This window comes from Artibeus jamaicensis, unplaced genomic scaffold (assembly GCF_021234435.1).
Source record: "Artibeus jamaicensis isolate MK-2021 breed Jamaican fruit bat unplaced genomic scaffold, CSHL_Jam_final contig_452, whole genome shotgun sequence".
NCBI classification, from domain to species: Eukaryota; Metazoa; Chordata; class Mammalia; order Chiroptera; family Phyllostomidae; genus Artibeus; species Artibeus jamaicensis.
The window spans coordinates 6,912,718-7,056,896 of NW_026521837.1; the positions used below are offsets into that span (position 1 = coordinate 6,912,718).

Genomic DNA, 144,179 nt, shown 5'->3' on the forward strand with positions numbered 1-144,179 from the left:
TAAATTGAAGTCAGGTTCAAGGAGGCAAAAAGAAATCCAATTTATGGCATTAATTTTACTAATGGTTAAGCTATATTGGAAGACAAGGTGGGGCTTTCTATCTCCTGGAATCTTGACTGTAGGATCCTGACTTTACCCAGGAGTAGGCAGAGAAGCTGGATCTCCACAGCACACACCTGAATGTTCCTGGAAAAGAGACAGCTAAGCCCAGACATGAGGCAATGTAAGCCTAAATGTAGGTGGTTCATGCCTCCACAGGAGTTGATGGCTGCATCCCCTCACCCCTTCCTGTATTTTCATGCAGGCCAAGCTCTCATCATTCTCGCCAAGCAAGAGCAGAAGTATGTACACACACACACACACACACACACACACACACACACTCTGCTCTGCCATCAAGAGCAGGAAAAACCATTGTTTTTGATGACCTACAGGTATTGTTACTTCTTTGGAAGTTCTACTTTCATTGTAAAATACTTTCAGCTCCACTGCAGATTCCTAAGCAGAAGTGTGCCACCCTGAAAATCAATTGATTCTAAACATCTAGAGCTAAGAGAACGATTATGATGGCAATGGCAAAAGCAATAACAATAACAACAAAAAACAAAGACAGAAAAATTTAATCTATATTACATTTATTATGAAAATGAGATGCAAAAATCATATTTAAAAAATTTTCAAGGGTAAAGCATAATTGAATTTTGTTCATTCATCCATATAATTCCAAAGTCTTCATCTATCCTTATATAAGTCATAACATTTTATGTACTTTCTAGGAAATAGAATTTAATGGTAGGTCAATTTCTGAAAGATTGGGGACTTTCTTGAATAAACCATTTTATGACCTTTATATGTAGACATTGTGAGGACATAATTTTAGATTCTAATATTGATATATTCACAAATGGAACTTCAATGTGGTATTACTGTTTCTTCAGTAATTTAACTTCCACTACTTTTTGTCTTTCTCTGCTGAGTATTTACAAACATAAGTGACTCTCACATGGACAGCTATAACTTTTTTGGGAGGAGACTTAAGTTAATACATATTGTCCAAAATAATTGTATATATTTATCTTGTAAGCAACAGTAAATATTGACAAACATCAAGATTTCAGATATGCTGCTTTATAAACAAGTATGTGTTTAGTACTTAAAAAACACAGTGAGCTATGATTAACTGTAGTGCTCTTATGGTTGGCTAACCTTTCATTTTTATCTAAGACATACAGATGGCACATTCATTCTCTAAACATGAATATATATTAAATACTATCATTAACTTTCTACTGAGAAGTGGTTATATTTGCACTTTGCCATACAGAATTCCCTATTAATGGGGAATTCTGGTATTTCCATTCCTATTTTCAACTTAATAACCAGCCAACATATGTTTGTGTCAAGGAATTGGGGTCAAATCATATTAGGTTAGGAACCAGATCATACTTGATTCTAATAGTGTATTTCCTTTCAGAAGAAATGAGAGAACCTCAAACAACATCAGTTCTCAGGTTGAAATCATGGTAAGTTGAAAAATGTTGTCCAGTGTCGAACCTTTGCTGGCTAATGACTCTGATCTTGTTACTGAGTCCACACAGAATCACTTGTTGTCAATGACAGGAGTTTATGTGAGTCCACCTTAAGGTATTCATATCTGCTTATATTCCACTCTCTTACTAACATCATCTGTAATTAAAGCAAGTTTTTCACTCTAGACTTCTCTTTGGTATGGCTAAACACTGTTTTGCTGATCTCAAGAGAAAAATGTCTACAATCATTTTTCATTCCATGTGATTAAATGCTCTTGAAATCTAGGGATATACCTCTAAAATATATAGGGCTTTTATCAGCCTGTGCAAATAAACACACTAATAAATGTACAAATAGGATCTACAAAACATAATTGGTTTCCCCAGTGTTTGTAACTTTGACATATAAAATTAGGTCCTTAAAGAAACATGAACCCTTCGGGTACAGCATGTGCTCCAGTAAGATGCTAACTATGATCTTTGTGGACCAGCTGAGACTTCCTAATTTTCCAAATCTGCTACCAGGAAATAACACCATTTAATGGAAAGCCTCTGACCCAATACTAATATGTGTGAAGCAGAACAGTCATAGAAAAATGCAGTTTTTGATTAGTTGTTTTGTGATTTACTTAAATATACTGGTATGAATAAAATGCATTTGTGTGCATGTATATGTGGATAAACTATTTACAGTATGTTATGTATACATTTTTATGTGTAGAAAATTAAAATACACATTGATTAGCCCTTTTGAGGCTTTTAAATAACTGTTTCTTCTTTCCACTTTCCTATAGCTGCTTTGAGGATTGAGAAAATTCATACGAGGTATGTACACAATCACACCCATAGTATGTACATCCTAGTCACACACTTAACACAGAGAAGATGTGTGAGGAATGTAAATCGTCCCAGTGGTCAAAGAACTGACCTTACCTGTGACTAATGGTATGGTTAATTAGCCCTGGCATATTTAGTAACATGCCAATGTACTGATTACTATATTCAACCTTTGTGATAATTAAGTTATCTACTCTTGAAGAGGATTAAAAAAAAACCAACAGCCCTTTCTGACCTTCAAAATGAAAAGGACTGTTACTGAATACACACGCACATTTTTCTGGCTTTATTCACTTTTGCAAATGTGCCTACCTTGTGACAGAACTTGGCCTTATAACGGAATACAGCATGTTATTTTTTTCTACACATAAAAACAGAAAACCAACCACTCACAGACTGTACACACTTACAAAATATATTGACATACCACAGCCAGCTACAGTATTATGTACAACATGTTCACAACATATTACTACAGCAGAGATAAATACATTTAGAAATTTAGTAATTGTTAGTATATTTCTTTCTGGAGTTTTCAGGCCCCATTGACCTTTCTTAACCTCAGTAAAGATATTTCACGATGCCCTTAAAACAAGAATTAGTCTCCCCTCTCCTGCAGGGATTCAGAAGCATGACTACAATACTGCAATCTCCTGATTTACCAACATCATTTTAAGATATGATGAAAAACATCATATAAAAAATAATGTCCTCAAAGATGCAGTTAAAATAACTGTTCGGGAATCTAATCTAAAGTCATTAAAAGATACCGATAAACCTGGGCAAGCTCTTTCTATGCATTCAATATAGTTTGCTCTGTACATAGCATTTATATAATATTAAAAGCAATAATATGAATCAGAGAAAAATTGTGCAATTGCTTAAAAGTTTTTCTAAAGAAGAGACAATTTAATGTTTAAAGTAACAAATAGTAATGCTGACAGCAACATCAAAAAGCAAGCTATAATTTTCACCCCAGAAAAAAGTGGATGACATTCCCACATCTTAAGAAATCAAAAAAGAAGTTGGCATATGTCTCCCATTTAATTCTCTTCAACACACTTACATTTCTGGGTTATCTAGCATCATAATAATTAGCATGTTGGATGATCATCAGTACCTTTTTCTGCAGTGCAGATTATGTGACTTTGATTTCTACTGTTTTGCAGCCAGTAGACTTTGAGCTTGAACCCCAGAAGATACTCGATGAAGAATTAGTATTTAGAAATGCTCATCTAGAACATCATTTTCTTTCTGTAAGGCATTATATGAGGCCCCTTTTGATACGAGTACTCGTGTTTTAATCATTTTACATTTGGGAACCCATTTTTTCATAGCTGAGGCTGGTAATCCTTCAGGCAGATTTCACTGCTTTTCTACATGCAAGCATCCAGGAAGAGTAACTGCCATATGTTTAAGTTCTCCAGTTCAACAAAGTTTCTGGTTGAAGCTGTCTTGAGTGTTAAGCTAGCGTGACTTTGGACTCCTTTTCTGTCTTGCTGTTAGCCACATCCCTAATAATGCTCACTAGTGTGGAGCGTCTTTATGAAGCTTGTAAACCAGCTTTTCCAGCAAGAAAGGAGAAATGATACCTTTACTTATTTTAACCTGTGGGTTCCAGTCAGTGTTCATGGAGCAGACTACAATTATGCAATGGCGTGCCCACAGTAGGTGCACTTGCTGGTATAACTGCCTCTTTTGGCACATTATTGCTTGGCTTTGATTTCATTTTCAACAGTCTTTATTCTGATGATTACTATCTGAGATAGCTGGAGCTTAAACAAAACAAAACAAAAAACCCCCCAAACAACGTGTAAATAACATCTCGTTGCACCATTCTGGCCTCCACAGTCATTTCACAAAGGCCCATGGTTATTTAAATGTCCTTTAAAATGATCATCACCTTGATTACCTAAGATCCAACAGTAATTTTTTGGGATAGTTTGTTATTTTTTATTGACATACATACACAGATGTATTGGATTTACTCAGAGAGGTTATCTGGTTGTGGCAAGTGAGTAGGTTAGCTGGTGAATGTTCACAGTTAAAAGTAGTTGTAATGACTCTGGCAGATGTCACTGATTACTTGTGAGACAGAATTTTTCCACCTTCATCCATTTCATTTATGTATTGGTCACTGCAAATCAAATTTATTTAATTTCTGTAGCCAAGGAGAATTTTTTTCTGGGACTGGGATAAAGTTCATGGAAATCAGTTTCAATATTTACAAGACTATTTTTTACCCTTTTGCAAAAATGTCTACAATTTTGTAGACATTAAGCCATGTGTCCGCACAGATGACATTTATAATCACTAGGCCAGTTTGAGAAGGATGGACAGGAGATTCAGCATGTCACTTGTTACATGCCAAGTGGCAGCAGCTGACCGACAGTTGGAGAGATTCAACCAAAAGGGCCCCACACAAGGAACATTGCTAACAGGAAACAAATGCTCAGAAATGACTATAACATAGTACACATGGAAATGTGTACTTCTAATTTACTATATAGACAAAACAAGGGTGGGGCCGAGATGGTCAACTCATTTATCTAGTATGTTGCTGAGTTCACCGTATTTTTATCACAAAGGGAAGTTCACAGGCCTCATCTCTCAAATACCATTCAGGACAAAGCAGGAGAGAGTAGGCAGCGCCTCCTCCAGGGCGGCATTGTAGACGATTAGCAAATCAGACCGGTAGAGGCCCACAGAAGACTGCAAGTGCCCAATTTTCGGTAAAAACACATTTACATATATGCAAACCTCATTCTAATGCATTGTTTTTCTTTATACTGATTCTTAAAAAGTAGACAAGGGGTATGGTGAATTATATGGTACTAGAAATGGACAAATTTTTTAATACTTGCACAATATGTTGGAGGAAGTGAAGACAATTTGTCACATTTAGGCAGTAAAACAGTAACAGCAGATACAGCAAAGGCCCCAAAATTTACATTAATAGCATACGCATATATATCCTCTGATAAACAAAGGTTATAGTCACATCATAGTATATTCTTCACGTGGTATGTACAAGTATCCCCAGAATGACAGGACCTCCTCTTCAGCTTTCTATTTTAAGACGTCAAGCTTAATCCTATGAAGGATTTGGTTTTAAAATTCAAACTCTCGGGTATATGTTACAACATGCATATTCAGTCCAATTTATTTAAATTTTGATATTCAACCTATAGTGTGAAGAACACTGGTATCTGAAATAATGAGTATTAGATAATCCTAAAGATTAAACACTGTAAAAAGCAAATAATATTCAACATGGCTGAACTTGTCAAGGTAGAAAATCATACTCATATATTTTATAACTATTTCATTTTTGATGCAAACAAAAAGGTTGCTGGTTAACTTTGACCTAACACAATGTTCAGCTTATGCCACTGGCCCAAAACACACAGAGGTTCATTAGGATCTTACTATATGTAAAGTAGCTGGTGTTTGCATTGAGACCCAATAATCCAGAAAGACATAATTAGAAAAGCACTGAAAATAAACATATGACAGCTGAAGGGATGACATTTTCTTGTCATCATAAAAATAGAAAAATCAATATTTGAATAAAAAATTCTAGGATTCACTGGGTAAGCTGGACAGCATCTTAACATTTTGAATGTTTCATTATCTTCCAGACACTATGTTCTAACCCATCTCCATTTTATAGTTAATATTTAATATTTATGTAATTAATGAAACATTTCCTTCATTTATTTCAACAACTAAAATGCATTAAAAAGAACTAAAACATACCCAGAACAATTTAAGGGAAAAAAACCCAGACAACTTTCAACCCCATGTGTGCCATGCAGGTAAGGAAGAGCCAAACAAATCCAAAGTCCATCACTGGCACTGTTTTGCAGCCCCACCTGAGAGAGCCTAAGGTGTCATGCGTCATGTCCTGAATGTCTGTGCTGTCACGGAGCAAAGTGGAAGCAGATTTCCAAATCCAGATGTTTTATGAGAGTACTTAGGGAAGCATGATATAAAACCATGGTTGTCTTGAACAGGCTCCTATCTTATTTATCCGTTTGAGAATTTATTTCTGTTACTGTTTTTAAAAGCCTTCCCTCTATAAGATCCAATAAGAAATAAAACGAGAAAGCTTTTGTAATATTTTGTGACAATCTCTACAGCATGGCAGAAGTAAAAATTTTAAAATTAAAAAATAAAAATTAAGAAGTAAAGGTTAGTTCCAGCACCACCCCCCCAAAAAAAACCCCAAACAAACCCCATTTAAAGTTACCACCTCAAACATTAAATTTTACTATGAGAGGCAAAGCTAAAACATGAAATTTAGTTTTAATTAATTTAATTTTAAATTTATTTTGGTGTGCAACAAATGCCTATGACTCTTTTAGGCCTTTGCCTCATTTAACTATTTATAAATCATGTGGTTACTACAAGTAACTCATGAAAATGAATATTATTACCAGATGCTAAATTCTTCCTTTTCTCTTATTTTAATGCAGGAACAGCCTGTTCTGGCTACTTCGCAGCAGAGGATGACCTGGGGCCCACCTGGCTGCAGTGGGCACTGTTGACAGCTGACACTGTGTACACAGGGTGTTCTCTGTGTGCACATGGTACGTATGCCAGTGTGTGAGGGAGCACAGCCAGCAAGTGAGATTACATCCTGGAAAAGGCATTTCCAAAGGAAGTGAAATGAACATTACTATAAATGGATATTTAAGACTGAAAGAGAGGTTTAGACCAAATCTCTAATCATTAATAGTAATTTGATTTCTAATTTGATGGTAATTTCTACTTTAGAGAGCATTCTTAACAGAGGCCAATTGGTGAGAAACTGAAAAATGTATCCCTGGAAAGTTCATTATGAGCTCCAAATACAACCACTGCTGAGCACGCTTCCTAGGCTCTGAGAATGCTGTGACCATGGCCGACTCAGGCAGCTCTCGTATACGGGCCAGTCGTTTTGAAGGAAATCAATGGCTATTACTAATTTATTTAGGTTTGCCCTGTGTAGTTTGTGATGTTAAAGTTCAGGTATGATTCCCCCCATATGTTCAGCATCTGTCTGCAAAAGAGAATTAGAATGAAAAAAAAAAAAGCCAGAACAGAGATTTTCCATTTTCATGTAAAAATGGCATTTATGAGTCTTCAGAGAGAGGCTACATGGCCATCTGTCTCATGTAGGGGAATGAGTTTAGAGAAGGCAATCTGATTTTTCTGAATGCACGGTGGTCAGCAGTGTTGTCCCCACAACAAATCTAGCAGGGGAAGGCTTTCCCAGGCTCTAGCTCATTCCCCTCTCCCACACTACCCCAATTCTCAGGCCACTGCTGATCATCCTTACCCCAGTGCCCCTGCGGAACACCAGTGGGTCCTATAGACAGGGTGGGTTTCTGCAGACGTGTGAGAGCTGAGCTCAGACAGGTGCCTGTATTCTCAAGGACCAAAGCTCAATCTGTGTTTTGGGAAAGGCCTTTCTTTTATTGGGTTTGAAGGATGAGATATGGTAGTATTTCTCTTAAAATCAATAAGTTTGCAGAGGTTACCTTTTTGCTAAAGGTTAAAAATCTAAACACTTACATGGTATTAATCTAACTTACAAAAATTGTAGGGAAACTTGTGTTCTATTTGCTGTTGACTACATTTTCTATTAGAAGCCACTGAACCAAATCAAAAGAAAAACACAAACTGCATCCTGTTTACAGGAGTCTAGATTGAACATACTATTTCGGTTACTCGGGAAGCTTCCTTTTCTTTAACACGGAAGGAAGAGCATTTGTCAGGTAATATTGCCAGTAGAATGTTTTGGAGAACACCTGTACAACATAAAACTTAGTATTATCAATAACTTGATGACTCTTTTCAAGAACTCAGTGACAGGTACTTCCTCTAGGGAAGGGAACTATGAATTTAATCTAGTCAGAATCACAGAGATGCCCGGTGCCTTCAGTGCTACACAATCTCTCTCTATAAACTCACGTTTTACGTGGGCAGTGTTAATATTCAATAGCATAGCTAATTTCCCTAATATAACTTTCTTAAATTTATTTAGAGGAATAACAAGGTTTATAAAAATGATTATCTGTAGATGCTTATAAATATAAATTCATATTTGGCATTTTATGAATTGAAATGCTTTTACTTAATGTTATTTGGCCTAGGAATGAGTCAAATTTGGTTCCATTTTTTACATCATAGTTCTTATCAGCTACTCAAATTTTGTGTGGTAATAGCATTCTTATTGCAATAGGACTAGAAAGTATAGCCAGCAGTCTTGCTAATAGTGTTTTTGGTATTTTTAACACAAAGCAAGGATTGTAATGGAAATACCATAGTGTGATAAATTGAGCCAGTAATGCAAAGTGACACATGTATAATGATACTGCTGATTTTATAAGCAACAGCATATTAAAAAAATCCAGTGAATCTATTTCCTCTTAGTTAAGATCATAAAATTTCAGCGAAGCTTGCTTTTCTTTTTCTTTCTGTCACGTCAAAATGACATTTTAGTTTATGAATCTCTAATCAAAGGGCCCAACAATTCTTAATAGTAATTTCCTATAGTTAATATTCGCTTTCTCTTCTGGGTCTCTCAGGAACAAGCTAAGTAAGCCTTGACATAGACGGACACTTACGACGCCCCTAAGCGCGCTCGCTGGAGGGTCCCCACACTGGTTCCCTTTCAGTCTAACACCGCGGAAGGGGCAGGACGCACGCAGCAGTTGGGGCGTCGGAAGTTCTGCAGCATGGACTGCAGAACGCTGTGCTGCCTGCCTTTGAGCTTTTTATTTGAAGAAGTATCTGAGGAAATGGATCTCCGGGTCTGGCTGCTCTGCGCTTTGGCTGATTTCTCGTGTTCGCGGATTTGTCTCTGTAAATGGTTCTGGATGGCGACGCCCAGGGACTCCGGGTCCAGGGAAGCGCCGTACACCTCCCAGGTCATGCCCTGCTCGTCCCACACCACGTCCCTGACGCGCTTGGACTGTTTCAACTGCAGCTTGGAGTCAGCGCTAAGCTGCTTCTTCTTTTCTCCTGGAGTGAGGCCCACCTGCGCGGCAGCTGCTGTCACGTTTAACTTTTGCTCCTTGAGAAACTCGCTGACTCGGCTGCCCCGGCGTGGGCTGGCTTTGACCGAGCGAGAAGGGGTCCTCTTGCCCGAACTCGGACTGGAGTCACCCATGGAATCAGAAGGCAGGCTCAGGCTGGTGGCTGTCTTGGTCTGTCTGTTTTCTTCTAGGGCGCCCTCCTGGTTATTTCTAATTGGGGAGGGCGTGGGATGCCCAGCTGACTCTGTGCCTCCACTTTCTTGAGATTTAGGATTGTGCAGTAGGGTTTTGTCCTCTGCCTCTGCCCTCCCATCTAAAATACCCTTGCCCCTAGATTCTGGTTCCTTTGCTATCTGAAGAGACGCGGGCTTCTTCTCTCTTGCATCTCCTTTATTAGTGGGATCCGAGCTCCCTAACTGCTCAGTTTTGATGGCAGGGCCGCAAGAGTCAGAGAGTTTGCAGTCTGGGGCTGTTTTGTGGTCATTTGTGGTTTTCCCGGCAAGCTCAGATGGCTTAGTTTCAAATTTCCCAAATCCGTGACTGGTTTCATCTTGATTTCCTGCACAGATGGAAATCTGGTCAATGAGGCTAACTTTCAGGGAGCTAGAATTAGTACCTGAAAGCTGTTTAGAGGTGGGCTCTGCCCTCACAGGGGCCATTCCTGCTGACCTCCCATCTTCTATGCAGGTATACTGAGCGTTACTGGATGCCACATTGCTTGCTGAGGTATTGAGGACCTCACCTGGTAGGCTCACCAATTTACTATCCTTTTGGAAAGCTGCGGAAACAGCTGTGGCTGTTTGGATGTGCACCTCTGGCATGATGCCAAGGTGCTGCCCTGACTCCTGGGGGCCTAGGGTGTTGACTGACAGCTCCAATGTGCTGCTCCCGCTGCTGTGGCAAATGACCTGCAGCTGCTCTTGTTCTAAACACTCAGGAGCAGGTGTTTCCTTTAAGAATGCAGGGAGGATGCTGGGGCTGGTGGAGACAGATCTGCTCTCCACACTCACCACTGCCTGCACCTCAGCATCTTGCTGAGCCCTTTTGGGAACTTCCTTGACTTCCTTGATTTCATCTTCAGCTTGGTTGGTCATCGTACTCGCTTCCTTGAACCTTGACACCTGATGCTGTGCTGGTGGAGGCATCTTCTCTGAATCTGGAGGAAACGTCGAATCTTTGCTAGTGAGGTGAGATGGTTGAAGTGTCACAGAAGTCAAGGCCTGGGTGTCTGAGGTGGTAGCAGAGGGTTGTTTGTTCCATGAACATCCATCTCCTTTTGCTGGAGATTCACAGGACCTTGTCTTGGAGTCATAAATGTCTCCCTGACTTTCCTCATTAGGCTCACCTATAGGAGAGGAGGCATGACTGAACACCCTGGCTGCTGGATTTGCAGTTTGTACCATTCTCTGGATTGATTCTTGAGAGGGAAAATCACAGGGCACTTGATCTTTGCTGCTGCTACAAGTGTGTCCCGCAGGACAGCTTGACTTCTCAGGTTGCTCCCCATCCGAGGTTCTCTGTACTTTCCCCAATGTATCTGCAGATCCTGACAGGGTGCTGGCATTGGGCCAGTCACCTGGGATGACCTGATGGGTGTGCTGACTGGCTGGCATTGTAAATGCTGCATGTACAAGATCCTTAACTTCTGTAGAACACGGGGCTGGTGCTGTGGGCTTGCTGTTTCCTGGCAGCTGGGTATTGCCAGGGGAGTTGAGTGTGGGAGATGCTTTCTCTACCTCATTGAAGATGCCAGGAGAAGACATGTCTGGCTGGGTGGTCTCATGCTTGCGGGCCTGCATCAGGGCCCCAGAAGCTGCTCTGGGACTGAGGTCTGGTTCTGTAGGCTTGCTGGGAAGGCCATTGGTGTTCTTACACAGGAGGGCTGGTTGCAGCTGAGGTGAGGCAGCCTGTACCTCTCCTGGACCCTCTTCTTTTCCAGAAGCTGTGATCAGGGAAGTTCTAGCTGATCTGAGAGGGTCAGGTACAGTCCCCATGGAATTTCTCTTCAGGACACCTCAGAGCACTCGCCTGAGCAGTGCTCCCACTGGGAAGCTGTCGTAGCTCAGAGCAAAGACACAGTCAGGGATGGACGATTCCTCCAAAGGACCGATCTGCGAGTCAGGGAAACAGCAGCATTAATATGGTACAGCATTTAACAATTGAAAACACACCTGTCATTTGTAGAGCTCAAAAACTCATTAAATCTTTTCTCCCCAAATTTGTTCATTTAAAAATATATAGATCTTAGAAAGTAAAGTTTTAGAAAAGTATTTTTAGTATACAGGCATTATTTTGATATATCAGCTTCTTTTTGCATCTCACTGCTCTCTAGCAAATAGGTTTTTAATTGTTCATGTAAGCATTTATAACTACCTTATAACTCACTTGTGTAATCTGATTAACCAGATTCAGAAAATCCTGTAAAGATACTGTGATCAAATCAATAAGCACTCAAATAGGCCTAAATAGACATGTGAAATAGAATATCAAAAAATATATCCACATATAAATGAGTATTTGGTGTATAACAAGAGAGGCATTTCAATTTAGTGGCCAAAGGATGGGTTACTTAATGTAAAGGACTGGCTGTTTATTCATCTGGGAGAAAATGAAGTCTTTATCTTATACTAAATCCAAATATAAACCCTAGATGGATTTAGATGGATTAAAGGTTAAAATCTAAATAAATAGAAAACAAAAAGATAAATAAATAATAAATAAATACATAAATAAATAAATAAACTAATTAATATTCTGTAAGTGAACCTAGGAACTATAACTATAATCTAGGGGCAGGGAGGGTAAGCTTCCTTTGGAAAGGCAAAAAACAGAGAAACTGCAAGAAAAACCTAACCATGTGTGCCTAAATAAAACTCAAAATTTTACATGGCAAAAGATACTATACACAAAAACAATAGGTTTGGGGAAAAAGTTTGAAACTTTAGAAGACAAGCAAAAATATCTATAACACAGCAGAAGCTCTTAAAAATGTACAAGGAGACAAAATGTCTCATTGCAAAAACAGATAAAGGATATGAAAATGCAATCAGCAAGATATGAATGCAACACACTCTATAAGCTTACAAAAGATGGTCAAATTCATTTGTAGTCAAAGAAATGCAAACATGTAACAATTAGATTATACTTTACAATGATTGCACTTGGAAAAACTTTTTAAAGTCATAACACTATAGTCTGGGGAGACCTAGCTAAAGAAAGCATTTTTAAAATTGTAGGTATAAATATGTGTTGTTACAGCTTTCTTAGTGAAGCAGTTCAATTTTTAAAACTAAAAATACACATATTCTTGACCCAGTGATCCCAAATAGAAAAAAACCATACTAGCAAATATATATACACACGCACACCCTCATATATTACACATATGATATGTAAATATATATGTATATATCTATGTTTATTGAGATACTATTTGTAGAGGCACAAACTGAAAACAAACTGATCTCCATGAATAGGGAAATGGTAGAAAAAATCAGGGCATATGTCTACTGTAGAGCATTACACAACCATTAAAGGAACCCATTCATTAGGGTGTAACTTTTCACAGGAGAGAGATTTCCCCAAGGAGTGGTTAAATGAGAAAAGCACAGTACAGAAAAGAGTATATATGTTTTCATTTTTGTAAAGCAATGACTTAAAGTGTACATATGTATAAGTTGTGTGTGTGTACAGACACGTTTGTATATGATTATATAAATTCTAAAAATATTTGGAAGAAGACGTATTAGGCATTGAATGGAGGGAGTGTGGTGAGTTGGAGACAGGGAAAGAGGGACTGAGGGACCCAAAGATGGGAAAATACTGAGTTTAAAAAAGCGTATCTAAACATGTGTTTCTGTGCCTTTATGCATAAACATTTTTAAGAGAAAAAAAATCAGTGAATGACTGTGTTTTGGTATTGCCTCTATTTCTCATAGACACTGTGACCTCATGCTAATAACTTAATCTTTCTGGGCCCTTAATTAACTTATTGGCAAAATGAAATATATAATTTCAAAGGACGCTTCTTGTTCCAAAAATGTAAGGATCTTATGTATTTGCATGTGATGGATAAGAAATCAAATGGCACAGTCTTAACTCAGGCAATAAAGGGTCAAAACAAGGCAAAGGTAAATTCGGTTGGGCCCAGATTTTGAAAATACATAGTTTTATCTTTTGGTTCCATGTTTGGCTGACCTACCATCACATGAAATATCACAATGAATCCAACTTATTTTCTCCCCCCAGGTCAGCTTTTCCCTCTAATTTTATTATTAATGATAATTGGCTCAAATAGTTTCCCATCTTTGGTTTTGACTACTTTCTGCTCATGCAGACCACTTCCCCAGGTTTGCATTTCTTTCCTTCCTTACTGAAATTCTCTGTTGTATTCCCTTGCTGAGCCCTAGCCCATCTTTCCCTCTCTTTCTTTCACATCTGTCTTTATAATACCTTTCCTGTCACTCTCTGCCCTTCTCATCTGGAAGTTTATTCATTCTTCATGGTCCTGCTTAAACTCCATTTACTTTCTGAAGGCCTCTGAACACTTCATGTCATGAAGTCTCTCTCTCTTAAAAATCCTGCTACTATGGCCATCTATGTCCTCTGTATTATACTTTTTATGCAGTTTTTGTATTGTTGTTACTTGTATAAATGGCTCATTTATCCAAAACTACTTCAAGCCCTCGGTGGGAATGGGGCAAACATTTGATTCTTTTCTGTTTACAGGACATAGTGAAGGATCTTGTGCATGAAAAGGTATTAATTGATCCCTTTTCCCTCCAAAATGGCCACTATTCATACCCTATCAAACTTCAAAATAATAGGAAATTTAAACCTATGGCATGAATTATAAGTAAAAACACAATAAAAAAGAGGGCTATATTTGGAAATAAAAAAGCGTTGTATCTTACTTATTAAACTTTCTGTATCTGTAATTTGGCTTTAGACCAGGGGTGTCAGACTCATTTTCACCAGGGGCCACATCAGCCTCAAGTCTGCCTTCAAAGGGCCAATGTGATTTTAGAGCTGTAGCTACTCCTTAACTAGGGGCCAGGAGCTCAGCCCTGCCACAGGGTAGAAACAAGGTGCTGGGCCAGATAAAACAAGGTAGAGGGCCTTGTGTTTGCCACCTGTGGTTTAGACAATTGAAAATAAGTATACTGGACACCTGCTACCAAAAGCTGGAAGGTCTCCTAAAGCCAGGAATACAGAAGGCCTTCTATGTCATATGCCTGGAGCCAAGAAACCTGGTTTGCTAAGAGGGGTATAAATTTTGAATAGCTCCAAGTTCAGCAACTGGAAGTTGAAAGACTTAGAAGGAGATGAGGGGTTCTCAGTCCCTGAGTACACTTCCCTTTCCCACAGAGAGTTAATTGTACTATTTAATTTTGAAATGGCATCTTCCTTTGTTTGCCTTGTTAATTGAGGTTACATTATCCACCAACTGAAGAATCAAAAAGAAAAGCCCAGATTGCTTGGCTAACACCTGTAATTAAAAATCTCTTGACTTATAAATAGATAAGAAGTTCACACCACTGGATAACATACTCGCTATGTAATTGTCACAGCACCTCCATGCACTCAGGAGAGACTGCCTCGCCCTGAGACAGTTGTCCCTCCAAAGCTTCCACTTTCTGGCCCCACCCTGAGACTTTCCCCCTCCCCTCACCAACTGAATAACAGAAATCTTTAGCCTCCAATAGGTTAGACACATCAAATGTTTAAAAAGTAAAATTATTTGGTGGTTTAGAGTGAGAATATGTCTTTAAAGTCAACCAGAGTAAAAAAAATGTCAACCAGAGGCCATTAATCAGATTCAACCTCTAAGTTTTTAGAGGCTGCAAACAGGTGGTCCACATCCAGACTGACTCCCTCCTCCAGGTCGGGGGTGTGTGTATGAATGCGTCCTGCATGGTTTCCCTTCCCTCTCCTCTCTTTCCCTGTCTTTCCTTTCTTTGCCTTTTTGAATAGAAGGGAACTTTCATAAAAATCCAGATTTCTCTCGTTTCTCTTTAAAAACTTGGAAGGTATGCATTTCCAGGAAGCAACACTAGATGACACAGACAAGGGCTGTTTCCCGTGATGGAACGGACCCTCCACGTGGCCCAAACCCCACCTGCTCTGTTTCACTTCTTCACATGACTTATCTGGCTTCCCGTGGGCAGCCGAGTTTGAGAACTTTAGTTTAAAAACACTGACAGAGTAGAATTTCCAACCTAATTTTTGGTCCTCTGAAGGCAATTTGGCATTCTGTTTAAGTACATGGAAGCAGGGGCCAGAATCCTGGATTAGAGTATCCTTGCTCTATGTACTTGGGCAGATAACCTCTCAGAGACCCCCAGCTGAATCTATAAATTGAGGATGATAGTAACAGGTCCACCTCACTAGGACGCTGTAAGGAACAGATTGAGCATTTAGAACGAACAGCATCTTAGCATATTTTAAGCACCTTGTGTTAGCTTCTTTAAAAACTTCAGTATTTAAGCATTGATCTTTGTCAAAGAAAATATTATTCTGACATTAGTTAAAATGGTAAGGAAGACTTATGTCAGGTATCAAGATGACCTCAGGAGGTGAAAATGTTTAGTATTTTATTTTATGGTAGACTATATTCTTTAACGAATCCTCCATTTGGGCATTTAGATTATTGTTAGATTTTCATGACTTTATATTCTCATAATAAACAGTTGTACTAAGGCATATTTATTTTTTATGAGAAATTTATCAGACGTTTAAACCATTTTGAATAGTATGTCAAAGAGGTCTGTAAACCCCTATGTTCAGTGCAGCACTATTCACAGTTGCCATTATATAGTGCCAATGTAAGTGCCCATCAGCAGATGAATGGATAAGAAATGTTATGAATACACGCAATAGAATATTATTCAGCTATGGGAAGGAAGGAAATACTGCCATTTGTGACAGCTTTGTGGACACTGAGGACATTATACTAAGTGAAATATGTCAAACAAATACTAATACTGAGTAATATCGCTAATATTTAGAATCTAAAAAAGCCAAACTCATAAAAACAGCAAAATAGTAGCCACAAGGGAATGGGCGAATGGGGAGATAGAACAGATGATGTTTACTTGCAACAAGAAGTCCTGGATATCTATGCATTATAGCAAAATTAGACAACAATATTTATTATAATCACCAAACTCTCTAAGAGACTAGAATGTAATTATTCCAACCACTAAAAAGAAATGATAATTATGTAGTGTTATATAGGTGCTAATTATAGCTATAATGGGAGTTATAGTATATCAAATTAATATGCTTTATACCTTAAATTTATACAATGTCATATGTCAAGTATATTTCAATAAAAAATGGAAAAAATAGACTCTCACAAAAAGGGACAAAGATCAGCCTTAGCTCCAAACACAAGAAAAGCCAGTGGGGGTTTACAACCAAGGAGCAGGTTTGGGGTGGGGGTCAATGGATGGAAAACCACTAAGAGGAGACACTGAGGGTAGAGAATTCTTGCTGAACCACTTAACGGGTGTCTTCCTGAAGGCTGTCCAGGTGACAACTGTCACCTGGGGTTTGGTGGGGGAATTTAATTGCCTATTGAAAATGATCAGGTATTAAGGGTGGGAGGATTCTCTCTCACTGGCTAGGCAGGATTTGGGCCAAAACTGGATGCTACAAGGACAGACATGGCAGATGACAGCTCAGAGGAGCCCGACTAAATTTTTATCGAATGGGAGTCTGTCATCTGCACTCGTGAACACAGATTTCCTTATAAGACTGGCTATAGCATTATGAATTCTTCCTGAATTGGTCACAGAGTGAGTTTGTCCTTAAGTCTGGTGGCCACTGGACTATGGATAGCAGGTCCCTTTGGTGCCTCTGCCCTTAAAATCATGAACAAAGATCTAAAGCCTTGTTCTGGCAATGCAGCAACCTTCGAGGTAAATCACACACCCCTTTTACAGGGAAAGAAACTGAAGCCCAGATGTCAACTAACCTACTCAAGGTTGGATACCTGTAATTCTCATGGAACTGAATTCTAATGACTGCTAATGCCTGGCTCTCTCTGTGATTATTTCTTTTTATCCGGAAAGAAAATGGAAAGGAATAAAAAATTTAAAAATACAGGTGTTGACAAAGTAGGTTTACATCTGTGAGTATGCAAATGATTTATTAATTATTGTGTTATTTTCCATAAGAACAACTGTAAACCTACTTTTGCCCACCCTGGAAATGTGCATGTCACCAGAGGAGAGGGAGCCTTCTTTTGGCAAGGGCTTGAAACTTGGGGGCAGCCTGGAAGGCATTAACACTCACTGTGATAACATTCACAACTGGCCACTGTATGAAGCGGCCTGGCTTGCTAAGGCCAACACCACCATGGCTCCTTCTGACAACAGTGCGTTCTAGTACTCTGCCACGCTGCTTACTTTCATAATAGACACCCACACTTAATAAGAAAGGCAGCAGGGAATCTCATTCCTTTGTGACTTGTACCAAAGCTTCTCTGGTAGGAAGAGCATTATACAGAAGGACCGGAGAGACTTGGCAGTCCTGGGCACAAGGGGGCCTAAATCCTGCTGGTCATGGTGCTAATCCTCCAGGCAGAAATTACCTTTGCCCGCTTCCGAACTGTGCCTTGCTAGAACAAGGGCGGCAGGGTGTCACTGCACCTCTTCAGTGACATTGCACCAGTGTTACAGGGACCTAGGTGAGTAGCCCTGTCTCCAACCATCTGGCAGCAGCTTTTAGCCCTCAGATGGATGGTGCAAAGACACTTAGAGAACAGCGAAGCAAGGGGTAACAGACTATGGAAAATTGTTGTCTGTTGCTCTGGCCGGTGTGGCTCAGTGGTTGGGCATCGTCAGCAAATTGAAAGGTCACTGGTTTGATTCCCGATCAGGGTGCATGCCTGGTTGAAGGTTTGGCCTGGATGGGGTGCATAATATAGGCAACTGATTGATGTTTCTCTCTTACATTGATACTTCTGTCCCTCCCCTTCTCCCTCCCTTCCCCTCCCTCTAAAAATAGATTAAATGTTTTTAAAGATGTCATCTTCTCTCCCATGCTATTGTATTTGATTTGCTCCCTTTAACTGGGAACCTTTTTCTAGATCGCTTGCATTCTGAGCCCAGCAGGCCCTGCCAGCGCACAGTTTTAAGGAGAGGTGATTCAATCCCAGGAAACACCCATAGGCTACAAAAAGCAGTTCCATCTTTCCTTGAAAAAGTAACATCCTCTCAGTAATAGCTGCCTCAAATGCACTCTTCAAAGATATTAGCAGAAAAGTTGGTTCTTCCCTTCCAACTGTGTCTAAAGCAAATCAGACTGGCTGAAGAGAAAAGAAGCCTGCTTTGCTTAATGCCACTAACAGCGTCTTGTGGACTTTCATTTATAATGGCTACTTTAATAAAGGCTCATGAGAAATGAGAGGCATCCCTTCTTCCTATCCAGTTCTTCTTTGGTTCCACACTTCTAGAAAAATGAATGCATGGCTTGTTATCTTGCTGAATTCCATTGTAAGCAGGATTGGAAAAAAAACAAAGAAGTAAAAAGGGGCTTTAACAAGCATGAAGACTCCAAATATATCCTCCCTCTTTTATCTAATGCAATTTGAAAACATGGCTTCTAAATTTACAACAGATTGGCATCAAGTGGTACAGTAAGCACCTAGTTATTGCTTCCTCTATTCCAGACACCGTTCACTATGTGAACGTATTTGGTCCTCAGGTTAACTCTATGAGGATATACCTAATCTGAGTTCCACTTTGCAGATCTGGAAACCAAGGAAAGGTCACACAGCAGTAAGTGGTAGAGACCAGATTTAAATCTAGGTACTCTGGCTCCAGAGTCCACGCAGTGAACCCACTTTACACAAGGAAGAGATGAGGACATTTGGGGGCGAGGCAAACTCAATGCCCTGGGCAGCAAGTCTAGTCAGAAAATAGGAAAACAATAGAAAACTCAAAAGACATAGCCTTGCCTTTACTAATTCAAACTAATACAGGTAATCTAGGTAGACTTAAATGTACCTGCCTTAAAATGTTATAAAGCTTCAATGAAATAAGTTCAATTGTTAGCATGGTTTTGGGAAGATAACAAATACACAATCATGAATTATTATTATTTTGACATCGCTACCAAAGAAGGCAGGACCTATGCATATGTTTTATAGACAGTTCACTTTAAATGGCCCGACACTTAAATAAGTTTGTGTTCTCTCACACCCACCTGAAGACTGTCATTTAGACACAGGGGTGTCCAACCTGTGCCTGTGGGCTGCATGCGTCCCAGGACAGCTGTGAATGCGGCCCAACACAAAATCGTAAATTTACTTAAAACATGATGAGATTTTTTTGTGATTACCTGTTATAGTGTATTTAATGTGTGGCCCAAGACAAGCTCTTCTTCTTCCAGTGTGGCCCAGAGACACCAGAATTTGGACACCCCTGGTAGAAGGAGAATCTTGTAGCTAACTTGAAGATTAACGCAATAGTGAGCTCTATGTATCTTAGATCATATGGGAGACTTTTTTCTCAGCAAAATCAGGACACATGTTTTAATAATCATAAAAGTTAACCCCTCAGTAGCTCCACTTGCCTGTCTGTGGAGATAATTCATAGCTAAATATCAAAGTTGCTCTTTAAAAGTGCCTAAATAAGTTATTTTTTTAAATTGAACTCTTCTAAAAAAGAGGTGATTAAAACACATAGTTGTTTTGTTATTTTCAACCTTCTCTAATCAAGCTGGCTCTTATAATTCACTTGGTTTGCCTGACAGATATGACAATGTTTTCCTTCTTTTGCAACTCAGTTTTGAAGGACTTCAACTGCAAGCTTATTCTAATTGCAAAGAAATGCACAAGGGCCACAGGGCTAACTTGTGGTTTAATAAGCCATTAGAAATAAAACAAGCAGTTCTGCATTTGCATATTTTTTGCATTTGCATTTTAAAATACTATGTTAACTATAATGAAAGCTGCCCTGTATCCCAATTTTCTGCAGGATATATTTAGCACCATTCAGCCTTACAAAAAGTATTCTGGACTTTGCTTCATTCCTCCCTGACCTTGCTGACCTGCTGCCCTTTTCCCTGGCTGCCCCATTTGCCTCCACACCATGGGGTCTTCATTAAACCTGGGCCTCCACTCCGCTTGCCTTCTTTCTGTTGAGGAGGTGGTTTCAGGATGATTTAAAGTGCAGAGGTTGGCACCTAAGCAGAAACCCTGCTACCTGGCCTCAGGCTGAAAGCTTGTTAGTGATTTCTGCATTTAGCTTGGGTCAGACACCGGCGAGAGTCTCTTCTGTTCCCACACTTGGGTCCTTAATCATGCTGAATGATGGGAAAGTGTCTGGTGGCAGCACTCGCAGTGATGGATATGGCTGTGAACAGGGAGCTGTGCGCGGAGCTGGTCAGTTGTGGCTTTTCTACTCTGAGGGCACCCGGGGAAACAGAGAGAAGGCGACCTCTGCAAGGCTGACCTATTGCTCTTTGTAAGAAGGACCAAAGCATCTGAGAAAAACAGTGGGGGCAGGGTACCCGGCTCTTGAGAAGGAATTGTTTCCATGCTGAAGCCCAGATCTTTGTGTTTGGTCTCTGACTTGTAATTTAAGTTAAAAAAAAAAGAAGAAGAAAGAGAACCAAACAACCTGTAGTCTGTGAATCATTAACTTAGGCATCAGAAAGTACTTCAAAGTTTTAATTTTTGCCCTTAAGGAGATTTTAATCTATTTGAGGAAACTAGACACATTCAATCAAAAGTGATACATGGGCAATATAGTATATAATTAAGTGACTGATGCCGTGTAATAAACTACATTTTATTAAAGTTCAAAACCTTTTATTCAATTGGAATTTCCTGGTACAATTCTTTTTCTGGCAAGAAAAATTTCCTGTGTAAGTCTAAATAAAACGGGCATTTTAAATTAAGAGAAAAGGAATGCGAGAAGAATAAAAAGAATGGTCTTTGATTTAAGAAAATCCGTTAAGTCACACCAAGACAATTAGGAAGGGCTGTTAACACCCATGCATTCATTTAATGACTGAGTGGCTTCTTTGTGCCAGACATGCAGGATGCAAATATAAATAAGATACATTCATGTTTTTGAGGAGCTCACAGCTCCTGCAAAACACGAATTCTAATACAATATAAGTGTTGTAAAGGAAACAAAACACAAAGGTCCTACGGAAACACCAAGATAGGACATGTTATTTTACTCGGCATAGACTTTAGGTTAGTGAGGGTGGAGAATCTTAAGTTTTGTAATATGTTACTTAATGTAATGAGAAGAGGCAGATGTTTATCTAGAACAGATTTTCTCACCTCCACACTACTGACATTTTGGACCAGATAATTCTTTTGGGGAGAGAAAAGCAGGGTGCACTGTCCTGTGTGTTGTGGGATGTTTCACAGCATTCATGGCTCCTTCCCACTAAGTCTTTATCACCTCCGCAACCCGGCTCTGACAATGAAAAATGTCTGCAGACATTGCCAAGTGTCTTCCAGGAGACAAAACCACCCCCAGTTGAGGACCACTGAACTAGGAGATGAGTATATTCACCTCTGATAGAAGGAAAAGCCCTGATAATGACAACCTGTGAGTTGTTGTAAGAGAGTTTGAACTCACTCCACCTACATAGGAATTAAGGATACAGTTTTCTCCTTTCAAGGCAAAGATGGTGCTCTGCCCACTCCCCATGTGAGGATGCAGATTAGTATAGCTTCTAGCAGCTGTCTCCAACCTTTTTGGCACCAGGGACTGGTTTTGTGGAAGACTATTTTTCTGTGGGCAGGGGTGGAGGGGATGGTTTCAGGATGATTTAAGCACATTACACTTAAGCTCACCGCCTGTCATGGGGTCTGGTTCCTAATAGGCCCAGAGAGGCACCAGTTCGCAGCCCGGAGGATGGGGACCCCTGCACAGAGAACAATTTGGCAACATCTGTCAAAGATGCAGTCACATACACTTTGACTCAGCAATTCTACTTTGGGCACAAAACTTATAGGTAAAATAAATGTGCTAATTGATATATGTACAAGGTATATATTGCATAAAATAACAAAGGTTAAAAGCAACCTAAATGTCTATTAATAGGTATAGGGAAGGGGTTAGTTACAAAAATTATGGTATTACTTGCATACCATAGTATACTAAGCAACCATATTTAATAATGGGGCAACTCTTGATGTATTGATATGGAATAGTCTCCAAAATATATTAAGGAAAATAACTAATACAAAACAAAAATCCAATGATAATAGTAGAAAACCTGAAGATACAAATTAGTATATTTAATATACTGCCATTTGTATTATAAAAGGAAAAATGAATATCTTTTTCTTGTGTATACATAAACTACCTCTGGGAGGGTCACTACGAAATTGCTACCCGAGGAGGGGAGGTGGGTGTGTGGAGGATAGGCTACATGGAAGTCTTTTCTCTTTACATCTTTCAGTACTTTTTGAATTTTAAACAATACAAATCTATCACCTACACAAAATTATAAAACAATTTAAAACTGGTGATTGTCACTTAGGCAAAACCAAACAAGCATTCACCCTGAAACTTTTTTGTCAGCGATGATGGATTTCATACTGGTCTCTTCTTCCACACTCTTTCCATCTGCTCTTTGCTCTGCAAGGTGGCTAGCTTGGCCATTCAACTAGTAAAAGGAAACCATAATTTCCTTATCCGTCGAGGTTATCTACAAGCTAAAAGCTAGGCAATGCAATTATTTTTCAAAGTCAACAGCTGAGAAATTCTTTTTAAAGTGATGTTTGTTGGGCTGCAGAATAAAGTTTACTTAAGTTTCTTTTCCCAGACTCTCTGACTCCTATTTATCAGTCAGTCTCTTCCCCCACCGCCTTTTCTATTCTTGGTAGCTCTAGCAAGCAGTTGTTCCTCAAATCATACATCCCTTAAGCAGTAAATCTAAGGAAAAGCCAAACTCTATGAAATTGGGTCAAAACATCAATAAAAGTGATTAAGAGTAACTGATTTATTTTTGTTTATGTTTTCAGAATTGACTAAATATCTAGATATAAAGTTTAGAAAACACTTTAAGTGCCAGTTATCAAATCCACGGTTTCTGTCCATATCAGGCTTAACTGAATGGCTTGTCTCTCCCAACACTGCAACATCATGCCTCGTGGTCTCGCACTGCCAATTCTGAAGACTTGCTGCTAATGTTACTTTTCTAAACCATACAATTATGTCCCTTCTCCAAGCAAAATCATTCTAATAGTTCTCCATTACCTGCAAAATAAGGTGCATTCTCCTTAGCATGATCTAAACAAGGTCCTTCACGGTACCTGATCCATTTTTCTTTGAAGACTGATATCCTCCCTCATTATCATTTGCCAACCCTTGTATGTTACTTATTTTTCTTACAACAAGCTTCAAAGATGAATCGCTATCTTGTTTTACAGATGAGAAGTCTGTCTCAAAGAAATCCAGCTTGCCAAAAGGTGCGCATTTAGTGAGTGGCAGAGTTGAAATTCAAAACCAGGTGGGTCTGATGACCAAACTCAACTGTCTCCAAGAGGATAAAATGGGAAGTAGAAATAAGCTGATGGTATGCACAGATAGAAGAAAACAACAGTAAGTGGGGTAAACTTGAAAAGTACTTTTGAAAGATAATTTCTCCCTAGGCCTTTTCTGATTACATCAACCAAACATAATTGTCTCATCTCTTATCTCCTGTAGCAGTTTGTTTGTTGTTTTACCAACCTCAGGATACTTCTCACATTTTGCCTTATCCTTTATCCTCCAGGCAGAGGGCACAGCTAGAGCAAAGGCAGGAACATGCTGTCAGGAGCACAGAGTTTAGGGGGAACTTCCGCCAAGATGGAGGCGTAGGTGGAAGCACTGCGCCTTCTCACACAACTAAGTTTTAAAAGAACAATGTTTTAGCAACAAAAACACAGCCAAACCACAGAAAATTGAACTACATGGAAGTCTGACAACAATGAACCCTTCAGCCAAACCGGTAAGAGGGGCAGAGCCAGCAGCAGAGCGGGTTGGGCAGGAAAGATCCACCAGAACGACCTGGGCACACCAGCAGCCGTGGGAGGATCCCAGGTGTGGAGAAGCAGGTAGACTCACTGAGGGCTGATTGAGGTCACACATTCGCATGCAGATAAACCGGTAAAGGAGCTAGCAGTGAGACTGACTGCGCAGACCCCAGTGGTGGAAAGCGGTGGAGGGAACCGCCACTGCCCCTCTCTGACCCCGCCCCCACATACAGCGTCACAAACCAGTGACCTGGGTGGCCCCGCCCTGGTGAACAACTAAGGCTCTTCTCCTCATACATAACAGGCACAAACAGATCAAAACGTGGCTAAAAAACAACTCAGAGCCCCAGAGCTGAGAAATCTAAGCAATGAAGAAATAGCTAAACTTTCAGATGCACAGTTCAAAACACTGGTGATCAGGATGCTCACAGAACTGGTTCATTTTAGTCACAAATTAGAGGAACATATGGAAGCTAACCTCATTGAAATGAAGGGAAATACACAGGGAACCAATAGTAATGGAAAGGAAACTGGGACTCAAATCAAAGGAGTGAACCAGAAGGAAGGAAAAAATGACCAAACAAAAAAGAATGAAGAAACAAGAATTCAAAAAAATGAGGAGAGAGTTAGGAACCTTCAGGACATCTTTAAACGTTCCAACATCTGAATTATAGGGGTACCAGAAGGGGAAGAGGAACAGCCACAAGTGGAAGACTTATTTGAACAAATAATAAAGGAGAACTTCCCCAATCTGGCAAAGGAAATAGACTTCTAGGAAATCCAGGAAGCTCAGAGTCCCAAAGAAGTTGGACCCAAGAAGGAACACACCAAGGCACATCATAATTACATTAGCCAAAATTAAAATGAAGGAGAGAATCCTAGAAGCAGCAAGAGATAAGGGGACAGTCAGCTACAAAGGAGTTCCCATCCGACTGTCAGCTGATTTCTCAAAAGAGACCTTACAGGCAAGGAGGGGCTGGAAAGAAGTATTCCAAGTCATGAAATCCAAAGACCTACATCCAAGATTAATCTATCCAGCAAAGCTTTCATTTAGAATGGAAGGGCAGATAAAGTGCTTCTCAGATAAGATCAAATTCAAGAAGTTCATCATCACCAAGCCCTTATTATATGAAATGTTAAAGGGACTTACCTAAGAAAAAGAAGATAAAAAATACGAACAGTGAAAGGACAGCAAACTCACAGTTATTAAGAACCACACCTAAAACAAAAGCAAACTAAGAGGACAGCTAGATCAGTAGTGAATCATAGAAATGAAGATCACATGGAGGGTTAGCAACAGGGGAGTGGGAGGAGGAGAAGGGGGGTGAAGGTACAGAAAATAAGTAGCATAGATGGTAGGTAGAAAATAGATAGGGGGAGGGCAAGAATAGTAGGGGAAATATAGAATCTAAAGAACTTGAGACACGTGATCATGAACTAAAGGGGGGATGGTGAGGGAGGGGTGTGTAGGGTGGAGGGGAATGGAGGGGGGGAAATAGAACTGTAATGGCATAATCAATAAAATATATTTTTTAAAAAACACAGAGTTTAGTCCTGAGTGGTGTGTCTCCAATGGTTGGGCATCATCCCACAAAACAAAATATTGTGTGTTCAATACCAGGTCAGAGTCTGTGCCTGAGTTGCATGGGTGGTCCCCAGTTGGGGTACCTGTAGGAGGTAGTCTGTTGATGTTTCTCTCTCACATTAATGTTTCTTTTCTACCTTCTTCCCTCCCTCCTGTGCCCTCTCTCTGGAATCAATAAAAAAGAGAAACTTTTGAAAAAGAGAATTGTTCAACATGGCAGCAGGAGCTGAACAACAGGGGAGGAAGGAGAAATAATGCAGAGGGCTCACACAAGGCTTCTTTAGATCTTTGCTACTGTTACTCTCTTCCAGTGAGATCCCTCCAGCTCAGGCTGGTATTAAGTTGCAAGTCCTCTGACTTCACTCTCTATCGCTCCTGAAGCCTTACTGTGCTCACTTACTATATATTTTTCCTATACCATGAATGACCTTCTAAAATACAAAAACCATTTACCCACTTACTGTGACTACTGCATACTGACGGTCATCCCCTGCTGGAATGCAGGCTCCAAGAGGCAACATTTGTCTACTTTTGCTCATGGATGTACCCAAAGGGCCTAGATCAGTGAATGGCTCACAGTGAGCTCTCAGCTGGCATGTGCTGAATACTGCCTTCATAGTATGCCATGGTTTCTAGAATTTTATTTAGGTTTCACTGATTGCATTTAGGGACAAGTTTTTGACTTGAGGACATATCTAGAATAGGTAACCCTGTGGATATTTTGAGGATAATTATAGTTCAAAATACTAAGTTATATTGCCACTAAGAATACTATAAGTATTTTTATATTTTCTTCAGTTTAAGATATGGTCTTAAGAATACATATCTATATGTGTGTATGATATATATATATATATATATATATATATATACCCACACACACATATATATTTTTCAGTATTCTCTTTTCACTGGGTTAATTTAAAAAATAAATTCTATTCCTCTAAAGGCACCTGCTGTGCATAGCGATGGACCACTTCTAACCCATCCTTAGATGGGGCACGTCTCATCTGGAGGCTTGTAAGTAACTGATTATAATGCCTTTTTTTTATTTGATTAAAATACTTAGGCACAATTTAATTATCTAAATAATTTTATAGAAAAAGACCAAAAATTAAACAATATCCTTCCAGATTTGTCTTTCTAACCTAGGGAACACTTATATCTATATTTGATCCTTATACCTTTTTTGCAACATTTAAAAGTTTATGATGAATTACCAAAGGTAATATGGGCTAGGAACTTGTACTGACACTTAATTCCAGCATACTGTGATTTCGTATGAGGCAAAGCATTAAAATGTTTGACTTCCAATAACCTTTGTGATAATGCTTATTTTCTATACTATTGTTGGATGTAGTTTGTTTCCTTCCTTTCCTCTTTTCCTTCTCCTCTCTCCCCTCTCTCTTATTTTTGTTCCTATAGTCCTAATCGAAATTATTTACTAATATTTTATAATAGGTTATAAAGCAAGACTATAAATCAATGCTATTTTTATTACTTATATTGTAGTAATGCAATGTACTTTGTAGCTAAAATTATAAGATGCAAAAATTTTTAAGAATCTTCCAAGGTGAAGCTGATAAGCTTGCAGACTTGAGAACCACTATATGATATAATACCACATTCAGCTAAGTTAACACAAACCATCATATTTTGCTTATTTAATTGGAAAAAATTAAAAATAATGTTTAATGGTTGCATGGGTGGGTGAATATAGCATTCTCAGTCTTGCTTATGAGAGCACAAATTGATAAACTGTTCCAGAACATTACAAACATCTATAGTCTTTGAACCAATAATTCTATTTCTGGGAATTGAGCCTAAGGAAGTAAGCAAATAACTGGTAGGTTTATGAACAATGAAGTTCATTGTAGGGTTATATAGTAGAAGCTCTCTAAACAGCCCAGCTGATGAGCTTTCCATTCCAGAGAAAAGACTTACTGATGGAGCCCCGGACTTGGCAGCCCAGGCGGCCTGCCCGGGTCTGCCCCACCCACACTTGTGGTGTGGAGACCACGAGTCACTGGCTCCTCCTGGACTCATCCATGGTAGTTGTCCTTATTCTTGTTACCGTATAATATGACCGTATTACACAAAAAGGGTGAAACAAGGGAGAAGTGATTTTGTTTCGTAAAACTAAGTTGAATGTGTCAGTCAGACTTGACCAAGATGGGTTACTAAAAAATGTAGCTATTGAATTAGGAGTGAAAAAGTGGTAGATGAGGAACATAGTTATAAACAACTGACAGTTTAATTCTTAATTAGGAATGCTTTGTTTCGCTGGAATAAAATAAGTAGAAAAGTATTGAGAGTCCATTACAAGTTTATGAAAGAAAGAGGATGTAAAACTTCAACAAGTGGTTTTTTAATTGAGGAAACATCTTCCCCATATTAAAAGGCTAGTGAATAATGCAAATGCAAATATTTTAAGTTGAAAGAAAAATCTTAAGAATATATGTATTACTTTTATAATTTCTCATTTTTTTTCTAATTTTTGATCAAATGTATCAATGAATTGTGATGCCAAGGGCTGCAAGAAATACATATCTAAGCCCTGGCTGGTGTAGCTCAGTGGATTGAGTGTGGGCCTGCAAACCAAACAATCATAGTTCGATTCCCAGGCAGGGCACATGCCTGGATTGCAGGCCAGTTCCCAGCAGGGGATGCACGAGAGGCAACCATACATTGATATTCTCTCCCTTTCTCCTTCCCTTTCCCTCTAAAGATAAATAAATAAAATAAAAAAAAACACATATCTAATACAGTACACAGAGAAAATACATATTTAGAAAAAACATTAGAAGGGAATATACTAAAATATTAGTGGGTTAATATACGATGGAATTATGAGTGATATTTAAAACTTGGTTCTTTTTTTTTAAAGCCAGTAAATACAGTTTTATTTCAACTGTGTAAATTGCAACAAAGAAATGTAAAAAAGAGTAAGAATGGAGAAACGATTCCTACAAAATTAAACCTTAGAGCCGCAAAGTGTCTCATTTTATAATCCATGTTAAAACCTCGAGTTTCCCACTGCTAAGAATATTCATGCTGCAAGAATGGGAAGGGTGTTCTTCCATAAAGTTGTACTTTTAGATCATGTTTTGTCTTGGTGCACTTTCTGGGTTTGGGGAAATTATATTAGCTTTTTACTTGTCTAAACCAGTTCTGCACATGAGTCCCAAGCATACAATTAGACTCCACTAGATATCTGGGAAGAAACCTGGGGTTAATCCTGCCCAGCCAAGGTAATCTTATAAATTGCTGCTCCGGAGTACTTAACCAGCTTTAGGAGGCTTGTTCCCACCTTGAGTTTGAGGCATCATGGCTCCAATTCAAGAGCATTCACATGCCTTTTCTAGGACTTGCTTATCATTGCTCCTCATTTGTCATGGACATTTTCCCTATAGTCAGTCTCTGGCTCCTGTTTTGAGCCATTTAAATGCCATTTATTTCTCTCTTACTTCTGGCTTTAAGAAGCATTATATCCTCTTTCTGTTTTTTTCAATGTCTATAAGCACTACATGCATTTGAGTCCAACTTTGAATAACAGGGATGATTTCAAATACATAGGAGGAAGAATTCAATGGAACCCACACTGGGGGAGGCAATGGAACAGGGCATCTATTCAGAGAAGGTGGATTGTCCTAAAAAGTTAAACATAGTATACTCATCAGCATCAAAAATATTTGAAAATTAAATCCTTAGAAATAATTACCATCTAGTACACATCTGGATGTGCCAGACTTTTCAGATTAGATGCTCTTTGTATAATAACTGATATTGGCATGTAGTTATATAAAAATGGCTCTTGGAGCTAAAAGCTGAGGTGTTAGATTGAGTGACACTAGAAAGCCTTAATGGCTTTGTTAACAAATTTGGGCCCTTTTGGTAGTCAGTAAGAATCTACTAGAGGTTTGCCAGTCATCTAAAAAAAATAATTAGGAAGTTTATTGTACAAAAAAAGTAGATTTCAAGTATCACTGACTTAGCAGGGAAGAATACACAGGTGGGGAGATCAACTACAAGGCCGTTGCCACATAACAGGTAGGAAGGAATCCTTCAGTGTAGTTAGCATTCTTTATATAAAGAGATCCTTGGCTGGTGTGGCTCAGTGGATTGAGCACTGGCCTGTGGACCAAAGGGTCGCTGGTTTGATTCCTAGTCAGGGTACATGGCCTGGGTTGTAGGCCTAGTCTCTGGTTGGGGGCATGCAAGAGGCAACCACACATTGATGCTCTTCTTCTCTTCCCCCCCCTTCCCCTTTTCCTTTATCTAGAAATAAGTAAATAAAATCTTTTTAAAAAGCATATGAAGAGAAAAGAAATATGAAAACCATGGCAGTGGTGGGACAGGCAGTATTTAACGACTGGTGGCATGCAGGAACCAAGGCTAGGGAAGGAATCAAGGATGATCCCAAGATTTCAAATCAGAGTAATTTTGAGAATGTTGGGGAAATGGCCAAAATGATTCAAGAACAAGGAACAAGGTGGGACTAGAAGATTTCTAATGGGCAGCTATGCCAAGCGTGACTGACCGCCATGGATGGGGGAGCTGCAGCTACTCCTACCACTGCTATCTCTGTCCAGGCCCCCTAATTCACTCCAAATAAACATAATCAAATAAAAACAGTGAAGTTACTATGTGGCCTTCCTTTCCAATTAGGTTGGTCTTACAATTCCCTTTTACATGAGAATTCTGGAGCCACTATTAAGGAACATACATGGTGAAGGACAGGGAGTGGTCTGCCTATAACCAGTACTTTGCTGAAGCTGGCTCACACAGCCGACTATGTTCTTTCCATCTCTGTGGTCAGTAACATCATATCAGTAACTTGCAACTGGCCAGGGTGGGAATATTTATACCGTAGAAATTGGCACACTCAGATGTTGTTCTCCCAGAGCGTCAGTTGTTGAACATTTATACCTCTCTTGAAAAATTGACTATGAATGTAAGAAAAATAGAGAAGTTGTATAAGCCCTCAAATGATTAAGATAAACTTTAAGACACTCAGTTGGAAAGAGCACATACAATTTTGAAGCGGGCCTGACATATGCGGCCATTGGGGTTCCCGGAGAGCGTAACCACAGAACTTACTCTCACCTCGAAGGGGTGCCTGAACATTTATAGGTCAGTCATTAGTTCCTTGAGGGAAAGTTTTTTTTCTGATTTTAAAAACAATATTGGATACTCTGGTACAAATCATGTTTTTCAAAGATGACTATTATAGAAGGTTCCTGGTTCTCACTCCCCTGTTATGATAGTTCTACAGGATTTCCTCTGGAAAACAGGTGAACACTTACACTGACCAACAGTGATTTTTTCCAGCAGGGTAGCATGACTTCATGTGTGAGGCAGCTATAAAATAGGACATCACTAAATCTCTATGTCAGGGCACATTTCTAGAACCAGGTCTGTGTTAAAATGTCCACCCCGCCCCACTACAACCCATCTGCCTGGTCTTTCTTCTTCCTCCTCGAAAAGGCTAGTGTGGTTTGTATTAATTCTTTTCATAATGAATCATTTCTAGGGCTTAATCTCTCAACTGTGAAATATATTACAGAAATTGTTAACCAGAGCAGGAAGGACGCAAGAGATGATTATGCTTAAATGACATTTTAGTTCCATTAAGGTTAAGATACCCATTATTTAGAACTATATTCTCCCATGAGGAACAAAATGCAATTCTTCAAGCCTACTCAAGTATTGAAAACACACAAACATTATGAATTATTTAACAGGGATTCTCATTTATTAAAAAAGATTGTATTTTTTTTTTTAGAGAGGGGAGGGAGGGAAAGAGGGAAACATCAATGTGTGGTTGTCTCTTATGCACCCCCTACCGGGGACCTGGCCTGCAACCCAGGCATGTGGCCTGACTGGGAATAGAACCTGCAACCCTTTGATTCGCAAGCTGGCACTCAACCACTGAACCATACCAGGCAGGGCACAGGGATTCTCATTTTATTCTCAAGAAAATTATTAGGCATTACTGAAGAATCCAATCTCTCACTATGTAGTTTAATACATAATTGGTACTCAAAAACATTGGTAGAAAGACAGGAATATGTTTCTGTAGCAGTAGTTTCCAAATTGCACTCAGCTTTAAATAAAATATTTGAGGAACTAAGGGAATACATGTCCCTTTCACTTAAAATGTGGTTTTTAGAAATGTTGAATTAATTTAATCAATAGCATGTAAATCTTGAGTATTCATTCTCTTAGTCTGAGTAACTTAAATTCTCTTTTACATAGAAAATATTTCACAACACATGTAAAATTTAATACACAGCAAGAAAAAAGTATACAGGAAGTGAGGAGAGAAAATGTGGTCGATTTATTTGCTTAAAATGGAGAAAAGGAGTGAGAAAAAAAATAAAGATAAAAGGCTCCTGTTTATCTGGTGGTGGTTGTACAGCTTCCCAGGAATGAAGAAGGTGGGTTGGCATTGATGACTCTGAGGTCTGCATAGTACCCGGTTACTAAGTGTCTCCCAGCAATTTGCTTTTATGCTAAGAAAATAAAAGTGAGTTAACTAGAATCAAATTAACTTATGAAAGTTGCCGGATGAACGTAGTAGCTCACTGGGTTTAGAAACAAATGGGTCATCTATCTCTTCTTTCAAACATATTTTTTCCTATGTGTGTTGTATCATATTTGGCATATGTACTTTTTTACTTGCTCTGTAATCTCTCCTATGAATTTCACGCATCAAAGACACATAAAAGAAAAAATAATCACATATATTATTAGGGGCGAAGTGAATGAAAGAAAACAGGAAGTACTTGGTAGAGTTTGAAAGTTGGTACAGACAGAAAAGATGAGTATGCATTATAGAAGTAGCAACTGAGCGAGAGGACAAACATTTCAGAGGCTAGACCAGTTAGGGATGGGTGTGGTGGTCAGGCTGTGAATCAGGAGGCTTTGGCTAATATTACAAATATAGTATTTTAGACTAAGAAAAGTTGAGTAGTGTCTTGAAGAATGTACACCTCATCATGTAGGTTAGTGATGTGTTATGATGTAGAAACATATTTTATTGAGCACTTACTATGCTCTAGGTGTTTTTATGTCCCAAAGGCTTCGTGAGCATTATCTCATTTAAAACCCACAAAACCCTATGAGGTTGTACTCATTTAATTTATATTTTGTGGTTGATAAAACTGGAGCTCAGAAAATTTAATTAAATTGCCCAGAGTCAATAGCTAATAAGCACTGGTGTTGACTTCAGAGTTCAAACTCAGCTCATGAAGGGCTAGGACAGAAATGAAGTGCACAGAGCAAGAACGGCAGCACCAAAGACCAGTTCACAGTACATGAGATACCTGAGATATATAGAGGGAGCAAAGTTACAGAGATGGACAGATGTTTAAAACAAAAGTCTGGACAAGCTATAACAGGGTGGTGGAAATAGAAAGATGTGGATGTCATGTATCTTTTTTAAAAGAATTGCCAGGACTTGAGTTCTAACTGGTTAGGGAGGACAATGGAGAAAACAAGGACTATGTCTTGGTGGGAAGGCTGGAAAAATCAGGTCTTTAATAAAAGCCTGCAGGAGGAGGGGAGAAAGAGGGAGGCAGTGGTCACAAGATGAGAACCGCTGATCTTGGTTATTGAGATGGGTCATGATGTATCATACTGCACAGGTCCTGGCTAATCCCATAAGCAATTTCCGTTTGGAGTCTCATGGTCACTCATATCATTAAGGCAGCTACGGTTATCGTAGCACTTACTCTTTTAAGACTTACGAAAATAAAATTTTCTTTTCACATTCTCAATTACTCTTTGGGTGTTCAACTCAAACTTCTTTGCCTCCCAATTTTGTCTGATACTTCTCTGATGTCTGTTTCTAATGTTTTAAAAGAATTATAATTAATGAGATTTTGCTTCAATGGAATATTTAGGCTATGACAAGTTTTCTGTCAATATATCAGCTGTACCAGTGAATTTCAAGATTTTTGGACACAATTCAGCGTGCAACAATTGAAAGCCAGTATACACATTCATATCCAACAGTTTAGCTAGCCCACTAAAATAAAGTTACTAAAAATAATACTTATCTTCTGATATTTTTATTCAATTTCATTCCATTTAAAAATGCTGACTAAAACACACCAAACTGATATCCATAAGCGACCCACAGACTGAAAAACAGGGTGCTTATCTCGTAGCTCTGTATGTGAGGTAATCACGTATTCACCGCGGGCCCTCTGGTGCCCGGAATCCGGCCCAGAGAGCTTGGCAAATGTTGAAAACAAGAAAGAGGGAGGAAGTACACCTTTTGGTAGATCATTTATTTTTCTTAATTGAAGACCAATTCAGTAAAATTATTATGTGGCAATCACACTGAGTTTTCACCATCTGCCAATGTAGTAAATTTGTTCCCAAGTCCCAAATTCAAGTTAATGGATAATCCAAATTATAGTATTAATCCAGTAATCACTATAAATGGGGCTTCAAATCTTCAGAAGGTCATGTTAATATCTAATCAGAATATTACACTGTTTTAGAGAATTTTAACAAGCTTCAAGAAAAATTAATTTAGAGTAAAATAGAAGTACAGCAACAGAGCTGTAATTGCTAGAATATAAAGTAACTAAAAAATGTGCCTGGTGATTATGGAAGCACTTTTCCACAACCCCCCATTCTTTTTGCATATTACGCTGAAGCACGTTTATTTTTGCTGTTGATGCTATTCTTATTAAGGTGTGGGACAGCAGCCAGGAAGCTGACTGAACATTTCAGAGGCTCTCCAAGGACAGTCTGTGGGAGTCTCTCTTTGAGGATCGTGAGGTCCGAACGCCGTAACAGCACTACAAAGTTACTTCCCTTTTTGATTATGCTGATATTTGCACTTAAGGCACAAAAGGATAATTATCTGATAGTAACCACGCTGAATTTCATAGTGTCCTTGAAGACATTTCCTAAAGGAAATTTGGAGGAATGCATATGGAGCACTAGAAAAAACACTGTTATTTAGAAGATATGAGAATTAATTTTTTTCTTCTAGAACCTCAGTATTATCATATGGGAAATGAGAGGGCTGGTTTAGATTAGTGAATCCCAGACCTAACTGGGCATTAGAACTATCTGGATAGCTTTGAAGACATTACAGCTTGTTGTGCTCCCCTCAGCACTACAGAATCAATCTATGTGTTAATTAGAAACAGCTCCCTATAAAAGCCACCCGAGTTGGAGGGGGTGTTCACTTCCTATTATGAAGTATCAGAAGGCTTTGATGAGCCTTTTGTCTGGGTAGCAGGCCATCTTATCGGCCAAAGGGATTTTCACTCATACAGTCTAAATTTTCTTGGGAGAACTATTCTGGCTCTGCTCCAAAACTGTTCTAGTCCACAAAGCTTGGCTATAAAAAAAAATTTCAGGTGGGTATTATCAAACACCCACTACAGATACAATCTCAGTAAAATATACATGGAAAACCTAGTCTCATGTAGCTCCTTGGTGAACACAGCCCCAGTAACTTAGTGAGTTGGCTTCCTGTAGTAGAGGGACCTTGAGGGAACACATTTCCTGAGGGCTGCCTCCCTCTCCCACCTGCCAAGCAGTCCAGACCAGTACTCCTCAGTCCCCAGGCCCCAGTGCAATTTGTTGCCTGGATGGAAATTGGAGAGTGGGCAGTGGGAAGTGTAAGGAGCTTGGGTGGGCAGCAGCTCATAAGGAATCAAGGTGAGGCAGGGACCAGGACCTCCTCGGTTGATGCTATGGGTAGGGATGAGTAAAAAGCGGATGCTCTGTGAGCAGTTTTTGTCTCTCAGTTCCTTGTCTTTCTCATACTACTTTTCTTCCTGATAACCTTTCACAGCTATTTAGATTGACATTGAGATGGCGGAGTGAAGATCAGGTGGCTGACCTGGTAGCAGTCACTTACTGACTGATAAATGAAGTAGGTATGGGTAGCTGGGGTTTGGCATAAAATATGACCAGTGAAGCAAGAGAGGCATGGGAGCATCAGCCTTTTGGGCAAGTCCCACATCCTGGGGACTTCCACATTTGCCAGTAAGAGGCCAGGAAAACATCTCTGTGTGTGCAGTATTTGGTGTGTGCATCCTCATGTGAGGGAGGGGGTAGAAGGTAACTAACCTAGAAGGAAAGCATTGCCTTTGTCTGAGAAGAGAGATTAATTACAAAGCAGGTTTGTCCCTGTGCTTTGAGTAACAGAACAAAAGCTAAATATCTAATTTTAAATTATTTTACCAATATGTACACATTTTGTTATTCAAGATAGTCTAATCAATATTACAATAATAGCATCTTGCCTAGAGCCAGCAGCCACTCGATGCTAGATGGAATTAACACATTCTTGACTTTAGGTTGTAGTTGAGTATTCTGGAATCAATAGGAAAAAAAGGAATCAAGACAGAGATAAAAGACAAAAGGATAGTTTCCCTCTTCCTTGTTCACAACGACTCCTTGACAGTGGCTAAAATTCGCTCTGGCAGGTCTGGGCCTCCACTAACACAGTAACAAATTGCATCCACTCTTGGAGGAGGAGCAGAATGCTGCCCTCCTCCCTCCTCATTCATTCCCTACCAGCCCTGCAAAGAGCTGCAAGAAAAATGATTGCGCAACTCGTTTCTCCATTGTTATTTATTCCTTCCTTGGTAAAACAGACCTTCGTTTGCCTCCTTGGCCACGTCACAGGTAATGACGATCTGTAACATCATCACTGTAATGCAATCTGGGATCCTAATCAGACTGGTTAACATTTGCTGACATTTCATAAAGAAAAAAGAAAAACAAAACCCCAATCTACCTAACTGATCTTAACAGTGGGTCACTTTTACGTGGAATGCTCTGTTCCCTAATGAATAACACCTAGGCCAGGCAGACAAGTTTAAAGGCAGATTCTGTGAGTCTAACCTGCCTGAAGAGAACTGAATTTCAGGAAATGCCTTCTTAAATTAGTAGAAAAGGGGTAAACAGTATGACGTGTCTTGGAGCTCAGAGCTATTTTGCCTTTCTGCCTCATAGCAAATAATATAAGGCCCTTTTAAATACTAAAAGCAGTCTTGGAATATATCAATCATCCTCTCACAAATATTTATTGTTCACCTTCTATGATCAAGAATAACTGTATTTTATACAACCTGTTATCCTCTTTTTATTTATTCTACCAGTGGTGCATACACTAATCTTTAGGGTTCTTTCAGAATATTTGTCTTAATTAGATTTTTATAGTTTTGCCAACAATATTCAAACTCATATTTTAATGCAATCTATTCTTAATCATAGATCCCTTTCATTATGATTGAATGAGTCACTTCTATTTTTACTAGAATTTGGATTTTCCTTTTCTTAATTGTTTATATATGCAGAAAGACAAGCTCGAAAAGAAAACCAGCAGTTGGTCTCTTTTTAAAATGTATGCAACAGAAATAGATATATTTGCTATGGTATTCTTTTTATAAGAAAATATGAAAAAGGATGCATGGGCCATGGTGATCTATGAGGAGGGACTAAAGTGAGGTGGGAAGATGAAGAGAAACTAATTATCACTGAATTAACTAAACAAGACAGGGTCTTTTACAGACCGGTGCTCATAAACTAAAATCGGTTGAGAAGTCTGATCAATTCCACCATTAATAGTAAGTATAACTAAACTTTAGAGTACACAAAATTAAAAAAATTAAAATCCCTAATCTCACCATCCAAAAACATTATTAATCTTTGTTTAAAAATTAAGAATTTTTTTAGATCAGTCTAAGTTTCACAGCAAAATGGAGGGGAAGGTATAGCGTTTCCCACAGAGTCCTCTCCTCTCAACCCATGGCCTCTCCCATCAACATTCCACCATCATAGTTTACAGTAGGATTCACTCTCAGTGCTTAGACAAAAGTGCAATGACTTGTAACCATCATTACAGTGTCACACAAGTGCCCTAGTAATCCTCTGTGCTTCACCCATTCATCCCTCTCCCCATCCCACCTTCAACTCCTGGAAAACACTGATCTTTTCACTGTCTCCATAGTTTTGACTTTCCTAGAATGTCATATATTTGTAATCAAACAGTATGTAGCCTTTTCAGATTGGCTTCTTTCACTTAGTAATAGGCATTTAAGGTTCCTCCATAACTTTTCATGGGTCTCCATTTCTTCTTAGCAGTGAATAATCCTTTACTGTCTGGGTGTGCCATAGTTTATTTAACCATTTACCTACTAAAGAATATCTTGATTCCTTCCATGTTTGACAATTATGAATGAAGTTGCTATAGATATCTATGTGCAGAATTTTGTGTGGATATAAGTTTTTAATTTCTTTGCATAAACACAACTGTTCAATCATATGGTGAGAGTCTGCCAAATTGTCTTTCAAAGTGGCTGTACCACTTCACATTACTACCAGCAATAAATGGGAGTTTCTGTTGCTCCACATTTGCCATTATTTGGTGTTGTGACTGTTTTGGATTTTAGCCATTCTGATTGGTATATACTGGTGCCTCATTGTTTTAACTTGCATTTCCCTTATGAGATATGATGTGAAACATCTCATAGGCTTAGTTTTGTGAAGTATCTGTTAAGATCTTTGTCCATTTTCAAAAAACTGGTTGGTTTGTTTTCAGTGTTGACTTTTAATAGGTTTTTTTTTGTATATTATGAATAACAGATGTTTCTTTTGCAATAGTTTCTTCCAGTCTGTGGCTTGTCTTCAAATTCTCTTGATGACATATTTTGAAGAGCAGAAGTTTTTAATTTTAATGAAGTTGAACTTATCAATTCTTTCTTTGATGGGTTATGTTTTTGGTGTTGTATCTAAAAGGTCCTTGTCATACCAAAGTTTCATCTAGGTTTTCTCCTATCATATCTTCAGGGAGTTTCATATTTTTACACTTAGGTCTATGATCTATTTTGAATTAATTTTTGTGAAATGTGTAAGCTCTGTGTACAGATTCATTTTTTTGTTCGAGGATGTTTACTTGTTTCAGCACCATTTTTTGAAAGGTCTACCTTCCCTCCATTGTATTGCCTTTGCTTTTTTGTAAAAGATGAATTGACTATACATATGTAGGACTATTTCCAGACTCTGATGACATACATATTTTTCATTGATCTGTTTGTCCTTCACTGACATCAGACTGCCTGGAGTACTATAGCTGTATAACAAGTCTTGTACTTGGGTAGCACCAGTCCTCCAACTTTGTTCTCCTTCAATATCATGTTGGCTATTCTAGGTCTTTTGCTTCTCCACATGAACTTAGAATCAGTTTGTTGATATCCACAAAATAACTTGCTGGGATTTTGATTGGGATTGCATTGCATCTATAGATAAAGTTGGGATGAACTGATATCTTGACAGTACTGACTCTTCCTATCCATGAACGTGGAATACCTCTCCATTTATTTAGTCTTTTCGATGTGGCCTGTCATTGACCAGAATGTTGTCGTATGGCCTATGACTGTATGTAGGCACTGTTATAAATCCTACTCTACAAATATGGAAACCAAGGAACACAGAAGTTAAGTGAGTTGGCTGTAGATCACATAGTTAGAATGTGGATGTGAACCCAAGCTTTGTGGTTCTAGAGTCTTAAACACCACAGCCTATCTGAGGATGCAGTTGTCACAGAATTGAGGGGTAGACTATAGAAGAGAACTCTCACTGGGATACATGAACTCTAATCACACCACCCCACCCCCAAACTCCAATATCAATTAAAGATTCTAGATTCAAAATCTCGGGGGAGAGGCTGAGTTGGCCCCTGCCCAGGTAAGGGTACAGCACCTTGACTGATAGTTCCACTAAGGCTGCCCACAGAGGGAAAGATTAAATTTCCCAAGAAGAAATAAAAGTGCTGCTGTAAAAGGAAAAATAATGAAAATGGGAAGGGTGGGTAACAAAAAAATGAACATTACATCAAGGATAAAGAAAATATTTTTGTTCATATTAACAAAACATTCACAATGGCAACTGTGTGAGAAATCCCTCAAATGCTTTAAGAATATGTCTGTTGAGGAACATGTATAAAGGACCCATGAACAAAGACAACGGGGTGGGGAAAGGATTGAATGTGGGAGGTGAGGGTTGGTGGGACAGGGGAGCGTGGTGAGGGGAAAATGGGGACAACTGTAATTGAACAACAGTAAAAAAAATGAAGTCTCCATGTTCTGACTGAAGAAAGAAAGAATATATCATCAGTAGACTCTTTTATCTGGAAGAAGTGTCCCTACTCCTTCCCCCCTCCTACCTGCTACCCCAAGGCCACTCTGTAGAGCCCAGCCCATGTTTCCCCTTTGAGTTGGATTACAGAATGCTCAAGTCTCTACTGTGAGGGAAGAACTCTTTCTTAACCCCAGGTAGCTATTGATTCCTATATAGCTGTGATTTCCTTTACAACACAACTTCTTAGAAAGACAGTCTATAAATAATCTCTACACCCTTCCCTTCCTGCATGGTCAATTCCAAATCTATTTTTATCTTGTTTCTTCCTCTGTCCTTTCTGCCCTTCTACTAAAACTGCCCTCACTAAAATCACCAATGACTCGTTTTGTCAAAACAAATAAAGTAATGCATTGCATAATGACATTTCAGTCAACAATGAACCACATATGTGACAGTAGTCCCCCAAAGATGACAATGGAGCTAAGAAGTTCCTATCGCCTAGTGACGTTGTGGCTGTCACAATGTCATAGCACAATGCATTGCTCATGTTTTTGTGCCCATGGTGTAAACAAACCTACTGTGCTGTCAGTTGTATAAAAGGATAACATCAATTATGTATAGTACATAATATTTGATAATGATAGTAATGAGTATCTCACTGTTTTATGTGTTTACTCTGCTATACTTTTAATAGTTACTTTAGAGTGTACTCTTTATAAAAAAAGTTTGCTTTAAATCAGAATGCTTTGTTATGCTGGCAGTAGCCTCATACATCTCAAGTTTACTGTGTCTCTTGATTGCATCGTTTTCTCTGGTGCTTGATTTAAGCTCATGCTGTTTTGTTCATGCTGGCCCCCAAGCATACAAAATCCACCCCTAATGTTGCCATTAAGAGGCCATGTTGGGTAATTAACCTGGAAACAAAATTAACAGTGATTAAGGACTAGAAGATGGAAAATCAGTGATGGTTACTGCTCACCAGTCAGGTGCATCTTAATTCATCATAGCTATGATCTTGTAGAATGAGAACAAAGTGAGAGATGCTGTCTAAGGATCTACTCCATTGAAGGCAATGAGAGTAACAACAATCCAGTAAGGCCCTATATCAGACGTGGAGAAATTTCTAATGGCCTAAACTGAAGGCCAGACACAGAAGTGTATCCCATTTGTCACCATGATGATCACAGAAAGCAGAAAGTTTGTTTGAGATCTTAGAAGAAAAGGTTGTGCTAGACTATAATACTGAAATTACTGCTAGCTCTGGGTGGTTTAAATAATTCAAGAGTTGTCATTCATTACATAATGTGAAAGTGAGTGGTGAATCTGCAAGTGCCGATGTGAAGGCAGCTGAAGAATTTCAGGAAATTCTAGATAAGCTGATTGTGGAGAAAAACTAGTTGCCAGAGCAAATTTTCAATATGGATGAAATCATCTTATTCTGGAAATGGATGCCCATAAGGACTTTTACCCATAAGGAGGCCAAGTCAATGCTAGGTATCAGGGTTTTAAAAGCAGGATGTTGTAAGCTACAAATTGAAAGCCTTGTGATCTGGCACAATGAGAACCCCAGGGCCTTCAAACATTTTAATAAACACACAATGCCAAGTTACGGATGACCCAGCTCCTATTCCAAGACACCCTCCAGAATTGCTATGCCTGAAAAATGGAGAAGTATTGTTTACAGAATAACGTATCATTCAAGATTTTGCCTATTGTTGATAATACTCCCGGACATCCTCCTTTTATTGGTGATCTTTATCTCAATAACAAAGTGGCATTTCCACCTCCAAATACCACTTCTTGGATCCAACCAAAAAGTCATGAGTTATATAGCAACTTTAAATGGTCTAGTACCTGAGGACCTTTACCAAAGCTATGGCTGCATCTGGGAAGACATCGATAAATTTGGAAAAGATTACAACATCTATGACTGCAATAAGAATCTTGTTTGGGCCCTGGCTGGTGTGGCTTATTTGGTTGGGCATCATCCTGCAAACCAAAAAGTTGTGGGTTTGACTCCTGATCAGGGCACATGCCTGGGTTGTATGTTCAGTCCCCAGTTGGATCACGTGCAAGAGGCCACTGATGTTTCTCTCCCTATCTACCTCCCTTCTCCTCTCTCTGGAATCAATAAAAGAAAAGGCATTAAAAAAAGAATCTTGCTTGGGCTTGGGTTGATGTCACCAAAGAGTGTATAAATAGCAATTGGAAAAAGACACTCTGGAGGTCTGTCCATAACTTCAAAGGATTTGCCAAGAATGAGAAAGCTGCAAAAATCAACTGTATTTGAGTTGGCAAACAACTTTACCCTGGGTGTGGATGAAGATGATGGTGATGAGCTCCAAGAGGTAGTTTCCGAGGAAATGACTGATGAGAAGTTGTTGGAACTGGAATAAGAATGCATAACTGAAGAAGAGGCAAGAGGGAAGAAAACTGCAGGGGAAGATAAAGAACCCCCCCAGGAAAACTCACAGGGAAGGGTTAGCAGAAGCTTTTGCAGACCTCAACGACTCCTTGAAAAGTCTGAAAACATAAACTCTGACACTAAAAGGTTCTCATTAATAGAAAAGAATGTTCATAGTTTATTATCTGCTTATGAAAGAATCTATAATGAAAGAAGAAAGAAACCAAGCAAGCCACCATGGACACATTTCTGAAGGGTGACCCCTCTTCAAGAGCCTCCGGCAGGTCCTATAGGTGGTGTTTCAGAAGGAGGCACTGGTTTGCAGGAGAGCACAGCTCCATGCAAGTTACTGCCCCAAAAGACCTTCCAGTGGGACAAGTCGTGGAGGCAGAAGACAGTGATACTGCTCATTCTGACCCTGCATGGGCTGACGTGTATGTTTGCATCTTAGTTTTTAACAGCAATGTTTAAAAGGTAAAAAATAAATTATATAGAAAAAAGGTTATAGAATAAAGATATAAAGAAGAAAATAGTTTTGTATAGCTACACGATGCTATTGTGTTTTAAGTTTATTATAAGAGTTAAAAAGTTAAAAAAATTAAGAAGTTTATAAAGTAAAATGTTACAGTAAGTTAAGGTTGATTTATTATTTAAAAATATGTTTATAAATTTAGTGTACAATGTTAATGATGTCTACATTTGTGTACAGTAATATCTTAGGCCTTCACATTTATTCACCACTCATTCACTGACTCTCCCAGAGCAACTTCCAGTCCTGTGAACTCTCTGCACAGTAAGTGCACTTTTATACTGTCGTTACTGTATGTTTTCTATGTCTAGATATGCATAGGTAAACAAATACCTACCATTGGGTTATAATCACCTGCAGTATTCAGTACAGTAGCATACTACGGCATTTTGCAGCCTAGGAACAATAGGCTATACCACTTGGCCTAGGTGTGCAGTAGGCTGTACCAGAGATTTGTGTAAGTGTGCTCTGTAATGTTCGTATAACAACGAAATCACTTAGTGATGCATTTCTCAGAACATGTCCCCATCAATAAGTGATGCATGACTGCTGTAAACACTTTCCTTTTCTTGTGTTTGTTGACTTTGCTACAGCATTGACATTCTGAGCACTCTGTCCTTGCGGAAGTTACTTTATCTCTGATATGCTCTCTCTTGGTTTTCCTCTTTTCTTGACAGAAGTCTCCTGCTTAACACGATACTTTGGTTCTTTTTTCCTCAGTTCATTTCCTAAATGTCGGCACTTCCCAGACCTTCTACTCTCCTCACATTACATGCTCATCTGGAGAACACGATTACTTCTATGTCATGAATTTCAAATCCATCTGCAGTCAGAGCTGTCTATCAATCTCCAAAACAGTTCTTTCCACTTATGTGTTATTAATACCTCAAATTAAATATGTCCCCAAACTCAGGCACTTTACCTCTAAACATGTTCTTCCTTAGTTATTTTAGCGAATGCCGCCTCCATCTTCTCATATAACTCAGAAACAACAAAGTCAATCTTTCCTCTCTTGTCTAATCCCTAATATCTAACTAACCACCAGGTCTTACCACTCTTTTCTTTTTAATTCTTTCTCTAACTACCACCTCCTCTCTAGTTTCCCCATTGCTGATGTAATACAGGCTCTTATTTCTTGCCAGAATTATTTCAAGAACTTCTATATAATCTCTCTGCTTCCAATCTGTACCATCTTCAATTCTCCACACTGCTGTTGGACAGTTTTCTAAAATGCAAATATGATCATGTAAGTCCCAGAATTAAAATCCTTCAGTAGCACCCACAGATTTCCTGAGGAAGCTCAAATTCCTGAGCTTGGCACACAGGCTCTTTGTCATGAGGCTCCTCTTACCCCTTAGGCCTCCTAACTTGTTTGGCTCCCTAGAGCCTTTCAATGCAACTATTGAGAAGGATCCATATTTGATCAAACATGTCAAAGCCTCTCCCCCTTCATCCATGATGTTTCTGGAATGCCTTCTGTACTGGGTTACATACAGTTCCCTCAAATTCAGGACCATCCAGAACCTGTGAGTGTGTGACCCTACCTACAAATAGGGTCTTTGTAGACATAATCAAGTGATGATGAGGTCACACTGGGTTATGGTGGGCCCTAAATTCACTACAACTGGCATTATAAGAAGAGGGAAATTTGGACATAGACACAACATAGGGGAAAAAGTCCTGTTTGGATAGAAGCAGAGACTGAACTGGTGCATCTACAAATGAAGCAGCACCAGGTTGTTGGCAACCATCCAAAGCAGGAGAAGGACATGAACCAGAGTCTCCCCAGAGCCACTGGAAGGAACCAGCCCTGCCAACAATTTGATCTTGGACTTCCAGCCTACAGAACAACGAGAAAATAAATTGCTGTTGTATTAATCCACTCAGTTTGTGGTATTTTCTTATGGCAGATCTAGGAAACTAAACTTCCTCTCCTTATTCCCTTGCTAACCTCAGTTCAGCTCAGCATCTCCTCTCCTGGGAACTTCCCATGTGCTTTCCCACCTCCCACGCCTGCCCCAACCCCCGATTCAGATGTCACCGTGTGTACGCATATCTCTATCACAATGTATTGCTGTGCTGTCACCACTGGATTTTTTTTCTGTTAAGCTCCAAGAGAGTAGACAGGGTGCCTACCTGGCATCCCCCAATCCTGTACAAAAACAGCAAGGAAAAAGAAAGAAGGCGTATAGTTAACATTTGGTGAATGTTAACATGCCTCAAAGAAATTGTGATTCTTATTTCCTTCAAATGGAATATTGCAAATCATCAAGTAGAGTGGATATAAGTTAACAGGAAAAATAAGCTCTCACATTAGACCAATAATGTGCAATGCATTGCCAACAAAATTAGTTTAACATGAAAGAAGAATGGTTTATATTACTGAAGTTCATTTATTCACTAGCAATGATGAGAATTGTATTCGTGCTCTTTTAAATCATGACTTGTTTGCTGTGCATTGTTTTTACTGCTTTGACTAGCATTTTATAACAAAAGTAAATATTATATGCAACTCCAAGTAATAAAATACACTTTGTAAACAAGATAAATGGAAGTCAGAGAAGTGTACATCAGGTGTTGTTAGCCTGACCATTGAGCTGTTGTGACTTCTCGCTTGCTTTAGTGGTCTGCGTCCTCTACTGGGGCACACCCACAGGTATATAAGAGTTTATTACAAAAGGATCAATCCTAAGCGTGTAGAACGGTAGCCTGAGAAGTGACTTGTCAGAAGTATCAGCACTTCACTCGCTAAAAGTGATCTCCTCATGGCCTGAAGTGGCTTACTGGGCTATTGCCAGTTGTTATCATGGGAATTAAGGATCAGCCTCAGAGTTTACACTAAAGACCTCACAAACCTTTGCCAATTCACCTAATAAAGATATAAAAAGCTGGACTTGTTTACTTTTAAGAATTCATTAATCTGATTATTTGCCACAGATGCAATTATATGACCCTCAGATGATCATGGAGGATTTTTTTTCTGATAATGATAAGAACATCATCCGCATGGGTTCGGGCCTAAGAAGGCCACTTGTTATTAAATCGACAAAGCTAGCCAAGGACTTTAGTGTTTTGTTTATAAAACCTCTTGCTTCAATGAAGGCTATGAGATGAGATTAAAGCAGGGCCTTCACAATAATTTTTTTTATTCACTCAACTCTTAGGCAGCTAAACAAAGGACATGACATACCAAATGTGAAACATATTACTTATTTTTGGTTGTCCCATGTTGTTAAACATGTATTAGTGCCAAGCTTATGGTAGTTTCTAGAGAGCCATAAAGGTGAGCATGTCTCAATTCCTGCCATTAGTCACTGGCATCTTTTGAGGAGAAAGACAATTTCAGGGCCAGAGATTTCAACAGTAACACAGAAAATGACTCATTCTAGTTTGTGCAGCCTGGGAAGCCTTCCTGCAGGACCAGTAGAGATCTAGTACAACACCAGGAAGGAAAATGCATCAGAAACTGTGTGTAAGTAATCACACCGGTCGTGGTACATCGTATATGGTATGCTTTGAGAAGAGCTCCAAATTTAATGAGGAGTGATGGAAAATGAGAGATAGTAAAGCATTAGGCCTGAAAGGTAGAAATAATGTCATTTATATTTATCTATATGTGTGACATTCCAACTTGTATATTAACTCATTAATTCATTCATCAAACATTTATTGAATAGTTGCTATGTCTGAGGCACTGAAAATATCATGGTGAATATACCAACCCTCAGCTTCAGGAAATTTCTATCTAGAGAGTGAAATGGAATCATAAAAAAATTATTAGAATACAAGGTAGTGAGTGAGTCCTCTGAGTGAGGGGCAAAGCATTATGGGAGCACATTCTTGGTGCATCTAAGGGGTCCACCCAGGGCCTCTGAGTGGAAGTGACAGAAAGGCTGCCTTTGATGGATGTATTTATAGGGTACCACCTAAGTCCATGGGGTAAGACACCCTGCTCCTTGAGGAGGGTTCTGGAAAGCTTTGTAGAGCAGGATGACTCCTGAGCTGAGACCTGAAGGATGAAGAATTAGCCATGGAGGATGAGACCATTCAAGACAAGGGGAACAATGAGCAGAGGCAGGATACTGAAAACAACACATTTGAGAACGACTAGCCATTCAGAAGGACTGTGTGCCTTACCTTCTGGACATAATTCTTTGTGTGATATGCTGTATTAGCATGGTGGTAGGAGTGTGCATTCTGGGATCAGATTTGGACTCAAGTCAGTTTATCACTTAGAGCCGTGTGGCCTCGGGCAAACTACTTAATTTCTCAATATAATACTCACAACACAGGTGAACATGGTGCCTACCTCCCATGGTTGCCATGAGCACTTGGAAGATAGCACAGCACACAGAGTGAACAGCAGCAGCAGCACTATTAGTGACAGTGGTAGAAGTTGCGTGGGCTTTCTTACTGATACAAACTGCCCACTCAATGCATCTTCTACTCAAGTGTACTGCCCCTGCCCTAGCTCCTTTTCCTTACCCATGCACTCCCCAATTACAGGATAAACAGAGGATCCTGGTCCATAACTTGATGTTTTAATTCAGAAAAATGTGTTGGAAATCTCAGGCTGTATTTCAAAAAAAATCTCGATTTTCTACTGTCATCCATCACTTCTTTTTACTTCTCACAATTGTCCTTACTTAGGTTTCTTACTATGTCTTTTCTTCATAATTGTTCCTGAAATTGCTAATGATTTACCTGTAATGTAAACTGAAATTGACACTGGTAGGGATAAGGCATATAAAGTAAGTCAGTATAGTCAGTCTAAGAGAAAGAAGTCAGACAGAGAAAGACCAATGCCACAGGACTTCACTTATATGTGGAAAGTAAACAAAAAACAAACAAATTCATAGACACAGAGAAAAAACTGATGGCTGCCAGAGGGGAGAGGCGTGGGGAATGCGGTGAAAAACGTGAAGGGATTAAGAAAAAGATTAAGAGATTAGTTACAGAATAGTCACAATATATAAAGTACATCATAGGGAACCAAGTCAATAATATTATAACTGTGTGTGGTGCCAGACTTACAAGGGGGTCACCTCGTAAATTACATAAATGTCTAAGCACTATGATGTACAGCTGGAACTAAAGCAATATTGCATGTCAACTATAACTGAAAAATAAAAAATAAGTAAATTAGTGTATCCGAGAAGAATGGTGGACTAACTGGTATTTGGGAGTGAATAGCCATGAACAAACAGCTTGTTAGAATGTCCAGTCTTTGCCTAAATCTATAATCTGCTGCTCCCACTGTTTTATTTATTCTCAGTGGAAAAAGAAGTAATATACTAATTTTTCACTTAATTGCTTTCCAGCTTGACTCCATTAATTGCTTAGAACCTCAGCTCTCTCCCTTTTTCTCCTGCAGAACACATCTTCCTTAACTTTTTGATATTTTCTTTTCTGTAGAGGTTGTTCAATCACACTAATTTTTTTCAATAGGAGTATGTTTTCCTTATGTATATATGAGATCTGTCCAGAAAAAGTCCAGCCATTGTTAATATAATGAGAATGGTTTGTGTGATATCAATGTAACCTGGCAGCCAAGGAGAGTGGACTGGAATGCACATGGGTGAACAATGATGACTTTACTCTATTAGTCAGTGGGGGCAGTAGGTGTCATTGAGTGAGCATGTGTGCCGTGTGGCTATAGCATTAAAAATGAGCGAGTAGAGTAGCAAATCTGCATAAAATTTTGTGTTAAGCTTGAACATTCCTTTGTGGAAACTATTCAGATGATTAAGAAGGCTGCAGCTGTGGGCAACTGGTGATTGGCAGCTTCATCATGCAATGCACTGGCAGTTTTTAGCGAAATATCAAATCACTTAGGTGAGTCACCACCCCTATAGGCCAGATTTTGTGCTCTGTGACTTTTGGCCTTTCCCAAAACTAAAATCACCTTTGAAAGGGAAGAGATTTCAGACTGTTGATGAGACCACCTGATGGTGATTGGGAGAACTGTGTGAGGTCCTTAGGTGACTACTTTAAAGGGACTCTCTATTTTTCATCTTACATGGCTGGATACATTCTGGACAGACCTCGTACATGTAGAAATTAAGAGGGTGTGATACTTAAGTAATTGTCATATTCTCTGAATGTTTTAACAAGAGCACTGAAAGGAAGTAGAAGTTGGAAGGAGCACTCATTTACAAAATATGAAAATGTTCATTTCAAAAGCCCAGCTTGCTTCCATAGAACTATGATTTTACTGATCATCTTGTTAAAGTTGGACAGATGGGAGCGTCAGGTGGGTGATGCTCATTATAACCACTGTACAACAATGATCCCTAAATCTCGAACTCAGCTCTTTGATTTCCGTACCATCTGCCTGGGCCTTGCCCTAGAACAGCTCTGATGTTTCCCTTTTGGCCGAATCCCCCTTTCACAAGTGCTGTCCCATCCTCTGTCATCACCATAGCAGACTCATTTTCTTCTTATCCTAGGAGCCACCCTACATCCACAAAGCTTACTAAACAAGCTTACAGTTCTTTTCTTTTTTTTTCATGTTTTAAAAGTGAGACTTCATTTTCAATGTATTTCCATTTCCTATGTACATCTTTTTTTAAACATTAATTTCATATTTTTCTTTTATTCCTTGCCATTAGTTCCAGGAACTTCTCTACTTTTGGAATGATTAGAAAACAAAACTCTCAAAGAAGAAAAATCACCAAGTATGTGAGGGAAGATAATGTGGTTTCTCTCATGTTAAATACAATAAGTACCTTAGATATAATACAGACACATACACACATAACTGTTCATTTCCCAATGATTTGGAAAGTAGTGCCACAAAAATACTTATAAAACCAATTTTTAAAAATTTTTCTTGTCTCAATTTTTTTAATGGACAATTGAACTAAATAAAAAAACATTTATTAAGGATTCCTATGTATTGGGCATTGTGCTAAGTTTTGTAAAGGCTATACAAAGGCATAGACAGATAAATAAAAGCTGGTTGATGCACTCCAAAACCTAACACTTTAGGGAAGATACATCCCTGAAAACAAATACCATATGATCTCACCTTTAACAGGAAGCTAAACAACAAAACAAACAAGCAAACAGAAAAAAAAAAACAAAGACATTGAAATAAAGAACAAGGGGACAGTGACCAGAGGGGAGAAGGAAGGGAAGTTAAGGGGGAAAAGGGGGAGGGATTTGGAGGAACAAATAGGAAGGACACAGGGGCGAGAACTAAGGGGGGTGGAAATGGGAGGGAGGTGGGGAGCAAGGGGCGGGGGAGGCTGGGATGGGAGAAATAGACAAAAAAACTGTACTTGAAAAATAACTAAATAAAATTAATTTAAAAAAAAACAACTCCTGTGCAAGACATATAGAGGAACGTGATCTGGGAGCACAAGAGGGCAAATACTCAATTAACACCTAGGGTGGCCTTAAATGGCTTTTTAGGGGTATTGGTAAAAGTTTTAAAAATGTATACATACTATTTTATTACCATAAGCCATTGACATTTTGGAGTTATAGGTTATTAGAGGTTAGTATACTGTGGTTAATATACCCACCGTGACCTAATTAGGTAGTGTGCTATTTCCTAGCACAGGGTAAAGATTTGAGTTGGGTTTTAAAAGCTGAGCCTTTGGGGCAGTGGGGAGAACCCAAGCAAAGACTCAAAGACAAGAAATTATTTAAAGGAAGAGAGCCAGGAGTGGGCGTGAATGGGGCATGCATTGGGATATTCACTGGGAAACACAACCCCATATATTATGAATAAATTTCAATGCCAGGTGGAGAAATTGGGTTTTATTGCAGAAATTATTTCAGTTTTATACCCTGAAGTGACAAATGAATGACTCTATTAATTGAAATGTGGAATGAAAGAGAACAAATGTATGTTTGGAAGTGGTTTTGAATATTAAGAAACTCATAACAAATTCTAAACTTAAAAAAAAATTACCGGGCTGCTTCTGTGATAATTTAGATTTTTATTGATTAATACAAATATAGATAAAAATTGTTCTGATTTCAGTGTTTTAAGTAAGCTTATATCAAATGATGAGAAAACGTTTTATCAAAAAAATGATCAATTTCTTTGGGAGTTCCCACAATTTTCAATTGACCATTTACACACACGGAGGAACACGCCATGAACATGCAGAGCTGCATGGATTCTGCAAGGCTGTGGGATCCGCGCCTCACGGCTTCCCCAGAGCGCCTGCAAGCGTCTGTGAACCTCTTCCGCTTTCCGTTTCCTGAATCGCAAACATTTTCAAGGTGGCTGGTTGGAGAAGATACATGAGGTGTGATCCTCCTGAAAGGGAGGGTTTTTTTTTTCTTTCTTTGAAAAGCAAACTGGCTGTTACACAAATCAAACCAGCCTCTTAGACAAAAAAATTTTAAATAACCAACAGGACAAATAGATTTGATGATTGTTCTATGCTATGTTGGTCACTTAGTCATAAGATATTGACAAAGTGTGCATACAAAAAGTGTGCATTAAAGAAATTAAAAATTAAAATTTTTTTTCTCTTAACTAAAGATTTGCTGGGTGGACTAAGCTTTCATTGCGACCTTTGGGACTGAAATTCCACGCGAATGATACATTCCACGTTAGGGCAGAGGGAAGCAGATGCCAAGTTCTTACCCCGTGTACCTCTCTATGATGAACTTCGGCCTAGATGGGAGAAATTTGTTTTTCCGTGCAGGGAACCTTCATGAGAGTTACTGAAAAATAATAGCTCCTGTCAGAACAGTATGGATATCTTCTAAAACTGGGGTGGAAATACATTTTACCCTTTAAAGGTCAGGAGACGTTATGCAGCAAATTTAGCCATGATTTATCTTTTAAAAAGGCAACATCACATGCATACAAAACTTACCAGGTCTGGCTTACATTTACAAAAATTCCCGCAGGATACTTAAAATGAGAATTAATTTCCAATAATTATATTAATAATGGCTCTCATTTTTAACCTCCTATGTAAAAAATAGTGCACTAAATGCTGTCTCTTATTTACTCTCCACAATGAGCCAGCAAGGATGTATAATTTTCTCAATCTTAAAACAAGAAAATTGAATTTTATTCCTCACACAGCTTGAATGCCATTGTTTTCCGCATTGATCCTCCCTCCTCTCCTGTTGATTTTTCTTTCTGCTTTTGGATGGTCCTTTGTTGCCTTAGATCAAGCTTATTTCTTTTCTGACCCCTACAGATTGCTTTTACCAGGAATTCTCCTCTTTGCTCCTCTCCTTTCCCGGCCTTGCCGATCGTTCTCATGCTCCGCCTGTGGAAGGCTGCGGATCTAGCAGCTGCAGTTCCGGCCTCACCTTCCCCCACATGCCTGTCCTTGTCCATGTTGTAACTGCAGGCCATGACAAACTCACTGTCCAAGCCAGGATTCGACATCATTCGGCCAAAAGGAACTTTCTCTCCTGCAATCTCCATTTCTGTCCATGGCACTTACGTACTTCCAGTCAGGTCTGACTGAAAATTCTGGAGTCATTTTGACAGCTTCAGCTCCCTTGCTCTTATAATCGAGCAGTCACCAGTTCCTGCCAGAAATATTTGCAATTTTCTTTCCAATAGCTGGCACTCAAATAAATAATAATATCTCTTATATTTATATAGCTCTCTAAAACATACAAAGTTCCCACAAATATTAATTATTATAATTGTCACATTAACCTCATAGATACAAAGACTGAAGCTTCAGAAACTTAAGTGATGTATCCCACAGTTTAGACGCAGAATTAGGACTCGGTCCTGGGGCTTCTTGTTCCTGTTTCCCAGGAGCAGTATCTCCCAGCCATGTGTGAATCGGCACAGTGCTTCAGGCACAGTCTGTCTACTTTGCTCCGACACCACTTAAAAAGTCACTAATAGTCACTTTCTCATAATCACTGTCAAATTGACATGTTTTAAAACTCAGATCTGATCACATCACTGTCAGCGCAGAATCCTTCAGTAGTTTCCTTCCTATAATGAAAATGTTCAGATCGCTTAACCTGGCACTGAAGACCCCTTACGGTTGAATTTCGACAACTTTGGAACACTGCTTCCCACAACGCCCCCACACTCCAGCCAAAGTGCACTATCTGCGGTTGGTTCTCGAGCATTTGCCTGCATTCCTCTGCTCAGGCCATGGGCCCTGGAATGTGTGTTCTACCTTTGAAACGCCAGCTGTCTTATGTTTCTTTCATTAATTCCAAAATGTTCATGTATCCACAGTGTGATGGGAACTGTGCTAGATCTGGAGAAAATTAGTAAGACAGAACAGACCCATTTCTCAAAGAGTTTAGGATCTACTGGGTTCTTAAAGGTCAGTACAAATGCCACACTGCAAAATAAGCCTTTCCTAGTACTCCCTGTAGAAAGTGATGACTTCTTTCTCTCAACAGTCACAGCACTGGGAGAAAACCACTACTGTAGGTTTTATCATAACCTGATTGGATTACAGTGATTGAGTCACATCTTATCTCTCACCCTAGGTGGTAAGCTCCATTTTTTATAGAGCCTCTATCTCAACATTTAGCCCTCACGGTGCATAGTACTGTACCTCTCATATAATGAAACCTCAGTAAATAATATTAAAATAAACAATTTCTCTTAGAGTCTGTGAATATGAGGTTGGAGAGAGAGAGAGCTGTGGCCCCCTCACACACAGACAGTGGAGGACATGAGCTATCCTCACGCACACTCACCAGATGTTTAATGTAATGTTATTTTAGGCAACAGAACTGTCAGCTGATATCCAACGTCCCCTGTTACTTGTCTCCACCCATTTAAAAGAAGTTTTGAGATTAAAATTAACCCAAGATCTCTGGACATCAGAGCACAAATCTGTTCAGTCTGTACATTTTTTCTGTGTCAATAAACAGGGAATAGACTTAACATCTTTTCCACATGCCCTGCTTTTCTGACCTCAGAACCAGGAGAACACTAAACTCTGGACAATGAGTCTAGGCTAGGCTGAATTCTTTTTTTAAAATTAAGAAAATTTATGTACAGTTATATTTACTCTTTTTGATATGTAGTTGTATGAGTTGTGACAAATGCACAGTTTTATAACTACAATCAAGATACAGAACAATCCCACTGCCCCTAAACAAATTCCCTTTGACCACTCTTTTGCAGTCATACCCTCCCCAACTCTTAACCAGTCATTCAGTTTTCACTCCTAGTTTTGCTCTTTCCAGAATGTCATATGAATGTAAAAGTACATAGTTGTTTCAGTCTGGCTTCTTTATTTAGTATAGTGTATTTGAGATTCATTTATGTTGTATGTATCAATAGTTTATTCCTTTTTATCACTGGGGAATATTCCACACACAAATATGCCATTGTTTATCCATTTCCTTGTTGAGGAACATCTAGAGTATTTCCTGTTTTTGGCAGTTATGAATAAAACTACCACACACAAGTTTCTTGCGTTACCATGCTGCTACACATAGGTTTCTGTTTCCATAGGTTTCTATTTTACTTAGGCAAATAGGAATGGAATTGCTAGGACATATGGTAAGTGTGTTTTTAACTTTATAAGATATGACCAAAATATTTTCCACAATGGCCGTTCTATCTTGTATCCCCACTAATAACATCGGAGAGCTCCAGTTGCATCACATCCTTGCCAACACTTGGTAGTGTCAAGGATTTTAAAAACTTTTTAAAATTTATTTTGTCTTTGACTTTCTAGATGTGTAGTGTGGGGAAGAATTTTGAAACTTCATCTTTTTACATCGTAATATTTCCATTTCCATATTAAGCCCACACTTGACACTTCCTCCCTCCTTCATTCACTTGAACCTTTGTATGATCCTTCCCAGTAGCTTGTGGAGTCAGCCACAATGCGGAAAAGACCTTGGCCATCTTTGCATCTGTGATGCGCTGCCCTCCCACCCCAAGTGCAGAAATTTGCAACAGCAGGCAAATAGTACATGCCATGTAAATAAATGCTTCTGCATAATCACATTAGATCAACACACACTGACACTAATCCACCCAAAATGTAATACAGTATCACCTAATTTTATCAATTGTTGTAAACAATTTCATATGCTTTTGTGGCTATTTATCTGAATTGTGGATTTTGGTGTCTTGCTTTACCAAGGAGTAAATTATAAAATATGGTGTGGATGGTAAAATATTTGAGTAACAGGTTTCTTGTGCTTATATGAAAAGTAAGATTTTCTTATAAATACTTAAGAGATTACAACATATACTTATTTGATAAATTAAGTCACTAACATATTTTTATTAAGCCATATTGACATATAAAATTATTTTAGTTTCAGGTATACAACATAATGACTTAGGAGTTATAACACACTGCAAAGTGATCACAGCAGTAAGTCCAGTTGACATCTGTCACCACACATAGTTAGAAACTTTTGTGCATATGATAAGAACTTTTAAGATCTAAATCTTAGCAAATTTCAAATATGCAATAAAGTATTATTAACTATAGTGACCATGCTGCACATTGCATTTCCAGGACTTATTTATTTTATATCTGGAAGTGTGTACCTTCCTTTAGATCCCCTTCACCCGTTTTGCACCCTGACCCATCTGGTAACCACCAATCTGGTTCTCTGTCTCTATGAACTCTTTTTTAAAAAAAAAGATTTCACACATAAGTAAGGTTGTGAAATATTTGTCTTTCTTTATTGACTTATTTCACTTGGCAAAATGTCCTCACGGTCCATCCCTGTTTTTACAAATGACAAGACTCCCTTCTTTTTTGTGGCTGAATGATATTCCAGATTTTCGTTATTCATTCATACATTGCTGGACAATTAAGATGCTTGTAAATAATGCTGTAGTGAACGTGGGAAAGCAGCTCTCTTTTTGAGTGAGTATTTTTGTCTCCAGAAGTGGAATTACTCAATCATACAGTAGTTCTATTTAAAAGCTTTTGAGAAACCTCCATGCTGTTTCCATAGTAGACGAGCGATTTATATTTCCATCAACAGTGTACCAGGGTTCCCTTTTCTTCCCACTCCCGCCAATGCTCGTTCTTTCATTTTTTGATAATAGCCATTCTAACAGATATGAGGTGGGTGATATCTCATTGTGGTTTTGATTAGTGTTTCCCTTGTTACTAGTGAAACTGAGCACTTTTTTCATATACCGATTGGACACCTGTATGTCCTTATTGTAAAAATGTCTATTCAGTACTTCTGACCATTTTGTAATCTGTTTGTTTTCCCCTTACTGTCATTTCAATATGTTTTTTTTAGGTGAGAGAGGAAAAAGTTGGAATTATGTGGGGGGACCCTCCTGTAAACATCATTTATCAGGTGAGGTGGGGCCAAAGAAGAGGTTGAGAGTCACTGATAGCGAGTCAAAGAATCTTGAAAATGGAACGAGTCCTGGAAATTTTGTCGATCAATCTCCCAGTCACTGCAGGGCTTCTGCTTGTAACAGCTGGTGGAGCACTTCCACCAGTGGGAGCTCACCAGTTCATACAGTACCACTGCATACATCCTTATAAACAAAGGAGTCTCAAAACAAAATAATAAATGAATGAATAAATAAATGAATGAAACACTGGGAAGGCAGCTTCTTTCTAACTGAGCTTTTGCTTTGCTCTAACATTATTTTGTATGAACCTTCTGTAGCACCTACAGAAATCTAAAAATGGAATCTGGAATGTATTGTGGCAAAAAGTATGTTCATCGTTACATCACCCAGCTATGTGCCTAGTTAATCTCATTAACTTTTATATTGCAAGATGATATATATTTTGAAGAAATGAACTTGGTGGTTTAAATGACACGAATCTTGGAATGTTTTAAAATAGATGTCCCTTCTGAAACTTTAGTTTTTGAATTGAAGTAAACCAACAACTTAAAGTTGCATACAGAAAAAAAAATCTGTATACACCGACAGAAGAAAATGCCTTAAACATGATCAATAGGCAGACTGGATTCTGAGTCCTGCAGCAGAAAGGAATCTTGTGCATTCTGAAACAAGAGACTTTCTGACATCAGACATTTATCTTTCCACTGGTTAGTTTCTGTGGTCATTTTGTACTGGGTGCCAACTTAGCTCAGGTGGAAATCCATTCCCAGAATTTCCTTCCCTAGACGGTTCTTTATTATAGTTGACCACAGGAAACTTTATGTGTAGGAAGGCAGAAGGAGCAGCAGCATTATTAGACTCAGAGGGGCAGTGCAGTGCCCTGGGTGCTGTGGGCTGATCTCCCAGCTCAAATTGGTGATGTCAGCTGGCAGTCAGGCTCCAGTCCTTTTGCCTCCCACCAGATCTCCATTGCCAACTTCTGGGCCGGTGCATGAATAGCTTTCCGGTGAAGAGTGCCAGCTCCTTCTGCAGTTCTCCCAGGTCACTGGGGTTGGAGAAGGGAGGAGTTCAACACAGGTTGTGGTTTGTCTTGCAGTTTCTAGTCTGACCTTGCTCAGCTCCGCTTCGCATCCAGCTTTTCTTCCCAGTTCACAGCTCTGCTAACCTTCGATGATGTCAGGCCCAACATCAGATGCAAAAGCAACTGCTTCCCATAGACTTCTTAATGAGCTTTCACAATTTCGTGAAGGTTTAAAACTGGTAATAAATCATTGTGGTGGTTTTATTTTCCAAACTGATATGGCTCGCATTGACTTTTCTGCATTCAGAATATGTACTTGGTTACAAATATTCTTTTTGTGCCTGCCTTCCTTTTTTTAAAAAAAATATGATAGCGTCAAATGCAATAGTAGTGATTTATTAAGCCTATGTCATTTTATTTTACCTTGTTGTTCAGAAAGGGACTTGGAATATGCTCCTTTGCCCAATTCTCAAAACTACTGGGCTGTGGAATTGGGAGTTTGGTCTACAATGAAAGAACAGAGAACACTAACAAACTAATTTGGACTTTGGTAGAGTTATTAGGGTTATAAACTACCTGAACTAATGAGCTGTTTCTTCAAAATATGTTTTAATGTGACACTTGGAAAGTGATATCTGCTCATGGAAAAACAGAGACATGAATAATTTGAAAACTATTTCAGCTGATCAACTTTTATCACAATGGCTATGCATTGAAAGTAGGTAAATACTGCCAGAAGTGCTTACACCTCTTCAATGTTTTTTAATATTAAGATTTTATGGTCTTGAAAGGATGTATCTTTTCATCTCTGCACCCTCCCACAGTGGCACACAGCTAAGTCCTCCTTAAACATCAGTTGAACTAAGTAAAGAACAAATTTCTGCTTCCTGTTTTTTACAAAAAAGAAAAGAGCAGCAGTGTATGAGCAAACAACCACAACCAATCATATCCTCTGATGCCTTTCTCACTATAATATGGAAACTCCAGCAGGAAACCACAGCTATCTCCTTTTTATCAGTATAGAAAAATCTTATGAATTGCTGGCAAGCATAGAAGACACTATTGACCTTATATAGATGTTTATGACAATTTATACTCAGTGCAGTCAGGTGTTTTACAAAATTTTAGTGATGTTCTTCAAGGACAAATTCCCAAGAAAAATTAGTCATAATAATAGTTACACCTTAACAACTTGGATGTAAATTATACAGAAAACAATAAATGCCATTGAAATGTAATTCCTCCCTCAATGTAATTTGTTTTAAAAACCTGATAAAGTGTCAAAAGTCTCCATTTGACTCAGCCCTGTTAAAATTTGTAAATGACTACAAATGCATTGCCTTCCACTCAAAAATCATGAAAGTACTATTTTTTTCCTTTTGTATACAAAAAGGCCCAAGAATGAAACCTTTCTAGCTATGAAACATAGAAACTCCTTTGTCCATTCTCCTGTATAATCCCCATTCAGGGTTTGCACGACACATGTTTTAAATTTGTAATATGAGCCTTGAGTGTGTTTTTATCAATGAAGGGACTTTCCATTGAAGATCTCTTAGTCATTCAGGAAGTACAAAGAAAAGATTATGGCAGGAGTCCAGGGTTTTCAAAAGCTTGAACTTCAGTGGGAATCAAAGACATGTATAGTCACTTAACACAGAAGTCAGAGGTATAGAACTCAAATCTTTCCTGCATGCCCACATGACCTAGTATGTAAGTTTACCACAGGATGTTATTTCATGAGGACGTGCATAAATGAATGAATGCAGAAATGCTGGGCAGTGTTGAAGAGGGGCAGATAAGAAGGGTATCTCTTAGTTCCAGAAAATGCTGAAGAGACCTACAACTCAGAAAACAAGCCTAAGAGAAGGAAAAATGCAAGACTGTTAAAAAAATTGAGCACTAGAGCCAGAATGGATCTCAGGGATTTTTGGACTAACCTTCTCATTTCTAGAGAGCCTGAGGTGCTTGGGGCAATGACATAATTTTATGTGCCACTTTCACAGATTGTGACATTTGTGTACCTCTTTCATGATTTCTGTCTTATGTGCTTCTTATCCAAACTATTTTTACTGAATGTTTTTCATTCAATTGATTGTAACTGATGCACTAGTTGAAAATATTAGCCTAGTCTTAAAAAATGGTATTTGCAAAATCAGGTTTGATGTGCCAGTAACATATTTTTTCACAAATAATGTTTTAAAAAATATTTTAAAATTTATTTGTAATGTTATATTAAACTGAAGTCATAAGTATTAAAATAAAAAGTAAATCTTTATACTAAGATCATCTCATAGATCACTGAGGAAAATCTCCTGCAGTTTTGAAAAGCAGTACATTCTACTGTGCCAACCCCGGCACATAGAATTCAGATTGAAGTAAGACGAAGACACTCTAGGTCGATGACAGGAGTCCAGTAATATGACTACAATGCCCATAGGTGACTTCTGTCAATTTTTTTGACTAGAATAAAATCCATTGCTTATTAAGGAACTAAAAAAGAAGTCAAGACAGAAGTCATGGCTTTAAAAACAATTAGTGGATTTTCATTTTCCAAATGGACAGAGATATGTATATTCATCCTCCTGTCAAGTACTGTCAGTTTATTAGAAATATAATTTTAGAAAGGAACATTGGATTCAAATGGGCCTCCTGTTCACAGATTACCTTTTTTTTAGCTTTCAATTTGTAACTAAGACACTGAGCTATAAGCTATAATAAGGAATTGCTCAACTTTCATAAGTAAATGAATGTCAATGATTAAAACATCGATCACGGAAACACTAGTTCTATAAATAGTTTCTAAGTCCAAAGTCCGCTGCGAGGGCTAACCACAGACACATGCCTAGTTTTTCTTGTTGTGTGTGTGTATGTGCGTGTGTATGCACACTTAACTTTGTGATATGCATTTGGTTTTTCTTTTGAGGAAGAAAGAATTTTTTTTGCTGAATATATGTGCCAGCTGAGAATTTTGATAAGAACTTTTGTTTTCCCATTGTACTCCCTGTACAATGATTTATACAGTTTTAACCTAAAGTGTCCTTGAACTCAACTTGCTTGTTTAAAAAATGACTTACCACTGAATTAGAAGGTTTCACATTTGGTTTTTAAGCAATACAATATAATATCCAAGACAAGAGAAATCAGTTTGTAAAATACTGCCTATTCCTCATATTCTGACCCAGTGTCCATAGTGTTAATGTGCGTGTTAATAACACTGTGGCACCGCACAACGGGGAAGCGCGTGGCCTTTGAAGGTGGCCAACTTCAAGTTGCAGACAGCTCAGACTATTACTATCTTTGGGACCTGGGGCAAGTTATTTAATATGTTTCCTGATCTCTAACATGGGAAATGTAATAGCACAAACTGCATAGATTTGTTTACAGGGACATGGTTTTAATAGGATGCCATTAATAGGGAAGTCTAAAGAATAAAATTTTGAAAGAGGAGCTCATTAACCCTACAGATCCATACAGATCCACTACCCATTTCCTTACTGAGGAAAGGAGATGGGTGAAGAAAAATGCATTTGGGTTCTTTTACGCTCTAGAACCAAGATGGTGAAGTACCCTGATTGGCTGCTTTAGTCACTTTTTCCCCCTTGAACCCACTTCACTTCCTCTTCCCCCATGTGTTTGGTTGCTCATTTGTTCTTTTCTACTCATCACCATCAGTTCTCTAACTTAGGTACTTTTGTCTTCTCTCATTTCCCCTATGCTACTACTTTCTGGGCAGCAAGGCCAGGAAGTTCACCTCTCTGCTGGAAGAAATACACGGAGATGCAATCATTCATCAGACATTCCAGAGACACGAACTACCTCCTGAACTTCCAGGGTCCTAGCCTTGCAGGCAAAGACCAGGAAAGAGTGATGAGAACCACCTTAGAAAACATAGCATGGGGGCATTGTGTATTTCACAGAGCAGCTATGAAAACAGGTGGGTATTTTCAGTACTACCAAATGGGCACATTACTCAATAATGATCTGATTCAAGATTATCTCTCAAGGGTAGAGGTGATCCCTGAGAATCTAAGCAATAATCTAAAAAGTAGCCTTTAAACTGTCTTAAAACACATTAGTGTATCACAAACCATTTATGAGCAATGATAAAGTGACAAATGATTTATTAAAAGAATAATTTAGAGTAGTTTTCTCTGTTAGTCATGTTAATCTTGATAATAAAGTAATTTTGATAATAATGTTACCCTCATTCATTGCACTTGCATTTGCAGATGTTTTCTTGAATAAAAAAAGGGTGGGAGAGGTTAAGTGACACTGTGGTTCTGGTACATGCCTAGGGAGGAAATTTCCTGTGGTAGATGCACTAGCTACCAGCAGAAATGTAGAAGATTTCTTAATCTTAACTCTGCTTCATCTTGGTCACTTTTGCTACCCTCTGTTTCTTAGTTGGTTTTAGCAGAATCAAGTAGAAAATACATGTGTCCATGTTTTTATTTTCAATAACAGCAAGGAAGTGTAGTGTGGGAAAGACTCCTCCCGTTTTCAAGTTGGCCTGGCTGGGAAGAGAGAAACTCAGGTGTGGTGAGCAGGTGGTTAAGCTGCAAAGAGAAACAGAAATTCAGTTCAATTGGTAGAGACTACAGGAAGGAAAAAGAGGTACAGGGGGTGCCTGGTTGGGACAGAGAAGGGAGCCTCATTCATTAGGCGGCTGGGGGGATTTCCCAAAGGTCCTGACCAGCTAAAGATCTCCCTCTAACTTTGCTGAGCCATATTTATTAGTACGTGTATCTAGTCCAGTATCTGGGGGTTATGTGAGAGTTCAGACTCTCAAATAATTTTATGCAACTTTAAATCCCTGGCACATACCACAATGTCTAACATATATAACAAATACTCAAGTACAAATTTATTAGATGATCTAAGCACCCATCTTCCCTAAATCAGGACCTCCTGCCAACCACCTTTCACATTCTGTACTTCATCTCCTGCATACATTTCGATTTCTATTTTGAGAAATGCTCTTCCTTGATTTTCAAAGCAGAAGTACTCTCAATCCACCTCAGGTTATTACCTGTTATTATCCCTTCCTGAGACTAAGACTCACCACTCAAAATCCACAAACCCCAGAAGGACGGTCTTTTCAAAACCCATGATTACAATTTTAAACATCAAAATAACCACCAGGGGAATAGGAAAACAGTTTCACCATAAGAGAACATACAGGTTTTAGTGTAACTAAATTTATGTTATTTAAAACTGCTAAAGCAAGACTTACTTTATCCCTAGATAATTTTTAAACACCTATGGCATTTTATATATTATCGATACACTTTAGGTGACAGGACATCTAATGACTTGAAGACTTGGATATCTTTCTACAGGGAAACGGACTCTCCCTCCAGAAAGCAGGGTGTGATGGTGCACTGTGTCCTCCGTTGGCCTCCGCTGACACTGCTCTCAGCACTGACTTTCTGGAGTGAAGCTGCTGAAGCACCGACACCTTGGGATTAATCACTGGATGTGAGAATGTTTTTAGAAGAGCAGTAGGCGGTAGGGTGTGGGGGTGGCATGCAGTGAAGGGGTTATGGGAAGGAGAGTGGCAGCAGAAGTTGAGAAAGAACGAGCGAGTTTAGAGAGCTATTAACTAAGACTTTTCTCTACTTTAGAGATATACCTGAGTTTTTCATCATGATATCTCAAAAGGGCATTTGCCTTGATTTATAACACGAATATATCAGCCCTGACCCAATCACCTCATTTTTAGCCATTTAAACACTTTCACATGACAAAGTGGCCAGACTGTGCTGTGCAGTGATCTGACTAGCTTCAGCGATGGCTTAAAAGCACAGCCAACTGCTATTGTTAGATGTGCATTTCTCAGCTGTTCAGACACAGCCGCAAGCTGGAATATGAATCAATACTACTTCTGACAGTTTGGTCTCAACTGCCAGGCCTGTCAAATAGAACGCATCATTACTCCGAAGGTCGAGAGATGCTCTGGGCTCTCAGGAGGCTACTGTAAGTCTGGTATATGCCTGAACAGTTGTACATGAAATAAAGACCTGGTGCATTTAAAAACTCATAAAGGAATCCAAAGTAAAATTATAGTAATTGGTAAAATTAAAGAGTAAATAAATTATTGTGCAAACTGTTTTTGTTCTGTTGCTGCTGTGTGTATGTATGTGTGTGTGTGTTTTGCGCCACACATGGTACAGTAAAAACCAAGCATGCGAACAAACAAAAAAAATTCCACTGTTCTCTTACTAATAGACCAGATCAACTCAGTTTGTATTCATTAACCTTTCACAGAATCTACATATTTTAATGATGGAAATGTTTAGACTCTCACTATAGTTTATGGGAGTTAACTACATTCAGTACAACGATCTCTCTACTTTGCACAGTCACATCAATTTCATGAGTATAGGCAGAGCATTGTAGAGCTCAATGAAACTGAGGAAATACCTAGTCCAGACTTCATGAACTCAATACCTATGGTTTCTAGGTAGCTAACATAAGTACGTAAAGCTGTTGAGAACAAATGACTTCTGTGAAGCCTCAGTGAAAGAGAAATGGTGGGGAGTAGTGGAGACTGTGGTGTAATAAGGAGGTAGCACGCACAGCTATTCAGCTCCAGCCTACAGAACGTGGGTTGGGTTTTTTTTAATAATACATATTCTGATTTTAACTATTAACTTAATTAAACAGAAATACCAGCAGGCCAAATAAAATACAATCTTCCTGCTGGGCTCACCTACTGCCAGTTTCTAACCTCTGATCTTGTACCCACGCCCTCAAACTTGAGGGTGGCAGGTTATGTGAAGTGCACCAGGTCTCTGAGATGTTCATGGCAAAGTGTTCTTGTGCTCTGAGAATCTGTAAGTGTGGACAAGAAATCATCCCCAATGTGAAAGGAGGTTGCACCGGCATTTTTCACTCACTCACTCACTCAGAGCTTCGCCCCTGACCAGACACTGAAGGGTTTCTGTTCTCTGACTGCTTTCGGAGCACATTCAACATGAAAACGAGACCAATTTTCCACATTCGTTTGTCATGTGTAATTTTTTACTCACTCAAAGATGCAGGGAAAATGCACAGTCATTTATTAACCTCAGCTCCTATTAAAATTCTTATTAGCATCAAAATTCTAGTTGCTTCATTTTTACCTGCATTTTTTCAAGAAGAAATAATTAATAGGATGTGAAGAAAGGCATGGTTAGAGAACAACATAACTAAATATAAATAAAAAATTTATGCTATGTATAAGATAGCAGTTAGAAACAGCTTGTAATCACGGAAGCTTTACTGAAATAATTGAGCTTTAAACCATGTTTGGAGGGGGCTTGAGAAGTAGGAGGAAGACATGAGCATTCCAACATGACGTGATGGCAAAGGCAGTGACCAAAGTCGGCAAGGTGGAACCCGCGGTGAATCAAATGTCTTTTGCATTTTTGAAAAACATATTTCTTAAAAAGTGTATCATAAGAAAGCATATCCATATTAGAGTAAAAAAGAAAAAATAAAAAATTCCTATAGTATATTCAGTAGGACATTATATGTCCCACACAGTCATAACTCAGAACACACACTCAGAGGCAATGAAAAATTCTGAAGCCTGAAGACATGTGCCATATTATACTTAGGAAGGCAGGCACATAGGCACAGGATTACATTTTAGAAAAATTGGTGAGTACAATGGAAACAAAAGAGATGTTCTGATTACTCAGAAAATATAGCAAAACACAGACACGGGACTCCCTCGAGCACCTCATTTATGCAAAGTTGTGCATTGTAAAGTCAGAGAAGTGTGTCTCATAGACACAATAATGGTTATTTTTAACTCTAGGCTATGTAGAAGTCAATATGCTGAAAAAATGATCAAGAATCCATCCACATAAAACATCCTGATGATTTCCCCTAAACTAGATTTCCCACCTTGTGTAATCATTCACGTAATTCAGGCTTATAAAAAATTATCTGCAATTCCTTTTCCTCCAGAAATTAGTGGATGCAAATGCGATTTTTCAAGGAGCTCTGGAGTGCTCTGTCCACCTGTTCACCGAATTAGGATGCTCAGGTCCCTGGAGGTGCTTGTGTCTGTAGATTTTTACTCTTTAACCTTAAGTTTTCCTCAGGGTCAGTTTGGTTCTGCAGGTGTCACAGGCTGCGAGTACTTACTAAGGCAAACTTCCCAGGGTGGGCGGGTGGCCTGGATATCTATCCACTGGGTTTCAGATCCAAGAATCTCCATTTAAAAATTGAATCTGGCGTGTGAGGCCAAGAAAGTGCCTCACCTCAGATCACACAGCTGATCCCTGCCTTTTCTGCTGTGGCAGACCCTGGGGTCAGAGGTCACTGCATTGCCGTTCAGAAAGTCTCATTGCATTTACTCTCAATTTTGGAAGGTCTGCAAGAGCATTTTGATTTCCTCCCCTCCCCCCTGTCAGTCAGGAGATGCTCAGACCTCTCTCCCTTCAGTCCTGCTCTCCCTCCCCTTAGCCAACAAGCAGCTAAGGGATCTAAATTTTAGTCCCAGCTCTAATGGTGATTTAGGACAAGTTAATTATCTTGTCTGGGACTCTTCTGTAACATTTTTATTTTCTTGTTCATAAAAGTAGGGCCAAATAGTGGTATCTACACCTGGCTGTTAGGAACCCCACTTTACGAATTTGGACTCAGACTCAATAGGTCATACCATTTAACCTCCCAGTGAAGATCAGTTATGATTGCTTGGGAATAATAATTCAGACCCCAAATTATGCTGCTAGCATCAAAATAAAGCTGACAATCTAATTACAGACATAAAAATATTAGAAATCTGTTGCTGTGTTGCCATCTCTGATGCACTCAGCTAAAATGGTGAAAAATTTTCTTACTGGCAAACAAGACAATAAGTAATCTAAATTGTAAAGCATATACACATTCCTCATGAAATTTATTAAGTGTTTTTTCAGTTAAAATGCAGCCTCTAGATGTTTTATTATTTCGGTCTTGACTCTTCTGTAAAAAAGGTTAGATTATCACTAACCAAAACATTTGGATGCAGAGAAGGGGGATGAACGAGGAGTCCAAGACATCTTCATAAAAAAGTCCATTTCCATCTTTTATGGCACTCCAACTAAGTTAAGTGCATGAGTCTCTATTTTAACTGGCATTGTTCTTCTGGTTAAAGGTGTAGCTTTATTCAAAAGGGTATCAGAATCATAACATTGTTTTATTTCATAGGAAAGACAGAAGAGCTGAAAAATCTCAACAAAGTTTTTCAGAAATACGAGTAAAGGCTTTCTCCTCTGATTTTATCTCCTTAAAATAACTATCAGGGTACAGCAGAACACTGATGTTAATTTCTAAAAATGCATACTAGGTTCACATGTTGCTCTATTTAAGATGGGGTATGTCCAGATAAACCCACAGTAAGTTGAAAATATCACAAGCTGAAAATGTATTTAATACACCTAACCAACAAAACATCATAGCTTAGCTTAGCCTGCCCTAAGCCTGCTCAGAACACTTACATTAGCTTACAGTTAGGCAAAACCCTCTAACACAATGAGTACACTGTAGACTGCAGAGTATGCATTGTTTACCCTCATGACTGTGTGGCTGACGGAGCTGAGCTCGCTGCCACTGCCCAGCATCATGAGGAAGTATCACGCTGGTATCAGGAGGCTAAGAAATGATCAAAATTTGAAGTATGGTTTCTACTGAATGTATCTGGCCTTTGCACCATTACAAAGTTGAAAAATTGTTAAGTCAAATCATTGTAAGTCAGGGGACCTTCGTATTTAACTAAAATGATGGGCAAGTCACAGAGAACCTGAAAAAGGAAATCCAACAGATTCTGCCCTTCCAGAATGGGTTTCAAGTGGTCTGGCTCAGCTTCACAGGGCAGTCTGTGCTGAGCACCAGGCCTCGCACCTCTGAAGCACTCAAAAAAGGAGACTTGTTGGAAAGCATAGAAGGATTTGCTCAATGTGTGATCTGATCACCCTTTCCCCCTGTGCTAAAGACTGTACTTGTGGTCTGAGAAATGAAATAATCGTGCTACAATGTGGTGTATCACGTAATTTCGATAGTTCAATCATGAAATTCACTTGAAACAAGGCCTAGCCTGGAAATTATTACAAAAGAAATAAAAAGATGGCAGGAAATGACATATTTATGAGGTTATGGCTATTCTCTCCAGATCTTCTTAAAGTAGCTATATTAGGAAAAGGAATCTTAGATATAAAATAAATAGCAACTCTTGAGTAATATTTTAGCCTAAACAGAAATTCTGCTACAATTCTCTCCCTACAACTTGATGTTCATTTTTTCTTTTCTGAGTAATTCTTAATAAACTTCCCATTATGCCACCTCATTCTTCACTCCTTTCTCGTATTTCATTGGCTCTCATTCACTGCCACACTGATCTGTCCGTCTTTCACAAACCAGCTCAAGTTCCACTTCCTCCTCAAAGCTTTCTAGACTAATTCAGTCCCCAAGGATCTTATCTCCCCTAACTTTACTGCCACGAATTTACTGGTAAGTCATAATGTTTTACCTTTCTCCAGGCAGTTCTGCTATTCAGAATTTTACATAAATGCCTACATACCCAATCTCCTAGCTGACCCCTGGGATCTTGCAAACTGGAAGCATCTGTTTTTTGATTCACTCAAAGTAGTCACTTTTGGATTTTTGGGAACACAATGCATAATAAAACACATATTTTTATATCCTAGTCTAGTGTGTACATATGTATAAACATATATTGAATTTAAAAGTTCAATGAACAATACTTATTTATCTTTCTATTTTCCTTTATTGTATTTTTTTTGAAAATAAAATGCTATCGTAGCCAATAAACTGACTTCACAATGGATTGTGCCTGGTTCTAGAAGGGCACTTATCAATTACTGTGGGATTGTTGTATATGTTTCTCTCACTTAAAAACATAATTATAAATTGTATGTGTCTTTGGGGCTTTCTGTGTCTGTTACACTTCTGTTCGTTCAGTTTGTCTTTCAGAGTCGTCTGGGACAATGAAGAGCTTGTAATATACAGTATGTTTCATCCTTTTCCTCAAACACTGTTGTCATAAAAATAAGATTCCTTGCATTTCTGTAAAACTCAAATTCTATAAAAACCTTAATTTCTATAAAAATCAAATCTCCAACCCTTAATTCTTTTTTATTTTCACAATATGCAAAGTAGGTGGTAGACATTCTGTGGATGAAGAAATTGAGGCACAGAGAATTAGCATTTCTCAAGGACACGTCTCTCTTTCTACCAGTCTATTATAAAGGTTGCTACCCTTTCTAGATATGTATCTGAAGCATATAAGCTTGGGTAATGTGAACAACAAGGCTCAATAGAAATACATTTACCTGATGCCTTTGGATCAAATGGTTGACTAAGCAGATGAGTTAGTGGCTCTTCTGAACTTTAGCCTGAGGATGGATCTGCCTCCTTCTCTATCTCTATCTTCTCATCTTTACCTGCTCACAGATTTTCAACCACCTAGAGCTACTTGTTCTTCCTGGGGCTGTGCATATTTGGTCACTGTACCAGGACTGCCCTTCTCTCTCCTCTTTATCAGACTGCTTCCTCTTCTTCTTCTTCATGTGCCTGGGAACTGTCCTTGCCCCCTTGCCCTCTCGAGCTCCACAAGCTGGCTCCCACAGCACCCTGTGCTCACTCTGCCACAGCGCTTAACCAGCTGTCACTCCCTCTCTCCCAAAGGCTTGCATGCTGAGACTGTGTCTTGTTCACTCTTCAATCCCACCATCGAGACTATGTTTCGTTCAGGGTAAATATATTTTGAATGCATGAATGAACCAATGAATGAGTGTATAAAGGGTAGAAACAGTTGCCACTGACAGAGCTCAAGTGTAAGCTGGGCCTGGAATTGTATATCTGGACACTCTGAAGCCAATTGTCTTTATGGTTTTGTGACTCCATAACCAATATTCCCTGTAAGATGCAGGTTTTGTGGCTGAAAAAATTCATACAGTGAAGGATAGTTGTATCTAATATATTCTTTTTTTTCTAATATATTCTTTTAAGTATGTTGGAGGCACAAAGAAATGTTGCAGAGACAAATAACTAAGTACAATGGGCAAGTGTATTGAGGCCATTTTTAAAAATTCGAATTTCAAAAACAGCTTGTTGGAGCTCACCCCAACCTCTAATTAAGACTGACCCAAAGCCATGCACTTAGGATTTTTGTCCTTATCATTTTCAAGGAAATCTAGTTAGTAATTAAGTAAAGCCTCATCACATCGCAACACACCTTACATGGCCCTCTATGACCTCCTCACCACTGTTTCCAAAATAAATTCCAATGGTAGAACACCTAAATTTGCAATGGCAATTACTACTTATTTTTCTGTTTATGAAGTAACAACCTATTTCCTCTACTAAACACACATAAATCTTGAAAACTGTTCTCCATGATTCTAGTTTAAAGGAACATTCTATAATCCAAACCCCTGCCATTTGCAGATAGCAACAGAAAAGATTTTTTGGCCTTTATACTGTGACTCATGTACCTTTATTCCCACAGTTGTTACTCAGGGCAGGCCAATGGTGAAAACAATGGAAAAGAAACAATAGTTTATAACTGGAAAATAAGCACATTTGGGAGAAGTACATTCAAATCATTATCAAAGTAAAATATGCAGTAGCACCAACAAGAGCAAACAAAGCCCACGCAAGAGATGTGTAAATATTTCATGAGGCTAAGCCTTAATCAACTCTCTCTCCAAATCTTGCTGGTGTTGTAAACACTTCAGTCTCTTCCCGTCCCACCATGACCCAGATTCTTTGCAAAAACAAAATGCAAACATGGACCAGTGGATCTTTAACAAGTGTGTTGTGAAAAATTTTTAGATGGAGCATATCCAAAGTATTGATTTAACAGGAAGGAAAAGACACCTTAATGAGAGGTGGTTGCTTCTTGGTGACTCTCAGGGTGTTAGTTCTCCCCTCCTTCTCCAAACCCTTGCCTTTTCTCCTGCTTTCTGGACACTCACAGCACCTTAACCTTGAACTGCCTATACTCCAAGCAGCGACTTCTCCCGATGCTGCTTTAGAAGGCCTTTAACCCCGACAGGGACTTGCTGCCTTCCCAACACCCAAAATTCACTTTCCAGTATCTAAATACCTTCCTCTTTCCTCCCCTTCCACTATCCATTGTTGCGTCTGAAATGTTGCCCGTACCTTTTGGATCTGCCTGGATAGCACGAAGATCTCTTGTGTATACTGGTTGACAATGTTCTTTAGCTCTTTCTAAAATTCATCTCCAAAGAGCCATTTATAGCTTTGAGTCTCTAGCCAGATTTAATCTGGTTCCAAAGTTCACCTCTAGATACTGAACTGGTCTGTACAGTGGTTTCCTTTTATCATCCTCTGCCTGCCCTTCTTCTCTCTCAGACTATCTCAAGAAAGACTATATATGTGTACTTGGTTTTGTGTCTGTGTGTGTGTGTGTGTGTGTGTGTATACACACACACACACACACACACACACATTTTATATATAACTATAGCATTTTGACCTTAAAGGGAATAAGCGTAGGAAAATAAGACACATGCTGGTGTAGTATTGCCACACACACACACACACACACACACACACACCCCTATTGGGATATCCACAGTGTACAGACCCCATTGATTATAAATCCCCTTGCCCGACAATAAGAACAGCAGCGTCTTCTCCCATTTACCTTCAGCGCCAGAGCCTAAGGGAGCAATGACCTTGCAGAGAAATTCATCACCTGCGAGAAAGACCCTCCTGGAGTGCAGGATGGGATGGGGACAAGAGCAACAGGCAAAGGCTCACCAGGCAAGATGTGGGACCCAACCCACCCCCCATCAAGCACCAAGCACACCTTTGCTCGGGTCCCCCGGGGCTGGACGCAGGGCAGAGGTGGTACAGGGGGCGTCTCCTACCTGCTCTCGCCAGGCTCTCCCCAGCGCAACGAGGCCACTGCTTTCGCTGTGGCAGGGGCTTCCCGTCGCATATCCCAGCCGGAGGCTCTCCGCGCCAAACGATGGCTCCGGTGTGCTTGGGAGCGGCGGTTCTCCTCAGACCTGTTCCGGAGCGAGCAGGGTGCTCGCAGGAACTGAAATTACCGTGCAAAGAACAGAGGCGGCACGCAAAACCCGGGCGGAGACCGCCGGGGGCCGCCCCCACCACTGGGCTGCAGTCACGGCCAAGGGGAACAGACCAAACTGGAGGTGGGCGCTCAGGTGCTGGGCTGCTCATCCGTTAGGCCCGGGGTGCACCCGTCTGTCTTCGTAGGGCAGCGCAGCGGGCCTGAGCATCGGAGCCTTGGGTGGCAGCTTCGGAGGCGGTGGTAGCCAGGAAGGCAGCAGCAGCAGCAGCTGCAGGACGCCGAGCTCCGCCCCCACTGCACCCCCGCCCAGCCTTCTCAGTTCAGGGGGAAAGGGGTTGCAGCGGTGGCCGCTGCTGCGCGCTAAGGGTGGCTGGGCAGGGGCAGGCAGGTTATGTTTCTGCTGCAAGGAAACCAGAGGCAGGTGGGAGGTTAGGAAAGGAATTTAGTTAGGGAGCTGGAGCTGAGAGCGACTCAGCAGGAATTTTGGCCCTTGCTTGCTGCCACAGGTCACCAGACTCCATGGCTGTGTCTAGACTTTAGCAGACGGTTTCTTATAAAGCCATGTGCAGTGAAGATCTGAAAGCATGGAGACCACATGACGTTTGATGCTTGTTGCAGAATGTACACTATCCTGGGTATTTGGAGAGAGCATTGCTGACAGTGCTCCTTGTCCCGCTCCCGATACCCCTCCCCACACCTCTCCCACCTCCATGCGTGTGCATGGCTTGCGGAATTACCCTGTTGAGAGGCTCCAGCAATATTGAACGAGTGTGTAGTGTGGTTAGCAGCTGTAGATGGTGCAAAATGATACAATGAAAAGAACTGTTATTAACTGAGTATTTGTTGTCAGACACTGTGCAAAATGCCTTATATGTGCAGTCTCTCTAATTTTTTTGTAACAAACCAATGTGGTGGGTATTCTCCAATCTATTGATGAGACAACAGGCTTTGATGATTTAGACAACTGCCTGAGGTCACACAATAGTAACTTGCACAGCTGAATTCAAACTACTGCAAACTAGCTTCTCTCCACTAGCGCACGGGATGTACCCAAGGATCTTGTCAAGTGTAGATTCTAATTCAGTCATTCTGGGGTGGACCTGAGGATCTGCCATTCCAGCAAGCTCACAGGTGATGCCCATGACGCTGGTAAAGGGACCAAACTTTCTAAGTTTCTTCTTTCATGCCAGCTCTACTTGATTGATAGCAACTTCCTGAAGGCAGGTTAAGAAGGATTCAAAGGCTGTGTTTTGGCCCTTGAACAAAGGATTCTGCAACAAATTATCCCCTTTCGGTTTGGTTGGTGGAGGGAAGGTCATGACCAGTGTGCTGGATGGCCATCCCTGCAGTGGGCCACTTCTAGAATAGCACGTTTGATTAAGGAGCGCTTAGAGTGTGATATTTCAGGTACTGGCACACTAAGGACAGATGTCTCCATTCCAGTTGTCGCCCTCATTAAGAAAACCTTAAATCAAAATTTTCTACCAAACATTTGTATAACATAAAACACTTTACAAGGTGCTCACACGCATACTTGTGTCTGTCATAGTAACAACACTGCAAGGCAGGTATAATTTCACTTTCTCAGAAAGGAAACTGAAGTGGAGAGATTTTCTGGAAGTTGCCCAATTAGCATGTTTGTCGTGGACGCCCTGTGGTGACAGGTCTCCAGGTGAGGGTTGTTTTTACTTTACCACTGTATTAGTTTCTCAGTGATGCCGTGACAAATTACCACAAGTTTAGTGGCTTTACTACAACACAAATTTATTATCTTACCGTGCTGGAGGCTCAAAGCCTGAAGATAGGTCTTCGAGGACTAAAATTTGAGATTCAGCAAGGCCATGCATTCTTTTCTGGAGGCTTTGTGGGGAGAACCTTTTCCTTCCCTGTTTTTCCCCAGCTTCTTCAGGCAGCCTGCATTCTCTGGCTTGTGTCCACATCACTATGACCTCTGTGTCTGTCATCTCATCTCCTCTGACTCCAACCCTCCCGCATTCCTCTTTTAAAGAATCTTGTGATTACCTTGGGTCAATCTGGATTAACCTAGAATAATATCTCCATATCAAGGCCCTTACCTTAATTACACCAGCTGAGGCCCTTTTGCCTTGTAAGTAAGGTGGCATATTCATAAGTCCCAGTGATTAGGATGTAGATATTTTTCAGGGTCATTATTATGCTTCCCCAAACCTCACTTAGTACTTATCCTGCAGTTCCTACTATGCCTTATTCATTTTTTCTTGATTTTTCAGACTTCTGGGAAGTCATTTCAATGAAAAAAATGTACTTGAAAGTCATTCAAGAGACACCAATAAATGCACATTGATAAGAACACCCCCGAGGTCATGAAGAAGCCGCCAGGATGCACAGGGTTATGGTTATGAAAAGTGCACATAGTATTAGAAGCTGCTTGTTGGTCTGAATGACGCTGAGGTCATCCTTACGGGAAGCCCTAACCACAGTTAAAGGCATTTGTTAGCAATACATAATTTGCAAAATTCTGCTTCTCAAAAATTACATGTTCCATGATGAATAAGATGATCCAAAATTCTTACAAAATTGAGTATAACACCAAATTTCAAACAGAGTGAGAGTTTTCAAAGTGATAATGAGCTAAACCAGTATGCCAACAAAATCAATAAATATTATTAAACATCTTTTATGCTCAAGGCACTTATAGACTCTGACATACAGAAGTTTTTTTTAAATATTTTATTATTTATTTTCAGAGAGAGGGGAAGGGAAGGAGAGAGTGGGAGAGCAATATCAATGTGTGGTTGCCTCTCATGCGTCCCCTGCTGGGAACTGGCCTGCAACCCAGGCATGTGCCCTGACTGGGAATCAAACCGTGGTTGTTTGGTTCGCAGGCCTGAGCTCAATCCACTGAGCTACACCAGCCAGGGCAGAAGTTCTTTTTTAAAAATTTCACTTGGGACACAGAATGAAATAGAAATGAAACGAAATTGTTTTTTTTTTTATTTCATTTGGGACACAGAATGTTTGTGAAAAATGAAATAATAAAAGACCGAAATAGAAGAAACAATAGAAGCAACAGGGGACGGCACACGATTAGTTGCCAAGTGTGTTGCATAAAGCGGAAATGTAGTTGGGAAGGTAGGTTCGTACAAGGGGATGGGGATAAAACTAGAAGGGTAGGTTGGATGGTTGTGTTGTGAAGGAACTTCGATGTCAAGCTAAGGAACTTAGACTTAATCCTCAACAATAATAGCGACAATACTTTATGTTCACTCAGTGCTGAGTAATTTAACAAGTGCTTTCTACATATTTTCAGTCATTTGACTTCCTTTCTTCTGCCCCCAGAGAAGCAGGCAAGCACATACCACAGCACACAGCACATGAGGAAGGAAACGCAAACCATCTCTCAGTGAGGTTTTCTTGACCAGTCTACATAGAATAGCAGTTCTCCTTCCCCCTTACCTGCTATTCCTCTAGCTTCCTTACCCTGCTTTGCATTTTTTTTTCACTAGGCTGACTACAACCTCTGGATAGAGTATGGTATATGTTTACTATATGTCTACTGTCCATGAGAGCAGGGACTCTGTCTATTTTGTTCACCTTTATATCCCTATTGTCTAAAGTGGTGCCCAACACTTATTAAGTACTCAGTGCTTGTTGAATGAATCATTATCCCCAATTTACAAACCAGGAACCAAAATGCCAGATGTCTAAATGACCACCACTATGTCCCGCAGCTGTTAAACGCCTTTATCAAGACTGAAGCCCAATATCCGGCCCAATGCTTTTTGATACCATGTTTTCTCTCTGAGTGAAAGCTTGTTAGTGAAAGTTTAAATAAGGTCAGGAATATATTTTTTTAAAGATAAGAATTTGAGACTAGAATCTTCTCTACATGTCACATCTTTTCTGAAAACTTCATCTGTTTAGCTGGATTGGCAAGAAGCCCTGGCAGGGTGGAGGAGACTGTAGATTTGGAGGGCTGACATCGGTTCTGTGGTGGTTGGCGCTGAGGACTGCTGTATGTATTTTGTAGTCATCCTCCAGGTAATTCACGTCTGCCTGTCTTGACACTCTATATTATGGGATTTTGGGACTCAGAAACCATAACTAACTTTTATATCCCTGCATTCTGCCCAACACTGGGCTCTAAATAGATTTATCATGGCATGGTTACAAGATGGAGGACATCTCTCCAAAAATCATACTCTTACGAAGTACATTCAAGACCGTGTAGGGAATCTGAACATGCTACCACAAAATATGCCACCTTGGCATGAGGACTGAGTTGGAGGCAAATGGAATTAACAGATACAAAAAGAAGCCTTCTTGGAGCTTCCCTTATCTGACTAAAAGCAGAAACTTCCAAGAAATGAGGACAGCCATAAATCCTCTCTTCAGGGGAAGTTTTATGGCCATGAAGAAGACAGAAAGTAAGCACCAAAAGGGATGTGGAAATAAATCTTATTAAAATAGCCCATGTTTTCCGTTGGGTTCCTCTTCCTACAATTTGCCACCCCCTTAAAGTCTATACCCTATTTCCTTCATTTTATCACTTTCTCTACAAATGTATCTTTCTTTGTTAAGATGCTATATAAGCCCAAGTTCTGACTACCCCTTTGAGTCACTCATCAGTGACTTTCTTCTGCAAATGTTAATAAACTCTATCTTTTCTTCTTGTTACTCTGTGTTTTGTCTCATTTGTCAGGCCCTGGCCAGTAACATGGCAGGGTAGAAGAAAAAGATTTTTGTTTGTTTGTTTCTCCTTTATAGTGGGAAGAAAAAATTCCAGTGGAAAAGGGAACCTCTATTTTTTTTTCATGAAAGAAAAAAAAAACCCACTTCTCAGAACCTACTTGCTTACTTCCAAGTAATTGACCAGAATTTGGTCACCAAATCACTAAGGCGGGCTGTGAAAAGTGAACACCTACCAAGAAGAAATGGGCTTGCCTTGATTTTTGTAGGCCAGACATCTTGGTACCCCAATAAATACTATGGTTCTATTAGTAAGAGAACCCCAGTTAGTAAGAGAGAAGTAAGGTAGGCTCTGGGTTCATCATTTTTCATGGAGAATCAGTATAGAAGCAGTGAAGACTCACATTAAAGTCCATTTTGATGTTACCTGTCTGCATTTAGGTTCCTGGAAGAACACAGCAAGCCATATAAGTCGGGCTTCTTAGTATTTTCCTCCTCCCTTCCCCTTCTCACTTCCTTTCTTCCTCTTTCTTTCCTTTCCCTTCCTTCCCACCCTCCCTCACTTCTTTCTTCCTTTTCTTTCTTTCTTTCTTTCTTTCTTTCTTTCTTTCTTTCTTTCTTTCTTTCTTTCTTTCTTTCTTTCTTTCTTTCTTTCTTTCTTTCTTTCTTTCTTTCTTTCTTTCTTTCTTTCTTTCTTTCTTTCTTCCTTCCTTCCTTCCTTCCTTCCTTCCTTCCTTCCTTCCTTCCTTCCTTCCTTCCTTCCTCCTTTTTTTGACTAACAGACTCATATTCATTGATGACCATATTAAGATTATGATATCCACTTGGCTTAGTTTTTCTATGGCTAGCATTCACTATGCTGTGGTAGCTGAAACATTACAGATTTTTATGTTGGAATCTGAATAGAAATTGGCCAGATACATTATGTGGACTCACATCTAATTTGTCTGCCATGTATTAAGCCTACGCTTTCTTGGCATGGGTGAAGGAAGAACCAACCATCAGTCCATAAAATGCAAGGAACATGGTGGAACAGAACTTCTTAAAGACATGAATCCCTGCCCTGGGAGACAGGGTTTTATGTGTACTAAACATGAATAATTTATACACATACATAGATGTATGTATATATATCAGAAAGATTTCTATATGTATGTATGGTTAATTTATATATAATGTGTCATGCATATATATATTAAAGTATATGCATGTACAAAGGCAATTTCTAAAGTATAGATGCATAGATAATTTTTTTTGTAGATTGAAGGTGTCACTGATAAGATTATATTTATCTAGATGTTAACTTTATGGAAACATTTTATACACAGGAAGGATGAAAAGGAAAGACTTCTCTAGTTAAAAAAAGACTTGATTTCCTAATCAAGGAAAAATGTGTTTTTATTTACAGGAATAACTTGTCTTCCAAACTATACATTCACAATAAGGAATCTCTGGAAGACATTCCTAGAAGTTACATAATGAAGCATATCAGTGTGAAGTTGGTCTTTTTTCCCTATGGCAATAATGTTACCATAGGCCTGGCTTCTCTGATCATGAATTCAACCAAAAAATGATTCAGAATTCAAAACTATCAAATGCCAAAGTCTCCACAGTCCTTTAAAATAAGATTTTGTTCTAAATTCCATACAATGAGTCAAGTCTATAAAGTGATGTCAATGTGAATATCAGTTACTCATGGAATCTCAATATAGCACAACATACATATACAAAACTTAACATTATAACTGTTCTGTTTCATAATGACTTATTTAAAACAAATAATCCAGCTCTAATAACCATTGCATTAATTATACATGACTGAGGAATAATTTTGTTTGCATTCTTGTGATGCAGAAGGAGTTGGGGGAAATAATGTTTTGCCAAATTCTTACTATAATTTCTTAGTAAGTTTGAATGGATTACACATCTTTTTCTTGGTAAATTTTCTTTCTGCAAGAAGTCATCTTCAAAATCATGAACAGTTTTGACTAGTGGACTTTTGTTATGATTTTACCATATGCCAGACACCATACCAGGCAATGAGGACACAAAATTAAATATACATAGCCTTGCCCAGGAGGAGTTCATAGTCCTGTGGGGGAGAGAGATGCATAAGCAGTAGATTTCCACATAAGCATGAGCGATGCATGAGGCACCACAGAGCACAGGGGAGCTGGAGTGTGGGAAAAAAGAGAAACCTGGAAATGAATCTTAAATTAAAGATGTATAGGAGTTAGTTGGATGAAGAAGTAAAAGGAAAAAGAGACATTAGAGAGTCTAACCTGGGCCGTGCTCAAGATTGGGTCATCTAAAAATAGAACTTTTGTAGTAAATACATACTGGAAATCCTTATTAAGAAACATAGTTCATTCAATAAATGCTTACTGAGTGTTTTATTATGTATTGGACAACATTCTAGGTGCTACAAATACAATGATTAACAGACATGAAAGTCCCTGACCTTTACATTCTAATGGGAGAAACAGATAAAAATTGAATGAACAAAAAAAATCCATGCTACGATGTCAGATATGATGAATGCCATAAAAGATGAAAAAGGTAAGGGACTAGAGAGTGACAGAGTGCTATTCTAGATGTGGGGTGGGGCAGTAGTCAGGGAAATTCTCAAGAGGCAGTTCTGAACAGAAAAAATAAGGTGAAAGGCCACATGGATATGAAGTGGGAAATAGCATTTCAGATACTAAGAACAGCTTGTACAAAGGCCCTGAGGCAGGACCTTGACTTGCTTTGTTTAAAGATCAGCAAGGAGGTCGAAATGGCAGGAGCATTCTAAAATGAGAGGAAGACTAACAGGAAATGAGTTGGTAAAAGTGGGAAGAGGCTAGCTTATGTAAAGCTTTTTATTTACAAAACCTGTTTCTTCTGTTCCTATTTCCATAGCTATAATGCATTTCCCAGAATTCCTTGCAGATAGGAATATGTGACCACATGAAAGACTTGTGCCTGCTACAATGTGGTGAACATGCTGCAGATGACTTCCAGACTCACTCACATAAGTATTCTGTGTGAGTCTTTTGCCTCTCTGCTTTTCTATCTCACGGAGACTCCAAAGCCTGTTCTCTCACCAACCAAGCACATGGAAGACTGATTGTTGACTAAGAACATTTACTTTGGACCTTGTATAAACACAAAATGCAGTTAACTAGGCTAAGCCACCAAGATTTGGGGGTTTGTTATAGCAGCCAGTGACTCTGATTGATAAAACTTTGTAGTAGTTAAGGTTTGAAAAAAGCCATCTACTGAATATCATATTTAAATTCATTTAAAAAATTATTTATTCTTTATCTGCCTTCCTATGCCCCCAAATTAGGAAAGCCTTAAAGAAGCAAAGTGGCCATAGGTTGTCCATCTGAAGGCTCTTGTTTTAAAGAGAAGAGGAATCGTCATTCTGCTTTGTCTTAGTGACACTGAGTGGTGTGGACATGAACTTGAAGTAGAAAGTGGTTTCTAGAAATGATAAGCTTCAGCCTTTCCCCAGGATAAGCCCAATTCCCTCTTTCCCAGCCCAGTTCCGAGAGAAATAGTGGGAATGATATGAAGTGTAGAAGGAACAAAATGTAGTTATTTACTAAGTAGAACTGCAGCATTGACTACCATATAAGAAGCAAAAGGTCACATGAGAAAAAGACTTGATTATTGAAGAATTTAGTTGAATAATTCAATAAGTCACCTTAAAATGTATATAAGGACTCTCCCACATCTGCATCTTTGAGTGTAAGCACATGGCCAAGATATAGTTATTTTTACAGTTCCCAACAGCATTTTTAAACATTGTTTTCTCCTCACAGGAATGTTCTTCTAGCGTCATGTTTAATTCTCCTATCTTTCTCAACTCTCATGGTACTAAAATGAACATTCATTACTTTGTTGTTCATTGTTATTATTTGGGGGCATGTACTCTGTTTCTTGAGCTGGTCTAGGTTCTAGGAATATAAAATTCCTGGCTCTCATGGAGCTCAGGAAAAAAAATAAAAATTTTAATAGCATAACTTAGCTTGGTTTTACTTTTTGTATCTTTGCCATTGGCATGATAAGAAATTACCACAAATTTGGTGACTTAAAAACCACACATATTTATTCTCTTTGAGTTTTTGAGGTCAGAAGTCTATGGGATGAAAGTCAGAGCACAGGTAGGTTGGTTCCTTCTGGAGACTTTAGAGCAGACTCTCTCCCTTGTTTCTTCCAGCTTCTAGAGGTTGCCTGTGTTCCCTGGCTTATGGCCAAACTACTCTGATCACTGCTTTTATCCTTGTAGCATCCTCTCCTCTGTCTGACCTCCTTTGTCCCTTTTTAAAAGATCCTTGTGATTTTATTGGGCCCACCAGGACAATCCAAGGTGATGTCACTGTCACAAGATTATTAATTTAGTCACATCTGCAAAGTTCTTTAATTATGTAAAGTAACATATTCATAGGTTCTGAAGTATAGGCTGCAGATATCTTTGGGGAGAAAGGGCACATTTTCCAGCCTTCCACACTTTTTCAACATTTAAGACTAAAGAAATTAACACCACTTTGGGAAAGCTTTAGTTGGAATGTCATAGAAGTAGTTTATAAAATAAAAATTTCATTTTCTTTATCAAAATTTGCAGGTAAGCTGCTGCAACATGAGGCACGTGTGTGTTCCACCGTACTAGTGAGCAGGGTGCTCAGGGATTCTCCTCCACCACTTTATAGCTTGTGATCTGGAACAAATGCCTTAGCCTCTATGATTCTTAGTTTTTCTAAATGGAAATGAAGGACCTTAGTCAACTGTTGTTTTCAGTTGTCTGAGGACTAACTGAGATAACTATGAAGAGAATTTGGCATATTATAGGCAGGATTTCTCAACTTTTGGTGCACAGTCTTCCAGGGAATCCATGTATAGGAGACAGTGAATCACTGACCACCTAATATTTACATACAAATCTTTGTTGTCTGTATAAATACACATTTTGGGAGGAATATTACCTCTATTTTTCATTATGTTTTCTAAAAGTTTATAAATTTGTTCAATACTAAAAATTATTTAATTAGATAAGTCACAGTGATATTTCTCTTTCAGCTTTATCAGGGATGGGATATTGGTACACTCCCTTCCTCCTCAATTAAAACCATGAAGGCAAACCCCAAGTTAACATCAGTGGTACATGTTTTTCTTTTTCTGTAATGGTGGTTTTGGGTACACAGAACACATCCCGTTTAAAGTAGGCAATGTACTACCCAAAATGTCCATATCCTTATGATATTTCTACATTTAAAGTTTCATGTCCTACTCCAACCTCCATTGTTCCTCTTAGAGGCATAAGTGCGATTTCAGCTGCCAGTAACAATTTAGCCTTGATCTGTCTGGAGTTTTAAATTACATTTCCATCCACATGATTCAAAACTCATCAAGCGCTGCTATCTTCACTTTGCCAACACTCACTGGCAATTTTTCAGCTTGCCATCTCAGCCTGGCTCACTGAACCATGAGTGTGTTTTATGGACTAAAGTGACTTGAATGGAGGCACTTTATGGAGCCCATGAGCATGGCTTGCTTATTCCAGGATATAACATTTCCCTCAAGCTGTGGCTCTGAGGTGTGATAATATCACATTGTATGATAGACTGTGAATTCCTTGAGAGCAGAGCTAGTATATTGTGCATTTCCTTACCCCTTACACCTAATGCCACATAGTACGTGCTTGGAAAATATTTGTCATGTTAATTAAATATTTATTAATACCTAACTTATTATTTTTCTAATAAAATCTACCTTTCCCCCATTTCCTTTTTATTAATGGTATCAGTTTGAAACCATAAACATTTATGTCAGGGGTTGGCAAATGTTGGCCCTTGGGCTAAACCTGGCCACCACCTGTTCCTGTGCATTAGGTTTAACTGGAACATGGCAGAAGTGAATAGTTGTGACAGAGGTCGTAGGGACTGGAAAGCCTGAGGTATTTGCCCTGTTGCCCTTTACAGAAAATGTTTGCCAACTGCTGACCAATGTGATGATGCCCAGAAAACTTATCTTGTGGGATGGGGAAGACTTGTCCGTATCGCTTTTTATTTAATTTTACAGAGAGGGGAAGGGAAGGAGAGAGAGTGGGAGAGAAACATTGATGTGAATCAGAAACATTCATCAGTTGCCTCTCATATGCATCCTGACCAGGGGCCCCAGCAGAGGACATAACTGGGCAACCCAGGCATATGCCCTGACCAGTATTAGAACCGGAGACCTTTCGCTTTGTGGGACAGCACCCAACCAACTGAGCCATGCCATTCAGGGCCATATTGCTTCTTTAAATATGACTCTTCTCACTAATTTTTTCTCAGTTCATCCTTAATCTCTACCTATACCAAGCACTAACTTGTTGAACTCTTCATAAGTCAAGAATAATAAGCCTGACCCATGGAGGACAGGAATTATACTTATCTTGCATCTTCCACTGAACTCAGTAACTTGCTTGTGTGACATGTGTTCTTCTCCAAATACCTGATCAAATAGCTTGCTGATTGTGATCCTCTGTGTAGGTATTTCACGTACAGCACAAAGTTCCTTAAAAGTTACTTACTGTATTTTGCTATGTATAATGCACACCTACATTTTTGTGTGCATTATACACAGGAATTATTATGCCCAGGGTTTATTATCATCATACCCATGTATAATGCACATCCTTATTTTCCCCTAAAAAATTGAAGGAAAAAAGCGTGCATTATACACAGCAAAAATATGGCACCTGCATCTTACTGCAGCATCTTCACAAGTAGATAAATGCTTCAGGGCTGATTAAAGGAGAGTTTTTGTAGGGGACAAAATGCCCAGAAAAGCATCGTATAAACCACACAAAATTATGGAAGGGAAAACAATAAAACATTCATTGATTTCCTCTAGCACTTTCAATGATTTTAGAGTGTATTGTTTAGCAACAAAATATCAATAATAAGAAGAAAAGGAAAATCTATGCAGCATGGAGTGATAATTTATGTTTCGTGTTTTATCTAAAAAATAAAAATAGATATAAACTGCTAATATAAAAATGAGTACAGAATAACTGCACTTAATGATAAGAAAGACATGTCTTATTCTGGGCTGGTTGAATAACATTACTAACCATAGAGGTTAAGGTAGATGAGATCAAATGTTTTAAAACATTTCTCTTTTAGGACCCTCCCCAAGTTCAAGTCATGGGAAGAGTTCAGACTCTTCATCCTCTATCTTGTCCTTAAAGCAAAACTTAAAACTTGTGAACTTATTTCTTCAAATATTCTACTGATTGATGCCAGGGAAATCTAAGCTTTTATAGGGCTTCTGGAAATATAAAGGCACGTCTTCGATGGTAGATTTCTGAACTTCATGCACACAGATAGGACTTGGGGTATGTGGCGTACATTTCTATCACCCAAAGGTTACAAAATAGCATAAAAAGCTATTAGGTATACCAAGATTAAAAAAAGAAAACACAACTCATCCTAGACCTGAGTTGAATGCCACACATAGGAGAAAAGACGATGAAGGTTACCTCAGGGTAGGAATAATCTGTGGGAATAGAGGGAGATGGGGTGAGGGTGTTTGTTTTCTTCTCTCTCTCTCTTTATATTTTTCTTCTGATTCTAGCAACACAGAATAACTTTGTAATTTCAAGATATTTTAATACCAAGATTCTCAAAGACTACAGATAGTCATTAATGAACCTGGTGATGGGTATTTGAAAATTCTCAAGTCTAGCCCTGGCTGGTGTGGCTCAGGTGGATTGAGTGCAGGCCTGGGAACCAGAAGGTCACTGGTTTGATTCCTGGTCAGGGCACATGCCTGGGTTGTGGGCCAGGTTCCTGGTGGGGGATGCATGAGAGGCAACCACACACTGATGTTTCTCTTCCTCTCTTTCTCCTTCCCTTCTCCTCTGTCTAAAAATAAATAAATAAAATCTTAAGAAAAAAAATTCTCAAGTCTAGAAATACTTCAATTAACAAAAACTTGATCAAAATAATAAAGTACAGAAACATCACACAGACATGGACATATGCATATGTTCACCTGCTTATCTCTTTCTCTCTTTCTTTGTATCTGTCCATCTAGCCATCCTTCCATCATCGACCTACCTATCACCCTATGGCAAATGGGAATTTTCAGAGCAGTTGTTACCAATCTAATTACAGTAGTGGTGAGGCCTATAAAGTTTAGGGTGAATAGTAACAGGATTTCCCTTTTTGTATATTGCTTCACAGCCAAGTCCTAGGAAAGGGATATAATACAATTTTTACCTATGGCTTACAATGTATGTATTCTTTATCTTTAGTCCATTCTAGTCCATTACTGTCTTTGAAAAAAATATATACCACTCCTACTAGGATTAGAATGAGAGTAAAATTTATCATTAGAATGGGAGAAAGACACTGGATTCAGAAGCACTATTTTCACACATATTGAATATATAAACCAACTCAATCATTAATCTTACTAAAAACATACAGCCTAAGTCTTCTTGGTTAATATCTCAGTGTTACAAGATTGTGGAATAACTCTGGACAAGATTTAACTTCCATGTTAATGTGAGGGGTAGGTCAATTTTTACTTCTGGGGGAGTCAACACAATTATGAAATTCTTTACAGGAAGAGACAGTAATGAATTTCTGATCCTATTGAGCCTCTGTATATACCTTGCTCTAACCTAGAAACTACTCCTCTGACAGCTCGTGTTTAAACCTTATTAGATCTTATAAACTTAAAATTATCCAAAACTCCACCCCTGCCAACCACATTATCACTCTCATCACCTCCTACATTTCTTCTATCTTACTTAGTATTTCTAAAACCTTTTTAATCTTATTGTTTCCTTCTCCCACTCTATCCCATAGTTCGTACTTATATGTGCTCCACTTTCTGGATCTGAGCCTTGTTCTGATTAAGAAGTGTCAAACTTCCATCTCCAAGTTTTCCTTTGCTCATACATCTTTAACCCACTCAAATGCTTATCTCACCAGGGTCCCCAAATGCCCTGCACAACTTGAGAGTCTAGTAATGTGAATTGCGTTGTTCTTCCTACTGAAAATGCAGACTACAGGTGACTTTGTTTGAGCAGGTATAACAGAAGTACCATAGACTTGGCAGCTCAAACAATAAACATTTATTTCTCACAGTTCTCACAGCTAGGGAGTCCAACCAAGACCAAGACTCTGGGAGATTCAATGTCTGGTGAAGGCCCACTTCCTCAATCATAGACAGCTGACTTCTTGCTGGAGCCTCACAAGGAGGAAAGAGGGCAAGAGAGCCACTCTCTGAGGACCCTCATATGAGGGAGCTAATCCCATTTGTGAGGGGTTCACCCTCATGACCATTTCTTAATATCATCAATTGGTGGTTAAGATTCCAGTACATGAAATTTGGGAGAAAACAAATATTCAGTGCATCGCAGTAAATTCAGTGAAAAGTACAACTGAAAGCAAGTCTTCTTTTGATCCATCAAGCACTACTTTTCCTCCAGGACTTGTTTAATTTTTTAGCTATAAAATCACACATTGGAGTGCCAATGGCAATTGCTTATTGGAGTATCTGGAGTGTATTGTAATTATGATGTTCAGCCCCAAGTTAGGATAGAAGATGGTTCTGTCCTCGATGTATAACTGGAGGAACAAGTGAGAGGCAGATGAATATGTTTCCTCTCCAAGGCCAATTGTCTGGCATCATTAACCCAAGGGTTTTAGGAATGTTTTGGGCAACTTTATTATTTGGGCCTTTAAACTAGTTTAACTCACTCCATTTGGAGAAAGTCACCCACACAGAACTCCTCCATGAGAGACAGAGATGAAAGAGCTAGTTAGTCCCAGTATTTGTCTTCAGTTCTCCAGGGGCCACTACCGGCAACACGTGGACTTCTGCTTGTGGTGGGGTGGAGGGTGGGGTGGGAGGAGCAGCAGCACCTCGTCCAACTCTTCCTCCTGCAATACACAGGACTCCACGCAAATCAAAATTTACCTGGGTCTGGAATTTTTCATCTTGAAAATACTGGAGTTTGATGAGATGACTGCATTCCTTCCAGTCTTAACATCATATCGACGTCATTATTCGGATTATTGTTTTGACCTTTCACATCCTCCAGGGATGCAGAAAATAAGAATTGGACGGGAAGTTAGGAGTCCTAATAGAGTGATAATGGTCACTGTTTTCTGAGCTGTGACTTCCTTTTCTGTACAGGGTTCAGTGTGGAGGAAACCAGGCATTTCCTTGGCCAGAGAGCAGGACTGTGGGGCGTGGGGGAGACAGCATGGAACAGACACCATCAGGGTTCTTTCCACCTCTCAGTTCTCTGAGTCACCTTAGATACATCTACCATCACTCGAGCAAAGATAAAGTGAGAGGATTTCACAGAATCTAAATTCCTTTTTTTGTTGTTCTGTGTTAGGTTTTCATCTTTTTAATTTTTTATTTTGGGCAAGGAGAAAGAATGACTTACTAGTAAGGAGAAGAACACAGTTTCTAAAAATATTTTAAACATCCAGTCTCCTGATATACAGGACTCCTTCTAAATCCAGGAATCAAAACAGTTCACGGAAGAACTGCACATAACCACACTTTTTCTTTTTTGAGTGTGTTGAGTTTATGAGTTTAACAAGCAACACTTGCTTACCACTTCTTTAAACTCTCGCCCTTGTTTGTTAAGAAAAGAGAAGGGCAGAAACACCCACGTTGTGTTACCTATATTGTTAATCGTACAGATTACTATTTCTGGGAATCACAAAAAACAATTGATCTTAGTGATCAGAGGAAAGTATTCATGCTCTCACCACGGGGTCATTGGGGTGCAGTGAACTTCCCTTCCCAGCACAGAGGACCCTGGAGGTTAGAAAGGACATCTCATTGTTTTCTGTTTAGCAGATGTAGATGGGTAAAACCAGAAATCATATTATTTTATGTTTACCTTTCAATTAAGCAGCAAGAAAGATAAACAAATAAAACTAAATATAGCTCTACAGAAAAAAAACTATTTCCAGTTGTCTTAAATTTCCCAAGCTCAGACTACTATAAGAAATGTGAACTGGAAGACCTTCCTCCAAGTAGTGAACACTGAGAGGCCACTAACCCCAGGTAATAGCTTATCTGAGATCGGCTCAACTAAGTCAAAAGACATTGTAGCTCTGTATGAATAAATAGTAAAAGCACACATGAAAAATTTAGAGGCTCTATGACTTTCAAAACAATGGTACTTATCCCTTATAAATTCCTTGTGATGCCTCAGCACACAGTAAGCATAGCCCTTAATGAACTCTTGCTTTTATTGTTATTGTGATTTCTTTCTTGATCCATGAAATATCAAAGTCCAAATAGCTAGAAGTGTCTTCAAATAGGGCCCTGCTGTTTTTAAACGAATAAGTCAAATATCTTTAGGATTTTTCAAATATAGGATAATCTTACATTCTAAGAGTATAATCCTAGTGTGTTACAAAAAGAAAAAAAGGAAATAGCAATTTACTTAAGAGAGAAAGAGGGCCTGGCTGTTTTAGTAATAAATACCACTTTCCTTGAATGATGAAAATATTTCTTAAGATTTTTACTTTATAAGCTTCATTTCTTTCTCTCAAGTACTATCCTTAGAAATTTATGTCTAAATAACTCCCTGGTTCATTCTTCTCAGAAGACATCTGAAACCAGGTAAACTGAGGATGGAAGGAACAACCTGAGATCAGCACCAAGACTTTCTCTTCCTTAGGCCAAATCAGCATAAGTCATGACTATAAGTCTGAAACCTTGGTGTCAAGCCATCTCAGCACAAAACAGTTATTAATACACTCATCAGTCTTAAATAATGGACCTTGAGAAGGCCTCCTAGGTGTTCTCTTGAAGGCAGCAACATTCTTGTGAAAACGGACACGAGCTCATTTAGAATGTCCTGAGGAGCTCCTGTAAATGTAAAGCAGTGTGTGTGGTGACCTTTACATTGCCAGATTGAGGGCACGCCGGACCTGTACCTTACTGCAGTAGTGTTGTTTTGATGCCTCTGGCCCCTCCCCAGAATTCTCATGAAGACCCCGGCACTCTCCTGCCTCCCCCTTGGAGGGTTCTGGGACTTCATGTTCTTTCTCAGTGGCTGCTGTAGCTCAGCTGCTGCAGAGGCCTAGCTCAGTCCAGGCCTGTAAGTGTTGCTCCCGCTGTTACTCTCATTCAATACACTTGTTGCTCTCTTCATGTTGCTCTTCTCCTTGCTGTCAAAACCTCTGCCATTTGTGCTAACAGCGAGGGAGAGAGGGTTCTCCAGGGCTTAACCTTGCTACTTTCCCTTACTGATGCTGTATTAGGAATTCTGAACAGGATTGCCAAAACCCAAGGGTAACATAGCAAAAATGTATGCCTCATCAAGCATTGCTCAGTGACACAAAATGAGGCACATGTTTCATTAGCCTAAGATCTGATGTTTTCCTTCTGTTGTACTGTGAGGCCTCTCCCCCTGCCCGCCTTTTCTGTGTGGGTGTGTTAACGTCAGAGATCTGCAGGTTAGGCCCAAAATCCTCCCCACCCCAAATAGGGAGGTTGCTGCTTTGTCTCTAGGCTTGTGCCTTATCATGCTAGCAACTCCAGTGAAAGGAAGGTTTTCTTTCTCAAGAGTTCCAACGAAAGTTTGGAGGGAGAATTCTCATTTGCCCTGTTTGGTCATATGTCCAGCTTAGAACTAGTTACTCAGTAGTTAGGGTACTGCAGATCTCTCACTGGCTACGTGTGACTCATGAGCCCAGCTCTGGAGCCAGGAGATGGGGTCAGGCCCGCCTTAATCACATGGGCTGAGAGTGGAGAGGGGTGGTATTACTCAAAGTGGGTGTAAAAGGTTGGCTGGCAAAACCAAAACATATCTACTATTGTTTCCCAGAACTTGGGGAGGATACCTAGAGATTCGACATCTAGACATAGATAAATGGCAGGAATAGGAGAAAACAAAGTAGGTGTTCTTTAAATAATGCACGTTATAAAATATTCATGTAAATAAAGCAAAGTCACTTTTTTAATCCTAACTCAAAGACATGTTTATTTATTTTAGGGAGAGAAGAAGGCAGGGAGAGGGAGAGAGGGAGGGAAAGAGTGAGGGAGAGAGGGAGAGGGAGAGATAGAGAGATATGCCTCCCGTATGCACCCCAACTGGATCAAACGCACAACCTAGGCATGTGCCCTGATCGAGAATGGAACCTGCAATGTTTTGATGTACAGGAAGATTCTCCAACCAACTGAACCACCGGCCAGGGCTAAAGCAAAGTGACTATTATCTTTCACGTAAATATTGCATCTTTATATGCATCATTCTGTATATTATCTGTGTGATTTTAAGCTAATTATTCAAGTATCTCTTAGGTTAAATAAATAATCCTATTTTTCAGAGTTGTTGAAAGAACTAGAAATAATACATGTGAAAAACCTACCAGCATTTAGGATATAGTTTATGCGCAATGAATGGCAGACATCATTATCAACATCATCATCAGCTTAATAAATCTCAGCATTTCTCACTGTCAGAAGAACAGTTTAAGTTACAGCACTTCTATATCTAAGTTTTCCTTCCAGGCCAGTAAGCTACTTGTAACTCTCTGCTTTAAATGTCAGACTTGAAATGAAATTTTGATCAATTTGTTCTGAACCCATTAGGCCTTTTCATTGATTTAGCTCAAAGGAAGACCCCAACAGCTTTAAATATATTGATGCCAGTTGAAATTAATTTTAATTTAATATAAAGCAACAGCAAAGTGAGGTCAGACTAGCAATGTTGCCAACACAAAATCTGTGCCCTTTCAAGATGTTCTTTCACTTACTCTCTCCATTAAGTCCAGTCTTATTTTATTAGCTATGATTGATGTGATTCTGAACCTATATCTCTCCTCTAAATCCCTTTTCATAGCGGGATGTTGTCTGCTGATAAAGAGGCTTGTCCGTAAGCTTCTTAAAGGCAGGGAATGTTTCTTACAGTTTTATACGTGCAGTAATCCTGTATTGAGCCTGTAATTAGCTGCTCACTAAGAATTGCTTGGATTGGTGCTTGTTTAGAAATCAAGATGCAGAATGCATAGGTATGTATTTGTGTGTGGTTTGGTTGTTAAAACTGGGAGTGAAGTGTGAACGAATTGGGGTGTAAGAAAAATAGAGGAAAAATTAGAGAGTGATAATAAAAAGGAAAATGCTTTATAACTGACAATTAGGAATTAACTTGGGTCCCACAACAAGTTTCTGGGGTGCTGTGAACCTTCTGAGATTCTGGGAAAATTTTCAAGCGCATGCCTGTATGTATGTTTTCTGGGGCAGATTGTCATGAGCACCTAAACTACCTGGGAAGTTTTATTTTTCCAGTATTACTGGGCAGAGTGCAAGGATCTTATGTCCCAGAATCATCTCAGCAAGCACACTTGAGATAATTTATATCATCATTCAGATTTTTTTTAAGCCTAAAGAACAGGGAAAATTCTCCTGCATGTGAACAACTTTCCTCCCCCAAGGGTTCCTAAACTCAGGTAAACCCAGGTTCCCCAAGGCTCGTTGGGGTGTTGTAGCACATGCTACAGTTGTGAAACGTGAAGCAGTCAAAGGTTTGCACATTGACTGTCAAATCCTTGGCCGGGGTGGCTTAGTTTGTTGGAGCATTGTCCTGCAAAACAAAAGATTGAGGGTTCAATTCCCGGTCGGAGCACATGCCTGGGTTGTAGGTTCTGTCCCTACAGAACCTATGGTCTGGGTGCATACGAGGTAACTGATGGTTGTTTCTCTCTCACACGGGTGTTTCTTTCCCTGTCTCTCTCCCTTCCTTGTGCCCTCTGTCTGCAATCAATAAGCATATCCTCTGGTGAGGCTAAAAAAAAAGGTCCTTGGCTCAAGTTCCCCAAATCTGAGAGTTCAGACTGGTTCTGTTATCTATGACCAGCCTTAGTTAAGGAGGAGCCTGGAGAAGAATGCTCCCTCGGTGAGATGCGTGAGGAGCCAGTAGGCAGCGAACACAGGTGTTTGGAATAGGAGGGAACTGGGCCTGGCCAAGCTGAGCAAGCACCGGAGGCTGAGTAAAAGGCAGAAAATTAACCTGATCCTCTTTGCTGGTAGGAGGACATTGTTTGTAAGGGACATTCCACATGTGCATGAGGGGTGGGCAGGGAAGAAGAATTGTTCCAAGGGGCAGGTAAAAATAATAGGTCATATTTAATGCAAATTTATCATGATATACACAGTTGTGAACATTTTATAGTACATGTATTTTCTCATTTACGTCTTCCAAAATGCTATCAGGTAGATCTTATTATTATGCCTATTTTGCAGTCAGGAAACTGGGGCCAGAGAGGTTAAGTAACTTGCTCAAGGTTTTACAACTACTGAGCATTGGGGTCGGATGGGAGCCCAGGAAGAAGGGCTCCGTTGCCCATCCCCCCACCACCTACCATATACCTCATTATCCACCTGGAGCTACTCCATCCCTTGCTTGTAGCCAGTAAAAGTGGCCATACACCCAAATCTGCAGCCTCTTGTGTATCCTAAGTCAATGAAAACCAGCACTGAAAATACAGTGGAAACTCCTTCTTTGTTGCCGGTGAAGTCTGAAAAAGTTTGAGGCTTCTCCTATTCCTCCAATGCACTCAGTTTACCTGGGTTAGCTTGGCGCTCGGATGGCAGCAGCTTCATTGTGTTCCAGGTCCTACTCCGGATGACCTTGCTGCTGTTCCCTCGTCTGCCTTCGTCCTTTGCTTCTCCGGGACTGGGGACCTGTCCTGGACTCCATCCTCATTATCTGAGGCCCTAAAAATCTCACTTAGCTTCTTAATGCTTCCTTCACCTAGGAGGTGATAAGTGCTGACAGTACTATTGGGTAGTCTTAAAATACATCCACCCATGACCTCAAGGCATAGCTGCCTGGAGGTCTCTGCAGATGTTTGAGTTGGACAACCTGGGCTCAAATCCCAGCTATGCAACATTAAGCAAACTAATTATCTTCCTAAATCCACAGTTTCCTCATTTGTAGAACTGGGGGTAATAAAACACCCCCTCATTGGTATTGCCATGAGGATTAAAAAATAATGTATATACAGAGTAAACTTTCTGGCACAAGTTGGGCACTCAGACAAATGTTAGCTATAATTTATGTCCTTCCATTGGACCAGACCTTAAAAAAGGTGCTTTCAGCCTTGTGGCTTAGGAATTGATTCTTCCCTGAAGGAGTTCAGCTGCACTGCTTTGTAAAGACCCTGCTCTGTGTCAGTAAGGGATCCTCCTTCCCAGTGTGCTCTGTGGATGGATTTATTTGAGTTATTTGGCCATGGTTCTGAAAGCCAGGGGCCTTGGTCAAGGTAGGACAATGGGGGTCAAGATAGGAAGTCAGTGTCCAGAAGAGGCCCACAGAGAGAGGGGAAGGAGGAGTAGACAGGGAGTGCTGTGAAATCAAGGGCTACAAAATCACCACATTCTTCTCTAGTGAGCTATGTATTGGGTCAGACTGATGGCATACAGTCATTTATGTTCTAATCGTGAATGGAACTGAGAGTCTCTCATGACATTTTCAGGACCAGGGAAGGGCCTGGGTTTGCAGGAAAGCACTGCAGTCAACCCTGAGTATGTTTCCTACAACCAATGCACCAAATCACCATGAATTTAGTAATTTAAAACAACATAAAAATTTTCTTTTGCAGTTCAGGAGGTCACAAGTCTAAAATGGATTGGCAAGTCTGTGTTCCTTCTGGAAGCTCTAGGGGAAAATGAATTTTCCTTGCCTTTTGTAGCTGTGTTTTTGGCTTGTGGCCCCTTCTTTCATCTCCAAAGTACAGCATTTTCAAATCTAATTCTCTCTCTCTGCCCTTGGCTCCCATGGTCACGCCTACTCAGAGCCTCCTATTTTACTTGCAAAGAACCCTTGCGATCACATCACACCTCCTAGTGATCCAGGATAATTTCCCCATCTCAAGATCCTTAATCACATTTGCAAGATCCATTTAGCATTTTGCCGACATATTCACAAGTTCTGGGGGTTAGGATGAGGACTTTTGGGAGGCTGTTCTTCAGCCTACCACACCTTTCTGTGTGGAACAGAAGCTCAAGCAGGGGAAATGCAACAGGCCAGACATGTGGGCCTTCTCAGCGTTTCCCAGGGAGAATCTTCCTCGTTGCCAGGTCACTCGCAGACCCTCGACAGGGAGCCACGGTAGCCTCTCTACCAGAAAAGAAGACTTCACTTTACACATAAGCTGGTAAAACAGAATATGACTTATCAATGTCCCCGTTATTTCATATATAAAACAGGGGCCCATCCTCAAATGCTGAGAGTCTTTTTGGTGCTAAAATGAAGTATTGGTATTTTGCATGACAAACAAACAAAAATGCATATGCACATATATTTTACAAAAAAAATAGGCAAAAACCCATCTCAAATATAGGTTCGACAATTACCCTGAAGGCAAAAATATTAAATTTCCAGAGAAATATTAAATTGCCAGAGAAAGCGAGCGAAATCACAGAGAAAGAACGCTTTTTACATGGAAATTATCCCTAGTCCCTGGGATTCACACTGTCTGCCTAGGACGCCCAACAGCAGGGGTGTAGGTCCTGCTGCAGCATTAATTTTTAGGACATTTCCATTTCAAATGGACTAGCAGTGCCAAGAGGGAATTAGTAGATATGGGGGAGAAAATTGGTAAAGATGGTAGATGAAGGTCTGAAAGTAACTTTAGTTTAACTTAATTTAATTTATTTTTTTAGATGATCAAAATGAAGAAACTTTATTCAATGGATCAGTAAATAATTCCAGAGGAGAGCAGGGTGCAGGGAGCTGTAGCATCTCCTTCACAAATACGCCTGAAGGGCGTTTACCTGTTGACTGCTGTTGCCTAAGTTCCGCAGCAGGCCTGGGCTGGGTCTTCAGTTTTTTCCTTGTCTGTGCTTCACAACTGATCTAACCCTGGGAGGGGAGGCAGGGGAGGAGTGTCCTGGCAGAGCCCCATGTCTCAGCAGCCTTGGTAAGCTTCTATAGGCCCCCTACTACCGTCCGACACATTCCCCCCCCATGGTCTTTCTTTCTCACCCTTTCCTCACTCATTGTCTTTCATCGGGTTTTGGAGAAAATCATGTCATCTGCAAATAATGGCAGTTTTACTTCTTTCTTTCCAGTTTGGATGCCTTTTACTTCTTCTTCTTCTTTTCGGATTGCTATGGCCAGGACTTTAGTGTTGTGAGAGAGGTGAAATGAGAGAATGAGAGAGGTGAAAGCAGACATCTTTATCTTGTTCCTGATCTTCAGGAAAGTGCTTTGAGTTTTTCCCCATTCAGTTAGGTGTGGGTTTGTCATATATGGCCTTTGGTACATTGAGATATTTCCACTTTGCAGAGAGTTTTTATCAAAAATGATGCTGAATTTTGTCAAATGCTTTTTCTGCATCTATTGATATGATTATAAGATTTCTACTGATTTTGTTTATGTACTGTCTCACACTACTTAATTTATGGCTGTTGAACCAACCTGGCATCCTGGGAATAAATCCCACTTGAACATGGTACATGACCTTTTAAATGTGTTGCTGAATTTGGTTTGGTAATATTTTGTGGAGGATTTTTTTATATATGTTCACCAGGGATTTGGGACCATAATTTTTTGTAATGTTCTTTGTTTATAGAACCAGGGTAATGTTGGGCCCATAAAATGAGCTTGGGAGACTTAGGTGTGACAGCAGTTTAAAATTTTCATGAATATCATGATCATTTGCGAACACAGAGAAAACCTTCCATTCTACCCAGACCCCAGTCGGGACTGTGTTAGTCTGACAGGGCTGCTGCAACAAAGTGCCACAGGTGAGGGGTTTAAACGGCAGGCATTTATTTCCTCCCAGCTCTGGAGGCTGGATCCATTTCAAGGTGTTGCCAGAGTGGCTTTGTTCTGAGGATTCTCTTCTTGGCTCCGAGACAGCTGTCTTCTCACTGTTCTCGCATGGTCTTCCCTCTGTCTATGTTGTCTGTCTCTGAATTTCCTCTTTTAATAAGGACACCAGTCATTTTGGTTTAGGACCCACCCATATTCCTCCACTTTAACTTAGTTACTTCTTCAAAGGCCCTGTCTCGAAATAGTCACATTATGTAGGTCTGGTGGTTAGCACTTCAACATATGAATTTAGGGGTGGGGGACATACAAATCAGCCCATAGCAGGACCACTGAAATTCACTTTTTTACATTGTCTTTGGTTGGCCTGGTTTGTTACTGCTGTGTCCGTCACTCTTCCTGGTGAGAGGAGGGTAAAAAGGGGGGTCTGCGCCCTGCCAGTCACCAGGGGGTGTTTCCCAAACATGGCACCATCAGTAGTTAGTGTCACGTGCAACCCAAGACAAAATAAACCCATTCTGGGTCCAGGTCTCTGCCAAAATGATCTAGAACCCTGGGGATTTAGAGGATACCATGGAAAGTTATTTAAAGATAGATATCCAAGCTGTTATCTGTTCCTTTTTTTTTTTTTTAGCATTTTATATTAACTCACAATCCTTTTGGGACAGAGGGTTAGATTCCTTGGTTTTTCTCTGTTTCCCTCATTTCCCTTTCCTATGTAGTGGGGTTTATATTTAAAGCCATTGCTTAGAAATGCAGAAATGTAATTCTATTTTCTGTAACTGAACTCAACTTTCCCGTGAGCTCCCACGGTAAGGAATGGGAAAGAACTTGAAGCTGCTGATTCAAGTTTTCTTAGTCACTTTCAATTTATCTTCACTTTCTCCCAGGTAAGTCAGCGTTTCTGCTCCCTTCCCTGGCCCCCGGATGAGAAGTAGATGCCTAGGAAAAGGCCGGTCGTCCTGGTCTGTCTTCCTCCCCTCCGTGGTCTTCCTGAGGTGTCTCCTACCTGGAGCTGAATTTACAGTTAATCAAGCTTAAACCTCAGAGCTTCTCATTTGCCAGGCTTCTTCTGAGCCCTTGGAAGGGGCTGCAGTGATGGATTTATATAATGCAGATTTCATAATATTCCCCAAGTAAAAGATTTTGATGGCAATTAGTTAAGAACACTGGGGCTTGCCACTTTATTTTCAATCCATCAGAACTGTCCCTGGTGGGGTGGCTCTGGAGCAGCTGTAGTAATTTTGGGGCTCTGATTAAGGGGAAATTGATGTGAGGATACATTCAATTTGTATTTAGCGAGGATACATTCAATTTTGTATTTGTACAGTCACTTTTGTGAATAATTAAATTATTTGCTTGTCAACCTTGGGTAGAAATGGCTTCTAGAAGCATACCTGTCACCTGCTGTCCCACTTCAGAAATGTGCAGGGCTGGGGTGGTGTTAGGACACAGTGCCCAGAGTGCCCGGCCCCAGAGTGTGTGGGAGTACAGGAGAAAAGCCTCTGTAAAGAGCCTGTGGAAGGTTCTGCTGGTTACCAGAGGGTAACATTGCAAGCAGAGGACTTAGCTCTGATTGACAACTTGATACAGGGACATTTTGGGCCATGAATACCCAACAATGCAGCATATACAATTATAAATGTTACATGCATTTTCTTTCTGATGGAAATTATACAAAATAAAACTTGGAATTCTTGTATTTGTAGGACACAGGCAGAAAAGCTAGCACGTCTGTGAGAGGCCATGCAATTTATGCTTTCCAACGATCAGTTATAAAAAGTAAATGTCAATCAACTGTCCTTGAGAAAATTACTGCCTTTTTATTTTCTTTCTGGAATAGTCTACAAAGTAATTACCCTAACAACAGGTCATCAAAGAGTCTTCAGCCAAAAATTTAGAAAAAATGTGCTATTGCTGTATAAACAAATAATTAGTTTATAAAACTGTAGGTATTATCTAGATTTAATGATACTTGTATTTATTAGCTTTTGTACATTTGTTGTTTTCTTTCCTCAATTTAAAGAAAGATTTACTTGAACTCTTCTTTTCAAGATTCTCTTTTTAAAAATATTTTATTTATTTATCTTTAGAGGAGAAGGGAAGGGAAGGAGTGAGGGGAAGGGAAGGAGAAAGGGAGAGAAACATCAATGTGTGGTTGCCTCTTGTGCGCTCCCTGCTGGGAACTGGCCTGCAACCCAGGCATGTGCCCTGACTGGGAATCAAACCATGACCTTTTTGTTCACAGGCCTGTGCTCACTCCACTGAGCCACACCAGCCAGGGCTACTTGTATTCTCAGCAGTGTATTTATCATGTTGCATTCCTTTTCCTCAGTGGGCTGCCCCCGATCCTACAAGCATCGAGCCCTATGAACCTTATCCTACCCTCCTTATGTCATGTGACTGGCAAGCACTGTGGGCCAACATGGTGGGGGTGTGGTATCCAGCCCCAAGGCTGCACCTCAGCAATCTCCTTGTCCATACCCCTCCCACCTTCCAGACCAGTGTTCCCGGAGCATGCACATTCCTACATACTTTCCCTACTTCTGAGTTCCAGGAGCACCTGTGACCCCAGTGACATCAGGGTCATGTGGGAAACGGTAATCACAGAGCGTGCTACTGCAGGTCCTCTTTCTGAACAAATGCCCTGTGTCACCATGTCTACTGCTTCTGTGTTGGCCTGGGTGAGGTGGAGGGGGGATGGGCCATCTTTATGTGGCCTCCTCTGCTTTGGAATTCCTTTACACGACTGGAGATGTTTTTTTTTTAATCTACCCACTCCAAGTGTTTGGATTTTAGATTGTTCCTGCCAATACTCTCCAAGCACCTCCTCCCAAGTCCAGGGCCAGCTTTAATAGCACCGTGGTGTCATAGCTAAGAGCATAGACTGAAGCCAGTTCACATAGGATCATATACCAGAAACATCAATTACAGGCTATGTACATTTGGATAAGTTTCTTAACGTCTCTGATCACCTGTGTCCTTATCTGTAAAAAAGGTTGCTGTGAAGGTGAATGAGTTAACGTATCTAAAGTATCTGAATACAAAATGCATATGTTTCAGCATTTATGATCTCCTGGCGGCAGGGCATGCACTTGTGCAATATCCTGCCCTCCGTGTTGAATGGCTTACGGTAAAATCACTGTGTTCTGACCTCCACGCTTTGTTCCCTGACGTTTAAAGAGAAGCTTTTAGGATTCAGAACACTTTTTTTTTTAAATCACAAGTGCTCAGAAGTTAAAATCAAAGCCAAGATTTCAGAACTATTGCTTTAAAAATGGACTTCAAATAACTATTTTGAAAATCCAGAGATGAACACAATTTTTTTTGTTTATGAGTGGTGAACCCCTCAAAAACCCCTGATATTATCTTCTGGAAGGTAGGCCCCTTGTAGTACAGGCTTCCTGGACTAGGTGACTGTGCCAGGAACCCATCTGTATCAATGTACTACTAGCCGGCGTTGTTGTGAGGGGCTGTGTTTAGCTTCAATGAATTTGTTATAAAGACTCTTTCAATGCATTTTCCTATTTCGTGACGGGTAATTTATGAGCACACCTGCCCACACCTTTGAGTGTTCAGAAGTTTTTGACCAAAAATGGCTTGACCTCCGTGCCCCACCCTCCATATTCACCTGAGCTCACCCTAAGCAACTTTTTGTTTGTTTCCCTGGGAGAAAAAAAGTCCTCAAAGGGAAACATTTTGCTGATGTGGAAGAGGTGAAACAAAAAATGACAGAAGTGCTAAAATGCATCAAAATTGATGAGTTCAAAAACCAGTTTGAACAAAGGAAAAAATGTTTCGATGGATGTATATTACATCAAATGGAGAGTATTTTAAGGTGACTGAAGTTTAAACATGTAAAAATAAATACACACTTTTTAATAAACAAATTCAATGTTTTTTGGGTCTCCCTTATATGCTTGCATCCCAGCAATAAAGATACTAAATGTCTTTGAGGCAATGGACACTTCTGGCTGCTAAGGAGATCTTGAGCAAAGATTTTAAAAGTACAAATACTTAAGGAATAACATATTTCAAAATGCTACATGAAAACAATAAAGGAGAACCTACACTTTCAATTTACTTAAGTGTGCCAGGTATCGTCGGGTAATAAAATTTATATATATTTGCTTACCTTTACACTATCCTATTGTGTGAACAGTTTTATGTCTACTGATAAATAAACTGAGCTTTACAGAGTTTCGAGTTACTTGCTCAAAGGATCGATTAAGTGGGATAAAGACAGACTGATTCAAGCTGACACCATGTTTCCGAAAGACAAGTTCTCCTCACTCATTGCTCTTGCTGCCCCAACCCTATTCCCTAAAATGAAATTCTTGGGGAAAAAAGCAACAGACTGGAAAAGAGAAATTTTCTATAAAGAAGAGGCTCACAATTGTTGATTGTAATGAGCATCTTCTTGAATCTTTGGAGTTTTTCCTCCCTCAGAAGAATAACTTCAAGTTAAAAAATCTAGGGTTATAACAGGTTGTCTGCACATTTGACATATGTTATGAAAGTGTATCTCAGTGTGACTGTGTAGTCAATTCTAATTACCTCTCCTCTTCCAGTAAATTCTGACAATACACTGAATCCACTTTAAAACATTGAGCTGTCCTTGTGGAAAAACTTCATTCCATCTCTCTTGATTGTTGCTTTGATTCTAAACCTCATCTTTATTCTTATCACAAATTCCTCTGAAAAACTGTCCCTCCCATCCCATAATGAATTAAATTGATCTTGCCTAAGATAGTGACAACAATATCTTCCTTTTACTTCAAAATAGGAATACAGAGATCAAATGTGTGACATCGTTACTCTAATATTGAAAATTAGCGCCATACAATACCTCCTATGCGTTTTCAAGATGGATCCCCGGTGAAATCATGAGGAATACAAAAATTGTTTTTTTATGATCCCCTCTCTCGCTCTCTTTTTTTTAGCACCTGTTGCCTTGCCTTTATATTTCACCCACAATACTATAGTTAAGATTCTAATCCATTCTTTGCCTCTCTCTCTCAAGATCTGGTTTCAGGGAAGGGTCTGTGCAGTGGTCCAGAGCACAAACTGGAGGCAATAATTCACACAGGGATCACATTCGATCAGACCCCAGATTTTCCACTGTGTGTTCCTTCTCAGTTTTCTATGTGCAGATTTACATGTGCTTGTCTCCTTCCCACCTTCCACCCTTCTCTGAGGGTGGTATCTTCTCTGATTTTCAATTTAATTGTAAGTGAGCTAGGAAGCATTTAAATTATTTCCATTTTGTCACACGGAAGGGCTTAAAAATAGGTATTTCTGCTGACAATGACAGCATTTGACAGTGTTCTTTCAGTTCTGGTTAATGTAATAAGACTAAAATAAAATAGAAATAAGTTATACACACATTTTGGAAAAGTGAAGGCAGCATTATTACTGGCAGATATGAAGATACACCTAGAAAATATACATGTAATAAATGAAATTTGGTAAAAGGGCAGATGTGAAATATGTGTAACAGGAACTGAGCGCTGACCCCAGCAGCCCCATTTGGGAAAACAAGCGAAGGAGGCTGGATCCCGGCAGAGGCAGCCCCTGCTTTCCAAAAGCTGGCGCCAGGCTCCTTCCCTTTCCTGGAAGACCTACATTAGTGATAAAGGTGCACACGCGTGCGTGTGTGTGTGTGTGTGTGTAAAAGTGAAAATGCTCACTGGATTTCATTTGTTTAGTGAAAACCGATGCGAATGTAGGTCTTTTTTAAAGTGAAGTGGCCTAACTGAACTTTTGGAAAGCAGGGGTACTCTTTGCCTTCCGCCATTCGGGCTTATGAAAGTTTTCATGGCAATCCTCTGCTTTTCATTAGTGAGGGAAACCCGTATCAGCAAAATACATGAAACAACGTGGAAAGAATTGATCAAAAAATAAATGGTAATGGAAAAATATAATAAAGACTAAATTTTAAAATGGCAGGTATTATATAAGGTAAAAAAATTAAAAATGAGCAGACTATTTGATGATGTAGCCCTGTTCTAATTATGAAAAGACTAAGTGTTGCAAAAATATTTTTACACATATACATACGCAAAAAATTCTAATTCCAATTCAAATGGCATTAAAATAAATACCTTACAAATGTTTCCAATGTTTATCTGGAAAAAATAAGTAGGCAAAAGTAACCAAATTTATTTCTTTTTAAAAAATATATATTATTAATTATGCCATTACAGTTGTTCTATTTCCCCCTTCATTCCCCTCCACCCCGCACACCCGTCCCCCACCATTCCCCCCTTTAGTTTATGACCACATGTCTCAAGTTCTTTAGATTCTATATTTCCCATACTATTCTTGCCCTCCCCATCTATTTTCTACCTACTGTCTATGCTACTCATTTTCTGTACCTTCTCCCCCCTTCTCCTTCTCCCACTCCCCTGTTGCTAATCCTTCATGTGATCTTCATTTCTATGGTTTTGCTCCTGATCTAGCTGTCCTCTTAGTTTGCTATTGTTTTAGGTGTGGTTCTTAATAACTGTGAGTTTGCTGTCCTTTCACTGTTCATCTTTTTTATCTTCTTTTTCTTAGGTAAGTCCCTTTAACATTTCATATAATAAGGGCTTGGTGATGATGAGCTTCTTGAATTTGATCTTATCTGAGAAGCACTTTATCTGCCCTTCCATTCTAAATGAAAGCTTTGCTGGATAGATCAATCTTTGGATGTAGGTCTTTGGATTTCATGACTTGGAATACTTCTTTCCAGCCCCTTCTTGCCTGTAAGGTCTCTTTTGAGAAATCCACTGACAGTCTGATGGGAACTCCTTTGTAGGTGACTGTCCCCTTATTTCTTGCTGCTTCTAGGATTCTCTCCTTCATTTTAATCTTGGCTAATGTAATTATGATGTGCCTCAGTGTGTTCTTTCTTGGGTCCAACTTCTTTGGGACTCTCTGAACTTCCTGGATTTCCTAGAAATTTATTTCCTTTGCCAGATTGGGGAAGTTCTCTTTTATTATTTGTTCAAATAAGTTTTCCACTCATGGCTGTTCCTCCTCCCCTTCTGGTGCCCCTATAATTCGGATGTTGGAACATTTAAAGATGTCCTGGAGGTTCCTAAGCCTCTCCTCCTTTTTTTGAATTCTTGTTTCTTCATCCTTTTCTGTTTGGTCATTTGTTTCCTCCTTCTGGTCCACTCCTTTGATTTGAGTCTCAGTTTCCTTTCCATTACTATTGGTTTCCTGTGTATTTCCCTTCATTTCAATTAGTTTCACCTTCATATGTTCCTCTAATTTGTGACTAAAATCAACCAGTTCTATGAGCATCCTGATCCCCGGGGTTTTGAACTGTGCCTCTGAAAGTTTGGCCATTTCTTCATCACTTAGATTTCTCAGCTCTGGGGCTCTGAGTTGTTCTTGAGCCATGTTTTGATCTGTTTGTGCCTGTTATGTATGAGGAGCAGAGCCTTAGTTGTTCACCAGGGCTGGGCTACCCAGGTCACTGGTTTGTGACACTGTATGTGGGGGTGGGGTCAGAGAGGGACAATAGTTCCCTTTGCTACTTCCTGCCACTGGGGCCTTAGCGGTCCATCTCACTGCTAGCTCCTTCACTGGTTTATCTGCGTGTGAATGTGTGACCGTTATCTGCCCTCAGTGGGTCCACTTGCTACTCCACACCTGGGATTTGCCCTCAGTGCACCTGGGTAGCATGCCTGGGTCGGTCCGGTGGATCTTTCCTGCCTGACCCCTTTCTGCTGCTGGCTCTGCCCCTCTTACCAGTTTGGCTGAAGGGTTCGTTGTTGTCAGACTTCCGTGTAGTTCAATTTTCTGTAGTTTGGCTGCGTTTTTGTTGCTAAAACTTTGTTGTTTTTAAACTTAGTTGTGTGAGAAGGCATAGTGCTTCCACCTATGCCTCCATCTTGGAAGAAGTCTCGAATTTATTTCTAATAAAGCTTATTTAGTAGGATTATTTTTAAAAAGTTGAAATAAAATATTGTATACAATAATTTGGGGATTGATTAAAATTTTAATAAATTGCCATTTTATGCATAGTTAGAACTTATGTGTTCTAAAATTTCCCCATGTGTCACCAGCCTACTAAAATTGAATCTCATTAACATTAATTTCCAAATTATAGTGACTTAGCCTCTGTCTTTGATACTGAAGGACTTCTTTGGTCCTGAGTCGGAGCCTCCCTTATTTTTTTCTGGGGTGGTAGGGTGTGCCACTTGTACCCAGAAACAATTTGGCTCCTGTTCCCCATGAATCGCATCATCACAACCCCTGCTGCTAGTGTTCTCTTATGAGAATCGCCCAGGGTGGCCCTTTGGAGCCCACGGGCTGGCTGCTGAAGCCCCGCAGTAATCCATGACAAAGTTGGGGGGAATGTTCACCTAGACCCAGATTGGTAACGTTTGTGTCCACAGCCTCCGTCCTTTATGAGCCTATTTCCTAAACCTTCAGACTTTTATCCCTCTCGTCATCAGAACTAAAACCTAGTACCTCAAGCCAGAGAGGAATCCAAGCCATCCTTATCTTAGTCAACCTGTCCTCCTCACCTTTCTTCTTAGCCCAAGGCAAATCCTGTGCAATGTCAAATTACAGCAAACAGTCGGGCTCTCAGTGCAAGTTCATGCTCAGCAAGGACACTCTTGTGTCAAAACCTTCTAACTTTGTTACACATCACTTGTTAACAGTGATTTATCACATCACCCAGTTCTAGGCATAGTACATTGTTTAAAAGTTCTCAAAGAAACCTATTGTCTAGGACTCATAGCTCTTATTTACTAGGATACCATAAAAGGGCTTATTTTAGAAATGAATTTCTAAAATAACATTTCTATAAATAACATTTTCATACTGTATCAAGCTGAATATGCTGTAGAAGAGCAATTAAATTTAGTTATGACTTGTTTGTAGTTAACTGATATTCTCTCTTAGAACTAACTCTTTTCTCCATTTTTTAATGTCCTTAAAATCCATTTGATAGTATTTCTGACAATCCACATCTAAACTCATGGAATGCAGTACAAAATAAAAACATTAGCTTTTCTCTACTATGTAGCAGTTCTCTTGTTTTCTGCAGGTCTGCCAGAGTTATTCACTGCCCTCCACATTCTGGTAAAACCTTTCCATATAATACACTAAGATAGAGTGTCTGACCTCTGAATATAATTCAAACAATATCTCTACCCATATTACAAAAGAACATGGCATAATTGTTAAATAAACATTTATTGAACATAAACTCTTTAACAGCTGTGTTACATATAGAATAAAATGCAATTTTGTTTCAAGATGCTACTGGGTTCGTGGAGAAGACAGGCCTATAAACGAATGATGATGATGTGGTGATGATGATACTGGTACTGACTATGTTATAATGATGATAGAAGAATAGTGGAGGGGAAACTTAAATTCAAAAAATGGTTTCGGGTTAATTACCTATCTAACTGACTTCTATCTGACACCATATTAAAACATCATTTCCAGATAGATTATAGATTTAAATGCAAAAATTAAAGCAATAACTTTTAGAAAATAACATAGAAAATATATTCTTTACATTGGGTAGGAAAATTTTTCATAGACAAAAAAGCATTAACCTAAAAGAAAAAATTGAAAATTATACTTTACTAAAAGACAGAACTTTTATTCACTAAAATATACTAGGAAGGGAGCAAACAACTGAGTAGAAGAAAATACGTGTAATATATATATCTAGTAAAGAACTATATTTTAGTTACACATATTTAAGAAAATACTCTAAGAAATATATTTAGAAGTGGGCAAAACATTTAGTAAGCACTTACATTAGAAGAAATCCAAATGAACAGTGCACATTTGCATAGGTGATTGACATTATTAATCATCATGGAAACACAAATTAAAATAACCATAAGACACCAATGCAAGGAAAGTAAACACAAAAAACTGACAATACCAAGTGTTGGTGAAGATATAATACCATCAGTTTGGAAAACTGGCAGTACTAAAGCTGAAAACACAATACTCAAACACTTCAGTTCTACTCCTAGACAAGAAAAATGTGTACATTTACCAAAAGACTTATGTAGGTATGTTAATAGAAGCACTCTTCATAATAGCACAAACCAACAATAACAACGACAGAAAGAAGCCTGAAAACAACCTGAAATGAGCCAATTGTCTATTGACAATAGAATAAGAATACATCACGGGGAAAAAGTAGTCTCTTTTTAAAAAAATTATACTTTATTGATTATGCTATTACAGTTGTCCCAATTTTTTCCCATTTCCCCCCTACACCCAGCACCACTAAACTCCCTCAGGCCACTGATCATGTCCATGGGTTATGCATTTAAGTTCCTTCGTTACTCCATTTCCTATACTGTACTTTACATCCCCACGGCTATTCTGTAACTACCTATTTGTACTTCTTAATCCCCTCACCTTCTCACCCATTTGCCCACATACCCCTCCCATTTGGAAACCATTAAAATGTTCTCCATATCCATGATCCTGTCTCTGTTCTTCTTGTTTTCTTAGTTTGTTTTTTTAGATTCAATTACTGATATGTACTTACTGCCATTTCATTATTCATAGTTTTGATCTTCTTTTTCTTAAATAAGTTTCTTTAACATTCCACATAATAATGATTTGGTAATAATGAACTTCTTTAGTTTTTCCTTATCTGGGAAGCTCTTCATCTGCCCTTTGATTTTACATGGTATCTTTGCTGTGTAGAGCAATCTTAGATGTAGGTCCCTTCTTTTCATGACTGAATACTTCTTGCCTATCCCTTCTAGCCTGAAAAGTTTCTTTTCAGAAATAGCTGACAATCTTATGGGAATTCCCCTGTTCATAACTGCTTTTCTCTTGCCCTTTTAAGAGTGTCTATCTTTAATCTTTGGCATTTTAATTATGATATGTCTTAGAGTGGGCCTCTTTGCATTCACCTTGTTTGGTACTCTCTGTGCACACTGGACTTGCATGTCTATTTCCTTCACCAAATCAGGAAATTTTTCTTTCATTATTTTTTCAAATAGATTTCTGATTTCTTGCTCTTTCTCTTCTCCTTCTGGCACCCCTATGTTGCAAATGTCAAACATAGGTTCTATGTTGCAAATACAACCAATTGTATTCGTCCCAGAGGTTGCTTACCTTATTTTTGATTTTTTGTATTCTTTTCTCTTCTTGTTTTTCTGATGGGTTGTGTTTTGGTTTCTTATGTTCCAAATCATTGATTTGATTCTTAGCTTCATCCATTCTACGATTGATTCCATGCAAATTATTCTTTATTTCAATTAGTGTATCCTTCATTTCTGACTGGATCTTTTTTTATGCTGTTGAGGTCCTCACTAAGTTCCTTGAGCATCCTTATAGCCAGTGTTCTGAACTCTGTGTCTGATAGATTGCTTATCTCCATTTTGTTTAGTTTTTTTTTTTTCTGGAATTCTGATCTGTTCTTTCATTTTGATCATGTTTCTTTGTCCCCTTGTTTTGGCAGCCTCCCTGTGTTTGTTTCTTTGCCTTATGTAGAGCTGCTAAGACTTCCAGTTGTGGTATCAATGCCTAATGTAGTAGGTGTCCTGTAGATTCCAGTGACACAGCCTCCCCTTTCACCCAAACTAAGTACTCAACGTATGCCCTTCTTGTGGGCTGAGTACACCCTCTTGCAGTTGAGCTTTGATTTCTGTTGGCAGGTCAGTAGGAGGGATTACCTAGGCCAATCAGCTGCAAGGACTGGCTGTGATCACCGACCACCTCTGCTCTCTGTGGAGAATGAGCCTCTCGGGAGCAAGGTAGTGGTGCTGCAATGGGTTCTGTAGGTATCCGCTGGGTATGCAGGCTCTGGGTTTTCCTGGGTGGTGCACCACGTTCAGCCCCAGGTGCCATGCTGCATGAGGTATACAGCAATCTGAGATAGCTGCTGTTTGTGGTGGGCTAGGAGATTCCCAGGCAAAGACATGCTGTGAATCCAGCCTAGCTGCTATAGTGCTGAGCCTGGGGCCACTTAGCAAGAGGTGTGGGATTTGGGGGCTCACTGAGGCTGTCTGTTGCCTGTGTGAGAGAATTTAAGAAGTTCCGATGCATGAGTCAAGATCTGCCATTCACACGGAAAAGTCTCTGGTAACAGATTGGGTGGGCCCATAATTTGGGTGGGATGGAGTGTTAGGTGACATCTAGTTTGAGGCCAAGCTATCCCCCAGCTCTTGTTTTGATACCAAACACTTCGGTTCCTCCTTTTAAGCCACTGGTGTCTTTCAAGCTGCTACCCTGGTGCTGGGGCTTAGAGGAAGCAAATCTGAGTAAGTCTGTGTGTGGGTTCTTTAAGAAGAACTACTTGGGACTCCATAAATTTCTTCCACCAACTCAATCTCCACTGAATTTTGCAGCCAGAAGTTATGTGGACTTGTTTCCTGGCACTGGAACCCTGGACTAGGAGGCTTGGTGTGGGGCTGCAATGCCTTACTCCTAAGATAGCCCTCCCAAATTTTTATCCACTGCTTGTGGATGTGGGATCAGCCTGTTCCATTCTTGGCCCTTTCTACCTTCTGGATAGATGTGGTTTCTTTCATTACACAATTGCCAGACTTCTATTGAATTCAAGTTCTGATGATTCTGATTGGTGTTTGTTCCATAGTTTCATTGCAGTTTTGATGTGGTTGTGTGAGGAGGTGAGCTGTGTTTACTTATACCACCATCTTGACCTGTAGTCCAAAACGTCTCTTGAATAAATGCTACTGGGAAAACTGGACATTTACATGCAGAAGTATGAAACTGGATCCTTATCTTACACCATCACAAAAATCAACTCAAAATGAATTAAAGACTTAAATGTAAGACCTGCAGCTGTGCAACTACTGGGAGAAAATATAAAGGTGGATCTTCAAAACATTGGTTTTAACAATGGTTTTTTGGACATGACTTCAAAAACACAGGCAAGAAAAACATAAATAGATAATTAGGACTACATCAAACTAAAAATCTTCTGCACAACAAAGGAAACAACCAACAAACTAAAAAGGCAACCCCCAGAAATGGAGAAAATATTTGCAAACTACGTATATGATATGGGGTTAATATCTATAACACATAAGGGACTACTGTTACTCAATGGCAAAGAACAAATACCCCAATTAAAAAGACAAATAGACATTTTCCACAAATCACTAGTATCAGGAAATGTAAGTCAAAACCACCATATCATCTCACACCTGTTATATGACCATCATCAAAATCAATCAAACAAGCAAAGAATACAAATGTGGGAGAGGATGTGGAGAAAGTGGAACCCTTGTGCGCAGTTTGTGAGAAGGTAAGATGGTGCAGCTGCCATGTAAAATAGCATGAAGGTTTTTCAAAAAATTCAAAATGGAGCTACCATGTGATCCAGAAACCCCACTTCTGTGTCTTTGTAGAAAGAAATTGAAGTCAGGATCTTGAAGAGATATTTATACTCCCATGTTTATTGCAGTATTATTTGCTGTAGCTAAGATGAGAGAGCAAAGTAAACATTCATTACTGGATGAATGAATAAAGAAAATGTGGTTTATATATAAAACAGAATAATTTTCAGCCATATAAAAGAAGGAAGTCCTGTCATATGCACCCTCACATAATAAGAATGAGTTTCATTCATATCATGAATGAATCTTGAGGATGTTATGCTAAGTCAGTCACAGAAGGACAAATTCTGCATTATTCCACTTATATAAGTTATCTGAAGTAGTCAAACTCATAGAAACCGAAAGTAAATTGTTGTCTGGGACTGGGGGTGGGAGGAAGTGGGGAGTTTCTTTACAACATGTGTGAAACTTCAGTTGTGCAAAATGAAAAAGTTCTAGTGATCTGCTGTATAGCACTGTGCTTCCAGTGAGAGGTAGATCTAATGTTATGTGTGTTTTTAACCACAATAACATCCCCAGTAGAGTGAATAATTAAATTGGGCATGCTCAGTGAACAGAATATTATCCTTTGCTCTATAGCAATGAAACAATTACATTATTGTTACATGGTATGCTTCAAGATGAGTGGATTACATAAACACAGTGTTGTGTGCTTGTGTAATCCATTGGATGAAAACAGACACAAAATTACATTTTGTATCACACTATTTGTATGAGCAAATTGTTGCTCATACAAAATTGAGCTCAGTTAAAATTGAGCAAAACCAACCTACACTGATAGAAGTCTGAACTGTGGTTACTTTGGGGGGATGGGTAATGGGCAGGACCATGAAGGAGGTTTACAGAGTGCCAGTGAGTGCTCTGTTTTTTACTTTTGATCTGGGTGTATATGCAGGTCTGTTTCACCATGTTTCGCCAAGCTGTACAGTTATGAATTACATAGCTAATGTATGTTATGTTTCAATATAAAGTTTACTTTGTAATAATAACAGCCATTATGTACCGAACATGTTAGTTATCAGATACTTTATGTGTATTGGTTTATTTCACCTCCCCAAACTATTTTCTATAGAAGGCATTGTGGTATCATTATAAGTGTGGAAATTAGGACACTGAGCTTACAAATTAAGTGGTACTAGGAATTCCACTGCAGGCAGTTTGGCTTCCTGACTGGTTTCTGAACTACTATGCACAGTGTAATGCATCAAAAGAGTGAAATGAGGACCATGCTTTCAGTGGATAAATTCTTCTGGGTGGAAAAATTCATATACAGCTTCTGGGGACAGATGACACCTGAGCAGCCTTTAAAAAAGAGTAGGTGTTGTCCAAACACAAGAGAAGAGGTATCCCAGGTAAAACAAATAGCATGTGCCAAGGTAAGAGGCATTGAACTTGAAAATGGCTGTAGGTTGGTGTGGCTAGAAAATAGTGTCAGTGAAGGATCCCAAAAACCTGTGCATAGACAGAGGAATTTCAACCTTATCTTGATAAGGATGAAACTATTTTAAGCAGCATAATTGTATGAATAAATTTACATTTTAGAAATAACACCCTTTTGACAGTCTAGAGCATGGACTGGAGGAAAGAAACCAGAGTCTAAGTCAGGAGTGGTGCCAATCACGGTGAGGCTGGAAGAAGCTGAGACAACGGATATTCTTGGGTATTTTCGTAAATACCTGTTCAGAATGAAAATATTTCTCTCCAGAGTTATAGAGAAATGTTTTTTTCTTCAAATTTACTCAATAACTATTTGAGAACCTCCTCTGTATGAGGCATTGTGTTGAACACCCTCATAAATGGGCCACCCTCAGCCCTGCCTGCAGGTAGTTTCAGAAAAAATTTCTGTAAGTTTGGTCAATAAATGCTGCAACAGGCTTAGGTGCATGGTTTTTAAAAAGAGAAACCAGTTGTCAGATGGTAAATATGCAGATAATTCTGTTAAAATCTCTATTAAAACATATATGACTTTTGTAATAGTAACAAAAAATTTAAGTCTTTTAAATAGTTATGGATGACCCAGCTCCACGTCATTTATCCTTTGTTCTCTTAGGGCAAAGCAGCTTAGGTGACCCATGAACAAAAAGGAAGCTTTCTATTTATACCTAGAAGGGTGGAAACAGGTTGGAAAATGTGTGTAGATCCCTGTCGCAACACCATCACTGAACCAGTAGCCTGACTTTATTCTTCAAGGACAGGATTTCCAGACTGCCATTAGCTCCTATTCTTGGATGAAAGAATCAAGTTCAAGGGCAAAGAAGCAAAGTGATGGGTGTGAAGAACTCTTTCCTTCCAGGCAGGCAGGATGCCTCCTGGCATATGTCCAGGCCCCCAGTAGAAACAGGGGAATGATAGCTTCTCTTGCCCCATCCCACCTCGCTTCTCAGGCCATACTTCCTTGCCTGTGGGCAACAGATTGTCTGTTTGTATTGGCTCCATTTTAAATTTGATGGTGGGCAGCTTGGACCCTTGACCCTACAGGCCAGGCTATTAAGATACACTGTTGCCCACCCTATCCTGCAGGTGTAGACAATATGCCACAGTTTGGCCTGGCTGTCTGCCTGTGGCATCCAGGTCTGGTTGTCACACAGGAAACTTGCCAACCCCTCTCAAAGCCATATGTTCAAGGCAAAGTGTTTTTAGACCAAATTTCATGAAACTGTGTGGAATTCTGCAGTGAACCCATGCTTAGCTCTCTCTGTTTTCTCAGGGACACAAAACTGGGTTTGAATTTCTGCCACCACTGTTGCAGAATAAAATGGGTCTAAGTTATAAAGGAAAGTGGCCCTTAATTTCATGTGCACAATGGCTTCTTTGGTGTGTATCCCCTCAACTATAAAAAAGATCACACCAGTCAGCTTGCAGATTGCCTGGGAAGGAATAACTAAGGAGAGTCCTAATACTTTTTATACACAGTAGCTTTTCATGTGTGTTGCTGAGAGATGCAAAAGCCAGAATCAAAGAACTGTAACACTGAGAGAGGAGACTCACAGTGGCTTAAGGAAGAGAAGCCAGAGCTTAATGATCCATGATGACTGCACTCACAGTTGTGGAGAGAATGAGGGCAAGGAGTATGGGTGTATGAAACCTGGAGCAGCTTAGGAAACAGTCATTGAATAAATGCCTTGCTGTAATGTGATGCCCTGCTTGAAGCATCAGGTCAGCTGAGCCCAACTACTATCGAGTGTATTATATGTTCTGTCTCTCTATGTCTGTCTCTTTCTTTTAAAGCAGTGATTTTCAACCCTTTCAACCTCATTGAACACATAAACCAATTACTAAAGTTTGGGTTTTATGAGGACTTCCGGCCAAGATGGAGGCACAGGAAGACATACTGTGTCTTCTTGCCCAACCAAAATAAGGACAAAAAAAATTTAGAAACAAAAAAACAACCAGTAGTGACAGAAACTTGAACTGTATGGAAGTCCAACAACCAAGGAGTTAAAAAAGAAATATTCATCCAGACCCATAGGAGCGGAAGAGTTGCTTGGCTGGCAGACCCCAGGCACACAAGGTGGCAGCAGGTGGACCCAGTGAGGTGGCGGATTGTGAAGTGGCTTGGCACACAAGGTGGCTGACGGACCAGGGGTCCCATATTCGCATGCAGATAAACCAGGCAAAACTGGGGGTGAGAAGAACCTCACAACCCAGAATCCCAGTGTGAGAAGATATAGCCTCAAAGTACTGATTGAAAATACATGTTGGGGTTGAGGTTCCAGGAGAAAATCTCAGCCTCACAGGAGAGTTTGTTGGAGAGACCCACAGGGTCCTAGAATGTACACAAACCCACCCACATGGGAATCAGCACCAGAAGGGCCCAGTTTGCTTGGGGAAATGGTGGAATCGACTGAAATCCAACAGAAAGTGGAGCAAGTGCCCTTGTTCCCTCTCAGACCCTGCCCCCACATACAGCAGCACAACACAGTAACTGGGTTGCCCTGCCCTGGTGAACACCTAAGGCTATGCCCCTCACTGCATAACAGGTGCAAGGCAGAAAAATGGCCCAAATGAAAGAACAGATCAAAGCTCCAGAAATAATACAACTAAGCAATGAAGAGACAGCTAACCTATCAGATGCACAGTTCAAAGCACTGGTGATCAGGATGTTCACAGAATTGGTTGAATTCGGTCACAAATTAGATGAACAAATGAAGGCTACACTAAGTGAAATAAAGGAAAATGTACAGGGGACCAATAGTGATGGAAAGAAAACTGGGACTCAAATCAATGGAGTGGACCAGAAGAAAGAAAGAAACAACCAAACAGAAAAGTATGAAGAAACAAGAATTTTAAAAAATGAGGAGAGGCTTGGGAACCTCCAGGGCATCTTTAAACATTCCAACATCTGAATTATAGGGGTACCAGAAGGGGAAGAGGAAGAGCAACAAGTGCAAAAGTTATTTGAACAAATAATAAAGGAGAACTTCCCCAATGTGACAAAGGAAATGGACTTCCAGGAAGTCCAGGAAGCTCAGAGAGTCCCAAAGAAGTTGGATGCAAGGAGGAACACACCAAGGCACATCATAAGTACATTACCCAAAATTAAAATGAAAGAGAGAATCCTAGAAGTAGTGAGATAAGGAGACATTTACCTAGAAAGGAGTTCCCAACAGACTTTCAGCTGATTTCTCAAAAGAGACCTTGCAGGCAAGAAAGGGCTGGGAAGAAGTATTTGAAGTCGTGAAAGGCAAGGACCTACATCCAAAATTGCTCTACCCAGCAAAGCTTTCATTTAGAATGAAAGGGCAGATAAAGTGCTCCTCAGATAAGGTCAAGTTCAAGGAGTTCATCATCACCAAGCCCTTATTATATGAAATGTTAAAGGGACTTACTTAATAAAAGGAAGATTAAAAAATATAAACAATAAAATGAAAACAAACTCACAATTGTTAATAACCACACCTAAAGCAAAAGCAAACTAAGCAAACAACTAGAACAGGAATGGAACCACAGAAATGGAGATCACATGGAGGGTTAGCAACAGGGTGGCGGGAGTAGGAGAGAGGGGGAAAAATTACAGAGAATAAGTAGCATAGATGGTAGGTAGAAAATAGACAGGGGGAGGGTAAGAATGGTATGAGAAATGCAGAAGCTAAATAACTTACATGTATGGCACATGGACATGAACCCAAGTGGGGGAATGTGGGTGGGAGAGCGTATGCAGGGTGGAGGGGAGTGAAGGGGGGAAATGAGACAACTGTAATAGCATAATCAATAAACTGTATTAAAAAATAAAGTTTGGTGGCACACACAAAAATATATATTTTTGCTAATATGACAAAATAGGTATAATTTTGATTCATTCACACCAGACAGCTATTGTTGTGTTGGCTGTTGTCATTGTTTTATTTGACAATCTAAGGAAAAAGAGGTCAGCATCCTTGACTAAACAGTCAAATATTGAGTGTTGTAAAAATTCTTGTGGCACATTGGTTGAAAATTGCTATTTTCAAGGAAGATCTGAAAGCTTCCATCAGGGATCCAATTCTCATTGAATTGTTCTATGGACAGAGTACTCTGGCCAAATCCTGCTATGTTCCTATAATGGTGAACTGGTTTGGCCAACCTAAAAAAAAAAAACAACCAAACTTTAAACCCTTTTCTCTTTAACTTGAAATGATCACTACACCAAAGTAGTTTGTAGACTACTTAGATCTGAATCATCGGAGGTAATTGTTTAAATTTCACACTCCCAGTTCCACTTGAGAACCTTTGAATCAGCATCTCCCAAAAGTAGGTTACAGGGACCTGTATTTTAAACAAGTGTTCTTGGTAATCTTCTAACCTAGTAAGGAACTCTCCTAAGTGTCCTCCCTTAGCTCTTCTTTTCTCCTGGGCTTTGGCTTCATCTCTTTATGTCTCTAGAGCTAAAGATACTTTCTAGGCAAACGATAAAGTACCAACAGGAGAAACAATAGAAAGCAGCTAATACGATCTTAGAAATGTTAGTCTGCGTTATTTTCCTGCTTCACAATGTTCAATGGCTTCACAGTGATCTGGGAAAACAGTATTTCCATGGCTGCATGCCCTTCCTCTCTGATCTCATCCCCCACTACTTCATTCCTCCCAGCTTGCTCCCCTCTGCTTATGCTGGCATAAGATCTGATCTGCAAACCTGCCAAGATTATTTCTGTCTGGGAGACTTTGCAGTTACTTTCTCTCTCTGCATGGGAAATATTTTCCATATCTTCCCACTCCTGACTCCACCTCATCATTCAGATCTCAGTTGTTGCTGTACCAAGAAGTTCTCCCAGACTTTCCTTTCTAATATGTGTGCACGCTCCACCTGCCACTCTCTAGCACAACAGTCTATTCCATTTAAAAGTTACTTTCTGACATTTATCACCATTTGAAATCACTAGTAAATTAATCAATCTTTATATTCTGCTTCAGTCTTATTTATCTATCTCTGTCACTTCCACCCCAATGGAATAGAAGAAGAATCTTCATCCTTGTTTATCACTGCTGTATTTTCAGTGACTAATACTTGCTTGGTACACAGTATTCAATAATCGTTTAGTGAATATTGAATTAAGAACATAAAAAGTACAAGACAAAGAATTTTAAAGCCCCCCAAATCAACCCTTCAAACCCACAATGCCCCCAATTCTTCTAATTTTATAATTGCTTCTTCTTCTACTCAGGGAACTACCTCTAGAATTGTGATATCTATCTCCAATTGCATATGTGGGCAAAGGAAGGCTGGGGGACTAGATAACATAATTGAATTCTTCTACAAATGGAAACTTTCTTATTAGTATGGCAGCTAAGGAGCAAATAATTTCAGTTTCATTTTCTACATATGAGTGAAAAATATTGACCTTTAATTAATTAATTAAATAATTCAATAAGTATTTTTGGTTAACTGATACAGTCCTATCTTAGGCACTTGGAATACATCAGTGAGTAAAAGACTGATTCCTGCCCTTGTGGAGATCACTCACATACCTACCTGCTAACTAGACCATTTAGTTCCATCAGGAGAATCTTCAAATTAGGGAGAACTTCTCCATCCTGAACTATCTTATTCTTTATTTATAAAATAATAGTGACATCCTTAGAAACCTCAATTCTCTTAAAATGCAAGTAAGTTTTTCTGGAATACACATTTCTAATTATCTCCTAAACTATTATGCTTTGTAAATTGAATAACTATCAATACCATTTCCAAGGAAATCTGTGTAATAATAAAACTAAGAGAGTAGATGAATCAGAAGGAAGAGTGGATGATAGATTATTCAATTAGAAAACTACAAACATCTTTTTCTCTAGAAAGAGATGCAGTTCAGTTGTGAGGTCATTGTTGTGTTTTTCTTTGACAATATCAACTTGCTCAACATTAATGTAAGAAAAAAGATTGCTTGAGCAAGACTCATAAATTAACTTACATTCCATAGAGAGACATTTGTGTATCTAAAGTTATCTTTTAAAAATTTATCTTAATTCTATATTGTTTGTAAATCTGAGGAATTAATTTTAAAAACCTTGAGGTCATTCTAAATTTTAAAATTATTATTATTTTAATTGTTTTATTACAGTTGTCCTAGTTCTCCCTCATTGCTCTCCCCTGAGCCTCCCCGCCCCCAGCTCTCACACTCAGTCCCTACCCTGTTGTCCGTGTCCTTGGGTCATTTATACTTGTTCTTTAACTAGACTCTTCCTCTTCTCTCCACCCTTTTTCCCTCCCATCTCCCCTCTGGTCACTGTCAGTTTGTTCCTTGTTTCCATCCCTCATATTTTTCCATGGTTCTATTTTTCTCATTTTTTTGTTTTGTTCATTAGGTTCTTGTTATAGGTGAGATCAGATGGCACTCGTCTTTCGCTGCCTGGCTTATTTCACTTAGCATAATACTTTCTAGTTCAATCTATGCTGTTGAAAAGGGTAGGATTTCTTTCTTTCTTTGCACTACATAGTATTTCATTGTGTAAATGTACCACAGTTTTTTGATCCACTCATTTACTGATGGGCACTTAGGCTGTTTCTAGTACTTGGCTATTGTAAATTGTGGGGCTATGAACATTGGGGTGCATAGGTTCTTTTGAATTGATGTTTCAGGATTCTTAAAGTAAAATCCCAGCAGTGGAATTGCTGGGTTAAAAAGCAGTTCCACTTTTAGTTTTCTGAGGAAATTTTATACTGTTTTCTACAGTGGCTGCCCCACTCTGTATTCCCATCAACAATACACTAGGGGTTCCCTTTATTCCACAACCTTGCCAGCACTTGTTGTTTATCGATTTATTAATGATGGCCATTCTGACCACTGTGAGGTAGTATCTCCTAGTAGTTTCAGTTTGCATCTCCCTGATGGCCAGTGATGTTGAGCATCCTTTCATATACCTATGGACCCTCTGTACATCCTCCTTGGAAAAATGTTTGTTCAGATCCTTTGCCCATTTTTACATTGGGTTGTTTGTCTTCCTGGCATTGAGTAATCTGAGTTTGTTATATATTTTAGAGATCAAACCCTTGTCTGAAGCAGTGTTTGCAAATATGTTTTCCCATACAGTTGGTTCTCTTTTCATTTTGCTTATGTTTTCTTTAGTTGTGCAGAGGCTTTTTAATTTGATGTAGTCCCATTTGTTTATTCTTTCATTTATTTCCCTTGCCCTAGGCAGAGGCGTCCAAATTGTAGCTGCATACCAGAATGGCTGTGATTGCAGCCCAACACAAAATTGCAAATTTGCTTAAAATGTTATGAGATTTATTTATATTTTTATTTTTCTATTGTTGTTAAAGTATAGTTGTCTCAATTTTTCCCCTATCACTCCCCCCATCCTTATACATCCTGCCCTTCCACCCTTAATCCAACCCCCCTTTGACTTTGTCCACATGTTCTTTATAGATGTCTCTTGACTACGCTTCCCCTCACAACAACATAAAAGTCCTACATGAGAACACAGGCAGGAAAATCTCAGATATTCCACACAGCAATATTTTCACCAATCTGTCTCTTAGAGCAAGGGACATAAAGGAAATAATAAACAAATAGGACTTCATCAAAATAAAAAGCTTCTGCATGGCTAGAGAAAAGATCAGCAAAATGAAAAGGGGACCAACTATATGAAAAAACAGATTTGTAGATGCTACTTTGGACAAAGGTTTGATCTTCAAAATACATAAAGAATTCACATGACTCCACTCCAGGAAGATAAACAATCCAATCAAAAAATAGGGAAAGGAGCTGAACAGACACTTCTCCAAGCAGGACATCCAGCTGGCCCAGAGACAGATGAAAGGATGCTCAGCAACACTGTGGATCAAAGAGATGCAAATTAAAACCACAATGAGATGTCACTTCACATTATGAGATGTTTTGTGGTTATGTGTTGCAATGTATTTAATGTGTGGCCCAAGAAAACTGGTCTTCTTCCAGTGTGGCCCAGAGATGCCAAAAGTCTGAACACACCTGCGGGACGATGTATTGTTGAAAATACTGCTGTGTGGGCTACCTGAAATTTTACTGCCTATGTTTTCTTCTTGGACTTTTACGATGTTGTGGCATATGTTTAAGTCATTTTTTAGCATTTTGAGTTTATTCTGGTGTGTGGTGTAAGTTGGTGGTCAAGTTCCATGTTTTTGCATGTATCATTACAGATGTCCCATAACATTTGTTGAAGAAGCTACTTTTACTCCATTTTATGCTTCTGCCCCCCTCCTGTTGTCAAATGTTGACCATAGATCAATTATTTCTGAGCTATCTATTCTTTTCCTTTGATCTATGTATCTGTTTTTATGCTAGTACTAGCTATTTTGATTACAGTGGCCTTGTAATACAGTTTGATATCAGGTACTGTGATCTGTTCAACTTTTTTCTTCTTCCTCAAAATTGCTGAGGCTCTGTGGGGTCATTTTTGGTTCTGTATAAATTTTTAAAATAATTTTTCTAAATCTATGAAATATATCATTGGTATTTGAATAGGTATTGTATTGAATCTACAGATTGCTTTGGGTAATATGGACATTAAATGGTGTTGATTCTTTCAATCCATGAAAAAAGTATATGCTTCCATTTGTTTGTATCTTCCTTAATTTGTTTCTTTAGTGTTCTGTAGTTTTCTGTGTACAGGCATTTTACCTCCTTGGCTAAGTTTATTCCTAGGTACTTTATTTTTCTTGTTGCTGTAGGAAATGATATATATTTCTAATTATTCTTTCTTATAGTTAGTTCATTGTTAGTATACAAAAATGACTTCTGTTTCTGAATATTGACTTTGTATCTCACTATTTTGCCTAATTCACTCACCTTGCATAATTCAAGTAGTTTTCTGGTGGAGCTTGTAGTGTTTTTATGTATACTATCATGTTGTCTGCAAATAATGACAGTTTTGCTTCATCCTTTCAAATTTATATGCTTTTTATTTCTTGCCCAATGTTGGGGTTAGAACTTCCAATACTATGTTGAATAGAAGTGGCGAAATAGACAACCTTGTCTGTTCTTGATCTTAGGGGAAAAGCTTTTAGTTTTTGCCCATTGAACATGATGTTGGTTGTAAGTTTCTCGCATATGACCTTTATTATGTTGAGGAATACTCCCTCTATTTTCACTTTGATGAGCATTTTTTATCATAAATGGGTGCTGTACCTTATCAAATGCTTTTCCCACATCTATTGATATGATCCTGTTATTTTTGTCTTTTGTTTATGTGATGTATTTTGTTTATATGATGTATTACGTTTACTGATTTGTGAATATTATACCATCCTAGCATCCCTGGGATGAATCCCACTTGATCATGCTGTATGATTTTTGTAACGTGTTGCTGGATCCGGTTTGACAATATTTTGTTGAGGATTTTAGCATCAATATTTATCAGCAATATTGGCCTATAGTTTTCTTTCTTTGTTGTGTCTTTACCTAGTTTTGGGATTATTATGTTACTGGCCTCATTAAAAGAGTTTAGAAGTCTGCCCTGGCTGGTGTGGCTCAGTGGATTGAGCACCAGCAGCCCTAAGAACCACAGGGCACATGCCTGTGTAGTAGGTCAGGTCCCTGGTGCAACATGTGAGAGGCAACCACATGTTTCTCTCCCTCTCTTACCCTCTGGTTAAAATAAAATAAATAAAGTCTTTTAAAAAATAGTTTGGAGGTATTCCTTCTTTTTCAATTTTTGGAATAGTTTGAGAAGGATAGGGGTTAGCTCTTCCCTAAACGTTTGGTAAAATTTACCTTTGAAGCCATCAGTCCAAGGCTTTTGTGTACCAGGAGTTTTCTGACTACTGCTTCAATTTCACTATTTGTTATTAGTCTATTCAAGCTGTTTGTTTCTACTTGATTCAGTTATGGAAGATTATATGTTTCTAAAAACTTGTCCATTTTCCCCAGGTTTTCAAATTTCTTGGCATGTAGCTGTTCGAGGCAATTTCTTAAAATCCTTTGTCTTTCTATGATATTGGTTGTAATTTCTCCTCTTTTGTTCCTGATTTTATTTATTTGGTCCTTTCTCTTTTTTTCTTGTTGAGCCTGCTTAAAGGCTTGTCAATTTTGTTTATCTTTCAAAAAAAAAAAAACAGCTCCTGGATTTACTGATCCTTAGAATTGCTCTTTTAGTCTCTATGCCATTTCTTTCTGGTCTGATCTTGATTATTTCATTCCTTCTACTTGCTCTGGGCTGTCTTTGTTGTTCCTCTAGTTCTTGTGGATGTAAGGTTAGGTTGTTTATTTGAATTTTTTCTATTTGTTTTAGGTAGGCCTGTGTTGCTATGAGCTTCCCTCTCAGGACTTCCTTCACTGTGTCTCATGAATTTTGGAATGTTGTGTGTTCATTTTCATTTTTTACCAGAAACTTTTTGATTTCTTCCTTGACCTCATTGTTAATCCATTCCTTATTTAATAATAGCATGTTATTCAGCCTCCAGTGACCTTGAATGTTTTTGAGTGTATTCCTTGTGGTTGGTTTCTAGAGTGAAGCCATTGTGACCCCAGAAAATGCTTGATATGACTTCAATTTTCTTGAGTTTGTTGAGGTTCATTTGTGGCCTACCATGTGGTCTATGAAAATATTCCATGTACATTTAAAAAGAACATGTATTTTTCTTCTTTGGGGCGAAAGTTACTGTATATATCAATTAAGTGCATTTGACCTAGAGTGTTGATCAATGCCATATATCCTTGTTGACTCCTTGCTTGGAAGATCTATCCATTGTAGACAATGGGTGTTAAAATCCCCTATTATGAGTGTATTGCTGTTGATATCTTTCTTAAAGTCCTCCAGGATATGCCTTAGATCTTTTGGTGCTCCTACGTTGGATGCATATATGCTTATAAGGGTTATATCTTCTTGATGGATTACTCCCTTAAGTATTACATAGTGAGTGTACTCCTTTGTCTCTTTTTATGGCCTTTGTTTTGAAATCTACTTTGATATAAGTATTGTTACCCCAGCTTTTTTTCATGTCCTTATGCTTGGAATATATTTTCCATCTCCTCACTTTCAGCCTGTGTAGATCTTTTGTCTGAGGTGGGTCTCCTGTAGACATCATATATGTGGGTTACACTTTCTTATCTATTCAGCTACCCTATGTTCTCTAAATGGAGCATTCAATCACTTTACATTTAAGGTTATTATTTATAGGTACTTATTCATTGTCATTTTTTTCTTTTGTACTTATGCTCCTCTCCCTCACTCTTTTTTCCCCCCATCTTCTTAAAGTAATCCCTTTAGCATCTCTTGCAATGCTGGCTTGGTGGAGATGTGTTTTAAAAATTTTTTCTTTTTGGTCTGGGAAGCCCCTTATTTTGCCTTCCAATTTAAATGAGAGTCTTACTGGGAAGAGTAGTTTTGGTTACAGGCCTTTGGTTTTCATTACTTGGAATATTTCTTGCCATTCCCTCCTGACCATTAGTGTTTCTGTTCAGCAATCAGCTGATTGCTCTTTCAGCACTCCCTTTTATGTTACTCCCTTGCTGCCTTTAACATTCTTTCTCTGTCTTCAAATTTTGCCATTTTTTATTTTGATGTGTTTTGGAGTGGGATTCTTTTGATTCATCATGATTGGGACCTTGTGTGCTTTCTGGACTTGCATGACTTTTTCTCTTATCAAGTTAGGGGAGTTTTCTGTCATTATCTTTTCAAACAGGTTTTCTATGGCTTGTTCTTCTTCTTCCTCTTCTTGTATTCCTATGATATGAATATTACGACATTTCATATTGTCCTGCAGCTCTCTTAAACCCTTTATTTTATTTTGAGTCTTTTTTCATTTTGTGGCTCTGTCTGGGGATTTTTTAAAATCTTGTCCTTCAGCTTGCTGATTCAATACTTTGCTTCATCTAGCCTGCTTGTAATTCCTTCTACTGTGTTCTTCAATTGATAGTTTCTATGTCCTTTTTCATGCTGATGTAATTCACAGTAAGTTCTTTGTAGCTTCCTTGTAGTTTTTGGTAGCTCTCTCTGAGCTCATTGAGCTTTCTTATAATGATTATTTTGAACTCAGTGTCTGATTAGTTTACTTGCCTCTGTTTCATTTAACACTCTTTCTGGGGAATTTTTCTTTCCTTTCAGTTGGGGGTTGTTTCTTTGTCTCCTTATTTAGGTACTCTTCTTGTTTGTTTCTGCTTCTTAGATTGTTTTGCTTAGACTCCCTGTCTTCATGGTGTGATCTTCTATGGTAGGAGAACTGTGGGAGAGTCAGTGGTGCAATCTCCTTGATCTTCTGAACTTGGTGCTCTTGGGATACCCTTTATGCCATTTATGTTGGCTCTCTGGTTGTAACTGAGTTTTGATTGTTGTTAGGTCATTCTTTGGTAGGCCCTTTCCTCCAGTTGGCCGACTGAGAGTCATTCTGCCCACCATGTCTTGAATGCTATTGTACAGGTGGTACCAGCACAAAACCACCAAGCCCAGGAAACAAACCCACATCTACAAAATTAACCCCCACTCTCAATCACACTGTTACAAGCCAATGAGCCAGTATTAATAAGACTATTATAAGAAAGGGGAAACAAATATGGGATGACTCGCTAAAAGAAAAATGATTTTGAGAAGATAGAGGGAGGAACAATAATAAGTGTAGGGAATCAGGGAAAGGTAAAGAGAGAAAGAAGGTAAAATTTACATTGTAAATAGAAAAGGGAATGAAGAAAGTGGAATGGAGCAGGAGGAGAGATGTGTACAGCATTAGATTTAAAGATAAACTTAAAAATATATAGTGAGAGAGAGAGAGAGAAATAAATAGAAAAAAGAGGAACCAAATTGGAGAAAGTGATCCACCACAGCACTATTGACAACAAACGAGCTAAGATTTATATAGGTGAAAATGGAATAGGAAGGAAAAAAGAAAGTAAAGCTTAAGGAATGGTTAGAAGAAAGGGAAGTGATTTTGACATGATAGAGAGAGAAGGAATACTAAGAGAGAGGAACAAAAACAAGGCTAAGGCAGGGGAAATTTAAATTTGAAACAAAAAAAAGAAAGGGGAGGAGGAGGGCAGAATAGAGTAGAAGAGGGGAACAGTAAAATTAGAGATTTGAAATACCAAAATAGTGAAGATCCAGAGATAAAATTGAAGAACTGCAACAACAACCACCCTATCCACAACCAACCAGCAAAGACTGATAAAGGTGGAGAGAGAACAAGGGTATTTTAAGAGCAGGAAAAAGAATGTGAGATGACCAATGACAAGGAAAATGGTTTTGAGAGGCTGGAGGGGTGAGAAATAATACGAATGCAGAATGAGAACAAATCATAGCAATAGAGAAAACAAAACTTAAAATGAAGAGGAAAGAATATAGTAAAAGAAGGGAGGAGCAAAACACGAGATTTGAAATAAATTATAATATAAAATCTAGTGATTTAATATGCACAAAGTTGAAGGACAAGAAATGAATGTTAAAAAGTTATGCAGGTGAGAAAATATCACAAATATGGAGAAGACCATAGTAGAATTTGTCTTGGTAGCATCTAGTATTTACCCCTGTTTTTTTCCTTTTGGAACCACCTCTGGTGACATCAGATGGTGCTCCAGTCTGACCTTAAGTCAGATTGTTCAAGACTACCAGAGATCTACAGTCTGTGGCTGTCTTCCTCAGTTGTTAATGTAGTCACTTTGTAATCAGCAGTCCAGTAAGCACCACAGGGTGGGGCAGAGTAATTCCTCTACATGGGGCTATTGTTTCCCCTCAAGCTACTACCACCTGGAGAGGGGAATGATCTGTCTGAGCAAGATGGCTCCTGCCATATGGGGGATGATCCAGCACCAGGATCTTGGAGGCTGCTCCCTCAGTTCCCTCCCCAAAGCCACCATCGCCAGACTCTCCTCAAGCACCTCTAGTCCACTCTACACCCCCACCCTTTACTGGAACTGAGGGTCACTGGCTGCAAATGAAATTTTATGGGTTGGCCCTTTAAAAATCTCTCTGTAACTCCAGCCATCTGTCTTTGGCAGAGAGAAACCTTGCCACTTTTCACAGCTGGATATTACCTAGATTTTTTTCAGGCTCTGGTGCTATAGGCTGGGGAGCCCAGCTTGGGGTTTAGTCCCCACACTTCTCAGGGGGAACTCTCTGGTCACTGAAATATTTCTCTGGAACTTCAGCTGCCACCCGTGGGAGCACAGGAAGCCCTCTCACATCTCTTCTGCATTCAGTACCAGTCACATTGTGGTGAATCAGTTTCTTTTGTCTGTCCATCCTTCTCTCCCACTATTGTTCAGTTGTTTATTCCACATGATTTCTCTACAATTTAGTTGTGATTCCAGATGGGTCTGGGAAGGAGATTAGTGTAGCTTCTACTTACTCCTCTGCCATCTTGGATTTCAAGATTTAAAAATTATTAAATAATTTTATCAATATATCCAAGAACACATAAAACCAGTCTTTAAAACAAAAGAAAACACATGTCTTTTACACACCAGCAAAACACAATATGTCATCTTTATTTCTCTATTTAGAAGAAAGGACCACATACTTTATTCCATCCTGGGTGTTCTCAGGGGACATAAATCTTTAATCCTTATTCTGTTACAGAAATTAGCAAGTCAATGTGAGCAGGCCTAAGGTATAGAAAAGTGGAAAGTTTCAATGCTTCTTTTCCTAGCGACCAATGACTGGGTGGTTTGGAGTTGTGCTCTCTTTATAAACAACCCAAAAGCTGGGAAGAGAGGGTGGACAGAACTGACATTTTCTTTCAATAGTATAAAGCCAGACTTCTGTTGTATGTGGAGCCTTGCAAATTATGTTGTATTTGGCAAATTGCTTTTCTTCCTAAACATGGATCTAGACTGTACTCTGTTTAAGAATGAATGCTTATCTTTGGAAGAATTTTTGTATCTGATTAAGCTAATGCTTCCAAAAGACAAGGACAATCTTTGATTACTCACTTTCCATAAAGTGCACCCAAGCCCTCTAGATGGTCTGGAACCATCTCTGCCCACCCCAGAGGTCAAACTGGACTGAGTAATCATGGTGCTGGGAAATGTGTTGTTGGGGAATATCCATTGTTCATAAATTTTCAGATGATAGGGGCATGTTTTAAAAGAAAACCAATTTGGGGGTAGGGTGTTTTCTCACAATGGTTGGGAGCCTTGGACATTACTGACATTCTTTCTAATGCTGTGAACCTGAGGCTAGGGGAGCTTGACTAGGTAATGTAAAGACCAGATGTAAAAGGCCTAGGTTTTTTTGCCACTTATTTCTTGGACTATTAAAAAAGATAAAATCACATGTATAGAGTAGTTAATTTTTTCCTACATTCAAATTCAGTGTATTTATTTTAATCCTTCGGTAAATTCTGACATACCATTAAATTCTGATGATCAGATGGACAATAAAGGGATGTGCCAGTAATTCAACATGAGGCACATCTCATACCTCTCCACTGATGTCCAGGCAGAAGAGCCTACGAGAGTCCAGGTTGTGATGTAAGCCCATCCATGAACTGTTGCCCCAAAGAACTAAAATAAGTGACCAAAACACATGATATGTATAAATAGCTAGGTGGCCTAAAAATAGTTCAGGAACAATTGCTAGATAAACCTCTTTTTTTCTCCAATTAAAGTCGAAGAGAATTATAATGGAAGAGAGAGGGAACTGATGCTTGGATCATAGTTTAAAGGAGGAAAAGAAAAAAACCCTCAAAATAATATCTTTTAAATCTAATAAATGTTTTGTCTTTTCCAAAATTTGTGACCTTCTAGAATTTTATAACCTCTCATTTATTATGCTTTCAGTCAAAGCTAGCCACAAGCATTCAATCACATGGACAGTGCTGAGCTAGGAAATGGAGCGATATTGGTGCTCTGTAACAAAAGAGAGAAGTAAGGTAGTACTGACTGTCACTCCGAGTGGCATATAGCTAAAGGAGTAGTCCATAAAAGATTGCCAAGATAACAGTTGGCAGGGGGCCTTCACTCAATAACATGCAGTCTATTGGAAGGAACAATTATTACGGGTACAGCGAGTAAATTAGTAATATTGAGCATGGCCAGTTCATTTTGAACTTTGTTAGAGTCTATTAAACTTGAGAGTTAAAGTGATTTGATAACACACTGATTTAATCTTGAATAATTCCCACTGTTCCAGAGGCAGCAGACACAATAAAGAAGAAATGAAAAGAAAGGCATGGGACTTTGGAGTCTGGGAACTGCAGTGGGTAGTGGTTACATAGGCAAGCCCTGGAGCCAGGCTGCCTGGGTTTGAATCCCAGCTTCATTTTTTTACATCATCTGTATATTGTATTGTATGTTTACCATTCTGAGTCAAGTGTCCTTCCTTCAACATTTACCCCCTCCTTTATCTTTTTCTATTCCCCCCACCCCACTTTCCCTCTGGTATCACCGTGCTGTTTGTATCCCTGAGTCTTTTTTTTCTTTGCTTAATCCCTTTATCTTTCTCACTCAGCTGCAACTCCCCTCCCCTCTGGCAGCTGTCAGTCTGTTTAACTTCATGTATTTCCCTAAGCTTGGTATTTCTGTCTATAAAATGGGAACAAAATTTGCAACTATTGCAAAAGGTTATTGTGATAAATAAATGAGGTAATTCATGTAATGCATTTAAATAGCTTATTTCAAGTGTTTAATAATGTTTAGAGATTATTAATATTGCCATGGAAGGCCTTTATTTGCCTACATAACTATATCCAAGAAGAGAAAAATTAAAACTGAATTATATAAGTCACAGAGCCAAGCCACATACTATCCTCCCACCAAATCTGCTGAGCTCATGTTTGCATAGGCAAAGCCAAATGCAGTTTTAAGCATGTGTTTTAGTATACTAGGGCATAATAAAATTTTAAAGAAGGTGGTTTAAACAATGGAAATTTATTTTCTCCTAGTTCTAAAGACTAGAAGCTCAAGATCAAGGGGTCAGCAGGTTTAATATCTTTTAAAGCCTCTCTCCTCAGGTTGTAGATGGCCACCTTCTTGCTGTGACCTCATAACAGTCTTTCATCTGGGCTCTCACATCCCTGCTTTCCCTTTTCTTATCAGACCACTAGGCATATTGCACTAGGGCCTCAGTTTAAATTGATCACCTCTTTAAACATCTTATCTTGGGATGCAGTTACATTCTGAGATATTGAGGACTGGGACTTCAAAATATGAATTTGAAGAACAAAATACAGCCCATAACAGTATGCATTTGTGTATTACAAATGATCAAAAATAGAGTTTATATTTTGAATAGTTCATAATTTTGTATTATAAAGTAATTCAGAGTCATTCATTCACATCGTAAAAAAATGGAAGCACACAGAGTAAAAAGTTAAAGTTCCTCTTACTATTTGCCCTTTCACTCCTCTAAATCAGGACATCTCTGGTGGTGATAGTTTGGTATGTTTCCCCAGGAAACTTTTATGGATATCCATGTAGATGTGTAATATGTTGTACTATGCATTACATATGTAATATACACATACATACACACACATATATATATAAAGTGCTGTCCACAAAGTATCCAGCCATATGGCATGAAAAATAGAGACATTTACTGATAAAGATACAAGATGCAAAAAACATTGTACAGTCCTAGCTGGCGTGGCTCAGTGGATTGAATGCCAGCAGGAGAACTGAAGAATCGCTAGTTCGATTCCCAGTCAGGGTACTGGGTTGCCTGGGTTGTTGGCCAGGCCCCCAGTGGGAGGTGCTTGAGAAGCAACCACACATTGATGTTTCTCTCCTCTTTCTTCCTTGCTTCCCATCTCTAAAACGAAATAACTAAAATCTTTTTTAAAATATATTTTATTAATTATGCCAACACAGTTGTTCTATTTCCCCCTTCATTCCCCTCCACCTTGCACATCCCCTCCCCCACCATTCCCCCCCTTTAGTTTATGACCACATGTCTCAAGTTCTTTAGATTCTATATTTCCCCTACTATTCTTGCCCTCCCCCTATCTATTTTCTACCTACCATCTATGCTACTTATTTTCTGTATCTTCTCCCCCCTTCTCCTCCTCCCACTCCCCTGTTGCTAACCCTCCATGTGATCTTCATTTCTATGGTTCTGCTCCTGATCTAGCTGTCCTCTTAGTTTTGCTTTTGTTTTAGGTGTGGTTGTTAATAACTGTGAGTTTGCTGTCCTTTCACTGTTCATCTTTTTTATCTTCTTTTTCTTAGGTAAGTCCCTTTAACATTTCATATAATAAGGACTTGGTGATGATGAACTCCTTGAATTTGATCTTATCTGATCTTTATCTGTCCTTCCATTCTAAATGAAAGCTTTGCTGGATAGATCAATCTTGTAGGTCTTTGGATTTCATGATTTGGAATACTTCTTTCCAGCCCCTTCTTGCCTGTCAGGTCTCTTTTGAGAAATCTGCTGACAGTCTGATGGGAACTCCTTTGTAGCTGACTGTCCCCTTATTTCTTGCTGCTTCTAGGATTCTCTCCTTCATTTTAATCTTGGCTAATATAATGATGATGTGCCTTTGTGTGTTCCTTCTTGGGTCCAAGTTCTTTGGGACTCTCTGAGCTTCCTGGATTTCCTGGAAGTCTATTTTCTTTGCCAGATTGGGGAAGTTCTCCTTTATTATTTGTTCAAATAAGTTTTCCACTCATGGCTGTTCCTCTTCCCCTTCTGGTACCCCTATAATTTGGATGTTGGAACATTTAAAGATGTCCTGGAGGTTCCTAAGCCTCTCCTCATTTTTTTGAATTCTTGTTTCTTCATCCTTTTCCGTTTGGTCATTTTTTTCCTCCTTCTGGTCTAATCCTTAAAAATTAAAAAAAGAAACATGGTACATGGGACAACGGTGCCTCAGTCCCCTTCAAAGTAGGCACCTTGGGACCTCACACAGTTCTCCCAGTCACCATCAGCTGCCCCATCATATTTTCCTCAATCTCATTAACAGTCTGAAATTTCTTACCTTTCAAGGGCAATTTTAGTTTTGGGAAAAATCCAGAAGTTGCAGGGTGCCAAATCTGGGCTGTAGCGGGGCTGAGTCACCTGGGTGACTTGATGTTTCACCAAAAACTCTGCACTAGATGTGATGCATGATCGAGTGTGTTGTCATGATGAAGCTGTCAATCACCAGTTGTCCATAGCTATGGCCTTCTGAATCATGTGCATAGTTTCCCGTGGAGGAATGTTTAAGCTTAATGCAAAATATGATGCAAATTGGTTGTTCTATTTGCTCAGCCATTTGAATAGGACAGGCACAGTACATTCTCACTCAACCACGTCTACTCCCACTGACTAGCAGAGTGAAGTTTTCATTGTCCATGCATGCTCATTCTAGTTTACCTTCCTTTGCTGCCCGGTTACATCAATGTCATGTAAACTATTCTCATTATATTCACAATAGCTGGACTTTTTCTGGATGGCCCTCATGTATGTTATATAAAATATACACATAAATATATAATATAATTAAATTCTGTTATTTTTCTTTTAAAAGCTAATAGAATTAGCCTAAAGAAATTGTTCTCCACTTTATTTTTTAAATATTTTATTTATTTTTAGAGAGAGGGCACAGGAAGGAGAAAGAGTGGGAGAGAAATATCAGTGTGTGGTTGCCTCTCATGTGTCCCCTACTGGGGACCTGGCTTGCAACCCAGGCATGTGCCCTGACTGGGAATTGAACCAGCAACCCTTTGCTTCACAGGCCCGTGCTCGAATCCACTGAGCTACACCAGCCAGGACAATTTTTTTTTCTTGATGACCTTTTCATTCTAGTATACAAGTACATAACTCATTATTTTTGTACACTACATCATATTTATATATAATTATATCCAAAATATATAATATATTTGCACTATATTATATAGTATAGATACTCCATCTCATCATTTTCCTATTTTGGATACTTCAGATTTTCATTATTTCAAACAGCAATGTAGACACAGCTTTGCATACATGAGGGAAAACTGTTCTTGAACTATTTAGGATATGTACAGTTGTAGCTGTGAAAAACCCTACCAAGTTGCAATTCAGTTTTCAATCCCAACAATGATGCAGGAAAGTGTTGTCCCAGACTCTGGCCAGCAGTGCATGTGATGAGCAGTTTAAATTCTTTTTATCCAATGTTTTATCTTGGAGCATTTTCTTATATATTTTTGGCCCTCTGTATATATTTTTTCATGCATTGCCTCTCTTTATATGCTTTATTTTTTATTATTCCAACTTCTTTCAGAATTGAAACTCTTTCTATCCTGAATATTAATTATTTTTTAAAAGATATGTTGCAAATCTTTTCTGCTAGTGTTTATTTGTATTTTGGTTGTATTCATAGTATTGTTCACCTTTATTACTTTTGGATATTATAACTTATTTAAAGAGGCCTACCCACCCCAATATTTAAGGTTAGATCTTATTTTTTTTCTCGTATTTTAAGCATAGGAATGAGGTGCTCAGTGAAGGGCTCAGTTTACATGGTGGCTCTGCCATTTGTTAGCCGTGAGACTTTGGTAAAGGCACTTGTATTCTTCAGATTATTAATAATTTTACAATATCTTGCATTAATCTTTAGACTTAATTATAAATTTTGCTGATTGTATTGATTTAGCAGCCTCATTGTTCATTGTTTATTTTTAAAATATGCTGCATGTTTGTTGAATTAATTATAAAGTGTTTAACTATTATGAAACATGTTAAACATACAGAAAAATATGGAGAAAAGTAAAAAACAAACTTGGTTAATTATACACTGGTTTTATTAAATCATAATATTTTGCCTTATTTTCTACATATATAAGAAGAAAATTGCAGGCACAGTTGACACCTTCTGTGTGCCCCATCCTGGCCTTAACCCCTCACCTCCTTCATGATCACCACAAGCACAAAGGGCCACGTGGTGCTCCCAGGCAATTGTACGGGTTTTGAACATCCACACAGGTAAGTATTCTGTATCTTTTTATACTTCAAGCAGATAGTATTATATTACATTACACATACAATTTTGCAACTTGCTTTTTTGAGATTTGTTTATGTTGATACAAGTAGCTCTGGCTTGTTTTTATGCTCACTAAATAGTATTTTATTTATTATTCCATAATTTATGAATACATCACAACTTATGCTATTGATTAATGTTTAAGTTGTCAAATTCCACTTTTTAATTTTTTTCTATATTTTGCTATTTAAATAACCCTGTGATGTCTTTTTGAGTATATGTGTTGGCTTTCCTAAGGTAAATATCTAGACATAGAATTGCTGGCATGTAGGATATACACACCTTCAACATAAATTGTAATTAATACATCTTAGATAGATATGGCCGGATTGCTCTCCAAATTGGTGGAACCAATTCCACACAAACCATGACCTTCCATTTTTCATATCCTCCTTAGCAGATACTTTGAATTTACTTGTACAAGTTTAAAGTTTTGATGTTCACAGTTAAGTTTTTCATCCCCATGGGAATGATTTCATATTTGTAAGAAATGAGATAGGGATCGTATTCCCACATGGCTAATCAGTAGTCCCAGCACCATTTATTGGGCAGTCCATTCCTTCTTCCCTGATTGTTAGCACTTTAGTTATGTACCAAGCTTTGCCAAAGGCATTGCTCTGTCTCTGGGCTCTCTGCTAGGTTCCACTGCATGATGGTTCTTCCCCTGTCCTATACCGCAGTGCCTTCATTACTCCAGCTCATTATATCTTGCTATCTGAGATGGCAAGCTCTCTTATTTTCTTATCTGTCAAACTGTTCTAGTTCTTTACTCTTTTATACCAATTTTGGGATAAATTTGATTGACCAGAATTGTTGAGACTATAAACTGAAGCATTTTTGGAATGATAGGGCATTTTAGTGTGATTTTTTCCTGTTATTTCTCTCTATTCCCCCCTGTCTCTCTCTCTCTCCCTGCTTCTGTGCTTCTTCACTGAAGCACTTGGTCAATGGCTGTTGGAATTCTTAGGTCTATAACTATGCCTGTCTCAACTCTTCTCTCATACTTTTGATAATTCAGCTTTTATTTCTTTACTTAATTACACTGCTTTTGAAGGTAATATCTAAGATTGTTTTTCAGTTGCATTTTATTCTCTGTTTAGCCCACTTATTGATTGTTTTAGTAATTCTTCTCTTAGCAGCCTTATTGTTAATGGATGAGTTATTATTTTGTATCTTCTAGAAGTTTCTAGTTGCCCTTATTTTCAAATGCTCCTTGGTTACTTGGGGCATTTGTTTTTTTATTTATAGATTTTATTAGCTTTCCTTCATGTTGTTGATTTTCCTCAGATATTTGCTGAATATTCCTTGTCTATTATAACTATGATTGATATTTTATATTGCCATTGGCAAGAGGAAAATATGTTAGTGTTCATATGAGAGTTTATGTTGTCTTGGAAGTGAATACAGATTCAGATATTGAGACCTGACTGTGTGTGTGTGTGCATGCAGTGAAGACATGACTAGGTTGGCTTTCTTTTAGGGCTCCACATCTTCAGTGTTCAGGGGCTCTGCATCCTTTAGGGCTGTGTTAGGTCACCTGGAGCACAGTTCTGTTCCTCCAGTCCCAGACTGCCATCTTTAAAGGGTTCTACTTGTGAAAAGCAGTTGCTCAGAGTCGGCTTCTGGAAGAAGGAGACTGGCATAACCAACAAGGAGAACCATAAGTCACTTTTTCTAGGACTCATTTTCTGAACTGTTATTTCATGATTCAGCTTTTACCTTTTTTTATCAGTTCATTCTCATAAGAAACACCTTTATATTCTATTGTGATGATAACACAGTCTCTGGATTGAAGAATTGCTGAGGATTCTTTAAATGTCATTTCAATATAATTTTTTGAAGGAGGAAAGATAAAGACAGACATCCTGAAGCAGAAATGTTGAGGCAACAATTTAGAACTTAGTGATCCATCATTTATATTCCCTTGTATGCCACGAATAGAAGCAAATGAAGCAAGTTCTGTGCACTGAAAATCCATGTCATGTGTTTGACTGTATTTTTTGTAGGACTTAGAACAATAAGTGGCACCTGGAGATTCCCCCTGACCCTGCCTCATGGCTTGCCTGCTGGCCATGGTCGACAAGGAAGCAGCCATTGATGACGCAGTAGAGGAATGCGTGATCAATGATGAGTACAAAATATGGAAAAAGAACCCCTCTTTTCTTACGATTTGGTGAAGACCCATTCTCTGAAGTGGCCCAGGTTAACTGCACAGTGGCTTCCAGATGTAACCAGACCAGAAGGGAAAGCTTTCAGCATCATCAACTTGTCTTGGGGACACACACGTCGGATGAACAAAACCACCTTGTGATGGCCAGTGTGCAGCTCCCTAATGATGATACTCAGTTTGATGCTTCACACTACAACAGTGAGAAGGGAGAATTTGGAGGTTTTGGCTCTGTTAGTGGAAAAATTGAAATAGAAATCAAGATCAACCATGAACAAGTAAACAGGGCACATTATATGCTGCAGGACCCTTGCATTATTGCAACAAAGACTCCATCCAGCAATGTTCTTGTTTTTGACTATACAAAACATCCTTCTAAACCAGATCCTTGTAGAGAGTGCAACCCAGACTTGCATCTCCATGGAAATCAGAAGAAAGGCTATGGGCTTTCTTGGAATCCAAGTCTCAGTGGGCACTTAGTGCTTCAGATGACTATACCGTCTGCCTATGGGACATCAGTCCTGTTCCAAAGGACGGAAAAGTTGCAGATGCAAAGACCATCTTTACCAGGCACACAGCAGTAGAAGAAGATGTTTCCTGGCATATGCTTCATGAGTCTTCACTTGGGTCAGCTGCTGACAATCAGAAACTTATGATTTGTGATACTCGTTCAAATAATACTTCCAAAACAAGCCACTCAGTTGATGCTCACACTGCTGAAGTGAACTGCCTTTCTTTCAATAATCAATCAGTTCTTATAGCGAGTTCATTCTTGCCACAGGATCAGCTAATAAGACTGTCTTCTTGTGAGATCTGAGAAATCTGAAACTTAAATTGCATTCCTTTAAATCACATAAGGCTGACATAGTCCAGGTTCAATGGGCACTGCACAATGAGACTATTTTGGCTTCTAGTGGTACCGATTGCAAACTGAATGTTTGGGATTTAAGTAAAATTGGAGAGGGACAATCCCTGGAAGATGCAGAAGATGGGCCACCGGAGTTTGCTTGCTCATGGTGGTCACACTGCCAAGATATCTGATTTCTCTGGAATCCCAGTGAACTTTGGGTGATCTATTCTGTGTCAGAAGACAATATCATGCAAGGGTGGTAAATGGCAGAGAACCTTTATAATGATAAAGACCCTGAAAGAAGTGTAGATCCAGAAGGACAGGGGTCTTAAATACATTGGCACTTTTTGTGATTTTAGACTCCCCTTTTTTCCCTTCAAGCCTGATGATACTGATTTAACACGGGTTTTGAGACCCAGACTTTGTTCAGCCATGCCTCAATATTAGGTACCATCAACAATGTTGTTAGCCCAAACTGAGGGTGTTTTCTAAATATTAACTGGGGGACTTGATTCAGCAAAACCACAGACTTATATTTAAATTTTCTTCAAGAATTTTCTAGTAACAAATATCTAAAGTAACCACTGAAAAGAGATTATTGTGTGTGGTTATTTTACTTTTCTTCTAATGCTATATCCCCAAGTTTTTTGGACTCATTTAAGTAAAGGCTAGAAGTAAGGAATAGATCCAAGTGAGGTAGGTGTCTGAACCATGAAGTACAAGTACTGCAAGTTGTCATTTCAATTCAGGAATTAGGGGAGATTCAAGTCCTATAAATCACTACTCTAAAATCTTTGCACCTGTCTTTCCAGGATTCACGTTTTCCTCTGTAGGCCAGTGTCCTCTAAGTGTCTTGAGTTAAGTCAAAATGACACATTCCTCTTCCCCCATATACTTTTGCTTGTTAGTGTATTTCCTGAGCAGTATTCATATTATTTCTTTCCTTTCTGTGAAATAGTTTTTTTTTTTAAGCTTGGGACCACCAAGTTGTAAAGACGTATGTTTCTACCTGACAGTTTTACTACAGGTAGACTGTCAAGTTGAGAAGAGTGAATCAATAACTTGTATTTGTTTTTAAAATTAAATTAACCCTGGATTAGAGTTTCCTTTTTTTTAGGAGTTAGTCCTTGATCACTAGTTTGATACCATCTGTTTTGGGTGACCTGTTTCACCAGCAGGCCTGTTATTCTCCATGACTAATTATGTAGTGCTTATAATGAAATAAATTGCTTTTCTGCATAAAAAAAGAACAATAAGTATTTTATTGTTGAATAATTAACAATAACTTTTGAATGATTAACTATTAAATGATGAAGTCCACTTTTTCTCAAAATCAAATTTATCCTTCCAAAGTATCTGGGTAAATCTTCCAAAAATTTCCACTTATTCTTTTAAATTTACTGATACAGTGCTTTTTTTTGCCAAAAATTCTCCAGATATCATCTCTATATTTCCCAAAAGCTGAAAAAATATTTAAGCCTTTTAATTTTAATGTAATGTTTTAAATTTTATTTTTTGTATTTTAAAAATATTTATTTATTTATTTTTAGACAGAGGGGGAAGGAAAGGAGAAAGAGATGGAGAGAAACATCAGTGTGTGGTTGCCTCTCATGCACCCCATATTGGAGACCTGGTCTATAGCACAGGCATATGCCCTGACTAGGAATTGAACCAATGACCCTTTGGTTTACAGGCTGACACTCAATCCACTGAGCCATACCAACCAGGATTAATGTAATGTTTTTGTTACCATCTTCTTACTTCTGACACCCATGTGTTATACAAATTCTTATGGACTGAATATTTATATACCCTCCAAATTCATATAATGAAGCCCTGATCCCAATGTGATGGCATTAGGAGATAGGGTTTTGGGGAAGTAATTAGGTATAGATGAGGTCAGGAATGTAGATGCCCCAGAATGGGGTTAGTGACATTATAAGATGAGGAAAAGACACCAGAACCTCCTCTCCTTTCTGTAACAGGACACAGCAAGAAGGCAGCTGTTCACAAGCTGAGAAGAGGCCTCAGAATAAAACCAACTTTTGCAGCACCTTGAAGTTGGACTTCCAAGCCTCCAGAATAATGAGAAATAAATTTCTGTTGTTTAAGCTATCCAGTTTATGGTATTTTGTTATGGAAGCCCAAGATGATCAAGATGTGAATAAATACTGACAGTTCCTGGTATATAATATGACCATAGCAGCTCCTCAAATGTAATGGAAACTTGGGGTAATTAGTTCCATTTTCATCTATATTCAATACTGTCTCATTTTATTTGTAGTTGTGTGCTCCTATAAGAGAACATATATTCATCTTTTCTAGAATTTCTCATTTCTCTTTTATTTAGATTTCTGAGTCCCTCAAGGCTGCTTATAATTTCATCCTAATACTTTAAGTAGAACAATTTTTGAGAAATAGTAGTTACTCAATAATATTCTCTAAATGAACAAATCATGTTCTTAAACACGTATTTTGCTGTTATATCAAGTATAATGGCTCAAGCAAAAAGGAGGTTTTTTAAAAAATATTTCGAGTCCAAACAAAAATTTGAATACATTTTTTTGCTTTGTTTTTTATTTCTTTTTACTTTTAAATAGATCTAACAGTTAATATTTACATAAGAAGAATCTCTACTACTGACAACTAAAAGTCTTGTTTCTGAGCTGGTTGTTAGCTAATGAACTTGACCTAATTGCATTATTGAATTGTGTATTCAGAACAAAGATTTGTTCAGAGAATATTTTAACATGTTATTTCAGATTTTGATATGTACACTGAGCTTTGAGAAAATACATAATTACTTTCATTGCATTTTGAATCAAAATAATAACAAGCAATTAAAATTTATGGTTGTTAGGGATGGAGAGCTGGGAGAGTCTCCCTTTATTACATTTTCTTCCTAAGCATAAATCAGTATAATTGCTCTTGAAATAAACACAAATATGATTCAGCAGTCTTATCAGTTATCGTTCCAACCCCAAAGATTTACTGTGTGGCCCTGTGAGAATCACAAGTAGCTAAGGAACTCACTTAGGAAATGACGACAACGCAATAACCTTTGCGTCCCAGTGTCATGAGCTTTACTGTGCTCACTACTAGAGAGCTATAGCAACTGCGGCAGGCCCTTCACTTACGTTCAGCAGTGTTTCTACGTGATACACCATAGTGACTGCATGACTAAGGTTTAATCTTGTTCGAAATGCACTAACCAGATAATGGATGCCGAGGCTTCGCTGATGGGAAGGAGTGACATCACAGTTGTTTCGTGGTGGTTGTTAAAAGCAGCGTTGAGGGGATGTCTGTATTAGGGAAACGACTCTCTATTGGCAACACTAAAAAAATTAGAATCAGTAAATAGCCAGGGGGACTTTTGTTTAAAGAGAAAAGATCTCCAGGATGTGATTCATAAATCAACATTTTTGATAAGTGTGAACTTTGTAGGTGGCTTTTGCATATTTTATTACTCTCGGCCTCCTTTGCTCACCACCTGTTCCCCCCTCCCTGTGGGTCGCCAAGGCACTCTGCACTGCTGTGCACTGTGCAGTTGTGTGGACATCAGCTGCAAGCACGGCTTGGTGACAAGGGTTTGAGTCCTTCCCCAATTGAATGGGAACTGAAACATGCAGAGAAAGCCCAACAATGATTTACATTTATAGCCAGCCTAAAATGTCTAAACTTCCAAGTAACGTTACACTTATTTTTATAATTGTCTCTCCACCAAGCAGTGTGTGGTTGTATAAGCTACACTTCACCCATGTGATCAAATGTTGCTATCAACTAAGAATGTATCTTAAATTTATTATACTCCTACAATGCACTTGTTTTTTCTTATTTCAAGATAATTAAAACATTCATCATTTTTATTCTGTTATTCTAGTTTGTGTTAGATGAGAGTTCATAATTTCTCAAAACATTTTGATTTCACTTTTTGCCAAGAGACAGGTTTACTTTCAGGATTCCCCAGATGAGCTCTCTTAAAATTGGTAAATTAAAATGCATTGCCATTCTTTCCTGAAACTTTATAATTTTTGTGAGCCCTGGAAACTGGCAAGTCAGTAAGCCACACTCCCTCCTCTCCAAGCAAAGAGTTCTTGTGCTGTGTCATAGATCTGCAGACACAAATTCTAATCGCAGCCCCACTTAATACTTGCTAAACCATGTTTGTAAGTCATTAAACTACAGGGCAGCTTCATTTATTAAATGAGTTACTTCCTGACCTCAATGTGTCCTCTCTAAAATAAACCTGAAGTACTTTGTGCTTTGTAAGTGCTTTGTAAGTACCTCGTAACATGTTTGGCAATAAAACAGCATGATTCAAAAAACTCCATTAAACTTGTATTACTAGAAGCAAATAATCAAATTTTTATGAGTGTGGGAGTACAAAAGTGCTAAAAAATGCTATCGGCTGATATGAAAACTCTAATTGTTTCAAAACAAATGTGATAAATGTAAAGAAAAAGACCCTCACTCTCGGTTCTATTTGTAGTTTTCATATATAAAATAATCTAGATATACTTAAAGACTTTGTCTCTCTATCTAGTTTCACAGAAGCATACATTTATAAGTTTTGAAGGGACTTCTGAAATTATTTAACCAATATCCATCTCACTTTTACTGGGTACTCGAATCCCTTCCATGTTACCTTTGATGAGACATTATTTAGCTTCAACTGAAATACCTTTAAGAACAGGAACACTTCACTAACTCATTTAGCCACTTGAATATACTTCCATAGTTGGCTTCCTTATACATTCTACTCATTGATACTTGTTTTGCACACTAAAGAAACAGGAAAAAACAAGCTAAAATAAACAAACTTTGTCTTCTACCTTAGCATTTTTCAAATGTTTAAAGATAATTAACATAGTGCTATATGTTTTATAACTTAAAGGATTTTTCCTTTTCTTTATGGCATCTGTTGGCATCATTCTGTCTTAGCAGTCATTGCTAACCACAGCCTAGTTTGTGTGCTTTTTCTGAAAGCCTGCTGTCAGATTAATTTGGACTCCAGGAATGGTTAGATTAGTCTGACCTTAAGCAAAATTAGCCAGTGTCCTCTAGGCTCCATTATATTGTGAGTTAATAATACTCCATCTGCCATAACATAGGACAGAAGTGCTCTCCTTTCATATGTCTCTCTCAGATCTCCCAAGAGGATGGATGTCTTCATTCATTTACTAATTCACTCAAAAATATCTTTTAAAAAGTGAACAGAGGAGAAAGAAAGGTAAAGATCCTAAGAAACAACCTCTGAACAGAAACCCACCTGAAGCAGGTTACAGCAAGCTCCGTGGGACAGGATCCCTTCAGGGATTCAAGAGGGCAGGATCCCAGGGGCAGGACCATGGAGCAGGCAAAAGCTCCCCCTGCTGAGTGGAGGGTCCTGATCTCAGGAGGGCAGGGTGCCACTTGACTTGGGCTCCACAGCCTGTGCCCTCCCTCAGTCCCCAGCATGTACAGCACCATGTGACCAATTTGTCTCCAACTAACTTGGAACCCAAATAACTGCATCATGGCCACCTGCAAAAATGCCTGTGCATAATACATTCTGGTCATGGGCAAGCAGATGTCAATTCTGTTGGGAGGACATAATAAATACATCTCCAATTCTTATAAAAATAAGAGAAGTAAAGAAATAGCTTTTGAGCACATATACATACCAATTTTCAGACATTTTCCTATGTGTTGGAGAACAATAATATACAACACAGAGTTGATATTTGCTCCACAGAATTTATAGCCTAGAAGAAGAAAGAGAGAAAAAACATTACAATTTGGGACTTACTAAGTAAAAGGTCAGGTGCTAAAATAGACACAATGTGGTAAAAGGGAGGAATGTAAGTTAAATTAGGTGGGTCCACGAAGGCCTCTCTGGGGAGGCAAGAGGTTAAAAGTCATTAATCACGTATTTAAATTCCTCCTGTCACTTTGCAACTCTGCTGCTCCGTGTTTGCCATTGGTTTGCCCCTGCAGGGTGGCTCTCCACACTGGCTGCCCCCAACTCTGGACCAGGCCGGGAGGGTGCTGCCCTGCTCAGGTGACTGCCCTCCTGCGGTGGGAGGCTTGTCCGTGCTGCCCCAGCGCCTGCTGCACTTCCTACTCTGGGGCAACGTGCTCCCCTCACATTCTGTGCCAGTCGCTCAGGGTTGCCATAACAGACTACCACGAACTTGCTAGCTTAAAACAATAGAAATTTATTACCTTACTGTTCTGGAGGCTAGAAGTTAAAAATCAACGTGTCAGTAAAGTAACGCTCTCTTGAAGGCGCTAGCTTCTGGTTGTTGCTCAAAATTGTTGGCCTCTCCTACTCATAGAACCAACACTCTTATCTTGGCCTCTTTAGTCACATGGTTTTTCCCTGTTTCTGTGTTGAATTTATATAGTTCTGAGAAGAACACCAGTTATTAAATTAGAGCCCACTCTAATCTGGTATAATATCAACTTGATTACACTTCAAAGACTACTTCCAAATGAGGTCACAATCCTTGGTGGAAGGTAAGGACTTAAACGTACATGGGGGGGTACAATTCAATGCATGGCACACACCAATGTTCACTGATGCCCTGAGTCAGCTCTTGTAGAGCTTCTTGCTGACCGCCTATGGGTCTCCTTTGTTCAGCTAGCATCTCTTTAACAAGCAGGGCAAAGTTCCCCCTTATTTTGTGTCTACCTCTTTCAGAAGAACCCCATCCCCAAATAAACAGACAAACAAAAAATGGAAGCCTTGCTTAGGCCACTAGTGATAATTTTTTAAGCATAATTCTTTTCTTCCCAGGGAGAAAACTCCACAGGATCCAGGTTGAAAGTGATGAAGGTAAGCTTTCTGAGCACACAAACTTGTTTTTTCCTCCTAATTTCTATCCTACAACATTAACATACCATCGTATTTTTTATGATTTCTCTTTTAGTAGTGCCTGTGTTTCTCCTGCACCACATTTCTTCTCTGGGAACTCACAGGCTAAACTTACTGTCCTGTCTGTTCTCCAGCAGTGGATAGAGTTGCGCTTTTATTGCACAGGTCTCCTGAATCCCATGCAAAGTTTGAATTCTTTAGCAATTAAGGAGGCTTGCTTTCCAAAAGTAAGTGGAGATCTAAGAAGAGTGGTGTCAGTTCTGGCCCAGTTAAAATAATTTGTAACAAGACTTGAGAGTATCTGAAGGATGGGCCACATCACAACTCTGCCCTGGGGCCACTTGTCCTCTGTGCTGAAGTGGGTAACAGAGTGGGGGACTTAGCTGAGGAGCTTGACCCATTTTAAAACAGGATGTATGCAAAGGGAAGTGGTGACACATTGAGTTAGAGGCTCAACTGGATACTGAACCAAGTGAGGAAGAAGGAAAATTGATTTTTCAATCTAACTTTACAATTTTAGAGCCCTTTAAATTATAAATATATGTGTACATGGACATACATACATATAAACGTGTGTGTGTGTGTGAAATTTGTGGTAGGTGACAATTTTCTGAGTTGTCTAATTCCTTAAAAGGCAAATTGCAGAGTAGAGCAGTCATAAATGGAGAGACTCAACTCCAGACCTATTTATATTTTGCCTACTAAGATAATTTCCTATTACCATTTTACATCACCAGTTTTAAGGTGTACATTTAGTTATATTTTAACATCTCTAAAATCAGGGTGCATTTTACAAATGATAGTGTCTTCCAGCTACTGTTGGCTAAGGGACAGTTAGGACAAGGCTGTCATTGGCTTTAAGTACAGGATATAGGAATAGCTTTATATATTGTTGTGGTGCTTCAGTTATGTGCATTATTGATATCACACTCATTGGTCTTAATTGCTGTTTAAAATGTCTTCAAAAAGAATACAATAAGCTTTAGCTTATGAACATTTAGCTACATGAAATACTATTGCATATAGAGAAAAGTAAAAAACTCTTAAGAAATTCATGTCCAAATAACACTGGAAGGACTCTTTCAATAAGTGTGAAATAAAATTCCTCAGTAATGAGGAAGCCTTGTGTCATTTTTCAATTGGGCATATTTGCTTTTTAGTAGTACAAAAAATAATGGTGCATCTTCAATAAATGGCACGTTAGAATCAAGAAAATGCAGTAATTTATTCCCTCAAGTACAGTGAAACATACACTATTCAAAAACCCAGTCTTGCATAACTTTTTGACTTCTAGGCTAATTATGCACTCTTTGGTAGTAAACAAACAACATCAGAGGACCCAGGAAATAATGACCATAGTTGAGAAAAATCTAAAGATAACTTTATGAATCCTATTACTAGTACCCTGGTCCAAACTACCATCATCTTCCATAGGACTATTGCTAACAACCTCCCAAATGGTCTCTCTTAATGGTCTCTCTGCAAACTCTCCGAATCTTCTTGTTGCTTTTAGAAGATAATCTAAATTCTTTATCAGTGCCTGTAGGCTTCACCTTCTTGGATTTAACTTGCCTTGCCCACCTTGCCTTTCTCCTACTCTGCCCTGGTAGACTTCTGATTCTATTGCTTTCATAAGGGCTCTTTGCTCACCTGCAATAACAGCCTCTTCCTGGTTCTTCTGACTTACTGCTTCTTGTCATTTACCTCAAAGATTACTGTCTCAGAGAGATTATCCTTATCTAGTCAATGTAGTGCTTTAATTGTTATCATATTGTTTTATTTGTTTTTATAGTGTGTCACTCTCTGAAATGATCTTATTTGTTCAATCCCTTAGTTGTCTCTCTCTCATTAAAATAGGACTGCACCAGAGAGGTGGGCGGTAGGGGCTTCTCTGTTCATGGTTATTTCCTAACAGTATAATGTTATTATTTGTAGAATGAATGAATAAATCAATTATAGTTGGACAGTGTAAAATAAAAGAAAAATGCTTTAATGGGTAAGGGAGATCTATAATAAAAGTCTGCTTACATAAAAATATAAATGTATGTAAATATGTAAAATATAAACACATAAAGTCTACATAAAAATTGAAAAGCATTTCAAAAAGAAGCTTATGAAATGAGAAATAGAAAATGTAAAGAGGCAGAAGCAGCAGAGTGACCGAATCCCATGGTGACGGCAGTGATTTAGGCACAGATTAGAACCAGCGATGTGGATGATGTGTGAGAAACACTGACTCAGGAGAGGACAGACCTACAGCCATGCCCCTTGAAGTCTGGAAGTGGAAGAAGTGTGCCTGTTCCACTGCAGAGTACCTCTGGGCATTGTTTCCCACTCCATGCTGCCAAATAACTGAGCTCCCTGATCTGGTGCCTGGAGGTGGTATTAACTGTAAAGAGTATTCTAGTACTGGTAAAACTTTACATCTCCAAAGTATTCCTAGCAAAGGCAAATGTTTATGAAGATCAGCATGAGTGCTGTGAATGGGAGAAGTAGGCTGGGTGAAGAAAGTTCATGATCCACCTCAAAGGATAGGTAGCTGCTCAACCCTGGCCATTGCTACCCCTACAAACTTGGACTCTGCATTATGAGATCTTCTACATTTCTAGTAGGCCAGATGTTTGGATTTTTATATGAAATTCTCTACATTTCAATACTGGCTACAAATCAATCTACAATAACATACCATAGGCCAAACAAAAACAGATCTAGTCCAAATCGAACCCATAGGTAACTAGCCTACAGCATCCAGTCTATAGATACTCTCTCAGTATTATCATTTTAGGTATAGCCAATAACCTTATGAAATAACAAATGAAATATAATATTTCAATTATGGAATGAGCACATTCTTCTTTTAAAATAATTTGAGAGTGCAGAAAATAAAAAATTGGAAACAAGAAAGTCTGTTGTGTTTCTATACTACATGACTCTCTGGTGTATTTCTTCTAGAGTTAAGAGCAACAATGATCACTGACAAATGCACATATATGTTTATATGCAAAATCACACACTTACACATACAGACGTAGCTAGGTAGTTTTATGTCCTACTGCTTTTCTTAACATTGGATTAAAATTAAACTATTTTCCCTGTTATCTAAATTTATAATGAATAGTATTTTAAAGACTGCACACTATTCCATTGTACTATGATAATCATTTGCTTAAAGTTTTCTTTATTTTGGATGTTGACATTGCTTCTGTATTTTTACTGTGACAACCCAATCAATGAATATCTTTATGTGTACATTGTCTTGATCTCACATTATTTCAATAGATAAGATTGCTAGAAGTAAAATTATTAAGTGAAATGTTGTTGATGAGTGAAGCCAAATTAATTCCAAAATTTTTGCTATAAAATTCACTTTCAACAGCAGCTTTCAGAATATATAACATATTCCTTTTCATCATTAAAAATGACAGAAACACAATTTCCACTTGGTGTAATTTTATTTGTTTATATAATTACTAGCATAAGTAACTATATTTTACATGACAATTAGCCACTACAATGTACTCTATCTTATTTTTTTAGTTATTGCATTTTCTCCTTCGGTCATTCTTTTAAATTGTGGGGAGTTCTGTTAAATATATTAATATTATTTTTCTTGTACGAGAAGTAGAAGACTCTTTTCTTATTGTTGTTTTAATTCTCATATGTTTGGGGTAAAAAAAGCAGTTAGTGACCCAATAGTGACCTTTTGTGGAAATGTGACTGCTCAGGGGCTGCAGGGTCATGTGATGGCCTGGGAAGGCTGAGTGGTGTCGTATTTTTCACAGTAAAAATCC

General features: G+C 39.0%; 1 protein-coding gene and 1 pseudogene across 1 annotated transcript; one reads left to right on the plus strand and one right to left on the minus strand.

The window, feature by feature from the left end:
• Positions 1-661: 661 nt before the first annotated feature.
• GPRIN3 (GPRIN family member 3) lies at positions 662-71,612 on the minus strand. The gene is made up of 2 exons (XM_037163259.2): positions 71,203-71,612; positions 662-11,502 (listed from the first exon to the last, which is right to left on the minus strand). Exon 2 carries the CDS (start codon positions 11,383-11,385, stop codon positions 9,028-9,030), a length of 2,358 nt encoding a protein of 785 aa, XP_037019154.2. The 5' UTR covers positions 11,386-11,502; positions 71,203-71,612; the 3' UTR covers positions 662-9,027.
• A 58,772-nt stretch (positions 71,613-130,384) lies between these two features.
• Positions 130,385-133,864, plus strand: LOC119062300 (histone-binding protein RBBP4-like; annotated as a pseudogene).
• Positions 133,865-144,179: the final 10,315 nt, after the last annotated feature.

Coding starts and splice junctions, on each gene's coding strand:
- GPRIN3 (XM_037163259.2), bottom strand. CDS start 11,385: ATGGGGACTGTACCTGACCCTCTCAGATCAGCTAGAACTTCCCTGATC.